Raw genomic sequence first — 144,179 nt, 5'->3', positions numbered from 1 at the left:
CTGTTGTGCAGCTTCTCTAATGTGTTGTGGGACACAAGGTGACCACAATGGGTGTGTGTCCCAGGTACACAAGAAGTTTGGTGTTGGAGCAGAGGACCACAAGGATGTCACATGGGTGGCTCCACCACTTTATATAATGGAACAGCAGCTTCCTGTGAACCAGAAAATATGAGGCTGGAAGTCTCTGGTCCAGATCAATATTGGCCCCTTCCATTTCACACACCTGTGTTTTTCGCCTCTTTCACTTCACACACCATTTCGTGCAACAGTGTTTCAGGCAATCATCCTCTATTTGCTTACGCCCAAAGCTCACCTCATGTGTGAACTAGTAAAGGACACATGATTAAGGTGTATGTGTGTCTCACCTTCTGAGAAGGCAGAGAAACTGTTGGCATCCCCTGCCAAATAAATATATACAACACAAATGCAGAGAGTCTGCATGGTGTGTGTGTGTGTGTGTGTGTGTACTGCTCAAAAATATTAAAAGAACACTTTGAAAACACATGAGATCTCAACGGGGAAAAATATCATGCTGGATATCCATACTAATATAGACTGAATAACGTGTGAGGAATGAAAGGATGCCTCATCAGTTAATGGAAATGAAAATTATCAACCTACAGAGGACTGAATTCAAAGGCACCCCGAAAATCAAAGTGAAACAATTATGCAGCAGGCTAATCTATTCTGCTGAAATTTCATTGCAGCAACTCCAAATGGTATTCAGTAGTTTGAATGGCCCCCACGTGCTTGTATGCATGCCTGACAACATTGGGGCATGCTCCTAATCAGATGACGGATGGTATCCCTCCCAGATCTGGACCAGGGCCTCCCAGATCTGGATGTGTTCTATTGGATTTAGGTCAGGCGAGCATGGGGGCTATTCAGTGGTATCATTTCCTTCATCCTCCAGGAACTGCCACATGACGCCAGGCATTGTCTTGCACCAGGAGGAACCCAGGACCCACAGCGTATGGTCTGACAATGGGTCCAAGGATTTCATCCCTATACCTAATTGTTTAGCCTGTAGAGGTCTGTGCGTCCCTCCATGGATATGCCTCCCCAGACCATCACTCACCCACCACCAAACTGGTCAAGCTGAACAATGTTACAGGCAGCATAACATTCTCTGCGGCTTCTCCAGACCCTTTCACATCTGTCACATGTGCTCAGGGTGAACTTGCTCTCATCTGTGAAGGATGCCAGGATGCCAGTGGCGGACCTGCCATTTCTGGTATTTAATGTGAAATGCCAAACAAGTGCTGGGCAGTGAGTGCAGGGACCGCTAGAGGATGTTGGGCCCTCAGGCCACCCTCATTAAGTCTGTTTCTGAATGTTTGGTCAGAGACATTCGCACTAGTAGCCTGCTAGAGGTCATTTTGTAGGGCTCTGGCAGTGTTCATCCTGTTCCTCCTTGCACAAAGGAGCAGATACTGGTCCTGCTGATGGGTCAAGGACCTTCTACGGCCCTCCTGGATTCTCCTCCATGTTTATGAGATTGTGCTGGGAGACACAGCAAACCTTCTGGCAATGGCACATATTATTGTGCCATCCTGGAGGAGTTGGACTACCTGTCCAACCTCTCTAGGGTCCAGGTAACACCTAATGCTACCAATAGTGACACTGACCCTAGCCAAATACAAAACTAGTGAAAAACAGTCAGAAAAGATGTGTAGGGAAAAAAATGTCAGTGGCCTTCACCTGTAAAACCATTCCTGTTTTGGGGATCAACTCATTGTTGCCCATCTAGTGCACCTGTTGTTAATTTCATTAACACCAAATTCTGCTGTGTTTTATCTGCTGGTTATTATTGTAAAACATGTATTCCCAGGTTTAAACACTTTAACTAAATGAAATTAATATTATTATTCCTCATTACAGCTCTAATACAGATGGTAAAGGTAGATATCATAGAAGAGAAGGTAATTTGTCTGGCCCAGAACATCTACCCGGCACCTCAACTTTTCTGGACCACTGAACCTCCAACAGACCTGGGCAGTCTTCATAATCATACCTGCAACACAGCTGACTCAAAGGGCTTATTCACCATTGAAAGCACCATCAGCATTCTGGGTAACATTTCCCAGCATGCCTACTTCTGTTCAGTGGTCTCTGTGGATAGGAGCCAAGTTTGGACAGCATCAGTCAAACAGCAAGGTATTAGCCATATAAATTTGGAGATTAAAACTAGCCTAAGAACAATCTTAGATAGCTACAAAGCTTAAATGGTTCTCTTTTTTATCAGATCATTTATTTGGTGAGGAGGGCAGCACATTGTTCATCCCTTGCATGTTACCGCAGCCACACCATAACTTCACTCTCACCTGGACCTTGACCAGAACTGTTGAGCCTTTTATGATTCTCACTTATGATAGTCGGAGCCAGAGGATCACTAACTCTTGGGAAAAGAGGGCTGATGTGAACATACAACAGGCACACATGGGAAATGGTTCTCTTTCTCTATTCAATCTTGAAAGCTCTGAACACACTGGGACCTATGCCTGCACATTGTCAAGCTTCCAGATGAAGCACCAGGTCCATACCTGGGTCAATGTTACAGTCCAGGTGACAGGTATAATATAATGCTGTGCTTGTGAACAGTTTAGATTATTTTTCAGTATAACAGAAAATATAGCACAGCTAAAATATAATTCTGTCATTATTAAAAGCATTTTCCTTTTACAGGTGAAGATGAAATGGTTTGTCAACAGTCATGGTGGGGAACTGCTGCTTCTGGAGTCATATTTTTGTTAATTATGTCAGTGACACTGTCACGATGCTTCAGACACAGAGGTTAATAAAATCAGACATTCTTTTTTAATTGTTTTCATTTTGGCTTTTGAGAAAAATTAAGTCCCTAAGAACAAATTATATATAGTATAAAATATGAAGAGAACTTCTAACTTTAACAGTGTATCATTATTTGCTTATAGATCAGCAGCAAAAAACATGTACATGCTGGGGTCAGAATACAGTACGACAGGAGAACCCACAATAATCGTGACTAAAATAAATGAGTATTTTTTTGTATTTATACATTGTTCTTTACACACCCCTGTTACAACTGCAGGGTTTGGGGGAATAAATAAAATGAAACCAATATAAATCATACCATATCCTTTCCATATTTATTGTGAAATTGCAACCTATGTATTACAGTAAATAACAATGAGAATAATTTAGGCATAAAAAAGAACAAAATATATAATAACTTGGATGCATAAGTGCACACACCCTTTTATAATTACGAATATGTCAGTATTCAGAATCAATTTCAAATTCATGTTAAATAGTCAGTAGTATATACCTGCCATCGATTAAGGTGTCTGATTCACCCTAAATAAAGTACAGCTGTCCCTGTAGGATTTTTCTGACATTTTCTTGGCAACTTTCAAGTGGAATAGCCATGGGCTGCAAAGACCATAGGTAGACCATAGGTAGCAGGTAGGAGAAAAATGAAAAATATAAATTAGGAAAGCGTTCCAAAAAATCCATTAATATAACAAGGAACACCATAAAGACAACAATCAACAAGTCGAGAAAATGTCACAACAGTGACATTACTAAGAACAGGTTGTCCCCCTAAAATTGATGAGAAGACCTGAAGAAAATTGGTCAGGGAGGCCTGTCAAGAGCATCTAGCATCTCTTAAAATACAAAACAACACCATCTCCACAGTGAAGCATATAGATGGCAGCATCATGCTTTGGAGCTGGAACTTGGCCTTAAATCAGGGTGGAGGGAATATTAAATCGCTCCAGTCAATTTTGGCACAAAACCTCTAAAGGCTTCTACTAAAACACATTAGATCAATAGGGTCTTTCAGCATGACAAAGAGATCTGGTTATAGGAGACTCTATCTTAAGGCATGTGTAATTAGCTAGGCCTATAGGGACTCAAGCAGCACTGGTTAGATGTATTCCAGGAGCCAGGGTGCCGGATATAACAGGTAATCCTAGGCAAACATCCCAATGTGGCGTGGCTTACAGCAGGTTATGGTCGCTGAACTGCTGGATGTCCAGGTGGTGCTCAGAAAACAATGTGGACTTTGGAGGGAATAATGTTGAGATTTTTCTGAAAATTTTGCTTAGTTTTACTTAAACATAAGCATTATGATAGCAACATAAATATTATTATGAAGAGTAAAACAGATATGAGTTATTATCAAATAATAAGGACTCAGTACTTTACACAGAAAGAACACCCAGGGCTACTACATCTAATACCACATCTATTTCTGCAAGTAAGCTAGATTGCAGTAACCAGTCTGACTGAGGATGTGTGCTAGACATTCTGTTCCTACGAAGAGCACTAGCTACAGCAGTAGGTGCAAAGAGATAACCAAAGCAGCCAGCAGATGCAAGAGTAGGAGAAGAGATTAAAAAAAAATAACCCCAGCAACAGAGGCAAATGTAAGTCAAAAGGTCATGCAGTATGCATGCATGAACGAGCAATATATTGACACAGCAATGTAGAGCATGAGCTAAAGCAAAAGAGTACATAAAATAAAATAAAATGTATCCATTTAAAAGAAGCAAGAATAATCCATGACACTTCTGTTGCAAAGCACGCATGGAGCTGAATGTGACGTTATAGGAAATAAGGTGCTTAAATGTGCTCATAATTTTTTAGCCAAAGTCAAATAAAATAAATAGAGAGGGTTATAGCATCAATTATTCAAATATAAGGTCACTGTTTTTAAACCTTTAGTCAAAGAATGGACACAAATAATTTTAATATTAAAGTACAATATTTAATAATTAATATTAAAATATATATTACTTTTAGGCAGAGGTGTAAAGTACTTGAGTAATTTTACTTGATTACTGTACTTAAGTATTATTTTTGGGGATTTGTACTTTACTTGAGTATAATTAAAAAGGAATACTTTTTTTTAAAGAAAAAAAGTACTTTTTACTCTTTACAATTTTATTTACACTCATAAAGTACTCATTTTTGGAGATCACTTCATTCTATTTTCTCTTGCTACTAACAAACCAATTGAATTGGGATGGTGCCCAGTTAATTTAAATGTTATTTATTATGCCAATGAGATTCGTTTTAACATTCCATGTAATTGGCCAGACATGTTCACTGGTCTTTTGGAAGTAACCTTGTGTTACTTCTGAATGTCTTGAAAGACATTGTGCTGCACTTGCCTGCAAAAGATTAAAGGGCTCTCATACTTTTGAGGTACTGGCCAGTGCTATAAAGGATATCCACTCAGAGTATGAAATATGTGACAAGGTTGTCTGCACAACCACAGACAGTGGTTCCAACTTCCTGAAGGCTTTCAGAGTTTTTGGAGCTGAAAACAATATTGAGACAAACAAGTGTTATTAGGGAAATGATGGTTTGGAATTTCAAGATGCCTCTCTTCTCCTAGACCAAGATGATGGCTACCATTCCAGCTACCAAATCATCAAAAATGTGCCTGCCACATACCTAAACTAGTCTCAAGTTTTGATTCCCAAAAAGCTCCCTGAAATGAACACTACAAGAAACTCTACAGATCTGCCTTTATGATCTGTGCCAAGCTTTATGGAATAAAAGCAGCTGATCTGCTCTAGCAGCTGAAGCTGTTGAAGCAGAAAGCAGGCTTCAGCTTTTAAGGCTAAACCAAACGCAGTGGAATTCAACTTTCATGGCTGTTGACAGAATCCTTCAAATTTGCAAAAAAGCAGGAGAAGGTGACCTTAGGAATATATGCACCTCTCTTGAGGTTTCAATGTAAGTGTTTTTCCACTCTATTGTTGGTTGTTGTATACTCTTTGATCATGCTGATTTCTCCTGTAGGTTTAATCCAGCAGAAATGCTGTTCTTGACAGAGTGGGCCAACACAGTGCGTCCAGTTGCAAAAGTACTGAACATCTTGCAAGCGGAAGTGAATACACAGCTGGGGTGGCCGCTGCCTAGTGTCCATCAGTTAAGCTTGAAACTTCAGCGACTCCACCATTCTCTCAGATGGATATCTGGCCTGTGTTTGTGTGTGTGTGTTTGTGTGTGTTTGCGGAGATAGATGTCAGTCAAAATGTCAAAAGGTTGTAGAACAGCAGTTATGTTCATACTTACATAGGAATAACATTCATGAAATCTATCAGTCAGGATTTAGGCCTCATTATAGCACAGAGACAGCACTGGTTAACAGTAGCGTGTTTACCCACCACACAAAGCACGCAATTGTGTGGGGCCCCATGGGCTTAGGGGCCCCCCTACTGGCCACAAGCTGTTAACTCATTTGATGATTGCTTTTGACATCATTTATTAACGTGCGGTCCAGACATATAGAAAGCATCAACCATGAAGCGTGCTTATCCAAGTGGCACTCAAAAACAAAAGAAAACAAAAGACAAGAAATCAAATACTAAATGTTTGCCAAAGATTACAACATTTTTTTCGCCTAAAAATCAAAATGAAACATCTGAAGAAGAGAAAGACCCAGCTCTGCTGCCCACTGAACAAGCTATGGCCGCACCTGTCACTATATTTGCCGGCAGCAGAGATGAGTGCCCTGTTTTTTCTTCCTCTGCTTGATACAACACTTACTAGTGTTAGTGAGAGTTTCACACAAACTCTTTTTTCTCTGTTCAGATTTCTATATTCGTCTGATAACATGAAGGCGGCAGTTCAAGAGGGCACTCTTGATGAATCATGTAAGAAACTGGAGCAGACACTGGGAGACATTGACAGCCAGGACATGATTCTTGAAGTGAGGGCAGCTGTTCATGTTTTTCCAGATCACATCTTTATACCTGCAGAGATGTTTGATTACATCTACAAGGAGAATCCCTTGGAGCTTTATGGCAATTTAAGCATTGCCATGCATTTATTGTTGACATTGCCTATCACTGTTTCCTCAGGAGAGAGAAGCTTCTCCACTTTGAAGCAAATTACAACTTACCTGCGGTTACTTAAAACTTACCTGTCTCAAGAATGACTGAATGGCTTTACAATGATTTCTATTGAACAAAGAGTCAGAAGATCCCTGAACATAGAGTATATAATTAAGGATTTTGCTGAAGCCAAAACCAGAAATGTTCAATTCAGCTGAAAGGACTGGATTTTTGAATATGCAAGACAACAGACAAAAAGAAGACTCTGTTCATACAGCACTTTAAGCATAAAACAAGAGGTGGACATGGTGGTGCAGCTCAGCAACTGTATTTGAAGAGAACACTGCAGCCAGGAGCAATCGATTGTCGATCACGTGATATATAACATTCCATTAAATCCCCCCTTACAAATAAGAACTAAAGTATCAGAACAAAATACTATATTAAACTTTTAATATATATAACATTTAATGTAACTGCAATCAACTTAAATGAAATAAATTTCAGATACTAATGACTGAACCATCAAGTCCTTAATTAAATTAATAGCACTTTTCTTTCCAAACTGCCACAGCAGCATTCCTGAGTTGGGTTAGCAGATGCAGTGGCTTCTGCTAACACTCCCTTCAAGCACAGAAGGTAACTTGAGTTTGTTCCTGTCCACAGCTTGTGAAGAGGACGAGAGGACAGGAGTTTGTTCCTGTCCAGAGCTTGTGAAGAGGACGATTCTGCCACTCTTAAGTGCACTCTGTTGCGTCTATATAAGGATCCTCCCACATTCACAAAATAAGAGCATGGTACCACTTTCTGAAGACAGGTGCCGACCCTCCAGAATGCAGAGTTGTCCCCTGGAAGGGGCTTCATTCTGATCCTCTCACCTATGTTCAGCTCTGGCAAATCATGAGCTGACCTGTCATAACAGGATTTCGCCAAGTACTTTCGATGGCGAAGCCGCTCCACAACCCCAGTCACTACACAAGGATCCAGAAGTTTGCTTGTTACTGGAAGAGATGTCTTCAGTCTCCACGACATTAACCTTTGGGCAGGGCTACTGTCCATGTATTCAGTGGGAGTGTTTCTCCAGCTTTCCAAGGGTCGGTTCCATCGTGCATAGCTTTGCGCAGAAGGTTCTTAGCAATCTTAACAGCTGACTCAGCCTTTCCATTTGACTTGGGATGTCTTGGTGAGGAAGTGATATGCTCAAATTCCCAGATAAAGCAAAGTGCCTAAACAGTGCACCAAACTGAGGGCCATTATCGGTGATCACCCTGTCTGGCTGACCATGTCGGGCAAACTGAGCCTTGTAGCGCTTGATAACGGTCTCTGCAGATAGATCAGGAAGCAGTTCAATCTCCCAAAAATCTGAGAAGTTGTCCACAATTAGAAGGTAGTCCTTTTGCCGATGACTGAAAAAGTCCATGCCATGGCCTGTTGGGGATGTCATGACATGGTTTCCTTCTGTTGATTGTGTACTAATTCATTACAAGTTGAACAGTTATTCACAAAGTCTTTGATTTCTGCTTGCATACCTGGCCAATATAATGTGTCACGGGCTTGATGATAGCATGTGTCACCTCCTATATGGCTTGAGTGTATGTGCTTGAGCATCTCTGCACGTAGTGGCCTGGGGATAATAACCTTCTGTCCCCGCTACAAGATGCCAATTTGGGCACTTATTTCATCTCAATAAGGCCAGAATTCTCGGATGAGGTGTGAGGTTTTTTCTTTCTCATCAGGCCAGTCTGCAAGGACAGTGGTGTTGAGGGCCTGAAGGGCATCATCCCTTTCAGTATGCACCTTGATGTTCTCCAGCCACTGATTTGTCACATTAAGATATTTTGCTTGGTTGATGAGTCGCACATCTTCCTGCTTTTTCTGCAGATGACATATGGCATGCCGCTGGTAAACTTCCTCCTTGCCTATACAGTCAGCAGCCGCCCTGCTTAACATGTCAATAGGTCCCGGCTTGTAGACAACTTTGAGGCTGTAGTCCTGAAATGTCATGAGCATGCTTTGAAGCTGCTTAGGTGCACTGAGAAGTGGTTTGCTGAATATAGAAATCAAGGGCTTTTGGTCAGTTGGTTGGCTGTAACCAACTCTTGTCCGTACGAATAATGGTGAAATCTTTGGCAAGCGAAGACAATACTGAGACACTCTTTCTTGATTTGAGTATAAATTTTTTTCTGCGGGAGTCAGAGCTCTTGAAGCAAAAGCAACAGGCCGTCCTTCTTGCATTAGACAGCACCCAAGACCTCTTCAGCTAGAGTCACTTTGCACTGTGACAGGCTTAGTAACATCACAGTAGTGCAGTACAGGCATCGACGTGGCCAAGGATTTAAGCTTGCCAACTGAGGCCTCATGTTTGGGCAGCCATCGCCAAGGGGTATATTTGTCAAGCAAGCGCCACAGTGGCTTGCAAACAACTCAATTCAATTCAGTTTATTTTGTATAGCGCCTTTTACAATGAACATTGTCTCAAAGCAGCTTTACAAAAGAAGAAAACAGAGAAAGTGGAGGGGAAAATGAAAAATAATAATAAAAAATTAAAAAAATAACTAATTAACTAGAAATAAGAATAAATTATTAAATTCTATAATTAGACTACTTTATCCCTAATGAGCAAGCCTGTGGCAACTCCCTGGGATGGAAAGGAAGAAACCTTGAGAGGAACCAGGCTCAGAAGGGAACCCATCGTCAAATAAAACACTTGACAAGCCCGATGAAACACTGCACACCTTTAGTGTCTGTAGGGTTAGGCACGTCTATAATTTCCCTCACTTTCTCTGGGTCGGGCTTCAGGCCAGTGGATGAAAGGATATGACCATGAAACTTCACTTCAGCGACCTTGAACTGCAGTTTTTTTTAACTGAGCCGTAGCTTGACCTCCCTGCAACACTCCAACAGGGCCTGAAGCTTTAAATCATGATCCTTCTCAGCTTGCTGGTCCGTGTCACCACATCCAATGACGAGAATATCATCTGCAATGGGCTCAATTCCCTTTAGACCTGCTAACAGTTCATGCTGTTTCTGCTGATACACCTGAGGTGCCACCGATACACCAAATGGAAGCTTTAGCCACTGTTTCCTACCCCATGGGGTCCAGAATGTGGTCAAGAAGCTGCTATCCAGCTTGCACTGTAAGAATGCATGTTTGGCATCAACCAAGGTGAAAATACTTTAGGCAGTTTGTATAACACATACTCCAGCGTTGGCATTATATAATGAGAGTGTTTCAGAACTTTGTTCAGGAAATTTGGCTCCAAACAAATCCGTAGCTTGTCTGGTTTTTTAACAATCACCATATTGCTAATCCAGTCAGTCGGCTCTGTAACATCTGTGATATGACCCTCTGCCAGATATGCATCTAGTTGGGCTTTTATGGCTGCTTTCATATTGACTGGAATATTCTGGGGGGCACTCTGCACCAGTAAAACGCTGGGATCCAGCTTAAAGTGGCAGAGATTCAACAGGCAAGTTGAACACATCACTGTATTTGTCAATTAACTGTGTCTTAGTCAAAGGCTCATACTGTACAGCTGTAGTTTGACATTGCTGGGGTGGAGTGGTGTGTGTGGTTCCACCTTTACTTTGTCTTTTAATTTCTTACAGCTAAAAGGTTTCTGTATCATTCTGAATAAAACAGTGGACACTATTTTTATTTTTTAAAACAAAGTAAGATGTATCTGGTTTATATTTGTCTCACATAATTCTATATGCTCAATATTACTGTTGTGCAAATCAAAGGAAAATCTTAGGCAATGTTGGGGCGTGGGGGCCCCAAGCAAAGTCAGGAACTGGGGTAAACACACCCCTGCTGGTTAAAGTGGTAAATGGCCTGTTACTGGCCTCTGATCATGGTTGTGTCTCCTTGCTGGTGTTGCTCGATCTTAGTGCAGCTTTTGACACCATTGACCACACAATTCTACTTGATAGGCTAGAAAATGTTGTTGGTGTTAAAGGAACAGACCTTTCCTGGCTCAGGTCTTATTTGACTTATCATTATCGGTTTGTAGATCTAAATGGTGACTCCTCTATGCATGACTTCTCTATGTTCGGTGTTCCACAAGGTTCTGTCTTAGGCCCAGTGCTTTTCTTCATATATATGCTACCCCTTGGTGCAATTATTAGTAAACATGGTATTAGCTTCTGCTGTTACGCCGGTGAGACACAGCTATATGTTTCAGCTAAGTCAGATGAGAGACACCAACTTATTAAGAATGTATAAAGGACATTAGACAGTGGATACTTACTAACTTCCTCCTGCTTAACTCTGACAAGGCAGAAGTGCTTGTACTAGGACCACATACTTCCAGAAGTAATCTTTCTGATTACGGAGTAACTCTGGATGGTGTTTCTGTTTCATGATGTTCAGCAGTAAAAGACCTTGGTGTGATTATTGAGCAAAGGCTACAGCAGGGGGCAGAGCTTTCTCTTACAAAGCCCCACAATTATGGAACAACATTCCAATTAGTGTTTGGGATTCAGACACAGTCTCAATGTTTAAGTCCAGGCTGATGACATATTTGTTTATTCAAGCTTTCAATGTTTTTCTTAGGTAAAGGAATAGATCTAGAACGTTCATGGGCATAGAATGTTTGGTGTACTGGGACGTTTGGATGCTGTCACCTTACCACCCTCGCAAGTCGCTCAGGTTTGCTGACTGTGAAGTGGTTGGATGCTTTATGTCCTGGGAATCCTGGCTCTCCTTTTTATTTATGCTATCATAGCTAGTCTTGCCGAGACCTTCCCTGCACTTTACACATAATCTACATTGTCTTTAAACATGAAATGATCACAAATGTATCTTTCTCTCTCTCTCTCTGTCTTTCTCTGTCAAGCTAGTCATCCCACTCTCAAGCTCCCAGTGTTCTGAATTCCCAGCGTGACCACTTCTTCTTTTCGGACCTGCCTGATCCATCCAGACAATCTACCCCGTTTGGAGTCTGACTGCTTGGTGACGCTCACTGCTGCTGTGGATCGATCTGTGTGGACAGCCTGTGACCCAGGGGACTGCTGTGGATAGAACCACTTGGAGACTATCACACCGTCCCTGAACTGCTGTTGCATCTGTCAGCTTGCACTAGCAAGGAATTAGTGTTAAGTCTATAGAACTCAGAAACTACAGTGGAGTTCCTCAAGCGCTCTTGGTTGCTGTTGTAGAAAGGACAATATCAACATTTACATTATTTACTGTCCAGTGTCACCCAAATGAGGATGGGTTCCCTTCTGTGCCTGGTTCCTTTCAAGGTTTATTCCTCATATCATCTCAGGGAGTTTTTCCTTGCCATCATTGCCTCAGGCTTGCTCATTAGGAATATAATAATAACTTTAAACTTTATATTTTTTTCTCTATTTTTCTATACTTCTGTAAAGCTGCTTTGCATTGTTAAAAGTGCTATACAAACAAAGTGAATTTAATTAAATTGAATATCAGATGCACTTCCAGGCCAAAAAATGTTAAACTAGATTTAAGTAAGCAAATATGTAAGTGCCTTCCATTGTAATTATTGCAGTGATTAACATGTTTCAGCTGGCAACAACTTATAACCATAATTGAATCAGTGAGTAGCATCTCATTTCTTAAACAACCATGTCAGAAGACATGTCATGTGGTCGTGGAAAAAATGTTACTCTGTTTCAGAATTGTCAAATTATTGGCCTTCATCAAGCAATGAAAACAACAAGGTGATTGCTGAACCTACTACTGAACTGTCCAACGTGTCATTTAAAACTGGAATTTTAAGGTGGAATTCCATCATCTTCGACAAAGAAATGTTGTTGGGAAAAAAACGTAAATGATTGTGATCGGAGATCACCTCAACTTTTGGTGAAATCGAGCTTTTCCACACACACAATGTAAAGAGAACTCAGACTAAACAGCTGTGTAGCTGAAAACCACTTATCAGTTAGGCTAAAAGGTAAAAAAAATGCTTCAGTTTGATAGGGTGATTGATTGGTGCATCAGTGTAGGAAGAGAGGCGGAAGTGACGCATAATGCCTAGTGCCTACCGTGCAAGCCTGTGGAGGCAGTGTTATGATCTGCGGTTTGCTCCAGTTGGTCATGTCTGGGTTCAGCAATGTTATGTGCCCAAAAAATTAGGTCAGACTACCTGAATATACTGAATGTATATCCATGATGAATGTATCCATCAATGGATTTTTTCTGTCCTTTGTTTATTTTCTAAGATGACAGTGCTAGGATACATTTGGCTCAAATTGTGAAAAAGTGGTTCATGGACATGAGACATCATTTTCACACATGGAATGGCCACCACAGGGTCCAGACCCTAAACTCATTGAGAATCTTTGGAATGTGCTTCATAAGATGTTACAAAGAGGTCTGACTCTCCCATCATCAATACAAGGTCTTGTCGAAAAATTAATACAACTCTGAATGGAAAAAATGTGACATTGCATAAGCTTATTGTAATTTGACTTTGCATAAGCTTATCAAAACAGTTAAAAATATTGGTGGCTAAAGATTCAATTTTTTTTTTTAATTTATCTTCTAAGAGAGAGTTGTTATGTATGTTGTTATGTTGTAATGCCAATATCCACATACGTAGGCAGAAAGATTTCTGAACAGTTTGCAAGGACATCTAAATCAATAGATAATTTGAGAAGGGAGCATAACGATAGGGCATATTTTGAACATGTAGTTGATTGAATGAAATAAGAAGTAAAACAATTCTCTAAAGACTTTGAGGCATTAAACCATGTGCATTTGAATGCATTACTATTAAAGTAGCAAAATGAGTAGTGATAATCTATCCATTAAAGGATCAGCTTTTAGAGTTGTTATGTTGTTGTTGTATAATAGAAGTAAAAGTGAAATAAGAGTTATTCATGGTATGGGAGTTAAATCCATAAATGCTGCAGATAATTAAATGTGTGTGGAGCAGTGCTGTGTAGATCATTTATTATTATTATTATTATTTTACTATAATCTATATTATACTTGCACCTCATTTCTCTTCTCTTCTCTTCTCTTCTCTTCTCTTCTCTTCTCTTCTCTTCTCTTCTCTTCTCTTCTCTTCTCTTCTCTTCTCTTCTCTTCTCTTCTCTTCTTGTTCTCTCATCTCTTGTCTATCCTATTTCTTTGAGGGTAGAATTATCAGAGAGTATCTCCGAGACTTGACTTGAACAAAATGGTCAATTACCATACTAGTATTTATAGTGCTGAGAACTCCTTTTTAAATGGACAGAACAGCCAAATCATTGAGTCTGTTCTGGCCCATTGTTCACCTAAGCCATGTAAGTATTTTTACTTAAATATTGCATTAGTTGAATAATAGAAAGTCATGATGTTCAGACTGTAATGTCTTAGCGCTTTAACAGCTTATATTTTATTTAGATCTATCTTTAGGCTTATTTAATTTAAGGCTTTTGTCCGTCTTGGGTATGGAATAATATTCAGGGTCCTATATGTAAGGGGTTTTCAGAATCTAAATGGGCCTCCTTTTTGACACAACATACATTTGTTAGACTACTTTTATCAACTGTGTTAACATTAAAAATTAAAAGTTAGGCTATTATCTGAATAATAACATTGTTGTGTTTTCTGACCGTGTTTTTATTGTTGTCGCGCCCAAGGGCTGTAAGGTATTTCCGTCACGTGGTGTGAAAGCGGCGCTGTGCAGACAGATAGGCGTGTAACTTTAAAGTATCGCGAGAGCGGTTCTAGAGCATATTTTGAAGTGAGTGTGTGTATGCAGAGAGAGATGTCAGTCAAAATCGCGTACAGTAAACGGCAACAGTGCTCAGCTAAAACGATCAACATTTACTTAATTCCTCTACACGGGATAAAACATTCGGGGATAGATTAAAATCATTCGGGGCTCGAGCGAATCGAATGATTAGCCCTAGCGACGCCCCTAGGTTTACTCAACCACAACTGTCACGTGCTTTTGCCTGCATTTTCTTCATTGTCGTTATGTTTCCCCTCCCACACAGAACTCTACCATATAAGCAAATATTCTGTATACATGTGGAATTTATATGATGAAATAATCTTTAACTTAATGTAAGTTAAGGTAGACTGGCAACAATATGTTTTCGGGTATTTCTTTTAATATATTTTGCTCCATGTTTATTTTGACCAGGAACAAAGCACAGTCACTTAATTCAGCCTGAGCAGCAAAACAGACTCGGCGCCGAGCATGGCACTGCTGCTTCTGCTCCGTTTCTGCTACGCGCTGCCGCGCCGTGTAAATGCTCTAACCTGCTCATAAATATAGACCAGCTTGCAGTGCCATTTCCTACCCCCAGGTGGAAGTCATGCCATGGGCTCATGAATTTTCTGGGCTGCCTTTAAAACTAATGGCGACAATCCCAATGACCAGAATAGGGTGTGGCAGCGCTGAGTGCTTCCAGGTTTGTGTTTCTGGTGGGTGGAAGGTGTTTGTGCGCTAGCCTAACGCTTGTGCAGGTTTGCTACATTTTTGGTGTGGTTTTAATTATATTTTAGCTTAATAATTCATAAACTATGTTTCTTAATGATTGCATCAATGCATTATTGTTATTATTATTACCTCAATCTTATAAAATATTCTAAGGACGTGGTGACAAATTTACATGTACATTTACATGTCTGTAAAAACTTGAAAAAGCATATGCAGGTCCTGTTCTTGTTTTTTTCACACAAAAAAGTATATCTCTGGAAAAGGTTAATAGTGAAATTTATTTCCTTTTAATCATTTGGCTGAACACAAATATTTGCCTTTTGGAAGATTTAGCCACACACACAAAAATAGACTTTTTGTTGCCTAAGTTCCCAAATTTGGTGTCAAATTACCAGGCTTATATTCAAGAATATTTAAAAACATGTTGCATTTGCAAAAAACATTGCCAGTATGTGCCAGTCAAGTGGATCAGAGCTCGATTTATTCAAACAGTTATAACTGAGGATTGTTGTATGGATCCCCATACAACCATATATTTGTTGTTACAATTTCAGATATTTGATACTTTTTTTTATATTGCTGTATGTATCCTGCCAAAAAAAACCCTGTCCACTAGGGGCAATATTTGCTTAAAGTCCTTTGACCCTGATAATTGCCAGTTACAGCTAATATTGTTGTTGTTGTTGTTAACAAAATCACTGTCAAATTTTACTTACTCTGATTAGAGGGTATGCATCACTCCACCCACCCACATTTTTTCAGCTTTGCATATGAGTATTGTAATGTTTGTGCTGCTCATTAAAAACTCATTAATTTTTTTGTTGCCAACAAACAGTTCAGTAAGGTTTGTGATGCCTTAATGCTGTTAGTATTGATATAAGCTGAAATACCTTGAAGTATGTGTGAGGGGGTAATAAAAGTAGTTGCTCAATTACAACTATGTTATACCAAGTACAATAGTTAGAAATTTGTAACCAATTTAAAGATATTATTCAAATTAATATTCAAAGGCCATGGTACTGTGCTTCATGGTCAATTCAGTATTTTTAGGCCATGTGATAGGAACAAATGTCAGGATCTTAAGACATTAATACAGATGCATAAATAAATTCTAATAAATAAATTGATAAAATATATTAAGGAAGTAGGCCATTCTTATTTAAATTTGAAGTGTTTTAAAGTGCTGTATAAAGGGTTGATTTTAGAAGCTGTTTGAAGATGTACTCTTTTTTTCCTTTCTTTATACAAAACATTAAATGTTAATGGGTGAAATATACAGTACAGCAACATACAGTATATAGGACAGACAAACAATATTTTTACCCTTGGATTAATAAAGTGATCTATTTAAATATTATAGAATACTATGAAAGAATTGAGAGCAGGAAAAGAGAAGAGATAGCTGTGTCCGGAGTAGTATGATGACAGCCCTTGGCTCTCCTCCATTGCTGATGAAAGCTGCTTAGACCCACAGTTGCCATGGAAACCAACCAGAGCAGCCAGAGAGAAAGAGAGAGCAGCAGGGCAGAGACAGAGGGAGATAGAACGAGAGCTGTGATAGAAGAAGCTCAAGAACAGAAATGGATATACACATTATGAGACAATCTACATAATCACAGGCAAGCAAAAAGATTTTTTTTTTTCATTTTCAAGTGAAACATATGCAGTTGATTTGAGCTAGGGTGAATGCTGAGAGAGAACAATAGACACGCTGATACGCTGCTGAGGAATACTAACATGGATGCCCAGCCGGACAACTGCGAGCCCCCACCATGCGATCCTCAGCCTCCAGGTAAAATACGTAAGGCATTGAAGCTGTTCAGCAAACGCAAGCCTGGCAGTGGAGTAGCTAGTATCTTCTCTGTGCGCATTAAAGGTGAAGGTGGACTCAAATCACCCCCATCAAGAAGCAAAACCCTGGATGGATTAACAGAGATAGTGGCTCCAGAAGCAGAGGCAGAATCAGTGGACCTAGACCAGGATGCCAGCCACAAAGAGGATGCTGCATTGGCTGAGCCGACAAGCATGAAGAATAATCTGGAGTCAGCCTCAACCAGACAATCCATATCTTCTCTTACTTCTGCCAAATCACTGAGCTTCCTTAGCATGCTTCGGTGGAATCGGAAGGGAGGAGGGGGAGAAAGAGAGACTCAAACTGAGTCTTACAGATCTGGGCAGCAAAGAAAAGGCCTTAAAAGTCTGTTTGGAAGTGTACGTTGGCACAGGAAAGACAAGGAGGAGGAAGATGAAGTCTTAACTTGTCCACCTCTCCTTGCATCTCGTACTAATAGTGTGGAAATAATGAAAGAAAACCTGACCCTGACTCCAAGACCTGAACGACACTCTACAGATGAATCAGAGATTGAAAAACAACCCTCTCCATCACAGGATGACCATGTCACTAAGGTGAGTGGAGCTGCTAAAACATCAACTAATGACAGACTGAGCATGCTACTTGGAGATATCTCATCTATATTGAGCTTGGACTCATTAGCAGGCGGTGGTGATATTGTTGCTGATGTAGAAGCAGAATGGGTCAAAGTCAGTAGTCGTGTGGAGAAAAAGGATAGCACATGTGAAACTATGAAAAAGGAGAAGGCTTTTTTAGCTCCTAAACCTACACTTTCTGATGCACCTTACCTTAACTCTAGTTCCATTATACCCTCTTCTACAGAAAATATCATTTCATCACCTATACCACCCAAACCCATACCTAGCCCTACAACAAAACAAACACTTTCACCTCCCTGTACTCCAAGCCCTACTACTTCAACTAAATCTACCCCATCCAATATATCTCCCTCTACATTCAAGCCTACAACAAAACCTCTCCTAGCCACTGTACTTAGCCATGATTTGTCCTCGATTCCATCACCAAATATCATACCTGTCCATATTACTGTCCCTATATCCCATCCAACTACAACCTTAACTATTTCAACCAAACCTACCCTCACTCCTAGTTCTCCACTTACCCCTGAGCCATCACCTAAACCTTCCCCCACACTTTTCCCTGCCTATTCCCCTGCTACTGTTTCTAAATCTTTTATCTCAATCACAGAAAAAGCTCCAGAGCCTGCTGCTGCTTTTGCCATCATAACTGAGCCCACTCTTGCCCTGAGTCCAACAACCACACCAAATGCTGCTTCCACACCCATAACAAGGCCCATTCATTCCATAGCTCAGGATACTAAGCACAGTAGTGCTCCAGTAACCAAATATCCTCCATTCATCACATCAACCAAGCCTGTTCCAACTGCTCCAGTGATCAGACCCAAAATTGTAACTACATTTGGATTATCAACTAGCCGCAACACTGCACCTATCATCAAACCTGAGCCTAAGCAGTCTGCTCATCAAAATAAATCAGGTCCCTTACAGACTGAAAATGGGTCAGGGTCAGTCGGCAAAAAGAGTTCACTTTCAGAAGATGGAGCTCCTTATGTTGCTAAACATTTGTTTGTAGCTAGCAATCAGCCAACCATCACAACTTTATCTGCTACCTCGGAACCCGCCCCCAATAAGACAGAACCTGTTCATACTTCTGTACCTTCTGGGTATTCCCTGCTGCCAACCTTGTCAAACAGGCCTGCTCCAAACATTGCACCTTGTTGTGTGCCAAGAGGAGAAAAAGGGCCGGAAGATGTGGCAAGCCCAGGAGTGGTAGAAGACACCCAAAATGCTACTTCTTTCAAGCCAGAAAAGAAAACCCTAATTATTAAGCCCACAACTCTCAGTAAGATCCCTGTGAGTGGTGGAGGGAAGTCAAAACAGCACCACAAAAATGCCCAATCTAATAGTGAAGAGAGACATTTGAACCTCCCAACACCAGTGCATGAAGAGGAGACCCTGACTTCTCTCTCCCGGGAAAGCAGCAGCAAGGATGCCCTGAGTGACCTGTCTACTGAATCAGGGGCCATAACTCCTGTCCTATTCTACAGCAATGAAGATATACTAAACTCAGCAGCCCCCTCAATGGGGACAGTCAGCATACACAGAGAGTCCAAAATTCCCATCAAACATGGTTCTACAGCAACGTACCACTCATTGCAAGGGAAGACAGAGGTAGTACGCTCCAAGATCCCTGTTTCTAAAGTTCCTGTCCGCCGGATTAGCAATAAGCCTGGGCCCACTTCCACAGCTGCGGCCACACGAAAATAATGGACTGTTGTATGCAATATTGCAAAACAAACAATATTTAATTTACAACTGTTCAGAATCTTCTCATATTTGGACATGGATCACCATGATTTTTCACAGACTCTTGGATTAGACACACTGGCATAATACAGGGTTTTGTACTGTTATAATGGACTGACCTGCATATCTGTGTTTACAGCTCTGTATGTACTGGCTATTTCATTTCACATTGTACCACTTCAAAAGCCAGAGACACTATATATGTAACATTTATGAATTTAGAAAGCTTTGTGCCACCAAGGAGAGAGAGATCAACTAAAAGCCAGTTGGGATTATCTCTATGGTAACATAACATGTAAACAGCAAGGCAGACACTGAAGCACAACAGCTCTTGCCTAAGAACTGTAGCCATGTAGACATTGCTTAATATTAACTCAAGGTAGCACTTCATAATCCATCTAAAATGGAATGTCAGTTATGTGGTGTTTAACCTGGTCTAAACCATCAGAGGGGTAAAGTGCCATGAATTATTGGTGCTTTTTTCCTGCTACACATAATTTTCTAATGGTAGCCTTTGTTATATGTATTTTGCAGATGTTTTGGTTCTTAACCTTTTAGTGAACATTGTGGATACACACATTGTGTTTTTCTCTCTTGGAACTGTCCATCTTATACAAAAAATGTGCAAAATATTTCTCTCCTACATACTGTAACAGAAGGATAGGAAATCACATAGTATGTAGCAGAATGCATGTCCTACTTTTACACTACAGGAGAAATTGTGCTCCTTTTCCTTTCTCTACACACTTTTTTCTTCTTACATGTGCTGACAACACACTGCCTGTAAGCAAAATTTTAAGTATTAGTCAGTGAAGGATGCTTTATGGATCTGATTCTTGGGACTTACTGGATTGATTATCCATTTGACTTGAGTGCAAACTAGGTAATTTATTTAAAGAAATAAAACCACTGATAGAGTAGTCTAGTTGTTGATAGAGTATGGTTGATGAAGCCTTCAGTCACACTAAGGATGAACTAATGCTGTGTGCATGAGATGAGTAGTAGAACATTGTTGTGTGTGTGTGTATATATATATATATATATATATATATATATATATATATATATATATATATATATATATATATATATATATATATATATATATATATATAATATAGATAGATATATATGTTCTGTTGTTCTGTTTCGTACATAATCAATAAAATGGAAATATACTTAGATGTTATTACACATTACATGTACAAATTGCTTTTAAATTGAGAATTGGATGGTTTAAGGGGAGTGCAAAAACTTCATATTGAAGATGCACGTATAACTCTAGTATTGTCAAAATTGCTGTACACCAAGCAGTGGATAAATATTATACAAAAAGATAGCAACTAAGTCTGATGACTGATCTTGCATCATAGTGAAACTTTGGGGTCTGTTTTCAGTCACGGGGCAAGCCAAAAGGAAGTGTTGTTTTTCCTAATAGCCAAATGAACAAAGATTTGATATAAACTCTGCAGAAACACAATGTTCTTTTCATGGAATGAAGCTCAGTTTTGTGAAGCTGAAGGGAAAAAAGATATGTATTAAAGTAGCAAAAGCATGGAGTGCTCAGTGTTAATGAAAACCTGCTCTGTTTACAAATGAGCAAGCGCCTGAGGTCTGTCGGACTGAAAGGGCTTTTTGATTCTATACCAGGGTAGCTTTACAATCTTCACTCACTTAAAGAGAACATCTAATTTTGTCTTAAATCAATTCTTTGGAAGGTTAAATAGCTTTGCTTTTAGCACAACATTGTTTGAAATGGAATACCATTGATTAAAAAGTAGGATACATTCACAATTCAGAGTAGGGTGATAAATGACATATTGGAATCGTGTTTCCTCTTTAAAGTGTGTCCTGGTAGTATTTTATACATACATGGACTTAGAGTAATGGCTACCATAATTAAAATGAAAGATTTGACTGAAAGAAAAGTACTTAATCTGACCAAAATGTGATAGACATAATTTAATTCTTCATTAGCAAATTTACCATAACAGTTGTTCACACTGAACATCAGAATGGGAAATATGTGAGCTCCCTGACATTGGCATGGTTGTTGGCACCAAATTTACTATTTTGACTCTCCTCAGTTTTTTACACAACAGTTTTTAAACAGTTTATAAAGTTTAGATCAAAAAACAGAATTGGACTGAGCTGACAGTAAGGCTACACAAACTCAACTTTCTGCTGGCCTGCCCTGCAGCAATGTAGTCTTTTGTTTACCTTGCTTGTGGTGCTGAACCGTTGTTTCATTTCACTATGTACTACATCAGCTATATATTGTTGAAATGACAACAAGAGCTTCTTGACTCTTGACTATTACTTGAAACCACTCTTTACAACTGCAGTGAACAGGAAATCATATTAGAACACAACACACAAAATGCTTAGCACAGATCATTGCTTTAAAGATACATTTTAATTTCATTCAAATGTGGCAGTGTCTTGAAGCAAACTCACAGCTGCAACAGACCGAACACAGACACATCAGAACCAAAGACGTGAGAAAGTACACTTTATTTTAAATCTCAAGGTGGGGGTGGATTGCTGGCATCTCAGTAGTGCTAGGCCACTAAAGCTTCTAGGAAGTATAAGGTAGAAGCAAGGCAGGACACAGGGCTGGGCACTGTGGCTGGGCATAGCAACTTTTGGGAGCATCACCTTTACCACTGAACTCTGTGGAGAGACAGAGAAAGCAATATAAGTATCAATCCACAATAACTGTCTTACCTTCAGAGTCAGCTGGGCCTCTGTGCTTCTCATTGAGGTTGAAGGATTTCTACCAGCACTCTGAGTATCTGGATGTGAGGAGAGTTTCTGCCCGCCTGCCGTGCAGTCAAGTGGGATTTTTTTGTCTATCTGGGGGTGCTGAACCAAAACTGTCCATTCAGGTAGTAGAGTGAAGAGCGCTTGCAGTCACATTCTGCTTTACACTACTCTAGGCAGCACTTGGTATTATTCATAGTGCTCTTAGACTGCTCAGCCATTGAATCCTATTTTCATAAACCTCCTGACACACAGTTACTGTGCTGATCATGCAATGTAGGATAGGCAATTTTTTGTTTACTCACAAAACCACTACAGCCTAACAAGTTCTGACTTAGAAAAAAGTTAAAATGAGAAAGAAAGGCGCAAAAATAAAAAGGGAAAGTGCCAGCACTGAGCATTTTAAATGTATTGTTTTAGAAATTAGCATTACTTTTTTTATTTAATCAGTCTTTAAATTTTCAGCCTTAAAACAATCTAACCTTCTATTTTTGGCAAAGGTAGTAGTAGTAGTAGTAGTAGTATCTGTCCATTTGAATGGTTGTCTTAATAGTTGAGAGTGGAGCTGAGAGCCATCCAATCTCATTACCGAATCACTAGCAGACCTAATTATATGCAGCTTTATTTTCTTTATTTTTTAGATATTAAAAAAGAAACCTTTTTTTCTCTGGCTGGGAATTCAAGGCAGGTATGTTATGTCCTTCTAAGGACAGAATGATGTTAAGCTTTGTGCCAATGGATTTTTTGGGTATTTGCTTATTTAGGAGGCAGCCCGTTTCAAAAAGCATGGGCATTAAGCTTCACACCAGGGGAGTGTGCTCATTTAGGAGAAAGCCCATTTAAGGCCAGAGGTGTGTGCTCATTTACCAATACTGTACTCCAAATCTTTTTTTTTTTAAATCAGGGCCTAAATAACAATTGTGTGGTCCTCACCAAAATCTATAAACAAATAACCTCAACTGACATCAAAAAAATATTTTTATATGCAGTTATATGCAGATTTTTATATATAGATTTTAATATGCAGTATTTTTTTCCCCATAAATCACTCAACATTCAGGACCAGGTGGAAGAAATAACTACACAAGAAGTACTTGTTTAGGCTTTTTCTGATTGTGCTGTGATGGACACGTTTTTACAGGGGGCTGTAGAACATTATTTCACAACAAAACTGGCCACAAACAGATTCTCTTCACAAGATTTTTGAGAGGAGAGAAAAGAATTATAAAAAGACTTGTCTAAAAGCCAAGGACCACTTGCTTCAGAAACACCTTGAATTAGGTACAATTGTTTCAAAGAAAACAGTAAGTAAATGCACTCAAGCCTCATGGCCTGTATTCATACTCACCATGCAAGACTCCATTGCTGAAGAAACATTGCTCCATTGCTGCACAACATTTGGACAAGCCTGTGAAATACTGGGAGAAAATAGTCTGGTCAGATGGGACCAAAATTGAACACTTTGGATGTCATAATGCACACCATGTTTGGAGGACAAATGGCACTGCACATCACATCAAAAATACCAACAGTGAAGTTTGGAGGTGGGAACATCATGGTGTGGGGCTGTTTTTTAGCATACGACACTGGCAAACTTAATATAATTGGAGGAAGGATGAATAGAAAAATATACAGAGACATTCTTAATAAAAGTCTGCTGCCATCTACCAGGATTATGAAGATGAAACAAGGGTGGACATTTCAGCAAGACAATGATCCCAAACACACAGCCAAGGAAACTCTCAACTGGTTTCAGAGAAGGCAAATAAAGCTGCTAGAATAGCCTAGCCATTTGAATTGAATCCAATTGAAAATCTATGGAATGAACTAAAGATCAGAGTTCATAGAAGAGGCCCATGGAAGAATGGGCCAAAATCACCTGAGCAATGCATGCAACTAGTTTCTCCATACAGGAGCCGTCTTGAAGCTGTCATTACCAACATTACCAACATTTGTTGTTTTGTACAAAGTATTAAAAAAAATTTCAGTAAGCATGCTGGTTTGATTTCTTTGCATGTGTGGATTTCATGGGTTGTTACCAACATCTGGTGAAAATCTAATCAATCTAGTCAATAGCATGTTTAGAAATATATTTACTGAGAAAAATGCTGATGTGTTTAATACTTATTTTACCTGATGTAGCTCTTTCGTTTTTCTTCATATTTTTCAGTATTAAACAGTCTCATTTTGTACTGAATTTGCTGGGACACCCACTCTTGGCAACTGTCTTAAAGGCTCTGCATTTTTCAAATAATCCTTCTTACTTCTAGAATGTTGAATTTTACATTATTTTTATAACTCTTCATAACTCTTCATAGATGGATGAGCAATAATAATTGATTCTCTGAGATCATGGTAGATGTCCTTTCTTCTTAGCTTGATGTAAACACACACCCGGGTTCTCCAGAACACCAAACTGCCAGAGGTTCTGCTTTTATAAAAGTTGTCACACCTAGTGATGATTAACCATTCTTGTGCAAGTCATTAGTAACATCTGGTTGCTATTTACTGACTGCTGAGGAAATTCAGGATCTCGCCAGTTGAATTCCACGTTTATATTGCCTAGATTTTTGCAGAGCTTTCCATAGCTTAGCAGTAGACCTAGGGCATGGTACAGCATGTGACAGATAGGATGGGGTTTCTAATGAATTAATTGGGTCACAGTTTCATGTGACAACTTGCTATCTGGAGAAACAGACACACTTACTTCATTCATTCATTTATTAAGCAATATAATGCAATGCAAGTATATGGACACCTTTCCAAAAATAAGATCTTTAAATGTTTACCTCAAATTTAATGTACAGTATGAACTAAACTGTTCATGTTTAATTGGAGGAGTTTGTTATTATACATTACATACTAATGAAAAAATACTACTTCCTTTAATAATGCTAAATAGTTTAACTTATGTATAAAACTGATCATGAAAATATTATAATACATGTTAAAGAATTAAAAACACACTGCTATCAGTATAGACAAATATTCAGTATATATGTCTGATGCACTTGCTGTTTGTTCAGCCTCTGTGCTTTTAACCCACAGAAATGTTATCCAAGTACCACATAAAAATAATAAGTACAGTTTAATACTGAGCATAATACTTTACATTTTGTACCTGTTAAAAAGACCTTAAATGCCATCAAATGACAATAAAATAGTTATATGTTATGAAAGTTTTGGCACATTACCTTAAGCCTTATAGCAGGGCTATATTTGTCTGGCACATTACCTTAAGCCTTATAGCAGGGCTATATTTGTCTGGCACATTACCTTAAGCCTTATAACAATTTAATTAGTTACAATGGTAACTAATTTTTTTAAAGAAAGAGAAATATTTCAATATATTTCACCTGTAGTGCTGAAACAAGCTTTTACTATGCTTTTACTATGACTGCTACTGCTAAAATATTAGCTTCAACAATGATACAACAGGCTCATAAAATTTTCTGCTGAACTGCCTTTTGAGCTTTTTCTTGAAACAATGAAAGGGAAAACAGAAAAGGCTACTTAATAAACAAATGACAAAAAATAACAGGATATTAAAATCTACTGAGAGCCATGTATGCATTCACATAATACAGATATTAAAAGAAAGCATGTCTTTGGTTATATATATATATATATATATTTATATCCTGACTTTGATCTACATCCCGATTCTGGTTTACCGTCAGCAATAAAAAAGAACCAAATTTAAATTATGTATTGACTGACCTTGCTGGAAAATGAAAATAAAAACCCTAAATATTAGAAAAAGCTTTGAATAAATGTACATTTTTAAAGTTCCAAAATATATGGGCAAAACTGCCTACCTATATTGGAAAATCAAGCCACTTTAAAAAAAAAAAAAAAAAAAAAAAAAAAAAAATATGTTTGAAGGTTAGTAGTTAAAACAGAATAATGTAGCATTTTCCTTGTTTAGTATGCACCTATAATGGAATAAATGAGAGCAAAGGCAAAATATGGTTGCCATGCAGGAGGAAGGAGAGTGGCTATCTGGAACAAAAACTCAAAAATGGAACAGTATACATTGGGCTATGACAACCATTAACATCCTTCCATAGCTGCTGAACAGAAAACCTGTACTGAAAGAAAGCTCCAGTATTTTTATACCATGTGATTCTCACAACAACCTATTATAATGAATATAATATCTTGCATAAATGTGAGCTAGAAAAAGACTTCCTTTCTTAAAAAGCAGAAATTACTAGGATCCTTTTTCGAAGGCTGAACCAAACCATGGTGGGTCACTGCAGAAAGCTGTACTCAAACTAGAAAGTGTGAGTAACCTTCTGCTCCCGTAACAATCACATCCATCCAGATCCTCATAGCCTCTGGAGAAGGAGCTACCATGAAGTACACGCGATCATGTGTCTTTACACTGAATGTCAGTGAAGGGTTTGGACTCTGTGTGCAAGGAACAGCAAGGGAACAATAGGATTAGTATGTTACATAATGAAATAGAAGTTAAATTTTGTACTTTCTTTGACACTTATGTAATTTTGTAACAGTTTCAGGTATGTGTCAATTTCTGAAGCTCACCTTATGTGCATTCTTCAGGTGATCATAATACACTTCCTCAATAGCTTGGAAATAGATGACACCCTTTGTTTTTACTTCATGTTTATCTAAAGAGAAGAAAAACGGAAACAATATTTGAATATAATTAAAATGCAGATTATCTAAGCAATGATCTTAAAGCTCAATAAAAAGAATGTAAAAATAATTTGGGATATCCAAAAGAAATACCTATACATATAAGCTGGCTTTGAGTGGATCACTGCACCGTCACATAAACTTAAACTTTCTTTAGGTCAATACTGCCCTCTAGTGCATCAGACAAGCCACTACATGCATGATGTCATGTAGCAAAACAAATTGAGTTATACCAAATACAAACAGCAAGATACCTGCATAGTATGCCAGGGTCCGGCGATTTCGGTCAAAAACAAACCAGCGTTTTTTCCAAGTTTTGATTTTCCCCCCCATCTTAACTAGAAAGCCTCTGCATGTCTTGTTAGTGATAGCAAGGTGAAAACAGCTGTCTGGATGATGACCTGCTGCCTCAATGTGACTCCGTAGGTCAAAGTCATCCCTCCTAACTGGCAGGTAACGTGTCAATGGACGAGACTGAGGAGACAAATGTCAAATAAATATTGAAATTAGGTTTAGGTTTTATTCAGTTCCTTTTTTAGCAGCTGGGTTTGCTTGTTTCCATGCACACATTTCAACAACATAAAATGCATTTCCACTACTTTTATTTGAATAATTTATAGAAGGCCACTTAAACTTAAGTGTTTGAAATCCTAAAGGTTTAAAATAGTATGCCACCAACTGTAACTATGGTAACCTAGGTGGTGTATAACTATATGTAATTTTATTTACAGCACAGTTTATGACTTCCCATGTAATCTGAAAGGTATCCCCTATCCTTCCCATGAAATCTGAAATGTGTGTATTTCAAGTGGGTGAAAAAGTGAGATAAATTCTGCAGTGGAATTGTTTAAACTAAACAATTGGATCCAATTATATATACCCATTCAATTGTCCATTGTCTCACCTGTGTTTTTTGCTTCTCCCGGAGCTTTATCTCCCTTTCTATAAGTTTCTGCCTTATGTTTGTCTCCTCCTTAAGTTGCCTTTCCAGCTCCTCTCGCCTCCTTTTCTCCTCCTCTAGAGCCTGTCGGCGTTGCTCTATTTCTGTCTCCTACAATGAGTCATACATAAACAGAAGCATGCATAATTCTTGATGTAAGGGTTCAAAGAAACACCTTTGTAAAATCCCATTTTCTTTCTATGAGGATAATAACAGATAGACAGCAATTAAACTGGGGTGCCAATGATTGAATGAATGAATGAAAGAATGAATGAATGAACAAATAAAAAAACATCAATATATTTAATATTAAAATATCACACACTACAGGTGTTATTGAAGAATATATGAAGAATACCAGTAATACTTAAGTTTACCATATTGAGACAAAAAGGTTACAGAATAATGACAAATGTTACCCTGTGCTTCAGGAGTCTGTTCTTCTCTGCCTGCTCCTCTCTGAGCAGACACTCCATCTCCTCTATCTTAACCACATTAAATATGCTGGCACTGCTGACAACAAACACACAGATGTTTATTTTATTATCCTGGTAAAGATCTTTCATCAACCTACCTATTAATGCAGCTAATTAATGATGCCAAAACCTAACCCTGACCCTTTTAAGGTTTTTAAGATAAAGCAGATATTGTCCCTAAAGTTGAAGATAAATACTCAGGTACTACTATAGAAAATACAGATATTACAGTAACTACTAGAACCTAATAGTAACTCTTGACATGGAGACAGGTTTAGTTGATGGGATTAGTGTTTAATCAGAACATTCAGCACCTATTTACAATCACGTAGAAATGCTGGTTGTTAATGGCAGTACTTGCTGGGTCTCCTAGGCTCCATTCAGACACACCATATATGGGCTTATTTGAGTGGAATGCAGTTTAAATTACACAAAAGCAGACAGAAAAGAAAACTATAGAAATTAGTATAGTACTATATAAAAATGAGACAATGAGTATCCTAAATAATAATTTCCCCTGATAATAATCATTGCTCCTTATACACTGTTCAGACATAACCTCAAAACCACCTGCCTAATATTATGTAAGTCTCCCTTGTGCTGCCAAATCAGCTCTGACCATTAAGGTATGGGCTCCACAAGACTGCTGAAAGTGTGCTGTGGTTTCTGGCATCAAACTTTAGCTATAGATCCTTTAAGTTCTGTAAGACTGGTTTGTCCAATACATCCCAAAGATGCTTAATCGGAATGAGAAAGAAAAATTTTGAGGCCAAGTCAACACCATGAACTAAGTATCATGTTCCTTAACCCATTCCTGAATTCAATTTTTGCAGTGTGGCAGAGCACATTATCCTGCTGAAGAAGCCAGTGCCATAAACTGGCATACTGCTGCGATAAAGTGGTGCCATTGTAACAAGATAATTTTGTTTACTCACTCTTATTTACTTTTACTTTTACTAATTACTATTAATTATCTGTACAGCCAAATTTCTTGTATTCATTGGGTTAGATTTTGTACTGAAACAATCCTACCTGGAGATATTGTCGGGAGAGCAGGCCGAGATGCTTGTCTCCAGGCTGTCTGAACTCTCCATACTGATTGTATCAAAATTGGCACTGTTGTCCATGTGGTGAAAAGTGCTCAAACAGAAGTTTGACTCAGACATGGTCCTACTGTTTATTTCACTCTGCCTCCATCTGCTGTCATTCAAATATAGGTGACCAGCTGAGAGACAAACAGACAAAAAAGGAAAAACTGAGATGGCTTGAGCATTAAAGGAACAGATGGGAACAGTGGAGTGAAAAGTGAAGTGCCTCACCCCTGAGAGGACTGCGAGTGTCGAGGTTTCTTGGGGTGAGAGAGAGAGCACAAGGGGGCATACTACCACAGCTGGAACTCTGAGACAGGGGCAGATGGGACTACAGGACAGAAACAATAGAAAGAGAGTGTGATAGAACATATTCATGAATTACACAATATATGAGTTACCAAATATATCTCATTGTCTCTGGGCCCATCGGATGATTAGTGTAATGTTTTTATTATGACACTTTTTAATAAAATGGCACTTTTTGCCATTACAAAATAATTTAAAGCAGTAACATACAAATATTTTACCTGTACGTGAACTTTAAATCAACTAATTCATTCACCTAGAGTAACAGCATTATATTGCTTAGTGGGTCTGGGGTCTATCAGACACTTTGAGCACGTTTGGAATACACCATCGAGGATATGCAACTCAATTGCATGGGTCCATGCACACACTTTACACTTCCTGTATGTACATTTTACACTTTTACACATATACATATTCTATCTTATTTTATATACATATTATATATACATACCCTACTTTATTTATATTTATTATATTTTATTCTATTTTTACTCTATTATATTTTTTGCTTACTGTAAACTTGTTTTTATATTTCATATTTTAGTATAATTTGTATTCTTATTTTTTATATTTCGTATTTTTGTATTTTATTTTTATATTTTTTATCCTGTCTTTTGTTCTGTCCTTATTCCTTTTCCTTGGGTCATAACAGTCGTGTAAGCATTTCACTGCATATCATACTGTGTACAATTATGTATGTGACAAATAAAATTTGAATTTGAACATTTACACACAACTAGTGGCAATACTGGGAGTAACTACTCCATCTACTTTTTTTTTTTTTTTTACAAAAAACACGGAGAACAAGTATGCAAAATAATAAAACAGATTTATGATGCAAAACATTATACACATGAGATGCCAACCTTAGAGTATTGGTTGTGGTCAAATGTGGAAGTACCAAAGCTTCCAGAACTGTGTCTTTCTCTTTTAGGGGGCATACTGCTGTCATTCAGCATAGGCCATCCTTCCTTATTGCTGTTACTCCTCCTTCTTACCTACATGGAACAAAAATGTTGTGTGTAGGACAAACTGTTTTCAATAAGTTATGTCAGAGGAACAGAAACAAAATGCGTTATATATCTAGCAACAAACAAACAAACTACTGGCTCTGTAGCATATGACCTATAGAACACAGAAGTAAGTGTGTTATACCAAACAACATTACAAATTTGAGTGTTCTATTGCTTTTTCACAACAGTTTACAAATGAAAGGAAACAAGTAAAGAATAGACAAATATCATTGCAAATATTTATGGCTAGTCTGAAAGCTCCATAAGCTGATTATATAAATTTGGCAAATTTTTAAAGCTGACAAAAGAAGAGTATTTCACTGGATCTTGAGCATATTGAGCTTTTGTGGAGCGCTTCACTTTTTCCACATTTTGTTGTTTCAGCCTTATTCCAAAATGGATTAAATTCATTTATTTAAGAAGAGTTTGTTTAAAATCTTTGCAAATTTATTAAAAATAAAAAACAACAAAAATCACATGTACGTAAGTATTCACAGCCTTTGCCATCACACTTGAAATTGAGCTCAGGTGCATCCTGTTTCCACTGATCATCCATGACATGTTTCTACAACTTGATTGGAGTCCATCTGTGGTAAATTCACTTGATTGGACATGATTTGGAAAGGCACACACGTGTCTATATAAGGTCCCACAGTTAACAGTGCATGTCAGAGCACAAACCAGGCCATGAAGTCCAAGGAATTGTCTGTAGACCTCTGAGACAGGATTGTATCGAGGCCCAGATCAGGGGACGGGTACTGAAAAAATTCTGCAGCATTGAACGTCCCAATGAGCACAGTGGCCTCTATCATCTGTAAATGGAAGAGTTTGGAACCACCAGGATTCTTCCAGGAGCGGGCCGCCCAGCCAAACTGAGAGACCTTAAAATAATGCTAGACCTTTTTTCTGCTTACAGAGTGAAATAAGGGAACACCACATACCTGGCCATGGAACAGCTGCAATTTCTAAACTGTTCACCTGATTTCTATGTAAATACCCTCTAAAGTGAATGTCTACACTTTGAGCTCATTACTTATTTTTAACTCGGCAAAATTAACTAACTCAAAGTCCAAATATTTATGAAACTGAATATATACAGTATATAAATGTATGTGTGCAAAACCTTGAGGAAAGACTGAGTAGAGTGAATATTCCCACCTCTTTCATAGACACAGGAATCAGAGAGAAGGTCTGGTGACTTGTTAGTTCTGCATATTTCCTCTCCAGGGAAGCAAAATTCTCTCGCTCCTGATGAAGAAGGTAAACAAAATGTGAGATACTATAATCCTACATGCCCACTCACACACACTTATACACATTTACCCTTTGTAACATGAGATGAAGATTGCTCTTCTCTTTCAGGAAGTTCTCCTTTTCCTGCTGAGCCTGCTGGGTAATCTGAGTGGATTGTTTCTTCAAAGCCAAGAGACTCTCCTATAATAAATACATGTAAATTGAAAAATATTATTTAGCTTTATTTAGATTAAGCTTTAACTCTTTCACACCAGTACCTTTACAATCTTTTTGGTTTCCTGCAAATTAAATGTATTTTGCTGATGGACACAAACAACATAAAGTACAAAAATAAATAAACAAATCCTCAATCCCATACACACACCTTGCGTGTGACTAAGCTGTGCTGGTACTCAGCAATCTCTTTTAGGAGTTGCTTGTTCTGTGACTCTTTCTCCTCAGCCTGACAGCTCTCCTTCTCTAGCTGATGAAACTCAAGATCCTCAAAGTGCTTCATCTCTGTCTCCAACATCTCTGTGTCCTAAGATGTTAGACACATACACACACTAAACTCAGGTCCTGGTTCACTCATATATAACAGAATACACATCAAAAAGGCCTTAGTCACAACACATGGAAAATAATTCTAGGAGAGCCTGCTCTCAAAGTGAAGAAAGCAGACTGCATGAAGGAGAGGGGAAAAGCCCAGGACACAAGGAACTGTTTCTGGAACAAGTCTCTTTTAAAAGTTGAGGCTTCAGAGGAAAAGTGGAAGAGACTAAGAGGGGCCCACAGATGGCTGACTGACCCTGGCGAGCTGAATCTTAAGCTGTTCCTTCAGTGCTTCAGGACATGAGTCCAGCTGGCTCTTCTGCTCCAAGACCAACTCTGCTAGCTTCTCTACTTTAATTCTCTCAGTCTCCAACAGTGCCTTGTCCTGTTAGAGCAAAAACGGCTCATGTGCAGACATACAGAAAAAACACATAAAAGACGAGGAAGGGAGGGATAGAAACAAAGCCTGGGTTAGTGAAATAGAAAAGGAAAATAAAAAGGTAGAGGTGGCTGCACAGTTAAATGTAGTTTGAATGTAGAGTCAATAACATTTCTAAAAGGGGGGTCTATTTGGGTTAGAGATGAAAAGATGAATATCAGAATCTCAGCTTTCATTTCCTGATATTTACATCTAGTTGTGGTAAACCATTTTGAACATGTCACATTTTGTTTAAATCTACACATTTTAAATGATCAAAAATTATAAATCATTGATTGACAGGTGTTTCTTGTTGCCCAGGTGTGTCCTGTTAGTTTGATTGTCTAAATAATTAATAGTGCTGAATGTTTATTAGTCTTGGGCCCTAGGTTTCAACTGTGAAGACTGCATTTGTTGTTAAAAAGGATCAACCAACATGATGAGATAGAGAGCTATCTATGGGAGAAAAACTAGCCATTCTTAAGTTCAGAAAAAACAATCAAATCCATTGCACCTGTAAGCATTTAGAATAGCCAGTATGACAATTTGATTATCCTGTTAAATAGAGAAACCACTGGTGTGCTAACAACCAGATATTCAACTGGTTGGCCAAAGAAAACAACAGTGATTAATGACAAAAACACTGAGTGACACTGAGGGCACACTGGAATTGGCACAAAAGTTCTTATCTCTGAGAACCAAAAGTTGACCTCTATGAAAGTGATAGAATGGTCTAAGTTTGGAGAAAGAAAAGATCTGCTTATGATCCAAAACATGTCAAACTCACTAATCTTTATTGATGGTGTAAGTCATGATGGTATCAACATTACCTGTTTCTATTCTTTTGCTCTGCCAACAAAGGTACAATGTTCCAAATTTAACACATATAGATGTAAATCACAGGCAAGCTGAAATCCTGATCCACTGCGATATATTCATCTATTAAGCTCAAACCTAAAAGACTTCAGCCTATAGCAAAACAAAATTACAGCCATACCCGGCCCTACGTTAACTGGACGCAAGGCAAGTTTAGTTTGGTTTTATTAGCCATTTTTCATTGTTACTATGCAACGGAGGGACCGCCATAAGGTTGTGTAAAGCATCGTAAATTGGATTTAATTTTTCAATGTAATATTTAAGGATTAGTGACGTATAGTCGGAATCAACGTATGTCGAAGCAACATAAAATAGGGCACTACAGTATTGGCTTTGTCATTTCAGTGTGGGACTGCACCTTGTTGGTTATATTAGTATTGGTGGTTTTCTCCATTTTGCTCATCTTTTCATTTAGCTTCTCTAGCAACTCCTTATCTGCTTGCAGGAGAGCAAGCTCTTCATTCTGCTCGCCTTCCAAAAGGGCCCTCTCCACCTCCATCTAAACAGACAGAGAGTGGGAAATAAGAGGATTAAATTCCTAAGTCAGTATTGCACTAGAGAACTGTGAGAATTTTGGTGAGAACTGACTAAAATTTTTCTGCTTTTCTTTAAACCCTCCCGTATACTATGCCTACTGTTTGTATCTATATTTGTGATAGGCAAAAAAAATCCACCATGATGCTCACCAGGAAAGTTGTTATAGTTGTTATTGTTATTGTTGTTCCATGGATTAGGAATGGGATGTCACTTAAGTTCATCTGCGAGTCAAGGCAGGTGAGCGAATACTTTTGGCAATATAGTGTATATATATATATATATATATATATATATATATATATATATATATATATACATATATATATACACACACACACAGATTGGGAATAACATTATGACCACTGACAGGTGAAGTGATTACACTGATTATCTCATCAGGCAGCAAGTGAACATTTTGTATCAAAGTTGATATGTTAGCAGCAGGAAAAATGGGCAAGTGTAAGGGTTTGAGTGAGTTTGACATGGGCCAAATTGTGATAGCTAGATGACTACATCAGAGCATCTCCAAAATGGCAGCTCTTGTGGTATGTTCCCGGTCTGCAGTGGTCAGTATATATTAAAAGTGGTCCAGGGAGGGAACAGTGGTGAACCACGAACAGGGTCATGGGTGGCCAGTGCATCAAGGCAGTTTTGGCAGCAAAAGAGGGACAAACACAATATTAGGCAAGTGGTCATAATGTTATGCCTTCTTCTTCCGGCTTTTCTCTTATGGGGTCGTCACAGCAAATCATCTCTCTCCACCTATCCCTATCTTTTGCATCCTCTACACTTGAACCCATTAGCTATTGAGCTAATTCATATCCTCATTTATTACATCCATATACCTCTTCTTTGCCTTATGCCTGGCAGCTCCACATCTAACATTCTCCTATCAATATACTCACTCTCCCTCCTCTGAACATGTCCAAACCATCTTAATCTGGCCTCCCTTTGTCCCCCAAACGTCCAACATGAGCTGTCCCTCTGATGTACTCATTCCTAATCCTGTCCAATCCTGTCTTCCTCGGTGTCTCTAAACCATACAGCATGGCCAGTCTCACCACTGTCTTGTACACCTTCCCCTTGATTCTCGCTGATATTTTTCTATCACACATAACATCCGACACCTTTCCCCACCCATTCCAACCTGCCTGCACTCGCTTCTTTACCTCTTTCCCACACTCTCCATTACTCTGGACTGTTGACTCCAAGTACTTAAACTCCTGTACCTTCTTCACCTCTTCACCCTGTAAATCTTACTGTTTCACTTCCCTCCCTTTCGTTCACACACATGTACTCAGTCTTACTACGACTGTCAGAGGAGTTCCTCTTCTCTTCAGCACAAAGCTCCACCTGCTCCCTGCTCTCACTACAGAACACAATGTCATCTGCAAACATAATTGTCCAAGGAGACTCCTGTCTGACCTCCTCTGACAACTGGTCCATCACCATAGCAAAGAGGAAGGGGCTCAGTCCCTCATGCAGTCCCATCTCCACTTTGAACTCCTCTGTCTGACCTACAGCACACCTCACCACTGTCCTGCTCCTCTCATACATGTCCTGCACCACTCTGACATACTTCTCTGCTACTCCTGACTTCCTCATACAGTACCACAGCTCTTCTCTTGACACCCTGTCATATGCTTTCTCCAAGTCTACAAATATACAGTGCAACTCTTTGACCATCCCTATACTCCAAAAATTGCATCTGTTGTGCTCTTTCTGGGAATGAAGCCATACTGCTGCTGACAAATTTCCTCTACCTTCCTTAACCTAGCTTCCACTACTCTTTCCCATAGCTTTATTGTTACTTCTTCCCCATTCCTCAGGCATCTTCCCACTCTCTAAATCCCTGTTAAACAAACTAGTTAAAAATTCCACTGCTGCCTCTCCTACAACCCCTGGCAAAAAGTATGGAATCACCACTCTTGGAAGATGTTCATTCAATTGTTTAATTGTGTAGAAAAAAAAGACATGCCACAAAACTTTTTTCGTTTAACATTCCAACCTTCTGGCTTTATGAAACACTTACAAAAGTAAAAAAGAAAGAAAATTGCTGTCAGTTGCAACTGTTTTTACAGATCAAACAGAGGAAAAAAATATGGAATCGCTCAATTCTGAGGAAAATATTATGGAATTACCATGTACTTTGCAGTTCTAAAACAAACACCTGTATCTGATTACATCTGCTAATTAGTCTGCAGTTAAAAAAGAATGCTTGCACACCTTAGTGAGCTGTTGAACCAAGCTGATTGACATAAATCATGGCTCCAACACGAGAGATGTCAGTTGAAACAAAGGAGAGGATTATAAAACTTCTTGAAGAAGGTAAATCTTCACGGAATTTTGCAAAAAATGTTGGTTGTTCCCAGCCAGCTGTGTCTAAAATCTGGACCAAGAACAAATCAAATGGGAAGGTTGTAAAAGGGAAGCGTACTGGTAGACCAAGGAAGACATCAAAGCGTCAAGATAGAAAACTTAAAGCTTGTCCATGAAAAGGCTCCAACCTGCAAAGCTGATCTGGCAACTGCAATAAGAGAACGTTGGAGCCGGACTGATGAAGAATACTGTTTGTCAATAGTTAAATCCATGCCTCAGAGAATTCAAGCTGTTATAAAAGCCAGAGGTGGTGCAACAAAGTAGTAGTGGTGTTTTTGTTTGGTGATTCCATAATATTTTCCTCAGAATTGAGTGATTGCACATTTTTTTCCTCTGTTTGATCTGTAAAAACAGTTGCAATTGACTACAATTTTCTTTCTTTTTTATTTTTGTAAGTGTTTCATAAAGCAAGAAGGTTGGAATGTTACATGAAAATAGTTTTGTGTCATGTCTGTGATTGTTTTATTTTCTACACAATTAAACAATTGAATGAACATCTTCCAAGAGTGGTGATTCCATACTTTTTGCCAGGGGTTGTAGACACTTCCAGACCTCCACCGGGATGTCGTCAGGACCAACTGCCTTTCCACTTTTCATCCTCTTCAAAGCCTTCCTGAATTCATCCTTTCTAATCTTATCTACTTCCTGTTCCACAGAATTCACCCCTTCTGCTCTTTTTTCCCCTCTCATTTTCCTCATTCATCAGCTCTTCAAAGTACTCCTTCCATCTCCTCTGTTCACTCTCCTCACTTGGAGAGCACCTTTCCATTTCTATACTTAATAACTCTAACTTGCTGCACATCCTTCCCATCTCAATCCTCTGCCTAGCTAACCAAGTACAAGTCCTTAGTGTCTAACCTAGTGTGCAACTCGTCATATGCCTTCCACTTGTCCTTAGACACCTCCCTCTTCACTCTGCGCTGTAACTTCTTGTATTCCTGTGTATTCTCTTCAGTCCTGTACATGTCCCACTTCTTCTTGGCTAACCTCTTCCTCTGAATACTATCCTGAACCTCATTCCACCACCAAGTCTCCTTATCTTCTTTCCTCCTTCCAGATGACACACCCAGCACCTTTCTTCCTGTCTCCCTGATCACTTCTGCTGTAGTTTCCCAGTCACTGGCAGCACTACCTGACCACCCAGAGCCTGCCTCAACTTCTGTCTAAATTCCTCAGAACATTCCTCCTTTTTCAGATTCCACCACTTGGTTTTCTTCTCTATCTCAATCTTTGACCTCTTCTTCTTACAGACCATCAAATTCATCCTACACACCGCCATCCTATGCTGTCTGGCTACACTCTCTCCCACTACCACTTTACAGTTACTAATCTCTTTCAGATTGCCTCTTCTACATAGGATGTAGTCTACCTGTCTGCTCATACCTCCACTCTTGTAAGTCTTGTATGCTCCTCCCTCTTCTGAAAATAAGTGTTAACCACAGCCATGTCCATCCTCTTAGCAAAGTCCATAACCATTTCCTTTCTGTAACTCCAAACTTGCCTATCACCTCCTCATCACCTGTGGTCCCCTCACCAACATGTCCATTAAAATGCTCCTATCACCACTCTCTCACCCGTGGGAATACTCTCGATCACCTCATCTAATTCACTCCAGAATCTCTCTTTCTCGTCTAACTCACAACCTACCCGTGGGGCATAACCACTAACAACATTCAATATCACCCCTTCAATCTCTAACTTCAGACTCATCACCCTGTCCGACACTCTGTTCACCTCCAGAACATTCCTCACAAACTCCTCCTTCAGGACCACACCTACCCCATTTCTCTTACTATCCAAACCATAATAAAACAGCTTGAATCTTGCTCCTATACTACGAGCCTTGCTACCCTTCCACCTTGTCTCCTGTACACACAGTATATCCACCTTTCTTCTCGTCAGCATCTTCAGCACCACCACACTGAGCACTGGAGCTCCTCAGAGCTTTGTGCTCAGTCCACTGCTGTTCACTCTGCTTACTCATGACTGTGCAGGAATGCACAGCTCCAACCATATCATCAAGTTTGCCGATGACACGACCGTGGTGGGCCTCATCAACAAGAACAATGAGTCAGCATACAGAGAGGAGGTGCAACAGCTAACAGCCTGGTGTAAAGCCAACAACCTCTCCCTGAATGTCGACAACACTAAAGAGATGGTTGTTGACTTCAGGAAAGCACAGAGTGACCATTTTCCGCTGTTCATCAACAGTTCCTTTCAAGAGCACCAAATTTCTTGGTGTTCATCTGTCAGAGAACTTCACCTGGTCATTCAACAACAGCTCCATCACCAAGAAAGCCCAGCAGTGCCTCTACTTCCTGAGGAGGCTGAGGAAAGCCTCCCCCCATCCTGACTGTGTTCTACAGAGGGATGATCGAGAGCGTCCTGAGCAGCTGCATCACTGCCTGGTTTGGGAACTGCACCGTCTCGGATCGCAAGATTGGAGTCTCTCTCCCCTCTATCACGGACACTACACGCTGCATCCGCAAACCAAACAGCATTGTGGATGACTCCACACACCTCTCACACACACTCTTCACCCTCTTTCCATCTGGAAAGAGGTACCGAAGCATTCGGGCCCTCACAACCAGACTGTGTAACAGTTTCTGCACAAAACTCTCTCTCTCTCTCTCACACACACACACAGAGGACTGAAATGCACAAAACTCTCTGTCTCTATCACACACACACTACCTCAATGTTAATATTTCATCCACTGCTACTGCAGTTTTGCACAATACGCGTTGTCAGGAAGAGATATATATATATATATATATATATATATATATATATATATATATATATATATATACACATACATATATATATATGTATATATATATATATATATATATATCTCGTCCTGACAACGCGTATTGTGCATATATATATTGTGCGCGTATTGTGCATATATATATTGTGCATTATAACACACACACACACATATATATATATATATATATATATATATATATATATATATATATATGTGTGTTATAATCATATATGTTATTAGTTACCTGTTTTTTTTCTACAGTTCAAATGTACATTATTTCATTTTTTTAATTTCATTTTTCGGCACTAAGTGTCCTGTTTTTTGTGTTGTCTTTTTATATTTATTGTTTTTGCACTGTTTTGTCTCTGCTCTGTTTGCACCTAGTTGCACTTTACGTGGCTAGGACAAACTTCTGTCCTAGCTCTGTGTTGTTGTTGGTTTTTTTTTGTGTTTAAACTTTGTTGTTTGTTTATGTAGCACCAGGTCCTGGAGAAACGTTGTTTCATTTCACTATGTACTGCGTCAGCTATATGTGGTTGAAATGACAATTCCATTCCTTGAATCATAGCCAGCTCTCTACCTTTCCCTGTCATAGTACCAACATTCAGAGTTCCTATTCTCAGTCCTACACTCGCCCTGTAGGTCAAAGGCGCCGATAGCGGTCGTTGTTAACCCGGGCCTCGACCGATCCGGTATGAAATTCAGAGTACTGACGATTCGAATGATTAAATTTGTCAATGTTTTACACTGGATGCCCTTCCTGACACAACCCTCTCTATATATCCGGGCTTGGGACCGGCACAGAAGTTACTGGACAGTGTCCCCTATGGCTAGATTCATAATGTTATGCCTGTATACATATTATATGTACATACATATAAGCATATCAGCAGATGATCAATTATGTATATAAATGTAAGAGAACAACAACAAAACACACACATGATGATAATGATGATGGCCTTCATGGTGTTACTGTTTTGGATTTTCTTTTTTTTGCTTTCCCATTATCAGTACCTTTTAACAATAAAGTCCCTAACAAGCTCTAACCATGACTTCAGCAATCAGATACCACAAAACCAAAAAGATGTCAAAAACATCCTTCAAAAACAAGTTAATCTTTATTTAGGGTTAATCAGAATAACCCTGATTAACCCCATTATAAAATAGCATACTTATATAAGTAAGTTATAGCAATTTTAGTTTGTATTTTCCCCCTTAAACATTTCTATTTTTTCACTTAAATTTTGTTGGTTGCTTTATAACATTAAAGATGGAAAAATATCTGACATTATTTTTGTAGGTTTTATTCACAAATACCTACAATTTTAACAGGGGTGTGTAGACCTAATTTCCACTGTATATATTTAAGCTCAAATGTCATTGTATGTGTAATAATAATTGCATATAGAACAAATAAATCCTCTGACACAAACCTCACTGATAGACTCATTCAACTGTGTGTCTAGATCCTTGATCTTCTGCTCCAACTCTTCAATGTTGTTGAGGACTTGAATCCTCTCCTCCTCTATCCGAGTTATAACCTGTTTAATCTGCAAGTCTTCTGATGTCTAAACAGATAAACCAAATAATATATCAAGATACCAATATCAGAACATCAAATTTATATTATAAAATGTGTTTACAAATTACTTAAATATAAGACATAAAAGTTGATTCCAGCAAAATGAATAGTTACTTCTCTGTCATCCTTTTCCTGAAGAAGAAGTGAAACTTCTTCTGTGCAATGAAACCAGACTTCCCAACAGCCTGCATCTGTCATTTGGGTGACATTTTTAATTACTTACTTACTACACTCACACCCTCACTGTCACTGTTTTGTCCACTGTTTTTTTTCCAGTTGCCTCAAATAATATATCCTGTTTGCCAGTTCCTTGACCTGTCCTTGTTTACTGATTCTGAGGACTGTTGGCCTAACTTTCATTAAAACTGATTAACCTGCACTTGCATTTATCTCGCCATCTCACTATTAAACATATGAGCATATTTAAGCTCAAGCTTTAAGTTTCATATGGCATAAGGGGTATTTATAGATGATATAGTCTAGCAGTCTGTGGTCACATGGTGTCCTGTGAATAATGTGAGTTTAATAGAAGATTACAGGAGAGTTTCTGTCTCTCAGACAATGATAGTATGTATTCTTAATTTAGCTGAAATTTATTTTAAATCTCTGACACTGCAATAGTACATGCATGGTAGCACAATAGACCGCTAATATCTTGGCATCTCTCTCTCTCTCTCTCTCACACACACACAGACACAGACACAGACACACACACACACAAATGCCATTGAGAATAAAGCCATTTCCTGATCTTATGAGATCTTAAAACTGTTCAGTGGTTTTGAGGACAAGGGTCTGTGCAGGCCAAATAAGTTCTTCCACACTTTTTCTTAAGGGAAATCTTAATGACAAAGCATACTAAGACATTTTAGAAATTCTAGCTCTCACCTTTGTGGAAACAAAGGCCCACATAATGGGTGTGACTAGGTGTCTACACTGTTTTGGCAATAAAATGTCTACAACAAAACATAAATGTTAAAAATAAAATGCAATGCTAATATAGCTAAAATGCTAAAATGGTGACAGTAATTTTCCTAATATCTATAACTTAAAGTAAATAGGCTAATAAACAATAAAAGACTCTTCAGGCTTGGATGAGAAGTCAGACAAATCTTCAGAAGAGTTGAGTAATGGGGCTTGTCTTGTGATTCCTTCTACTGCTATCCATTCGGGCTCTGTCAACCACAAAGTCTGTGTTTTTTTTCCGAGAAGCCTACCAACTCCATCCCCTCTATCCTCCTTTCCATGTCACTTGTTTCTATTTCCCTCAACTTTTCTTCCAAAGCACTTGCCTGTCTCTCCATTTCTTCCAGCCTTTCCACTGTTGCCTGGGTCTGTTGCAGCAGCTCCTTGTCCCAAAGTATCTCATTTTCAATTCAGAGTGGTATCATCTACACTTCTCCAGTTATTCTCATCCATCTCTTGGTACCTTTTTCCTTCTTTCTGGGTTCTTTTCTTGATAATCTCACTCCCCTCCCGACTCCTCTTCCTCTTCTGACCAGTCTGTTGCTTCCATCCTTCTTTAATCCATGTTACTCGCCTGCTCACTTCACCCATATTCTCCTTCTTCTTGATTGGTACAGTTTTGTTTCCCTGATCTTTCTCTGTTTCTGACCTCTGTCCTGAGTCTCTCATGTTCTGCCACCAAATGTTGGATTGTTCTTTGCAGCATCTCAAGTAGGTCTTCTGGGCCTCACTCCTGCCCTTGAGTCATCTTGTCTGAGTGGGGTACTGTAAGATTGGTTATAAAACCCGGGGAAGGCCTGTGGCACTGGAACACCTCATTTTTTCCCAGTGTACTCTTCATGCTCACTATTTTCCTCTCTTTCCAGGCCTCTCGGCAACCTCCTTGGTTTTTATCTCAAATAATTCTCCATGTCTCTCCTCCTCTTTGCCTCTCTTATTATTCCCTTGAATTGTCCCAACACTTTCTCCAGATCCACTTGCCCTGAGCATGGCAGTGAGGGATACATCCCCCTCAGCTTCGGGGTATGGTCTTCATTATATGAAGGTCGCCTTTCTCGCTCCCCACACTTCTCCCATGATGGGGCTGTCCCTTCTTCCCCAATTTCTAAATTTCTTCTTGCCTTCTTGATTTCTATCCTAGATATCTTCCTGCACTATTCTAAATCAAATGTTCCTTCCATGGGCCACTGCAACTCCCCTTTTGTCTGGTCATGCCATATCTTCATTTCTTTTATTTCCCTGTCTGCAGCCAAATGATTTGCCATTACAATACAGGCAGGTGTTAGAAGACTCTTTCCTTTATCGATTATGCACCCCTGTCTAGTTCTTTTAACACTAGCTCTTGGTCCTAGGTTTCTGTTTCCAGCAAATGTTTATCTGTCTTACTGTTACACATGGTTTCACTGGATTCTTCCTTGTTCATTCTTCCAGTGGATTATTCTTAGTTTCACAGTCACAATTGCTGTCAATCCTGAGCAGTAATCTGACTGTTTTGGCCTTTCAGCGAATAACTCTACCAAGGGGTCATTCTCTTCATTATATGGGTCTTTAATGAAGTCAAACAGCTTTATAAAAGCATGACAGGGTTCTGGGGCTTCTATTTGGGCACACATATTCTATATTGGGCTCAGCAACCTAGGCCTCCAGATTTTCTTATACCAATCCTTATATGGAATTAGGCTCTGCAGCATATACAATCCTTATAATATAAAATACTGTAATTGCCTACAATTTATTTTTAATCAACTCTTCTGACTGCCATCTTCCTATACCATTTCTATCCTTATATGTCCGTTCATCAAAGAAATGTGTCCATATTCCTCTAGTCTAAACAGTGGTATCTAGGGAGACTATGCACTTCTTTTCCTTCTGACAGTGCAGTCCTGGCTCATGGGGTTAACTAGCCTCACCAGCAGCATCCGCAGGAATTTTCTTCTACCAGATCTTTAATACTGTCCATTGTTAAAAGTGCTATACAAATAAATTGAAGTGAATTAATACATGCTCTCTTACAAACCTATTCACAGAGTATCTCAACACATCTGGACATGCTCTTCACTATGAATAGTGGTATCCGCAAGACTTATTTTCACACAATTACACATTCACATATGCTCCTTCAACTTACAGTCAACTATTCAACTAGTTCAACTATTGCTTATTCTCATCCAACTCCTTTCCCTGGATTTCCCTTTTCCCACCACACTGGATTCTTGGATTCAAAACCCCGAGGCCACAAACACAATTACAAAACAGACTTTGAATAAACAGGTGTCTGCTTACCTTTTTATTGTGGCTGGCCTCTGCAGCCTGGAGGGCATGGTCCCAATTCAGGTCGTTAGGTCTTTCGCTGACCTCTCGAGCCCCATGTTGGGTGCCAACAAAATATGTCGGAACTCAGAGTCCCTCTCTGAGTGAACACATCTCAGGGTGGTCCAGAGTCTTCTCCAGTTACCTAATATCTATAACTTACTTGTAAAGCTGAATAGGCTAATAAACAATGACTCTCCAGGCTTGGATGAAAAGAAGCAAATCTTGGTTTCATTGGAGTCAGATAAATCTTCAGAAGATATCTTCACAATAAGACTCCAAACGACATGCATCAGGCACAGTACAGTCAACTGCAGAAGTCCCCAGAAAATCACACCTCCTTCTTTTGCATAACCCTGGCAATTTCCCATTATTTCTAAGTTGAGCCCTCAGGCTCCTCCCATCCTTATTTACAAGCCTTCTCACAATTACCCATATTTTCCAGCTAATCCTGACACTCCTCTTTTGTGGTCTATTTTCCTGTGCTTAGAATTCCCCTTATGTTCAGAGTTATCTGAAATCTCCCTCTTTCCATAAGACCTTTTATTTTTAGCTTAAGCTCTAGCTCTAGCTTAATATATTTGTATAATTATGCTTTTGAGTTTTCTCACTTTCTGGAACATCTCTGTGAGCCTGTCCTTCCTGAACACCCATATCATTCTGCTCACATTGTGCGTCGGGCCTTTACCCATGACATTACCATGCAGAGTGTGTCTGCTCCTCCTTCTGCCAATACCCTGACTACACAAACTAATCAACTTTCTGTTGGAGATCTAATCAAGTTGTTGGAGCAATATAACGTTCTTCCAGAAGCTTAACCAGGTCGCGGTCTTCAATAGCTATCCCCTTTCCCAAGTGAACGACATGGTAGAGATATTGGGCAGAGCATGATTTATATCCACAATAGAGTGGCCTTTCCAACAGCTAAAACTGGCCCTCACCAACACACCAGTGTTACCATTTCAGCACCTCCACTGTTGTGTAATGCCAGAAAGCATTTATTCATCTTATACTGCTTAAATAAAACCTGGTAATCCAACTCTAATAGGTAGTAAAGAATGAACAATCAGCAACAGCCATCTATCCTAAAAGAAAATCCCAAAAGGACTTTTTGCAAAGAAAAGCTACTAGAAAAAAGCTAAGCATAAACTACACCAGGTTACATATGTAACCCGGTTCCCTGAGAAGGGAACGAGACGCTGCATCATGGCTGATGCTATGGGAATGCTTCTTTGTGGAAGTTGTGTCTGAAGCTCTGTGTGAAATCACGTCAATTTATCGGCTCGGGTAGTTCATGTGATGAAGCGGAGCGCACCAGAAAGACCATAAAAGGACACCTCCTCACATTACTACAGCTTCTACTTGTCTGAAGGAAGTGCGATTGGATGCCCTGGGTGTGGCTAATGATGCAGCATCTAGTTCCCTTCTCAGGGAACTGGGTTACATATGTAACCTGGTGTAGTTCCCTTTTGAGGGAACTTAACGCTGTGTCATGGCTGATGCAATGGGAACGCCAATACCAACACTGCTATGTGCCGGGAGAGGTCTGTCATGGAGGTTGTGAAAGAGCACAAATAAGCCAGGAGCAGAGCAGGACACAGGAGGGGGGTCCAGGTCCAGGTTATAGAACCCGATAAAGGTGTGCGGAGAGGACCAACCTGCCACAGCACAAACATCCTGGGGGGAACGCCCTTAGCCAGGGTGCTGTACAAGGCAATATGCCTAATGGAGCGAGCTGTAATCCCTAGAGGTGAAGTCACACAGCGCACCTCACAGACCTAGGAGATAGCTACCACTACCCAGCACAATGTGCTGCCTGGGGCCGAATCCTTATTTGTTGTGGCTGCCAAAGCAGATGAAAAGGGAGAGAACCTATGCCTTGCGCTCAAGCAAGAAGTCCAAAGAACCCAAACTGGGCACAGCAGGTGTAGTCTCTCCTGCTCTGCCAGCTCATGGGGTGGAGGGCAGAAGGCCTGCAGAAAGCCCAGATGTCTGGATTATAGCAGAGACGATTACACCAGAGGCAAAAGTTCAAAATAGTCTCCACAACCTCAGTTGGGAGAACGGAGTCTAGGAACTGGTCCCATGCACCTGAGAGAGGAGGCTCCTCCTGATGGGAATCTCTCAAGGAGTGCAGTGGTTCCCAGAGAGGGAGAAAGCACACACTTCAATGGGTTGAGGCCTAGGGACCTCATGTGGGCAAGCACAGCATCTCAATGCCTGGATGCCACTCGACTGAGCCAAGATGAGCCAGTTATCTGAATAATTGACTACATGGATGCCCTGGGGTGCAATGATGCCAGAGCAGTCTCCATGCACTCTATGAGGGTGAACAATAAGACTAGGCCTAAAAGTAGAACCCGGCATTGGTACACTTCACCCCAAAGTGAACCAGGGGAGTCTCCTGTGCTCTGGCGAGATGCATATGTGAAGATATTGACCCTTCAGGATTATCATCATAAATCAGTCCTCAGACCTGACCTGCAACACAGTGACCTTGAGTATTAACATCCCAGACTTGTATGTTTCAGCATACAATTCAGAGCACACAGATCTAAAATTGGGTGTAGCCCCATCCTTCTTGTTAAACAGGACATGCCAGCTCAGTCTGGAAGGGGAATGCACTCTACAGCCCCTTTCTCAGATGTGAGAGATGTTTCTCATGGAGGAACAAGGTTTGGTCTGTGCCAACAACACTGAGCAGCACACCCTGAAAGAAGTAGAAAGGGAGGCAAACTGGATTCTGTAGCCTTTCCCACAGAACCAATTGTGGTGCACCCGACTGAAGCTTCCATGCTGCCAGGTGATCTGAGAGAGGTGTTAGCCTCTCGCTATTCCCACCTCGCATAGCGCCCTGAAACAGCAAGCTGGCAGGGGCTAACCCAGGAGGTGGCAACACATAAGGAGCAGAAGCATGGGTGGTCATGGCTGAACCCCGAAGCACCAGAGGTGGTGGGGTAGGCAGCAGTGGAAATAGCCCTAAAAGGGGCATCCCTGAGAACCCTAGCCCTCGAGCATTAGGAATCCTTCCCGGCCCAGAGATGGTTGTCTCTCGCCTGTGGGACCTGCTGCTAAGCGCTGGACAGCCACCCAAATTTTACATTTCCTGCCTCAGCATGCCAGGTTGGGGCTGGTGGGTACTGACCTAGCCCTAGCTCCTCACTAGGAAAAACAGGCCCTTAGGAGACACCAGGATGTCTAAAAGAAAGGTTTGTCCCTTTCTTTTATCTCTGTCAGATTGCCTCTCTGTGGCAACTAAATACAGTCATGAAATGCTTTGTGGCACAGAGGGCTAAATCTGTGGCTTGGCAGAGTTCAGACATCACTGATGAGCCCTTTCCCGCAGATGAGCTCCTGCCATTGTCAAGCTCATAGTGGACAACACTAATCTTTCATCATGCCAAACTACGCTAAGCTTAGCAACAGCATGTGTGATCACCTCCAGGTCCTCAGAGACCAATGCAGATAGCATTATATCCTCATCTAGGTCGGGAGAAATCGCAAAGCATGCTTACGGAGCCAAGGCGGAGATATTCACAAAGCCATGAAACAAGGACCGAATCCAGCATGCTGCCTTGACAGACGCAGGACAAATCAAGCTCCCGGAGCCGAAGTGGGGAAATCCGAGTCAGGAGAGAGGGAAAGAGAAAGGGGATCACCCATCTCTTGTTCCACCTCTACTAACTTGACCTGCAAGACCCATGATCTAAGTTGGCGGGTGGCCTCAGCAAACGCGGGACCACAGTCACGAGGCACTTGGCTGGAGCAAATAACCAAGCGAGAGCGGAGTTTATGGAGAGTTTCGCAGTGCACACAGCTGGCTCCCTCAAGAGCCGCACATGAACGCTCCACTGTCAAACAAACAACACAGAAAAAGTGCAAGTCGTCCCCCAAAATGTAGCGGGGCACGGATGCACACACTTTCTGAACATGCCTTCTTTCCTTATCTTAAGGAATAATAATAAATAAATAATAAACAATAAACAGCCATGATTTCACACAGAGCTTCAGACACAACTTTCACATAGAAGCGTTCCCATAGCATCAGCCATGACACAGCCTCGAGTTCCCTTGAAAGAGAACTAAAATAACATTATCTAATCCATATAATGTTTGTGTTAATACAGATCTAAAATAAAACAAGTGTTCACTTGAAAGTAAAAAAACAATATGTGACCTTGTTGTGTATGTATGTTGAGGGGGAACTCACAGAAGTTTGCAGGATGTTAGTGGTCTGTAGCTGTCTCTCTCCTTTACCCTTAACTACCAAGCCATCCTCTGGAGCAGCAACAACATGCAGGTCAGAAACCCCACTTTCATCATCCAAAACCTGTAACTTCTCCAGCTCATGATTGATCCTCTGCAGGTTGGATATGGCACAGACACCAGCACTGCGTTCTGGGCAACTTGTTTCTGAGCTTCCAAATTCAGAGCATAAACTCAGTATTGTTTCCAGACGCTGACGCTCCTGCAGAAATGAGGATCCACAGGAGTTGGACATAAATCATTTTTACTCATACGCAATTAAATAACAAATCAACCACACATACATTTTAAGGAACACTAGCAAATCCAAACAGAAACTACAATAAACAGCATTAATGATCATGTTATTTATTACAGAATCTGATCAGTGTAATCAAAAACTATGCCATATTGTTGTGACTGTCAGCACATTCAATTATAAGTGAGTGCAATTAAAATGTTTTTTCACAATGATACATTTGCTATAGACATTTACAATGTTTAGAGCTCTTGCATATCCAAATCCCACTCCATAAACCAAGAGTGACTTAAATTAATACAGTGAAAAACATGGTGTGAGTTCCTTTAATGTGCTCCAGCACCATCAGCAGAAGCTGCAGATCATAGCTCTTTCATCGATTGTAATAGTCTTGAAGCAAGGCACATCCCATTCAGATGAAACTTTTACTGAAATTGTGTGTTCAGTGTTTCCAGTTTCTTGCAAAGCTCACTAGACCATACTTGGTGGAAGTTTGGGGAAATTTGGCATTACATTCCATACATAAGAGAATCTAGCCATGGAGGTCACAGGCCAGTGACTGTAGTGGCTGTAGTCCCAAGCCCGGATAAATAGAGAGGGTTGCATCAGGAAGGGCATCCGGCGTAAAACATTGCCAAATTTAATTATGTGAATCATCAGTACTCTGAATATCATACCAGATCGGTCGAGGCCCGGGTTAACAATGACCACCATCGGCGACGTTGACCTACAGGGCGTCAGTGGAAATTGGGCTACTGTTGGTCAAAGAAGTAGAAGAGGGAGGAGAGTGCACAGACAGAGAGAGAAGAGGAAAGGTAAGAGTGTAGGACTGAGAATAGGAACTCTAAATGTTGGTACTATGGCAGGGTAAGGTAGAGAGCTGGCTGATATGATGGAGAGAAGGAAGGTGGATATACTGTGTGTACAGGAGATGAGGTGAAAGGGTAGCAAGGCTCGTAGTATAGGAGCAGGATTCAAGCTTGTGGATAGTAAGAGAAATGGGGAGGAGTTTGTGAGGAATGTTCTGGAAGAGAAGAGAGTGTCGGACAGGGTGATGAGTCTGAAGTTAGAGATTGAAGGGATGATGTTGAATGTTGTTAGTGGTTATGCCCCACAGGTAGGTTGTGAGTTAGAGAAGAAAGAGAGCTTCTGGAGTGAATTAGATGAGGTGATAGAGAGTATTCCCATGTTTGAGAGAGTGGTGATAGGAGCATTTTAATGGACATGTTGGTGAGGGGAACACAGGTGATGAGGAGGTGATAGGCAAGTTAAGGAAAGGAACCTTGAAGGACAGATGGTAGTGGACGTTGCTAAGAGGTTGGACATGGCTGTGGCTAACACTTATTTTCAGATGAGGGAGGAGCATAGAGTGACTTACAAGAGTGGAGGTAGGAGCACACAGATAGACTACATCCTATGTGGAAGAGGCAATCTGAAAGAGATTAGTGACTCTAAAGTGGTAGTGGGCGAGAGACAGCATAGGATGGTGGTGTGTAGGATGACTTTGATGGTCTTGTAAGAAGAAGAGATAGAGAAGAAAACCAAATGGTGGAAGCTGAAAAAGGAGGAATTTAGACAGAAGTTGAGGCAGGCTTTGGTTGGTCAGGTAGTGCTGCCAGATGACTGGGAAACTACAGCAGAAGTGACCAGGGAGACAGGAAGAAAGGTGCTGGGTGTGTCATCTGGAAGGGGGAAAAAAGATAAGGAAACCTGGGGGAGGAATGAGGAAGTTCAGGATAGTATTCAGAGAAAGGTTAGCCAAAAAGAAGTGGGACATGGACAGGACTGAAGAGAATACACAGGAATACAAGACGTTACAGTGCAGAGTGAAGAGGGAGGTGTCTAAGGCCAAGTGGAAGGCATATGACGAGGTGCACACTAGGTTAGACACTAAAGAAGGAGGGAAGGACTTGTACAGGTTAGCAAGGCAGAGGGATTGAGATGGGAAGATTGTGCAGCAAGTTAGAGTTATTAAGTATAGAAATGGAAAGGTGCTCACAAGTGAGGAGAGTGTACAGAGGAGATGGAAGGAGTACTTTGAAGAGCTGATGAATGAGGAAAATGAGAGGGGAAAAAAGAGTTGAAGGGGTGAACTCTGTGGAACAGGAAGTAGATAAGATCAGAAAGGATGAAGTCAGGAAGGCTTTGAAGAGGATGAAAAGTGGAAAGGCAGTTGGTCCTGACGACATCCTGCTGGAGGTCTGGAAGTGTCTAGGAGAGGCAGCAGTGGAATTTTTAACTAGTTTGTTTAACAGGGTTTTAGAGAGTGAGAAGATGCCTGAGGAATGGGGAAGAAGTAACAATAAAGCTATGGGAAAGAGTAGTGGAAGCTGGGTTAAGGAAGGTAGAGGAAATTTGTGAGCAGCAGTATGGTTTCATTCCCAGAAAGAGCACAACAGATGCAATTTTTGGAGTATAGGGATGGTCAAAGAGTTGTGCTGTGTGTTTGTAGACTTGGAGAAAGCATATGACAGGGTGTCAAGAGAAGAGCTGTGGTACTGTATGAGGAAGTCAGGAGTAGCAGAGAAGTATGTCAGAGTGGTGCAGGACATGTATGAGAGGAGCAGAACAGTGGTGAGGTGTGCTGTAGGTCAGACAGAGGAGTTCAAAGTGGAGATGGGACTGCATCAGGGATAGGCTCTGAGCCCCTTCATGTTTGTTATGATGATGAACCAGTTGTCAGAGGTGGTCAGACAGGAGTCTCCTTGGACAATGATGTTTGCAGATGACATTGTGATCTGTAGTAAGAGCAGGGAGCTGGTGGAAGAAAACCTGGAGAGGTGGAGGTTTGCGCTGGAGAGAAGAGGAATGAAAGTCCGTCATAGTAAGACTGAGTATATGTGTGTGAATGAAATGAAAGGAATGAAAGGAACTGCAAGATTACAGGGTGAAGAGGTAAAGAAGGTACAGGAGTTTAAGTACTTGGAGCCAACAGTCCAAAGTAATGAAGAGTGTGGGAAAGAGGTAAAGAAAGCGAGTGCAGGCAGGTTGGAATGGGTGGAGAAAGGTGTCGGGAGTTCTGTGTGATAGAAAAATATCAGCTAGAATCAAAGGGAAGGTGTACAGTTGTACATGCTGTATGGTTTAGAGACAGTGTCACTGAGGAAGAGACAAGAGTCAAAGCTGGAGGTAGCAGAGCTGAAGATGTTGAGGTTCTCTTTGGGATTGACAAGGTTAGACAGGATTAGGAATGAGTACATCAGAGGGACAGCTCATGTTGGACGTTTGGGGGACAAAGTTAGGGAGGCCAGATTAAGATGGTTTGGACATGTTCAGAGGAGGGAGGGTGAGTATATTGGTAGAAGAATGTTGGACATGGAGATGACAGGCAGGAGGCAAAGAGGAAGGCCAAAGAGGAGGTATATAGATGTAATAAATGAGGATATGAAGTTAGTGTAGTGTAGTCAAGTATTGAGGATGCAGATGATAGGGATAGGTGGAGAGGGATGATGTGGAGTGGCGACCCCTGAAGGGAAAAGCCGAAAGGAGAAGAAGAATTCCATACATAAGAGAATAAATGTCATACAGAGTAATAAACAAAATACTGGTTCCCAGACAAAATATAGACAGTTAAGATAAGTAAGTGTTTAAAATGTTCCTTGAAAAGTCAAACCTAGAATACATGAATGCATGTTTAACTCTAATGAATGTAATCGAATCAGTAGTGAATTAGTTTTGGTATTTTATTGGTATTTTATAGTTTTGGTATTTTATCATATATTATGTATCAAGATGTGTGTATACTATCCTCACCAGTCTCTCCACTTCTTGTTCTCGTAATCTCTCGTCTTTCTGTCTCTGATGGTAATCTTGAAGCTCAGTCTTGCTGCTTAGCGAACTGACGCTGCCTCTCCTTTGGCCCATCCCTGGACCTACTCCTCCACTGCCAAACAAAAACATCCTCTCAAAGCCATGATCATTGCGCAAGGATGTTACAGTGACATCTGGAGGGCGGTCAAGAGATGGGAGGCTGCATCTTGCCCTGGATGAGCGCCAAGGGGGCAGAGAGAGGGAAGGGGCATCACTTCTATATAGCCTGGGAAGGGAACGACTTTGTACTCCTAACCCATTCAGAGAACCAGTGGAATATTTCCTTTGGCGAGGGGGAGGATAATTAATGGGATCTCCATCTCGTGCTAGAAGTTTTCTGCCCAGCCTAGGACTGGAGGGCATGCTTGCAGCTCCACTAGGGCCACGATGGTATACATTAAAAGCATCTGACGTGTAAGAGCTACCATTCCACATGGAGAGGGTGGAGCTGGCTGTGTTGGGTCGGCGGATGTCACACAATTGAAAAAGTGGAAGGTTGTCCTGAGATTGCTGGCGAGTGCGACTATTGGTGTGGACTGGGCTTGTTGGGCAATCTGAATGACCAAGAGAACGAGGTATAATATGGCTGTAGGAGGACGGCATTCGAACTGAGTGGGATTGCTGCTCTTGAAGGAGTGATTTGGTGGAATGAGGACTAGGAGGAGGGGACAGGCTGAGGTAGGGGTGGCGCTCTGCATTAGCCCGTATGCTGGCTTCCACAGCTGCCTTCCTTCGCTGCAAACTGTCCATCAGCTCTTGGAGCTCTGCTTTTGACCGGGTGCCTCGGACACTAGAGCTGCCCACAAAGCCACCACTGGTGTATATCTTTCCACAATCTGATAGCAAAAACAGAGTAAATCCCAATAGCAACAATTATTAATATACAGTGAGACTACCTTCTAGTCTATTGCATGCATTTCACTAAATATACTATAATAATACAGTTAGGACCATCAGTTGGGACCATCAAATAATAATACAGTTGGGACCATCAAATGGGAATTACACAGTGGTGGGCCATCAGGGCCAGCAAGGCCTTCTCTGCTGACCTAAACAGCAGTGATTTGAATCACTGACTTGCATTTTAATATATTTAATATATTTTACCATGAATGTGTATTAAATTATTCCCAGTAGTCTATTCTCTACATTTCATAGCTTTTCTCTTGGTTGTGCTGCTTCCAGTAGTGTATATTTATGATAAGAGTATTTATCCAATCATATTTCAGCCAGTGGCTGACATCATGTGTTGCCAGGGTGAAAGAAATCTGCCTTAAGGCCTTCAGAATCAATAGTGCAGGGCACCTGTAGCTTAAAATAAGTGCCAATGAAATTGTTACATTAACCAATCAGATTTCGGCATCACTGGGGCCATCTAGCAGACATATGATTATGTCAGCAATTTCCCGTCCTTTGATTAGATAATTGGAGTAGTAAGAAGCAGCAAACCGCATAAACTAAATTAAAAAAAAAAAAAAAAATATATATATATATATATATATATATATATATATATATATATATAATATATATATATATATATATATATATATATATATATATAATATATATATATATATTATATATATATATATTATATATATATATATTATATATATATATATATATATATATATATATATATATATATATATATATATATAATATATATATATATATTATATATATATATATATATGCACTGACCCCTGAACTCAAAGAATACCTTCAATTGCTGACTGTGCTCAAGGCTTTCTCACCCAACATCAGTGCCTGACCTCACTGACCACCCGACTTCAATGTCTAATGCTCTTTTGGCTGAATGGGCAATTCATGCTCCAAAATTTAGTGTAAACCCTTCTCAGAAGAGTGAATATATTATAACAGCAAAACTACATCCACATCAAAATCTTGACTCTACATCAAAATCTTGGGATGTTCAGAAAGCATATATGAGTGTTATGGGCATGTGTCCACAAACCAAAAAGTGTAGTCACTATATAATGTAGAGAAATGAGTGCATATGTGGCCATCAGCAGAACAAACATAAATAGAAACAGAAGATGGCAAGCAAGCTCACAATCTGCAATATTATTTATTATGAAAAGTGATTTATGTTACTGACATGTACACACGTCTAATGAGGGACAGAAAGCCTGGACCAGAATTGCTTGTGGACTCTAACCCAAGAAAAAAAACATGCATACATACACATTACACTGCCTATACATCCATCAGGCTAGGGCCATGTGGAATTTTACTCATCATTTTATTGATGAATAGACAACAGCAGTTATCCTGCTGGAATATTACTACTAATATTATCTATTTCTGTGTTATAAAACAATGGGCTTATGAAAATGGGAGCCGATCTCGTTAGCAAAAGAGAGACAGAAACAGAAAATCCACCTACTTTTTTTGCCACAGGCCAGTGAAGGACCAACACTTTTCTGGGGCAGCATTTTTTTTCAAGTTGTCTCTTCAGGATACAGGATACAGTATGCATCCTGCGAAAATCCAAAATACACATACATCTTCTACTTATCTATATATGTATTCCAGCACATTTTCAGTATAGAAACATTTTTTAGATTTTAGTGAAAAAAAAAAACTAAATTTACTCATCCCCTTCTAGCAGATACTTAGACCATAACCTACAGCATACAAACTCAGTTCAACAATGAAATAATCTCTGGTATCTGGATTATGTAATTTCATAAGTGATTGCTTCAGTGATTTACCCAGTAAAATCCCACTTTGCAACCTATTTTGCTTCTATGCGCCTCTTACAAGAAAAAAGAGAAACATATATAAACAGAAAGTATATACAGGAGTTGGACAATGAAACTGAAACACTGGCCAATTTAGTGTTGGAGGTTTCATGGCTAAATTTGACCAGACTGGTGGCCAATCTTCATTGATTGCTCATTCCACCAGTAAGAGCAGAGTGAAGGTTTAAATAGCAGAGTAATAGCACAGTTTTGCTTAAAATATTGCAATGCACACAACATTATGGGTGACATATCAGAGTTCAAAAGAGGACAAATTGTTGGTGCACGTCTCGCTGGGGCATCTGTGACTAAGACAGCAAGTCTTTGTGATGTATCAAGAGCCACGGTATCCAAGGTAATGTCAGCATACCACCAAGAAGGACGAACCACATCCAACAGGAGTAACTGTGGACGCAAGAGGAAGCTGTCTGAAAGGGATGTCCGGGTGCTAACCCGGATTGTATCCAAAAAACATAAAACCACAGCTGCCCAACTCTCTGCAGAATTAAATGTGCACCTCAACTCTCCTGTTTCCACCAAAACTGTCCGTCGGGAGCTCCACAGGGTCAATGTACATGGCTGGGCTGCTAAAGCCAAACCTTTGGTCACTCGTGCCAATGCCAAACGTCGGTTTCAATGGTGCCAGCAGTGAAAATCTTGGGCTGTGGACAATGTGAAACATGTATTGTTCTCTGATGAGTCCACCTTCACTGTCTTTCCCACATCTGGGAGAGTTATGTTGTGGAGAAGCCCCAAAGAAGCGTACCACCCAGACTGTTGCATGCCCAGAGTGAAGCATGGGGGTGGATCAGTGATGGTTTCGGCTGCAATATCATGGCATTCCCTAGGCCCAATACTTATGCTAGATGGGCGCGTCACTGCCAAGGACTACCGAACCATTCTGGAGGACCATGTGCACCCAATGGTTCAAACATTGTATCCTGAAGGCAGTGCCGTGTATCAGGATGATAATGCACCGATACACACAGCAAGACTGGTGACAGAGTGGTTTGATGAACATAAAAGTGAAGTTGAACATCTCCCATGGCCTGCACAGTCACCAGATCTAAATATTATTGAACCACTTTGGGGTGTTTTGGAGGAGCGAGTCAGGAAACGTTTTCCTCCACCAGCATCGCGTAGTGACCTGGCCACTATTCTGCAAGAAGAATGGCTCAAAATCCCTCTGGCCACTGTGCAGGACTTGTATCTGTCATTCCCAAGATGAATTGATGCTGTATTGGCCGCAAAAGGTGGCCCTACACCATACTAATGAATTATTGTGGTCTAAAACCAGGCGTTTCAGTTTCATTGTCCAACCCCTGTATATATTCAGTGAAATAGCAAATGAAAGGGGAAAGCTAATATTTCAAGCTGTGTCTTGATTCCCTGGTGGAGTAAGAGTCCATTTAAATTCCTAGTACAGCCTGTCCATGAATAACCGTTTTCAGAAATCCACTATTCAAATAATCAACAAATAATTATGAAATATATCATATCAGCATTTAGATACACCACAAACACAGAGCAGCCAAATCTTGAACCACATCTGTACTTATTAGTACTTATTAGTACAGATGTACTTACTGGTTTCTATAGTACCACAAATATATCAGCACTTCAGCCTCAGTCTACCTCTCCTGCAGTATATGGGCAAATGGAAGTAAGGGATCATTTTACACCATCAGCAACACAATCCTTCACCATGAGTTCACCATTTCTGGACACCTAAAAGGGCTCTGGGATTTCCCTCTACAGTAGAATAAGCAACCAACTCCCAAGTCACCATCAAAAAAATCCTGAAAGAGAAGGAAAGGAAAGTAGAAATGTAGGCAACAGACAGGAATATGTATATATTAGTATATGTATATATAGTTTTTTTTTTTTTTAATGATATGGACATACAGTCAAATCTATATTTTGAGTTATTTGCAAGCTACTCATTAATACAAACACAGACTGCATCTTTGGGTGTGAGGGACCTAACAAGATGACAGACTGTTCTTAAAGAAGATATGAGATACATAACGGTGTTATAATTAAATGTTTTCATTCTATTCACTAAAATGTATGTCTATGTCTAGGCAAGTATGCCTATAACCTTTGTACTATCTTGAGTTTGGGTAAATAGAACTCACTCTGGGGCTAATGATTTGCAGCTCTTGTCAAACACAGTCGTCTAAGCAAATAACACATGCTAAACCAAGCTGAAAGATTCCTGCCATTCAAAGTCAACACCAAGTGACTTAATTCAAGTAAATGGATGACTACATAGCAGTGCTGTCTGTTATGCATCACTCAAACTCCTTATTATTGTTTAGTGTATCTATTAGTGTATCCATTGGAGTCTCTCTCCCCTCTATCACGGACATTTACACCGCACACTGCATCTGCAAAGCTAACAGCATTGTGGCTGACCCCACACACTCCTCACACACACTCTTCACCCTCCTGCCATCTGGAAAGAGGTACCGGAGCATTCGGACCCTCACAACCAGACTGTGTAACAGTTTCTATCCTCAAGCCATCAGGCTCCTCAACACCCAGGACTGAACTGTTCTACACTCTCTCTCTCACACACACACACACACACACACACTCTCACTCAGGACTGAACTGTATACAACTCTCTGTCTCTCTCACACACATATACACACACACTCTCTCTCTTGACTGTGTGGACGCACACACGCACACATAATTTATATTGTTCATTACTTATTGCACTACCTCTACCTGTCATCTGCTGCTATAGTTATATTTATGTTTATTTCTATTTGCACTACCTCAACCGCTGCTGTTGTATTTTTGCACAATATTTTTTTACATCATTTCATTTTATCTTATTTTATTTCACTTACATTCCATTACACATGTTCTTTTCTTTCTTTTTCAGCGCTAAGTGTCCTGTGTTCTTTTTGTGTTGTCTTTCTTGTATTTATTGTCTTTGCACTGTCTTGTCTATGCTCTGTTTGCACCTAGCTGCACACTGTGCACTTTATGTGGCTAAGACAAACTTCTGTCCTAGCTTGGTGGTGTTGTTTTTTTGTGTTGAACTCTTTGTTGTTGTATGTTTATGTAGCACCAGGTCCTGGAGAAACGTTGTTTCATTTCACTATGTATTGCGTCAGCTATATGTGGTTGAAATGACAATAAAGCTTCTTGAATCTTGAATTATAGACATATCAGTAGCCAAAATATCAACCATAGTTACTACTAGACTGAACTGCATTAACACTAACCAAAGTTAATACTCAACTAAAAACCAACAACAAAAGTATCATGGCAAATCTTTTATTATATTTAAAAAGAAGGATAAGATATTGTCCATAGGGTCTACCTTATTAAGTGCTGCCACCATCAATACTATTGCACTAGACTATATTGGATAATAGAATGTATATTAGTTTAAATTAATATATTGACCACACATATAACCATAATAAATTGTTGCAGTAGCAAAAGAAGTACAGGAATGTCTACACAATTTATTTATTAATAATGCCAATATCAATGTTTTTAATATATACTTTTCTGTTATTTAACTTTTTTATAGTAACAATGGACTGGTCACCAGAAAATAATTGATTTAATCCAAACTTCTTACCTTTTATCCACCCTCAATATAATTACAAAGCATAATCATTGAAAAAAAATTAGAAATTTATTTTAAGGAGAAAAGCAAAAAAAAAAAAACTTTATTTAATGTAATTTAATTCAATTTTATTTCTATAGCAATTTTAACAATGGACAGAACCATGGAGTTAACTTGGCAGAAACTTCCTAATCTTGCAAAAACGGTAAGGGCATTTGCTGTGCACAGTCTGTGGTCATCTGTGGTCACCCCACAGATTTTTGGTTGGATTCGGGTCTGGGCTTTGGCTAGGTAATTCAAAAACCTTGTGAGACTTTTTGTTTGCCATTCCTGTGTAAGTTGGATGTAGGCTTTGAGCGATTGTCATGAAATTCTTTGTCATGTTCAACTTACTAGCAGACACCTGAACTTTTTGCATAAAATCATGGCTGGTGTTCTCATCATCTTTCAGCTGCTCCCTATTCAGGTCAACACAGCAGTTCATCCAATCCACATATTTTGATTTGGCACAGGTGTTAAGCCAGATTCCCTTCCTGAGGCAACTCTCCCATTTTATCTAGGCTTTGTACCAGCACTGAAAGTTAACCCATCAGTGGCTGGGCTGGTTCCCTGGCAAGGAATAGTGCCGCAACAGTGAGAGCACAGGCTTCTGCTGCAGGACCACCAGCAACCTTAACACATAGATCAACTAGCATCTGCAGCTATTCATGATTCCCTCCACCTTGATAAAAGCATTGGTTCTGGTTGAAGAAAAGCAGCCCTATAGCATGATGCTACCAACACCATGCTGGACCATGGGTATGCTGTACTTGGAAAATTTATTTTACCAAACAGAGTTTTTGGAATTATTATGTTTTGGAATTCAAACAATGCCACATCATCAACCCTTTTAGAAAGGGTTTCTTTCAAGCCACCGTACCCCATAGCCCAGATATGTGAGAAATATAAGGAAACTGTGAGAAACTGTTGTCACATTTGTAGTGTAATCAGAACTTGTCAGATATTCCTGCAGCTCCTTAAAGCTGCTCTTGGCCTCTTGACAGCCTTTTTATGTTGTCCGTTTAAATTTATGAGAGAAATCCTGTTATTGGTGATGTCACTGCGGTGCTTCATTTTTCAATTTGTTGATGATGCCCTTTATAGTGTACATCTAATTTTTGGACATTTTTTTATACTCCTAAATAAGGGCATGCGGAAGGCCCGGGTTCGATTCCCAGCCGAAGCCCAGACCCCAGCCACTGGATGCAGTGCCTGTCCCAAGACTGGACAAAATGGGAGAGTCGCGTCAGGAAGGGCATCTGGCGTAAAACCTGTGCCAAGTGTGGTGACCCATCACGCACAAGGGAGCTTTTATATTTCAACTTTTATACTCCTGATTGACACCTTTCAACAACAGAGATACCATGCATGCTTTTGTAAGCTCTTTGTGGACCTTGGCTTCACAATGTAGAAAAAAACAAGAAGATCTAAGGAAAATCCTACAGATACAACTGATCATTATTTGGGGCTAAGCAGAATAATTTAATCTATGACAGCTGTGTGATCATTACTTTTGAACATAAGTCTGAATGTGATTAGTTCATTTTGAGCAGTTACATGCTCAATTATAAAAGTGTCTACATACTTATGCAACCAGAAACGTTTTTATTTTTTCCCAAAATGTTTCTGAATATTTTCAGTTAATTTTCACAATGTTGCGATTTTAAAAGGTTGAAAAAGTGAAAAAATGTTTACATCACAAAACCTGCGATTTTAACATGGGTGCCACTATGAGCACTATCTGCATACCGATTGGTGATTTGTGAGGCACATCGACATCTTACGTATTCTGTACAATATTATTATTTAGAAAGAAACACTGGCCATGTTTCTGAATCTTCTCAATACACACTCCAGTCATAGATTTAGTTCTTTAGCGTCTCATTTCAGTTTCCGCATTTAAATCGACCTTTAAATCAGTATTTATAACAAAATGGCATGCACACATTCGTTAAATTAGTTGTAGTTTAGGAACGAAATTCGGCAAAAATGATGTAACCGCCCTAACTAATGCTAGCACAATATCTATCTTAATCGATTCCAAATGCCATTGAAAAACTCCACTCCAACACACGTCGGATATCAGGCACAATAACTTTTCGCGAATTTCAAAAAGAAAAACAATCGCTCACCTTTGTTTTCTGGTCCATTTAGTGTATCTAGCAAGGATGACGAACGCTCATTTGTTCATAACAAAGAAGGGGACCTGGGCAGTGTCCCCGACTATCCTCCCGCCCATCGCTTTGTCTGGGTGGTCGCCAAAGTACAAAACTTTAATCAGTCGATACGGTTTGGTCGATAATCACAGCTCACCTAAACGTCCGACTCAGAATATTCAGCAGTAGGTTTGCATATGTATACAGCGTATGTATACACCCACACATGTGGGTGTATACATACCCTACATACTATGTCATTGTTGTGTTGCCTTAAATATTAACTTACTGTCAGTTTTGTTGCTGAGTTACTGTACTATTCTGTACTGTGTGGTGCTAAGACTCTTTGTATATGTATATGTTTACATGCACTGTTAAGTGCATAAAAAAGGATTCAAAACAACTATTTCCCAAATCACCTCCTAACTATAGGCATGACATATTACATGTCACTTTATTACAAATTATTACAAATTTATTACAATTTGTACACCATTTGGCACTCATACAGGTATGGCTGCCAAAAGAAAGAAAATCATGTCTGCGATTTCAAACTTACATTAAACTTCCAAGCTTCAAAAACACCTAGCACTTACACTGAATATAACTTTGTGTATCAGCCTAATAACTCAGAATTGTTTATGCAAATGATTATGCGTTTGCAATTCTCCCATTGGAAGCTATTCTGTAACTGTTCAATAAAAAAGAATAAGAAAGAAACCCCTCCCCCATCCTGCAGGCATCCTGTTCTCCTACATTGTAGGAACTCAAGTTGCATAATGGTGAGGGAGTACTGGAGCCCTGCCCGGCCACTCTGATTACTTCCAGACCTCAGCTATATACTTGGCTACACACACTCACACACACACACACACACACACACACACGCAAACACACACACACACACACACACACACACACACATCACATCTCACATCTGTCGTAAACGCACTGCACAGTCACTCACATTAATATTCACTTTTCTAGGGAAAGACAGAGTTCATACTTATTGTTCTATGAGAAAGATTATGGGAGTTAAAAGGTTAAATACATTTTATATGAGACGGAAGGGAAGCTTGTGTAATCTCAAGCACTTCTTAGTTTTTATGAGTTGGAGAACAGGAGGCTGTGATCTGTGAAAATAAAGTCATAAAGTGTGTTTCTGTGTCTCCTCTGCAGTCTCTGAGGTCTGTAAATATTTATCTTACATCTTTGATTACTGACCCTTAAGATAGAGCATTCCTGGGGAGATGCATGAGAGGGAAAAGGGAGATGAAGAGCATGTGGCTCACACATCATGAAAGCGACTTTGAAAGAGGATTAGCAAAAGGTGGAAATCACACAAACAGACAATGAAAAAGTAAGTAACTCTTGTAGAGTTACTTTAGAGTTAAGGGAACAGCCCTCTCCTGGTTCAAGTCTCATTTGACTGATCATTATCAGTTTGTAGATATAAATGGTGACTTCTCTATGCATGCTTAGGTTATGTTAGGTTCCAACAGGGTTCTGTTTTAAGCCCACTGCATTTCTCCTTATATATGATAACTCTTTGGTGCAATTATTCGTAAACATGGTATTATCTTCCACTGTTATGCTGATAACACACTTATGTATGTTTCAGAAAAGCCAGAGGACAGGCACTAGAATGTGCAAAGGACATTAGACAGTAAATGCTTACTAACTTCCTCCTGCTTAATTCGTACAAGATAGAAGTTCTCATACTAGGACTACATGTAGGCAGAAGAAAGCTTTCTAATTACTGAAGACTCTGGATGGTCTTTCAGTTTCACCATGTGCAGCGGTAAAAGACCCTGGTGTGTTTTATTTAAAGCTCATGTAATATCACTAGGGTAGCCTTCTTTCATCTCAGAAATATTGCTAAGGTGAAAATAGAATAGAATAGAATATCTTTATTGTCATCATTCAGAGTACTATAAAATTAAAAAAGAAGCATAAAATAGCTAAAATAAATAGGTATCTAGAATAGATGGTGTTCACATAAAATAAGATTAGAAAAAACACACAACCATTCACTGTCATCCATCAAATTGCACAATCCCTTGTTGCATTAGCAGCATGTTTTGGTTCTATTTAGTGTGGCTATTGTTATGGAATAGAAGCTGTTTATGAATATATTTGTCCTTGATTTTGATCTGATGGCAGAAATTCAAATAGATGGTTTTCAGGGTGTGAGGTATCCTTTGTGATCTTTGTTTTTTTGAGTCAGTAGGAACTGTGCAGATCTTCCAGAGTGAGTAGAGGGCAGCCAACGATCTTCTGGGCCATGTTAATGACCCTTTGCAGTGCTTTCCTCTGAGCTTCTGTGCAGCTGGTGTACCACACACATATACAGTTAGTAAGCTCCCTATGGAGCACCGATCAAAGGACACCAGCAGTCTCTAGGTAATGTTGTTCTTCCTGAGCACCCTCAGAAAGTGCAGTCTCTACTAGGCCTTTTTCAGCAGCTTAGTGGTGTTCGTGCTCCAGGTCAAGTCCTCCTCAATGTAGACTACCAGGAAGTGGAAGTCGGCCACCCTCTTCACACAGACCCCACTGATGATTAGTGGTGTGATATCAGTTTTCTTCTTTCTCTAGTCTATAACCAGTTCCTCGGTCTTTGAGGTGTTGAAGAGCAGGTTATATGCACCACACTGTCAGCCACTCCACCTCATCCCTGTTTTTATGTTTGTGTCACCTTCTGGCTCTCCCTTTTAGTTATGCTGTCATAGTGAGTCACTGACTGCACTTTGCACATAATGTACATTGTCTTTAACCATTACATGATCACAAACATATTCTTATATATATATACAGTTTATGCCAAACATATTCTTATATATATATATATATACACTATATTGCCAAAAGTATTCGCTCACCTGCCTTGACTCGCATATCAACTTAAGTGACATCCCATTCCTAATCCATAGGGTTCAATATGACGTCAGTCCACCCTTTGCAGCTATAACAGCTTCAACTCTTCTGGGAAAGCTGTCCACAAGGTTTAGGAGTGTGTTTATGGGAATTTTTGACCATTCTTCCAGAAGCGCATTTGTGAGGTCACACACTGATGTTGGACGAGAAGGCCTGGCTCTCAGTCTCCGCTCTAATTCATCCCAAAGGTGTTGTATTGGGTTGAGGTCAGGACTCTGTGCAGGCCAGTCAAGTTCATCCACACCAGACTCTGTCATCCATGTCTTTATGGACCTTGCTTTGTGCACTGGTGCACAGTCATGTTGGAAGAGGAAGGGGCCAGCTCCAAACTGTTCCCACAAAGTTGGGAGCATGGAATTGTCCAAAATGTCTTGGTATGCTGAAGCATTCAGAGTTCCTTTCACTGGAACTAAGGGGCCAAGCCCAGCTCCTGAACAAGAACCCCACACCATAATCCCCCCTACACCAAACTTTACACTTGGCACAATGCAGTCAGACAAGTACCGTTCTCCTGGCAACCGCCAAACCCAGACTCGTCCATCAGATTGCCAGATGGAGAAGCGCGATTCGTCACTCCAGAGAACGTGTCTCCACTGCTCTAGAGTCCAGTGGCGGCGTGCTTTACACCACTGCATCCGACGCTTTGCATTGCACTTGGTGATGTATGGCTTGGATGCAGCTGCTCGGCCATGGAAACCCATTCCATGAAGCTCTCTGCGCACTGTTCTTGAGCTAATCTGAAGGCCCCATGAAGTTTGGAGGTCTGTAGCGATTGACTCTGCAGAAAGTTGGCGACCTCTTCGCACTATGCGCCTCAGCATCCGCTGACCCCGCTCCGTCAGTTTACGTGGCCTACCACTTCGTGGCTGAGTTGCTGTCGTTCCCAAACACTTCCACGTTCTTATAATACAGCTGACAGTTGACTGTGGAATATTTAGGAGCGAGGAAATTTCACGACTGGATTTGTTGCACAGGTGGCATCCTATCACAGTTCCACGCTGGAATTCACTGAGCTCCTGAGAGCAACCCATTCTTGCACAAATGTTTGTAAAAACAGTCTGCATGCCTAGGTGCTTGATTTTATACACCTGTGGCCATGGAAGTGATTGGAACACCTGATTCTGATTATTTGGATGGGTGAGCGAATACTTTTGGCAATATAGTGTATATATCAGGTGTGAATGGGGAGCAGGTGTGTTAAATTTGGTGCTATCGCTCTCACACTCTCTCCTACTGGTCACTGGAAGTTCAACATGGTACCTCATGGCAAAGAATTGATGCTCTACATAAAGATGGCCTAGGCTATAAGAAGATTGCCAAGACCCTGAAACTGAGCTGCAACACGGTGGGCAAGACCATACAGTGGTTTTACAGGACAGGCTCCACTCAGAACAGGCCTCCCCATGGTCGACCAAAGAAGTTGAGTGCACATGCTCAGCATCATATCTGGAGGTTGTCTTTGGGAAATAGACATATGAGTGCTGCCAGCATTGCTGCAGAGGTTGAAGGGGTTGGGGGTCAGCCTGTCAGTGCTCAGACCATACACCACACACTGCATCAAATTGGTCTGCATGGCTGTCATCCCAGAAGGAAGCCTCTACTAAAGATGATGCACGCATACAAGTAAGCCCGCATACAGTTTGCTGAAGACAAGCAGACTGACTTGGATTACTGGAACCATGTCCTGTGGTCCGATGAGACCAAGATAAACTTATTTGGTTCAGATGGTGTCAAGCGTGTGTGGCGGCAAACAGGTGAGGAGTACAAAGACAAGTGTGTCTTGCCTACAGTCAAGCATGGTGGTGGGAGTGTCATGGTCTGGGCCTGCATGAATGCTGATGGCACTGGGGAGCTACAGTTCATTGAGGGAACCATGATGTACTGTGACATACTGAAGCAGAGCATAACACCCTCCCTTCGGAGACTGGGCCGCAGGGCAGTATTCCAACATGATAACGACCCCAAATACCTCCAACACGACCACTGCCTTGCTAAAGAAGCTTAGGGTAAAGGTGATGGACTGGCCAAGCATGTCTCCAGACATAAACCTTATTGAACATCTGTGGGGCTTCCTTAAACGGAAGGTAGGGGAGTGCAAGGTCTCTAACATCCACCAGCTCTGTGATGTCATCATGGAGGAGTGGAAGAGGACTCCAGTGGCAACCTGTGAAGCTCTTTTGAACTCAACCAAGAGGGTTAAGGCAGTGCTGGAAAATAATGGTGGCCACACAAATATTGACACTTTGGGCCCAATTTGGACATTTCCACCTAGGGGTGTACTCACTTTTGTTGCCAACGGTTTAGACATTAATGGCTGTGTGTTGAGTTATTTTGAGGGGACAGCAAATTTACACTGTTATACAGGCTGTACACTCACTACTTTACATTGTAGCAGAGTGTCATTTCTTCAGTGTTGTCACATGAAAAGATAATAAAATATTTACAAAAAATGTGAGGGGTGTACTCATATATATATATATATATATATTACCTACAGGTGTATCACATCACATGCAAATTATTAGACTATTGTTACAGAGCATATTGAAGGAGACTTGCCTTAATTAACCTCAGACATTTAGCTTGGTTTGCTCTTAATTGTTGAATTGAGAGGTATCACCATAGTGAGTTCCAAAGAGCTGTCTGAGGCCTTCAGAAAGAAACTTGTTGACTCTTATGAGTCTGGTAAGGCATATAAAAAGATCTTAAAAGAATTTGTAATGAGCCATTCCACTGTCCAGAAAATCATTTACAAGTGGAGAACATTTAAAACAACTGCCAACATGGCCAGGTCAGGCCATTCAAGCAAATCCCAAGAGCAGACCGCAAGATGCTTAAAGACGTCTCTAAAAACCCTAATATATCATCAGGGGACCTACTGCAAGCTTTTGCTACAGTTTATGCCAAAGTGCATAGATCAACATTCGGAAATAGACTACACAACTTTAATTATTATAGAAGGTGTGCAAGAAGGAAACCTTTGCTGCCTTAAAAAACATGAGGGCAAGACTGAAGTTTCCCAAAGAACACCATAACAGAGCATGTTTGGCATAAACCAAATACAGCATTTCAGCAAATGAACCTCACACCAACTATGAAAGATGGAGGTGGAAGTGTTATGGTTTGGGGTTACTTTACTACAGCAGGACCTGGCCAGCTCACCATCATAGAATCCATTATGAATTCTACATTGTATCAGAAGGTGCTTGAGGAACATGTAAGACCATCTAGGGTTTCAAAATTCTGGAAGGCTGGAAACATGGGAATTAACAGGAATATATGGGAAGAAACTGGAAATTTGCAGGTTAGACTATAACAGGGAACTTAAATGTAGTTAAAAATATCTTGCAGCATAATCTTGGTTAAAACAATCAGTTTTAATGCAAATGAATGAATGAATGAATGAATAAATGAAAGATGAATTTCTACACTGTATATTCCTCAATCACATGCACACAGCACTGCAGGGCTATTGAGGCCACATCTCCTCATGCACTGTGCATTCCTCCATAACATGCACTAATAGTTTCTTGAATCCTGCACACAAAATAATTTTAAAAAATGTCCATCTTAGTGAGTAGTCATGTAAATTACATAAATATTACATAAATTTGTATTTAAAATTTTCTTTTGCTATTGTGGAACAAAAGTTTACCATTGTACAAAACAAACACACTGACTAAGAAAACATTTAGGTGAGACAATTAAAAAAAAAACACTGTCTGTAAACCTGTATGGATTAATGCATGTTCTCATAAAGTGTGTAATCTATAGAAATAGATACATATGTATGGTATACACACACACACACACACACACACACAAACATATATACACTATATTGCCAAAAGTATTCGCTCACCCATCCAAATAATCAGAATCAGGTGTTCCAATCACTTCCATGGCCACAGGTGTATAAAATCAAGCACCTAGGCATGCAGACTGTTTTTACAAACATTTGTGAAAGAATGGGTCGCTCTCAGGAGCTCAGTGAATTCCAGCGTGGAACTGTGAAAGGATGCCACCTGTGCAACAAATCCAGTCGTGAAATTTCCTCGCTCCTAAATATTCCACAGTCAACTGTCAGCTGTATTATAAGAACGTGGAAGTGTTTGGGAACGACAGCAACTCAGCCACGAAGTGGTAGGCCACGTAAACTGACGGAGCGGGGTCAGCGGATGCTGAGGCGCATAGTGCGAAGAGGTCGCCAACTTTCTGCAGAGTCAATCGCTACAGACCTCCAAACTTCATGTGACCTTCAGATTAGCTCAAGAACAGTGCGCAGAGAGCTTCATGGAATGGGTTTCCATGGCCGAGCAGCTGCATCCAAGCCATACATCACCAAGTGCAATGCAAAGCCTTGGATGCAGTGGTGTAAAGCACGCCGCCACTGGACTCTAGAGCAGTGGAGACACGTTCTCTGGAGTGACGAATCGCGCTTCTCCATCTGGCAATCTGATGGACGAGTCTGGGTTTGGCGGTTGCCAGGAGAACGGTACTTGTCTGACTGCATTGTGCCAAGTGTAAAGTTTGGTGTGGGGTTGTTTTTCAGGAGCTGGGCTTGGCCCCTTAGTTCCAGTGAAAGGAACTCTGAATGCTTCAGCATACCAAGACATTTTGGACAATTCCATGCTCCCCACTTTGTGGGAACAGTTTGGAGCTGGCCCCTTCCTCTTCCAACATGACTGTGCACCAGTGCACAAAGCAAGGTCCATAAAGACATGGATGACAGAGTCTGGTGTGGATGAACTTGACTGGCCTGCACAGAGTCCTGACCTCAACCCGATAGAACACCTTTGGGATGAATTAGAGCGGAGACTGAGAGCCAGGCCTACTTGTCCAACATCAGTGTGTGACCTCACAAATGCGCTTCTGGAAGAATGGTCAAAAATTCCCATAAACACACTCCTAAACCTTGTGGACAGCCTTCCCAGAAGAGTTGAAGCTGTTATAGCTGCAAAGGGTGGACCGATGTCATATTGAACCCTATGGATTAGGAATGGGATGTCACTTAAGTTCCTATGCGAGTCAAGGCAGGTGAGCGAATACTTTTGGCAATATAGTGTATATCAGGAAGGGCATCCGGTGTAAAACATTGCCAAATTTAACCATGCAAATCGTCAGTACTCTGAATTTCATACCGGATCAGTCGAGGCCCAGGTTAACAACGACCGCCATCGGCGCCGGTGACCTACAGGGTGGTGGTGGAAATTGGGCTACTGTTGGTCGAAGAAGTAGAGGAGGGAGGAGAGTGTGCAGACAGAGAGAGAAGAGGAAAGGTAAGAGTGTAGGACTGAGAATAGGAACTTTGAATGTTGGTACTATGACAGGGAAAGGTAGAGAGCTGGCTGATATTATGGAGAGAAGGAAGGTGGATATACTGTGTGTACAGGAGACCAGGTGGAAGGGTAGCAAGGCTCATAGTATAGGAGCAGGATTCAAGCTGTTTTATTATGGTGTGGATAGTAAGAGAAATGCGGTAGGTGTGGCCCTGAAAGAGGAGTTTGTGAGGAATGTTCTGGAGGTGAAGAGAGTGTCGGACAGGGTGATGAGTCTGAAGTTAGAGGTTGAAGGGGTGATGTTGAATGTTGTTAGTGGTTATGCCCCACAGGTAGGTTGTGAGTTAGACGAGAAAGAGAGATTCTGGAGTGAATTAGATGAGGTGATAGAGACTATTCCCATGGGTGAGAGAGTGGTGATAGGAGCAGATTTTAATGGACATGTTGGTGAGGGGAACACAGGTGATGAGGAGGTGATGGGCAAGTTTGGAGTTAAGAAAAAGGAACCTTGAAGGACAGATGGTAGTGGACTTTGCTAAGAGGATGGACATGGCTGTGGTTAACACTTATTTTCAGAAGAGGGAGGAGCATAAAGTGACTTACAAGAGTGGAGGTAGGAGCACACAGGTAGATTACATCCTGTGTAGAAGAGGCAATCTGAAAGAGATTAGTGACTGTAAAGTGGTAGTGGGAGAGAGTGTAACCAGACAGCATAGGATGGTGGTGTGTAGGATGACTTTGATGGTCTGTAAGAAGAGGTCAAAGATAGAGATAGAGAAGAAAACCAAGTGGTGGAAGCTGAAAAAGGAGGAATGTTGTGAGGAATTTAGACAGAAGTTGAGAGAGGCTCTGGGTGGTCAGGTAGTGCTGCCAGATGACTGGGAAACTACAGCAGAAGTGATCAGGGAGACAGGAAGAAAGGTGCTGGGTGTGTCATCTGGAAGGAGGAAAGAAGATAAGGAGACTTGGTGGTGGAATGAAGAAGTTCAGGATAGTATTCAGAGGAAGAGGTTAGCCAAGAAGAAGTGGGACATGGACAGGACTGAAGAGAATACACAAGAATACAAGGAGTTACAGCGCAGAGTGAAGAGGGTGGTGTCTAAGGCCAAGCAGAAGGCGTATGACGAGTTGTACACTAAGTTAGACACTAGAGAAGGAGAGAAGGACTTGTACAGGTTAGCTAGGCAGAGGGATCGAGATGGGAAGGCTGTGCAGCAAGTTAGAGTTATTAAGGATAGAGATGGAAAGGTGCTCACAAGTGAGGAGTGTGTACAGAAGAGATGGAAAGAGTACTTTGAAGAGCTGATGAATGAGGAAAATGAGAGGGAAAAAAGAGTTGAAGGGGTGAACTCTGTGGAACAGAAAGTAGATAAGCTTAGAAAGGATGAAGTCAGGAAGGCTTTGAAGAGAATGAAAAGTGGAAAGGCAGCTGGTCCTGACGACATCCCGGTGGAGGTCTGGAAGTGTCTAGGAGAGGCGGCAGTGGAATTTTTAACTAGTTTGTTTAACAGGATTTTAGAGAGTGAGAAGATGCCTGAGGAATTGAGAAGTAGTCTATTAGTGTGGATCTTTAAGAATACGGCTGATGTGCAGAGTTGCAGCATCTATAGGGGGACAAAGTTGATGAGCCATACAATGAAGCTATGGGAAAGAGTAGTGGAAGCTAGGTTAAGGAAGGTAGTGGAAATTTGTGAGCAGCAGTATGGCTTCATGCCCAGAAAGAGCACAACAGATGCCATTTTTGCTCTAAGAATATTGATAGAGAAGTATAGGGATGGTCAGGGAGAGTTGTGCTGTGTGTTTGTAGACCTGGAGAAAGCATATGACAGGGTGCCAAGAGAAGAGCTGTGGTACTGTATGAGGAAGTCAGGAGTAGCAGAGAAGTATGTCAGAGTGGTGCAGGACATGTATGAGAGGAGCAGGACAGTGGTGAGGTGTGCTGTAGGGCAGACAGAGGAGTTCAAAGTGGAGGTGGGACTGCATCTGGGATCAGCTCTGAGCCCCTTCCTGTTTGCTATGGTGATGGACCAGTTGTCAGAGGAGGTCAGATAGGAGTCTCCTTGGACAATGATGTTTACAGATGACATTGTGATCTGTAGTGAGAGCAGGGAGCAGGTGGAGGAAAACCTGGAGAGGTGGAGGTTTGCGCTGGAGAGAAGAGGAATGAAAGTCAGTCGTAGTAAGACTGAGTACATGTGTATGAATGAAAGGGAAGGAAGTGGAACAGTAAGATTACAGGGTGAAGAGGTGAAAAAGGTACAGGAGTTTAAGTACTTGAGGTCAACAGTCCAGAGTAATGGAGAGTGTGGGAAAGAGGTAAAGAAGTGAGTGCAGGCAGGTTGGAATGGGTGGAGAAAGGTGTCAGGAGTTCTGTGTGATAGAAAAATTTCAGCAAGAATCAAGGGGAAGGTGTACAAGACAGTGAACTAATTCAGTGAACTGAACTAATTTTATTAACATGTGATTAACACAGCGCACATTTTCTGTTTGACCCTTAGTCTTGCCCCTGGTTTGGGAAATGGGAGATGCAGCAGCAAACCGAAACTGAGAAAGAAAAACGTCTTCTTTATATATAAAATGATGTCTGATGGTTCTGTCGACAAGACAAAAGTCTGCATTTATTGTCAATGTGAATTAAGTTATCACCGCAGCACGTCAAGTTTAAAATACCACTTGATGGCGAAGCATACAACTGATGCAGAGGGCTCTCCTGCCCCTCGCCAAAGGCAGACAACACTAGATTCTTTTCAGTGGAGACGTAATGTGAACCTGTGTTTTTCTATGTTCTTTTCTGCATGTGTTTGTCATGAACAAGTTATTTGACAAACATGTCTATGTTCTTTATGCTGTGTTCACTACAGCAGCATAGCTCTATCGCTGTGACTGTTGTGACTGGTGTCACCCCTTTTGAGTCTGGTTTCTCTAAAGGTTTTTTTCTTATATTGTCTCATATTGAGAGAGAGAGAGAGAGAGAGAGAGAGAGAATCAAACCCAAGTGCAGAGATAGACATCAGCCAGGTTTATTATAAAATAACAAAGTAAACAGACACCAGAAAACATTAGGTCATAACTAGCAACTAAAATACAGAAGAAGATACAAAACCAACAATATAAAACAGAGAACACAGCTTAACAAAACAGCATTCAGTGACAAGGACTCAGCAAACAATATATGCAAGACAACCAATATTTAAATTGGGGAGGTAATTAGTGAAACAGAAGGGACAGGTGAGCAGGAAGGGGTTAAGGATCACGTTGGACAAACATGTGAGAACACAAAACATAAACAAAGACACATGGCACAGAGTATAAGCAAACCCCTGCTGTAATGCCCCCTGGTGTTCCAACAGGGAATTAACCAAGCCATCCATGACATTGTTTTTGTGTTGTATATTGTTAAATAAAATGCACTGAGTAAATTTATTAATCACTAATACTTACTATCATAACATCTGAAAAGACACAGTGGTGTGGTGTAATGATATAATTTTTTTTTAAATTATTGAACAAATCAGTCAATTAATCTTAACAAATCTTTTTGGTGAAGAGAATCAAATGATTTGAGTCATGGGATGAATTGAAATTACTACCTCTAGTGTAGGTTTTGATCACGGACAGTGGTAGAATTCTCTGACTGGATGAGGAAAGGTCTAGATGAACAAATGTAGCAGGGTGGCATTGCTGCTGCAACTCCTGCAACTTCTGTGACCTATGGTGTCGTCTGTTGCTACTTTCACCTGTAGTCGTATTCCTGCTGCTCTGCCATGATTTTTTTTTGTATTTTAAAACATCTAAAGTATTTGTTGTTTCTTATCAGTCTGGGCCTTTTTGCCTTTGTGCAAGTATTGTTAGCCATTGGATGGCTAGACTGGCAGTTTATACTGGTCTTAAATGAAATGAGACAAAAATTAGTAGAATTAATAGAAGACTGAACAAAATTTGGAGGAGGAGTAACAATATTGGTGGTTAGATGTAAGCATGTTTGACTATTGACTGGCAAGAAATTTGTCCTGAACGTGCCTACAAATTTTAGTGTCAGTGCCAGTCATTTCTGAGTTAAATAGTAAATGCAAGATAACAATAGTGAGTTCTTGCTATGGAAGTACTACCAATTAGTTTTAAAGCTTGAATAGTGCTCCACTGCTCTCTCAACATCTTGGCTATTAATGTGTAAAGTAAGGATGTTGTTGCTATTAAGTCATAAACAGTAGTCATGTTGTAGTCATGTATCATTGATTAAAGGGGATTCGGGTATTCTTCACTCACCCACACCAGCAGTGACCAGCAAAGGCAACCAGTGGGACCCAAATACACCCATCTATTGTTTGGAGAAGTCTGGGCAGAAATGGTCTTCATGGTCTCCAAAATGGAAACCAGGCTAAGAGATTCAGCTATGCACGAAAACATATGAACTGGGGGGCAAAAGAATGGATGTTTGCTGAAGGTCTGGAAAGAGGTACAATAATGAGCATCTGCAGGCAACAGTGAAGCATGGTGCAGGTTCCTTGCAAGTTTGGGGCTGTATTTGTGCAAATGGAGTTGGAGATTTGGTTAGAATTAATGGTGTCCTCAATGCTGAGAAAAAGAGGCAGATATTTATGCATCAGAGAGGCATCTGATTGGCCCCAGTTTTATTCTGCAGCAGGACAATGACCCTAAACATACAGCCAATGTCGTTAAGAACTATCTTCAGCGTAGAGAAGAACAAGGAAGTGGAACCTGGAGGTGATGGTTTGGCCCCCACAGAGTTCTGATCTCAACATCATTGAGTCTGCCTGCAATTACATGAAGAGACACTTGCACAGAGTGAGTGGCACCCTGAACCAAAACTACTACAGCATTTTGCAGCACTATATCATTCACACTGGTATATGCCTATTTGGTCAGGGGTTCATTCTACAGCAAGATAGTTACCCAAAACATACCTCCAGGATGTGCCTGTGTCTAACTACCTTAGGTAAAAAGAACAAGAAGAACGGCTTCAAATCATGGAACGGCCAGCACAGTCTCCAGACTTAAACCCAATTAAACTGTTTTGAGATAAACTGGACAAAAGGGTAAAAGCAAAGCAACCTAAAAACTCAACACATTTGTGGGAACTTCTGCAGGTTGCAGTGCTGGGAAGAACTTTCTGATCAATATTTAATTTATTTTTGGCTGTTATATCTGAAAAAGGTGGTTACTTTAATGAGTCAAAAAGTTTTAGACTCAAATTTTTTTAATTTTCTGTATCTGTGAGTGTTGCATTAAACTGGTTATTCTCTGTTCTTCATGTGAAAGTTGGTGATTAGTTTGTGGTAGCACAGGAGTGGGATGTGTGACTAAGTGTCTGGTACCCATTCATGAAAACCCGTGTGAAGTTAACTGTGTATATTAATTGTAGTTTTGTGACCATGTAGAAGCTGTTTAGCTGAAATAAAAATCTTGCTCTGAATGTTGTTAGAAATTCTAAAATTACTTGTGACAATTCTGAATTATATTAATACTGTATGTTCTAGTTGTTGGTTGCCTTTACTACGTCTATTTCAGTACCGAGTAATCCTCTGAACAAGTTTTATAACTTGTTATAAATTAGTTGTAAAACTAATAAATAACACAACCCTCTGTGCCTTGTCAACTCCATGTTTAAGAGAAATTCTATTAAATATTCTATTTTAAGTTTTTGCTTCAATATTACAACCTAGTCTGTGACTCATATCTTTCATCACTGAATTTGCCCTCCCTGACAACAGATGAGGCAGGACTTCTTGTTAAACCTCTTTCTTACAGAGTTAAGGGATGCATTATCCCAGATGAATAAAGGGAGGTCACCAGGTCTGGAGGGCTTCCCTCCAGAGCTGTTCCTAGAACTATGGGATATTGTTGGACAACTCATTTTAAATTCTATTAATCATGCTCTGGATTATGGTTCTTTTCATCAGGATCAAAATACATCACTTATCTCGGTGTTACTTAAAGAAAGTAAATCTCCTTTAAATTGTGGTAGTTATAGACACATCTCACTAATCACGAGGTTAGTCAAAGGTTAGAGCTATATGTGGGCAAATTAGTTAATCCAGATCAGTCTGGATTCCTGAGAGGCAGATAATGTTAGAAGGCTTTGTCATATTATCTATGCAGCTAAAATGGACACTGGCCCTGCAGCTATCTTTACCTTAGATGCGCAAAAAGCCTTTGAAAGTGTAGACTGGGAATATCTTTGGATGGTTCTGGAGGAATTTGGTTTTGGAAAAACCTTTATATCAATGGTTAAAACACTTTACACCAACCCATATGCAGTTGTTCTAACAGGTAATATGTTGTCTGAGCCATTTTGCAGCGTGGTACACATAAAGGTTGTCCACTTTCCCCTTTACTTTTTGCACTGTCAATAGAACCGCTAGACTGGAACAATTAGACTGGATTCCTTTATATCACCCATTGTCATAAAAACATACAACATAAAATCTCTCTGTATGCAGATGATGTTTTGCTTTATTTTACTAATATACATACATCCCTTTTACAAATATTACAAGTCTTTGCTCAGTTTAGCCAGCTTTCTGGCTACAAGATAAACTGGGACAAATCCCTCCTTATTCCCTTATGTGCATCTGCCAAATGATTTAAACTATCAGATATTCCCCATATTAAGTGGCATGATTCAACATTTACATACTTAGGTTTAACCATAACAATTTTTCAAATATCTCAAGAATAAATTATGACAAACTCAAACTTGAAATCCTAGCTGATATGCAGAGGTGGTCTAATATTAAAATGTCACTACAGGGTAGAATATCAATAATAAAAATGAAAATCCTCGGTCGATTAAACTTTCTATTTTCTATGATTCCTTTATCCTATTATAACTGTGAATTATTTTGAAGAATTACAACCACAGATTTCCAAATTCATTTGGGATGGGAAAAACTGACCTGTCTGACCTACAGCACATCTCACCACTGTCTTGCTCCTCTCATACATGTCCTGCAGCATTCTGACATACTTCTCTGCTACTCCTGACTTCCTCATACAGATCTTCTCTTGGCATACGCTTTCTCCAAGTCTACAAACACACAGTGCAAGTCTCTCTGACCATCCCTATACTTCTCCATCAAAAAGTGCATCTGTTGTGCTCTTTCTGGGCATGAAGCCATACTGCTGCTCACAAATTTCCACTACCTTCCTTAACCTAGCTTCCACTACTCTTTCCCATAGCTTCATTGAATGGCTCATCAACTTTATCCCCCTATAGATGCTGCAACTCTGCACATCAGCCATATTCTTAAAGATCCACACTAATACACTACTTCTCCATTCCTCAGGCATCTTCTCACTCTCTAAAATCCTGTTAAACAAACTAGTTAAAAATTCCACTGCCGCCTCTCCTAGACACTTCCAGACCTCCACCGGGATGTCGTCAGGACCAGCTGCCTTTCCACTTTTCATTCTCTTCAAAGCCTTCCTGACTTCATCCTTTCTAAGCTTATCTACTTTCTGTTCCACAGAGTTCACCCCTTCAACTCTTTTTTCCCTCTCATTTTCCTCATTCATCAGCTCTTCAAAGTACTCTTTCCATCTCTTCTGTACACACTCCTCACTTGTGAGCACCTTTCCATCTCAATCCTTAATAACTCTAACTTGCTGCACATCCTTCCCATCTCGATCCCTCTGCCTAGCTAACCTGTACAAGTCCTTCTCTCCTTCTCTAGTGTCTAACTTAGTGTACAACTCATCATACGCCTTCTGCTTGGCCTTAGACACCACCCTCTTCACTCTGCGCTGTAACTCTTTGTATTCTTGTGTATTCTCTTCAGTCCTGTCCATGTCCCACTTCTTCTTGGCTAACCTCTACTATCCTGAACTTCTTCATTCCACCACCAAGTCTCCTTATCTTCTTTCCTCCTTCCAGATGACACACCCAGCACCTTTCTTCCTGTCTCCCTGATCACTTCTGCTGTAGTTTCCCAGTCATCTGGCAGCACTACCTGACCACCCAGAGCCTCTCTCAACTTCTGTCTAAATTCCTCACAACATTCCTCCTTTTTCAGCTTCCACCACTTGGTTTTCTTCTCTATCTCTATCTTTGACCTCTTCTTACAGACCATCAAAGTCATCCTACACACCACCATCCTATGCTGTCTGGTTACACTCTCTCCCACTACCACTTTACAGTCACTAATCTCTTTCAGATTGCCTCTTCTACACAGGATGTAGTCTACCTGTGTGCTCCTACCTCCACTCTTGTAAGTCACTTTATGCTCCTCCCTCTTCTGAAAATAAGTGTTAACCATAGCCATGTCCATCCTCTAAGTCCACTACCATCTGTCCTTCAAGGTTCCTTTTTCTTAACTCCAAACTTGCCCATCACCTCCTCATCACCTGTGTTCCCCTCACCAACATGTCCATTAAAATCTGCTCCTATCACCACTCTCTCACCCATGGGAATAGTCTCTATCACCTCATCTAATTCACTCCAGAATCTCTCTTTCTCGTCTAACTCACAACCTACCTGTGGGGCATAACCACTAACAACATTCAACATCACCCCTTCAACCTCTAACTTCAGACTCATCACCCTGTCCGACACTCTCTTCACCTCCAGAACATTCCTCACAAACTCTTAATTATGACCACACCTACCCCATTTCTCTTACTATCCACACCATAATAAAACAGCTTGAATCCTGCTCCTATACTATGAGCCTTGCTACCCTTCCACCTGGTCTCCTGTACACACAGTATATCCACCTTCCTTCTCTCCATAATATCAGCCAGCTCTCTACCTTTCCCTGTCATAGTACCAACATTCAAAGTTCCTATTCTCAGTCTTACACTCTTACCTCTCCTCTGTCCTCTACTTATTCGACCAACAGTAGCCCAATTTCCACTTGCGCCCTGTAGGTCAACGGTGCCGATGGTGGTTGTTGTTAACCCAGGCCTCGACCAATCCAGTATGAAATTCAGAGAACTGACGATTTGCATGATTAAGTTTGGCAATGTTTTATGCCGGATGCCCTTCCTGATGGAACCCTCTCAATTTATCCAGGCTTGGGACTGGCACAGAACTCACTGGACTGTGTCCCCCATGGCTAGATTTCCTAAATTACTCACTATGTTTTTATTTAATGATGATTCATCACTATGCACTAACACTAATTTAACCATTAGGAAAGCTATATTTGTAAGTTCCACTGCTGCTAAAAAAACTATTAAACATTCTTGGTTTTTCCCTGAACCTCCATTAATAAAAAAGTAGTTTAACTATTTCAGGGATATTGTTCTTATAGAAAGATCACTAGCTGTAATTCATAAAGCACAAAGTTCCACCATAGATACTTTCACTTTCAAAACCACTTTATTCTTTTTAGATTGAATATTTGAATACAACTATGTTTATCCTGTTATTGAGTATTTATTTGTCTTTCTTCTTTCTCTCCTTCTACTATTCCATCAAGGCTTTGGCAATTGTATATAGTTGTAATATTTTTCCTGTCATCTTATTTTTGGAAAATTGTATTAGTTGTATACCTTTTATATGAACGCATATGTTTGCTTCAAGACATAATGTATAAGGGAAATGTACAATTGGTGCTTAAACCTAATAAAAAGTTGATCACAAAAAAAAAGATAAATTATGTGAAATTGAAGTGGAATATAAACATCATATTTAGATATTACAATGACAAATGCATATATGGATATATACCCTTATCATGCACTTTATTATGAACATTATACCAATACTGGGTTGGGCTTCCCTTTGCTCTGAAAACGGCATCATTTCTTTGTGCGTGGATTACATAATATGTTGAAAACATTTTTTTAAGTTTCTGGACCATGTTAACATGATTGCGTCATATAATTCCTGCAGATTTTTCAAGTGTTCTATCATGCTACCAATCTTTCATTATACCACACCCCAGAGGTATTCTATTGGTTTTTAGACCCGTTGACTGAAAAAGCCACTGAAGAACATCATTCTCATGGTCAGCTTCATGTATTGAGTATGATTTTTTTTCTTTGTGACATAGAGCATTCTCGCATCATGCTGCATGCTGGAAGCAGCCATTGTAAGATGGCCATAAAGGGACCCACTTGGTCAGTAACATAACTATGTTATGTCATTCAAGCAATGATTAATTCATTTTCACAGCCCAAAGTATGCAAGAAAACATTCCATTCACCTCCTCCACCACGCAGGACTGTTGATACAAGGCTATAGGTGTAAAGTCCCACCCTACGATTTGTGTGCTTTTGCAGAAATGGATATGATCATCTGCTTCCTTTCTCACAGATCTGTCAGAATTGGTACATGTGTACAGCAACATCTAATCATGTGGCAGTAGTGCAGTGCTTCAGGTCACATCAAACATCAGACTTAGGGGAAAAATCTGTGATATCTCACATATTGGTACCAGAAGTGCTGGATTAAGTACTCATAAACTGTTCGTCTCCTAGGTATTTCACAAAACAGTCTCTAATGTTTACACAAATTGATGAGGAAAATAAAAAGGCATCCTGTGAAAGGAATGTCTGCAGACTAAAACACTTTGTTGATAAGAGAGGTCAGAGGAGAAATGCCACATTGGTTTGAGCTGACAGAATTTTTTTACTAATAGCACCCTTGCAACCATGGTGAGCATCTCATAATGCACAATACATCACAACCCAAGGTATATGCACTACAACTGCAAAAGACACCCCCTTACTATTCTTTCTGTTACAATGATAAATTTTTGATGTTGGCTTGGAACCCAAAGAGTTTTATCTTCATCACAGGCCAGTATCCCTTGGTTAAATCCAGTTTTGAATAAAAATGAGCCCCACCTAACCGACTGAGCAGCTTGTTAATGCGAGACATACACATTAAATTGAGACACTACTTTATCTTTTCTAAAGTCTACACAAACTCTGACCAACCTGTCTACTTTTGGAACCAAAATTACCCGTATAGACCAGTCACTGTGGGACTCAATTATTTCCATATTGAGGTGAGATGTTTCACAGAGACAATGCTTCCATGTATTGCACAGTCCACTATCACTAACACAAAGCAATGACCTGATGAGATCTTTCCCATTCCTTGCAAAGGGGACATTGAGTAATAGGAGAGGGTGCAATGACACTTTTGGAGCAGCTGGTGGACTTACAAATTGCCTTTATGCCTTATTGTTTTTGGCCTTTTCTGTTCTTAAAGCCACCTTGTCACCTACTACGAAGTACACGCACCTTTGCAGCCATCCACAGCTTCTGATAGGAGAGTGTATTGGATGTTTCAGAGACCGTCATGTCATCAATGTACTTGCTGATGTAGCTGGTCACAGATGCCGTGTATTCCTCACAGTTAATGGAATTGTGGACTCTTTCTATACTTACTCACTCTCTTACTCCGTCTGACCTTCTGCTTGTAGTACTCTGTCATCTATCTTTTGGCTCAATGAAGAGAATTGCATTATGGGTTGATGATAATATCCTTGACTCAAAATCAATGTGTGGTTGTCTGTCGCCAGCATTTGACTGAATAATTTTAGATTGGCTGTAAAGATATTTTATAACATTTGGAGAAGCTGTATATTTAAAGTTAAAAGTTGGATAAAAGAATAACCTATATATAACCTATGTTTTGTTTTGCAGTTCTCTATCTGGTAGTCTATCATATCTTCTTTGTATTGTTCATGTGGTCAAACTGGAAGACCATAATTTCTAAACCCACCAACCCGTCAAAAGAGGTAAGGCATTTTGACACCCCTCTTATTTCTTCTTCATTCATATTTTTCAGACATGAAACAGTTTCCATTGCCGATAAATAGATTCACATCAAAGTGGTTTCTTCTTTATTCTGTCTCAGTTCTCTTAACCAAAATCAGAAAAAGAGGAGTATGAAAGAGAAGAATGACCAGAGACCCAGCAGGAGATCCTAAAAAAACTGGCCAGACGTTTGACCATATACACTGGTACAGGATCTGGAAGTCAGCATTAAAAAGCTTATATATACAATTGTGCATAGTGAATCTACTGTAACAGTGCTTAGTGGCTAATCAGATTTCTGGTCCCCCTTATGCTTCACAGCTATCCGTTACTGTGATCGCTGTCAGGTAATCAAACCAGACAGGTGCCATCACTGCATCACTGCACTACTTGTGACAAGTGAGCATCAATAACATGTTCCAAAATCATACCTTCTCAATTTTTGTCATTTCTGGCATTATGACTATCAAAAATGATCATGTATTTCATAATTGTTACATTTAGGTGTGTATTGAAGATGGATCATCATTGCCCCTGGTAGGTGGCTTTGATTTATCTATGTTATGATGCACATGCTTTGTGTGTGCATGCCTGTTTGTGTGCCTGCTTGAAGACATAGGTTTTTGAGGTAACAGATTACCTCAGGGTAATACCTTAAATCTGCTTTTATGCTTTTCATCTCTCTCTCACTTTGCTCTTTTTGTCCATTTTTGATCAGGGTCAATAACTGTGTGGGCTTCTCAAACCACAAATTCTTTGTGCTTTTCCTGGCTTACTCCATGCTGTTCTGCATTTTCAATGCATCAACGGTTCTACAATATTTCATCAAGTTCAGTAAATGTACTCACACAGACACTAAGATGCTGGTTTTCATAAATTAACATGAGAAAAGCATGATTCATTTATGTATTAGCATTGGTCTTGACTATACCAAGTAGGTGCTAATAAGCAATTTATTATGTAGGTTGAAACACAGGCATTAACTGAAACAGAAACAGCTGTGTAGGAGGCTTAAACCTGGGTGAGGATCAGCCAAAATCTGCAACTAAGGTGAGGGTCGGGAAGACACTTGTATGTCACAGGTCATACACTATGGCAAGACATACTTTTCATTTTGTTAATTGATAAAAAAAAAAAAACTATTAACATTTTCTATTTTTGAAAGCATTCTAACTTTACAGCTTTTTTTCATACCTGCCTAAACTTTTGCATAGTACTGTAAATGAAAAAGCAGTCCTGTTGCTTTATCTATTATACTAAACAGAGATTTGCACCTTTGATTTACAGTGATGTTTTACAAAAGTCATTTCACTCATTTTGTGCTCCTCTAGTGCAGTTACTGAGACAAATTTCAAGGTACATTTTTGCTTGTATAGTTTTCCACTCTAAAACTATCAGAAAGGCAAGGCCTGCTCATTTGTTTTTGCTATAGACTGAAAACTGTTGGGTTTGAGATCAAAAGGTGAATATGAGAAGGGAGCTTAAAATTTCAGCTGTTTACTGGTATTTATATCTATCTATCTATCTATCTATCTATCTATCTATCTATCTATCTATCTATCTATCTATCTATCTATCTATCTATATACAGTATATATATATATATATATATATATATATAGATAGATAGATAGATAGATAGATAGATAGATAGATAGATATATAGATAGATAGATAGATAGATAGATTAGATAGCATTTTTTCTGTTTGTTTTTTCACAAAATACCACTCACAAAGAGTTAAGGATAAGGTGAAATTTCAGGATGCACCTAAAATGCACAATAACCTTTACAGGTGAAATTAATTTGACCTTCTCAACACTTTTGAATGCACATGTCCAACTGTTCAGTGTTTCTAACAAGGTGCTTAACAGCAAAATTCACAACTGGTGTTTGATCCATGAGTCGACCAATAAATTTTGATAAGAATTGATATTTAAACAGTTGAATTGATATTTAAGAATATCAAGAGAATTGATATTTAAACAGTCCTCTTCATCATGCTGTTCACATTTTGACATCATGAGACCATGACAACACCTAACAATTGATCAACAGTACCTCGCCATTGCGAAGTGGCCACTGAGCTTAGAGTGTCACAGAGTGTCATCAGCAGATTGCGACAGAGATACAGAGAGACTGGAAGAATCGCAGAAAGGCATAGAAGTGGATGTCTTTTGGCCACATACCACGTTGATAACTGCTTCATTGTGAACAGTGCCCTGCGGAACCGGATGATGAATGCCACATCACCAGGCACAGGTGAGCATTTACGCTGGACGAGGGACCAGTAGGCTTCAGTGCTTTTCTCTGATGAAAGTCGATTCACAAAAGTTGAACCTCAATGACCTGAGGGCCGCCCTTCAAGAAAAGTGGAATGCCATGCCTCAGCAGACAATAAGTTGACTCGTGAACAGCATGAGTCGTTGTCAAGCTGTAATTGATGGTCAAGGGCACATGACAAATTATTGAGACATTGACATTTTTTGTTGTGGTATACCCACCACTGTTGTTGGCTTTTGTTTCAATAAATTGTTTGAGATGAGGAAATCACCATTGCATGCTTCTACTTAAATGCCCTACTTTCATGATATAATATCACTGTAGTGTGAACTTTTTACATTTTCCATAAATTTCACCCAAAAGCCAAATATCCTTAACTTTTTGTGAGTAGTGTATATTGGACCATGTGATTGAAAGCCATTCTTCCTAAACAGAGGTATCTTGTTAGATTGATTGTTTAAAACAGGGGTGTCCAATCTCATCCACAAAGGGCTGGTGTGGGTGCAGGTTTTCATTCCAATCAAACAAGAACCACACATGGTTTAAACATTAAGTAGCTTGGAACCTCTACTCTTGGTTTTAGTTTCACCCGTGGAGTCTTGTTAAAAGGATAAAGACAGAGAACTGTTTATGGTAAAACACATTTGTAAGCATTCAGAGGCACTGCAGTTTGGAATGTCCTGAAAAAGAATAAAGCCAGTGTGTATAAAGCAACAGATACCAAGCAGGTCAGGAAACAAATTAGGGTCGTGTGATAAATGATTTACATTGTTTAACACCTCTAGATAAAAATATGAGGAAACTGAAATACGAAACACTTGTCTTGTTTATCTTTTGTATCTTTAGGTTTATATTAAACCTAAATGTTTTTGGTATTTTGGTCCCCTCTGGTTACAAATCAGTAGGGATTCTAACTTTGACATTGTTTGACACTGTTCTTGGTCCTAGAACCAAAGGACCGAAATTCTTTTTTAAATTTTATTCCATGCTTCTTGTTGATATCAATTCTAGATTGTATTTGATGCCATTTGGAGTTTTTTTGAAAAGGCTTTTAAAGTGTTCACAGCCAATGAGTTTTGTGCAGTCTTCACAGAATTTGGCTCCAATGATGAGACTTGATGATGAGACTTTACATAAATGATCAGTTTTTAGCAAAAAAAAATTTTTGTTTAATGTTATAAAATACTGATCTGTAACATACAAAAAATTTGATGGTACAACACGCGAAATGCTTTCATACAAAATATTTGTTGGTGAAGTGCCAGTATATGTAACTTCCAGGTGCCCCAGAAATATTTGTTAATTAAGCACTGAGGGGTGTATCAGTCTGGTTGACAACAATTTTTTACAACAATTTGCTGAATATGCTGATGATTGTGATCAACCCCTTTATTACTCACTACACGTGGTGAATCCAAAACAAACAATATACAAAATTAAATTTCTGTATAGAAATGTTCTAAATAAGCAAGAAAAACAACTGGATAGTACCACTAGCTCTTTCACAACAGAATTAGCCTACTTAGAAAAACTAACAACAAACATTATTGAACAAATATTACTAAATCATGATTTTACTCCTCAGACTGCTGCATCAGGACAGTTCCTTATAAGGAATATAATATGACAAATAAAAAACAGTCAAAGGACAAACACAAACATATATCAAGATTTGAAATCCCCAATAAATAAGGACAAAATTAAATTTTGGGGGTGAATCAGTCAAATTATGCCAATTCAAAAACTTTCCATCTACAATTACTAAATTTTTGTCATTGTGCAAAATAAAATGTTTGGCTATAGCTCAGCAGTGCCTTGACATCAAGAATGATGATCGAGATACCCTTTTAACCTTTTGAAGTGCTGGGTTTATTATTTATCATTCTTGTTTTACCTGATTCCTTGCAGTTCTATTTCATTTCAGTTGATAAAGCTTCATATTAACACTCGTTACATATTGCTTTAATTACACAAAAAAAAAGAATAAACAGAACCATACCATTTATAGTTAAGATAATGAAACAGTCCTATATGAATGAATAATTTCAGTATTTACAGTTGAAATAAATTAAAAATGTATGCAACAATGTATGTAAATGTATGCTTGACATAAAATCATAATGTTTTTGTCATGTTATTTCTTTTGTCATGTTATTTCTTGTTTTTGTCATGTTATTTCTTTCATCTTGAAGGCATGCACTGATTTAGAAGTCTGCAATGTAATTCAGGCCACTGACAAATGATCACTGACAGTAAAATAACCAAGAAAACAAATCATATCTCTGCTTCATTCAAATCAGTGCTTCATTCTTTTGCCAAATGTAGGACACAACTTTGGTGTGATTTGACCCCAAAGAGGTGCTATGTAGTTCTTGACCTCTCAATAGAGTTGCTTGCAGTTGTATTTAAGTATTGATTTCATAACCTGTCTGTGGTTGTGTTGTATCTATTTTGTATTACTTTCCAACAGAGTTTTAGATTAATTGTATTCTTAGTCTATTAGCCTGACCTACTGAACCATTGTGAACTGGTATTGATCCATTCACTGATGGAGACTTCAAAAGCAGTTTTATAAATTTCTCTGGATAAGGGCATCTGCCAAATGCAATAAATGTAAATACAGACTGTAACACCTTTTTGATGAGATTTGAGGAAATGACCAGATTGGTAGGAAGTCAGCAACTCAAGTAAGCATTTTTATAACAATTGTGGTGAGCAGAAAACCATCTCAGGATGCACACCACCTCAATAATTGAGGTGGATAGGTTACAACAGCAGAAGCCCAAATCAGGTTCCACTCCTGTCTGTGAAGAACAGAAATCTGTGGATATTATGGCCACAAACTCACCGAAACTGGACAGTTGCAAACTGGAAAAAGATAATTGTTTTTATTTAATCTTCAGCTGTCCAGTTTGGGTGTGCTTGTGCCCATGATAGCCTCAGATTCCTGTTCCTGGCTGACAGGAATGGAGCCCAAGATGTTCTCCTGCTGTTGTAGCCCATCCACTTCATGCTCCATGGGCAAGGAGCTTTTCTTCCCACCACAGTTGTTCAGAGTTGCTTCTTAGCAGCTTGAACCATTCTGGTCATTCCCTGACTACCTCTCACATGAATAAGACATTTCTACCCATAGAACTAACATTTTGTGTAATTTCCAGGAGATCTGAACTACTCACGAGCTAATCTAGTACCAACAGCCATGCCACAGTCATAGAGATCACACATTTTCTTCATTCTTCACCTGTATCTGCATGATTTTTGCACTGTGCTACTGTACACATTCATGGCTGATGAATGTGCAGTCTTTCAGATGTTCATAAGTGGATGGTGTGTTTACATTTATCAGCATTTTTATGAACCTTCTAGGCTTTGAATTAACGTGTAACACAATTCAGTTTGCATGTACTTTAGAACAATACTCATTATGAAATATTTTGAAAAGCATCCCCTCATGTCTTTAAAAACAGAATCAGCTGCCAGACACTCATGTTCTGTCAAGTTCCACATGCTGTTCCTCTTCTTTGTGGCGGCCATGTTCTCCATTAGCATCCTCTCACTGTTGAGCTACCATATCTGACTCATGGCCAAAAACAGGACCACTATAGGTAACCCATACAATTTGATATATACTAAAGATGAACAAAAGTCTCTACAATGCCATGTAATTCAGTCTGTCTCTTTTAACACAGTTACAGTTTTTGTGGTAAAATAAGAGTTGTAGAGTGACTGGTACCTACTTGTCTGTTGTCCTGACAAAGGCTGATAAAACGGTGCTGATAAAAATGGTTTTACTCTGGGCTGCTGCAGTAATTTTGCCCAGGTTTTTGGAGAACAGAAGAAATATTGGTGCTTGCCTATTTACTCAAGGTAAATAAAAAAGCATTTAGGTGAATGTAAATTAGCAAAAATTTTGCCATCAGCAGACTGCATTTAGAAGACAGTGTTTTCTAATAAATAAAATTGCTGTTTGTATTTTTGTTGAGCTTGGGAGATGGTTATACGTTTTCTGCACGATTAGTCAGCACTGATGTTGAACAGGGCATTGTACACCACCAGACCAATGTGAAATGGTAATCTCTGATGCTTATTTTATTCAGTGCTTATTGTATTATTGTAACTGTCTTTATGCATATACAGTGACCTGAAAGTATCAATTATCAAGGAGTATCAAGGTATGGCAAGTAAATTCTCGGTTTGTTATACATTGAAGACATTTTGGGTTGAGATGTAAAGATAAATTTGAGACAACAGCTAAGTATTTAACTTAAGGGGTGAAGATATCACAATCCACCATTCAAAGAAGACTTGGAGAACAGAAAATATAGGCCATACAAACTACTCATCAGCAATAAATATTAAAAGGCCAAAATGGAATTCACAAAGGAACATGGAGATGAGCCAAAAAAATCTGGAACCTAAGTTAACTCATACCCATCTGATTGAAAGGCCAACATGTAGAGAAAGTAAGGATCTGCTCATGATCTAATTAGTACAAGCTCATTGTTCAAGCACAGTGAAGAGAGTTTCATGGTATAACCTTGCATGGCTGCTTCTGGAATGAGCTCACTGGTTTTTATTTATTTAACTCATGATGTACACAACAGAATGAATTCAGAAACCTAGAGAAAGATTCTGTCTGACAATTTATAGAGAATGCATCCATATTTAGAGAAATTTAAGCATGCAGCATGGCAATGACTCAAAATTCACTGCCAACACAACAAATGACTGAAATATGCTGAGGTAAAAGCCTGAAAAGGCATCACAAAAGAAACATACAACTTGATGTTATGATGGTATGTGCAGGTTCTGCAAATATGAAATTTTAATTTACGTTAAGACAATCTGCTTGTAAAATTTTGCAAACACAGTGGTGGACTCCTAGTTAGGATGCCATGTTTTAAATTGTTTAACACATCTAGATGTAATTATCAGGGAATTAAAGCTGACATTCAGACATATAGTTGCATGGTCATCTTGCTGTTTCAGTACTTGTGGATGTGAAATATTGGATATTTTATGTATCACACATATACCTTTGCCTAATTAAGCAAATACAGTGGATATAAAAATTCTACACACCCCTGTTAAAATGGAATGTTTTTGTTATGTAAAAAAAAATTAAACCAAGATAAATAATATCAGAACCTTTTCCACCTTTAATGTGAAATTGCAAGATATATATTAAAGTGAAAATCAATAATCATTTTAGGGGTAAAAAGAAAAAATATACAATTATCTGGTTGCATATGTGTGCACACCCCTAAACTAATACAGTGGTACCTCGGTGTTCGACCTTAATTCGTTCCAAAAGTCTGGTCGAATACCGATTTGGTCGAAAACCGAATTATTTTTCCCCATAGGAAATAATGTAAAACCAATTAATCTGTTTCAACTCGATGGTTGATCTCACAGCTTTCCTCTTGGCAACACTGATGCCTGATTTACCCTTTTTCGGAGACATGGCTACTGAAATTATTATAACACAAGCACTCACAGATGATGCTTTCAGAACAGATGACCCGCATAAACTGCTCATCTCTATTGTCTATGCCACCCTGGCATGGAAAGCGTGTGCGGCATGGGCATCGCTAGGCCATTTTTAGGGGGTCCCTTAGCATTTCTACTCAGCCCCCCTAAAAATTCTGCGAATCCATAAACTGTACACAAATTCTTGATCGCCTCAGTACCCTGTAAGCGGCAGACTTCAGCTCCTCCCTGTCTTTCAGCGCATTCTTCAATCTGCAGCCCGTAGCATCGCAGAGCGAGGATCAGAAGACAAGTTTGTGTGTGTGTATGAGATCAGGAAGACTCGTATTCTGCTTGTTCAGTACTCAAATGTTATACACATCTATGCAATACATTGGAATGCTGCAATAAGTTTACCATCCTACCTTGTTAATCAAACATTTATTTATTTATTTTATTTTATTTATTTTTTTTTTTTTTTTACTATTATACCCTCATTGGGGGCTGAGCCCCCCCTTAAATGAAAATCCTAGAATCGCCCCTGGCGTGCCGTCACAATATTTCTTTTCAGGTCGGGTCGAACACAGAAAAATATTTTCGAAAACTGAAAATTTGTGATGAAAATACAGTTCACATTAATATTCATTCGAATTTTGTTCGAAATGTTGATATTCGTTGCAATCCTGTATGAAACAAGCACCTTGTTTCTAATATTTTTGTACACCGAGGTCAAATTGACTTGAAAATTCAAATCAAATACCGAAAATTCGAACATGAGTGGTTTGAGGACCGAGGTACCACTGTACCACTGATTTTAGCACAACATTCAATCATTTTTGGGTAAAAGTTAATCAATTTGGCACATCTTTACTTAGGAATATTTTGCTATTCTTCCCTCCAAAAGCATGCTAGTTCTGTCAAATTGGTTGGGCATCTCCTGTTCACAGCCCTCCTCAGGTCACCCCACAGATTTTTGATTGGATTTTCATCTGGAATCTGTCTGGGCCATTCCAAAACCTTGAACTTGTTTTGGTGAAGCTATTCCTTTGTTGATTTGTGGGTATGCTTCAGGTCTTTGTCATGGTGAAAGGTGCTTTAAAGTTTTTATTATTCATTTATCATTCATTATTCCCTCTACCCTGATTAAAGGCAGTTCTAGCTGCAGAAGAGCACCTGAGAGCATGATGCTAACAATTCCATACTTCACTGTGGTTGTTTAAATGATATGCTGTGTTTAATGACCAAAATGTTCAACTTCGGTTTTATCAGACCATAACACATTATTCCACATGGTTTGGGTAGATTGTATGTATTTCTTTCTTTTGTTTGTTTTTTTGATTGTTTTGTATTGCCACCTGTAGCCCAGACATATTAAGAATTCGGAAGACTGTTGTCACATGTAGAGAACAACTAGTACTTTCCAGAAATTGCTAAAATTCTTTTAATGATGTTGTAGGCCTCTAAGCAGCCTCCTTGGCCAGGTCTCCTGGTCTTCTCATCAATTTTAGGGGGATGTCATGTTCTTAATAATGTCACTGTTGTGTCATATTTTCTCTGCTTGTTGATTGTCTTTCTATTTTTTTTCTAAACCTCTCCTAATTTATATTTTTTTTTAACAATGAGATCCTGTACCTGCTTTCTAAGTTCTTTGCAGCATCACTAGCCAGATGTTACCAAGAAGATATCAGAAGTAATCACAAGTCCAATAGGAACAGTTGTACTGTTGGGGTCTTGTCGCTGGATCTGTGTGGACCAGGAGACAACCATGGACAGAGCCACTTGGGGACTTTCACACCGTCACAGATCTGCCATTTCATCTGTCAGCTCCTGACAGCAAAGAATTAGTGTCTATAATGACCTTAGAAACTACAATGGCCTAATAGTTCCTCATGGGCCATTGATTGCTGTTGTAGAAAGGACATTTAAATTTGAATTTAAAATTTGAATTTGAAAGGACATTAATCAGTTACAGTTACATTATTTACTGTTTAGTGTCACCCAAATGAGATTGGGTTCCCTTCTGAGCCTGCTTCCTCTCAAGGTTTCTTCCTCATATCATCACAGGGAGTTTTTCCTTCCCACCGTCGCCACAGGCTTGCTCATTAGGGATAAAATAAAATGGTTTAATAATTTAATTTAATAATTTATTCTTATTTCTAGTTATTTAGTTAAATAAACTTTCTCTGTTTCTCTTCTTTTGTAAAGCTCCTTTGAGTCAATGTTCATTGTAAAAGGTGCTATACAAAATAAATTGAATTGAAATTGTACTTTATTTGTGTTTAATCAGTCACTTTAATTGATAGAAGGTATATGCTAATTAGTATTTAAAATGAGTTTGAATGTGATTCGTTGATTCTGAACACTGCCACATTCCTAATTATAAAAGGGAGCGTACACTTATGCAACCAGGTTATTATACATTTATTTTTCATTTTTCCCCTAAAATGATTCTTACTGTTTTGGACTTTAATATACTGGCTGCAATTTCACATGTATCATGTACTGACATGATTTATCTTTCTTTTCTTTTTTTTTTTACACTCAATTTTACATTTTTTTTTTTTACAAGCTTTCATTTTTTTCTTGAAAATAAAACATGATGAAACTCTTACACACTGATCCCTGTGCTGCAGATTATGGTCTAACAGTCATGGTTTCAACAGAAAGGGAGTCCTAACCAGCTAAACCAGGTAAATATATTATTAAATATCACATACATACAGTTTTAGGCACTTGCCAGCAGTACAGTCTTTTTTTTATAGTACAGGAAAGTTACTGTGTCCTTGATGTACCGATAGTCTTGAAAATCTGGAAATTTTTGTACCAACAATTACAAGTGTTAGTGTGTAATCTGAGTTTAAATCACTGTGTCTATTTTTTAGCATGTGCTCAAAGGCTAATTCAGACACAGAAAAAATTATGATGGCATGTGTACTGACTATGTAGCCAAGGAAAGAGTCCTTGACTAGGCTCATATATTGGGTATACCTTGTAGGCATTTTTCTTTTGTTGTTTATAATGGTGATGGTATCTACTAATCCTTGTCTTTTTCTACAGTACCTCAGGTACTGACTGATGATTATTCTGATCACAGAATACTGAGCCAAAAGACCTGCCTTAAACTGCAGCTTATTCATTTGTGCAATTGGTAACCAGTGAACCAACAGGAAATACCCACATGTGCTGAATGTCTCATCACACATTTGATTATCACCCAGTAATGTTTTCACTATCCTAACAGGAGCTTTGACTAAATTCTCTAGTGTTATCATTGTCAAGGGCTGATGCTTTGCATTTTTTGTTGGGACTTTTTTTAGTTAGGGTACAGCTATGGTATTTTACCTCTTGTATTCTTTTGCAGTATTAAAAAATAGATTCTAGATAAGTCAGTTTTGAGGATTGGTTCCCTTCTGAGCCTGGTTCCTCTCAAGGTTTCTTCCTCATATCACCTCAGGGAGTTTTTCCTTGTCACTGTTGCCTTAGGCTTGCTCATTAGAGATAAAATTGTAACTTAACTTTAAACTTCATAATTTTTTTTTCTATGTTTCTATACTTCTATAAAGCTGCTTTGAGACAATGTCCATTGTTAAAAGTACTATACAAATAAATTGAATTGAAATTTACCTACATCAAGTATATATTCCAAATTATATGTGGTGTTATGTGTTTCTTGTTTAGTATTCAGTTCTAACTGGCCTAACGAGTGGTATGAGTGACTTTTGTCCTTATTGTTTGTTTGTTTGTTACAGTACTTTTGCTCATCTAAATATTAGGTAGGATGACACTCTAGGTACTATCTTCTAAGGTGCTTAATGCCTCTAGATGTAAATATCAGAAATATTCATTTTTGTTGCTTTGTGGCATGGTGCATTATCCTGCTGAAAGGGGCCACAGCCATCAGAGAATATCGTTTCCATGAAAGGGTGTACACGGTCTGCAACAATGCTTAGGTAGGTGGTACATGTCAAAGTAACATCCATATGAATGTCAGGACCCAAGATTTCCCAGCAGAACATTGCTCAAAGCATGACACTGCCTCCAGGGATCAGCATGGGGACCCTGACTGGCCTGCGGCTATGCAGCCCCATGCGCAACAAACTGTGATGCTTATACATACACTGTAAAAAATGTCTGTAAAAATTACGGTGAAAAGCTGTCAAATAGCAACAGTAAAGTACCGTATAAGGCTAAAAGGTACATTACTGTAGCAGATACAATGAATTACAGTAAATAAAATAACAGTATATATCTTTAAAATTTACTGTTATTATATGTAGAAAACACAGGATTGAACTGTAAGATCTAAAATGTTGGTAAAAGTAACGGTAATGTACAATAATGTCATAAGCAATTAATTACCATAGAATTTACATTATTATTCTTTCCAAATTACAGATGTGTATTTAAATTTACAATAAAAAAACTTTTCACTATTTAGCAAGTACATTACTTTATTTTTACCAAAACAAATGTTAAAAATGTAGAACAGAATATGTTTGTTAATATCCCATTACCCATCAGTTGAGGCATGAGGGTTTTGACCAGGGGCCAAACAGTGGTTGTGCTATATAAGAGTATTTAACATAATAATGTATTTTTTACAGGGAAACACACACACACACACACACACACACATACACATCACTGGTTACACCTGTTCACCTGTTCATTAACCAAAAAATGCAAATATCTAATCAGTTAATCACAACCTTAACCCAGCAACTCAATGCATTTAGGCATGTAGACATGGTCAAGACGATCTGCTGAAATTCAAGCTGATAGTCAGAACGGGGAAGAAAAGTGATTTAAGTGACTTTGAACATAGTTTGGTTGCTGGTGCCAGAAGAACTGTCAATGTACTGGGATTTTTACGAACAAACATCTCTAGGGTTTAAAATGCCTTTTTAATGTCAGAGGTCAGAGAAGAATGGCCAGACTGGTTTGAGCTGATAGAAAGGCAACAGAAACTCAAATAATCTTGTTACACCTGAGGTATGCTGAAGAGCATCTCAGCACATGTTGAACTTTGAAGTAAATGGGCTACAGCAGGAAAAGACCACAGCGGGTTCCACTCCTGTCAGCTAAGAGCAGTCAACAGTTCAGGCTGGTGGTGGTGGTGTACTGGTGTGGGGGGATATTTTCTTAGCACACTTTGGGCCCCTTAGTACCAACTGAGCATTGTTTAAATGCCACAGAGCATTGCTGTCACAAAGTTAAAATAATCTCACACTGGTTTCACAATGAGTCACCAGATCTTAACCCAATCTAATAAACTTGCAGCAGCTATGATGATACTATACTGTTAATATGGAGCAAAATCTCTAAGAAATGTTTACAGCATCTTTTTTGAATCAATGCAACAAAAAATTAAAGTAGTTCTGAAAGCTTTTTTGTGATTCACTGTTTTCTACATAAAATATATAGAAATCAAATGAAATTGAGATATGTACAGTATCTCACAAAATGGCTTAGACATTAATGGCTGTGTGTTGAGTTATTTTGAGGGGACAGCAAATTTACACTGTTACACAGGCTGTACACTCACTACTTTACATTGTAGCAGAGTGTCATTTCTTCAGTGTTGTCACATGAAAAGATATAATAAAATATTTACAAAAATGTGAGGGGTGTACTCACTTTTGTGAGATACTGTATAACTTTTCACACCAAAACAGTGATGCCATGCACTGAGTATTTTCACCTTTGTATCAGAACCAGCATTAATCTTTTCAGCAATTAAATACAGGATCGGACTACACAGGCCAGCCTTTTCTCCCCCACGACCCTGTCATCAGTTCATTGGTTTTCCTACCTTGTAACCCTTTTGGTAAGTGCTGACTACTGCAGATTGGGAACGTCCCTTAAGAGCAGCATTTTTGGAGTTGCTTTGACTCAACCATCTAGTCTAGCCATCACAATCTGGCCCTTATCACAGTAGCTACAGTTTCAATATACAGTTACAATTGAACATACACTATATTGCCAAAAGTATTCGCTCACCCATCCAAATAATCAGAATCAGGTGTTCCAATCACTTCCATGGCCACAGGTGTATAAAATCAAGCACCTAGGCATGCAGACTGTTTTTACAAACATTTGTGAAAGAATGGGTCGCTCTCAGGAGCTCAGTGAATTCCAGCATGGAACTGTGATAGGATGCCACCTGTGCAACAAATCCAGTCGTGAAATTTCCTGGCTCCTAAATATTCCACAGTCAACTGTCAGCTGTATTATAAGAACGTGGAAGTGTTTGGGAACGACAGCAACTCAGCCACGAAGTGGTAGGCCACGTAAACTGACGGAGCGGGGTCAGCGGATGCTGAGGCGCATAGTGCGAAGAGGTCTCCAACTTTCTGCAGAGTCAATCGCTACAGACCTCCAAACTTGATGTGGCCTTCAGATTAGTTCAAGAACAGTGCGCAGAGAGCTTCATGGAATGGGTTTCCATGGCCGAGCAGCTGCATCCAAGCCATACATCACCAAGTGCAATGCAAAGCGTCGGATGCAGTGGTGTAAAGCACGCCGCCACTGGACTCTAGAGCAGTGGAGACACGTTCTCTGGAGTGATGAATCGCGCTTCTCCATCTGGCAATCTGATGGACGAGTCTGGGTTTGGCGGTTGCCAGGAGAACGGGACTTGTCTGACTGCATTGTGCTAAGTGTAAAGTTTGGTGGAGGGGGGATTATGGTGTGGGGTTGTTTTTCAGGAGCTGGGCTTGGCCCCTTAGTTCCATTGAAAGGAACTCTGAATGCTTCAGCATACCAAGACATTTTGGACAATTCCATGCTCCCAACTTTGTGGGAACAGTTTGGAGCTGGCCCCTTCCTCTTCCAACATGACTGTGCACCAGTGCACAAAGCAAGGTCCATAAAGACATGGATGACAGAGTCTGGTGTGGATGAACTTGACTGGCCTGCACAGAGTCCTGACCTCAACCCGATAGAACACCTTTGGGATGAATTAGAGCGGAGACTGAGAGCCAGGCCTTCTCGTCCAACATCAGTGTGTGACCTCACAAATGCGCTTCTGGAAGAATGGTCAGAAATTCCCATAAACACACTCCTAAACCTTGTGGACAGCCTTCCCAGAAGAGTTGAAGCTGTTATAGCTGCAAAGGGTGGACCGACGTCATATTGAACCCTATGGATTAGGAATGGGATGTCACTTAAGTTCATATGCGAGTGAAGGCAGGTGAGCGAATACTTTTGGCAATATAGTGTATTTTCCTGAACTTGGTGTGTTGGAAGCAGAAAAATGGGCACACATTTGAGTGACTAGACTAGGGCCAAAGTATGGGTATATAACTGTCAGAACACACAGTGCATTACTGTTTTGGTGGGAAAAGAAGGCACAATATTAGGCAGGTGGTCATAATGTTATGGCTGATCAGTGTATATAAATATACATTTATATTTATACTCCATTAAACTCCAAATACACAATTCATAGTGTTGCATCTCTGTGTTGGAGCTTTAGAATACCAGCCTAATGGTTAAGTCATATTTTAAGGCAAATTAATTCTAATAATATTAAATGCGCTTTAAAATTGAGTACAGGTTGTCAACAGAAATGGGCATTTGAATTCAAATATTAACGTTTGCACCTTTGATGAGCCGTCCAATCAGTGCACTGCATTTGGCTCACAAGCCCTGGGACCAACGGTTATATTTTGAATCTCTCACACAATTAACAACAGGATTTCCGTTACCACTCTTAGGTGAGGTAAATTTTAGCCAGGCCAACAATATTATTCTAATAGTATTGTAATTAAAGCTATGAATGTCACAAAAATTTACTTTAAGCTAGGTTAATAATACTAGTATAATTATGTTCGAACATCTTTCGGAGAAGGGATAAATTGATGACATTGAAGTCAGTTGGGAAAACGTGGTTGTAGGCATGCCAGGGCATGCTTTAGTGTAAATCCGTTGGTAACGTGTGGTGGATGAATGCCTGTAAGATCATGTATTCCTGTTGCATTTGTGGAAAATTCATTCCTTCTCTAAAGGCGTATGTTGTAAATTGCAGACTGCATCGTAGTGAACCCCGTTGCATTTTCAAGTGTGTTGGAACTGGTTGTAAGCGAGTGTTTTCTAAGTATGCAGCATTAAAGTCTCACGTGTATCATCACCATGATAACATGTCATCGGTTGCACAGGATTTGGCGTTAACAAAATTAAAATGCACAGTTTCCCTTTGTAAACACCAGTGTGATGGAGTCAAAGAGTTGGTTGCTCACTTAAAGGAGCACATAGTAGAGGGACGTTCTGTGAACTGCCCAGTTAGAGGATGCAAACCTGTGTTCAGTGTAAAATCTTCATTTACTTCCCATATGTCTAGAAAACACAGACATTGCTCAATAAATGCGACTTGTGGCTCAATCAAAGATAAAGCTTCTGAATGCTTTTCCACAGATGAGCACAACAGGGCATGACACTGCTAGTGTGTCACATGTTGGAGACAATATTGAGGACATGTCTAATTTCAGTGATTTGTATCACAGAAATCTGTGTATGTTTTACATAAAGTTACAGGGACAACATCTTATTCCAGCATCTACAATTCAGGACATTGTTGAAGAGATGCAGAATATGCATGAGTTAGGACAGACCTATACTCTAAATCAATTACACTTTCTTCTGAAAGGTTTGTCAGTATCAGATGAAGACATTGTTAAAATCTGTGATACAGTGAAGAAATCTGATTTGTTCTCAGCTTGTCACACAGGGCCTATGAGAACAGCATACTCTAGAGCCCAGTGTTTTAAAGAAATATTCAAATATGTGGAGCCCAAAAGGGTATTTTTAGGGAGAGATGAAAACAGAGCAGAAAGATTTGCATATTATGTTCCTGCGTTAAACACTTTGAAAAATATGCTAGGATCACATTTTTGGCAGGGGCTCATGTCAGTAGATGCTAATGATGTTTCCCTCCCTGATGTTCTCTGTGACACACATGATGGTAAGGTGTTTACATCAAATACCTTGTTTCAGGAAGACCCAACTTGTCTTAAGATGGTGTTATACCAGGATGCATTTGAGGTAGTGAACCCTTTGGGTTCGGCAAAAAAAAAGCACAAAGTTTTGGCTGTATACTTCTCGCTATTAAATTTGCCTCCACATGTTCGATCAAATGTTGATCATATGCAGCTGGTTTTGCTGTGCAGAGAGAAGGATTTTAAAGAATTTGGCCATGACAAGGTTTTCTCAGACCTGCAAATATTGGAGGAGAATGGGATAACAATGGCAGATGAAACAGCTGTTAAGGGAACACTTTACTGCATTGCTGGAGACAACCTAGGCTCACATTGCATTGGTGGATTTACTGAAAATTTCAGTTCCTCAGAATATTTTTGCAGATACTGTCTAATTTCTCGAAGTCAGTTTGAGAGCCATGACCCAACTTCATGTGGACCAGAGCGTACCTCAGAATCTTACAGTTCTGCAGTTAATCAGTTAGAGGCTGAAGGTATTTCAGATGTTAAAGGAGTGAAATTTAGATCAGTATTTAATTCATTGAAACATTTTGATGTTTGTCTGCCTGGTTTGCCCCCATGTCTTGGGCATGACATTTTTGAAGATGTCCTCTCTTATGATGTTGCTTTTTACCTGAGGTATTTTGTTCAGGAAAAGAGATGGTTCACATACTCTATTTTGAACAGGCGCATTAAGCAATTCAAATATGCAACCACAGATGCTACCTCCAAGCCATGTGAGGTCAGTCCTAAAACACTTCGACTTTCTGGCCTCTTATAAGATATATGATTTGTGCTCAGAAAATTTCCAAGGCTCAGGTTACTTATCTGGATGTGCTCATTCAGGAATATTTAGATTCCAGGAAGGCACTGTTTCCAGATAACAAGTTGAGGCCAAAGCATCACTACTTACGCCACTATCCAGGATTGATTATAAAATTTGGCCCACTGATCAAATTATGGACTATGCGCTTTGAAAGCAAACATAGTTACTTTAAAAGATGTGCAAGGCATTTAAAGAATTTTAAAAATCTGTGTCTTACACTTTCAGAAAGACATCAGATGTTCCAGGCCTATCTTTCAGCTGGGTCAGTGAGTCCTCCAGCCTTGCAAATAAAAGACAGCTCACCATTTCACACAGATCTTTACAGTAAACAAGTTAAAGATGTTGTCTCACAGTTTAACTTCAATGAAGTAAATACACAGATCACTGCAGATGTGCAGTATAATGGAATTACATACAAAAAAGGCCAGTTTGTTGTCACTATGAATGATGACTCCATGGAGTTTGGTGAACTTATTCTCATTGTAGTGAAAGATGAGTCTGCACTTCATTTTCTAATGAGAATGTATTTAGCAGAAATGCTTCCACAATTCCACATGTACTCTGTGAAAAATGACAGTGGAAGATTGCAGTGTGTACACATTAATAAACTGATTGACATGTGGCCGTTATCATCTTATATGAAAAATGGATACCAGATAGTCCCATTGAAGCACAGTGTATTGTCAGAGTAGATAATTTTTGAACTAGTAAGCCACAGAGCAATTTTTTTTTATCTTTTATTTTCTTTTCTTTTTTTTTCCCTTTGTGTGTGTATGTATTCTATCTAAAAGATATGGCTGAATCACAAGTACAGAAGATAAGCGGTGCCATTACTGCAGTTTTTCCTGATCTTCCTGTAGCAGTTCTTAATTCTGTAGTAGATACTTTAAAGGTACTGGGTGCAGAGACCACAGATGATCTGCAGTACATTACAGAAGGAGACTTGTTGCCTGTGTTAAAGCCAATCCAAGCCAGAAGACTTCTTGTTGCCTGGACCCTAGAAGAGCAGCATATTCAGCAGAACATCATTCAGGGTTTAATATTTAATACTTTGTTACAGAATCACCCACTTCAACCTCAGCATGTTCATGTCCAGTGTCTGTCAGTTCCTCTCCATCCTCTGTTTCTACCTCACCAGCATCATCCATAAGCACTCCATTGCCCCTGCCAGGCTGTTCTGCTTCTGTGTCAAACTGGGTAGACAATTTCCAGATACCATGGCAGAAGCTTCCAGAGGAGTTACTGCAATGTTTGGAAAGGCAGAGAAGACCTAGTCCTCGACTATGACGAGAGATGATAAGGATTGTGGTTTCTGAAATTATGAAGACATGCAAAAGTCCAACCAAGCGCCACACTACTGAGATTGGCAAAAGGATGGTGGCTAAGTATCCAGTATCTCTACAAGATGTCATTGAGAGTGATGTTGTTGGACCTGGTTACCATTCACTCGTCAAGCAACTCCAAGCATGAGTTGAAAATGTTAAACGTCCCAGCACACAAAAGGTAATAAAACTCAAGGCAACATCAGATGATAATGACACAGAGCCCATTCCAGCTGAAATAAAAGCAAGAGTTCAAGACACATATGGTTGTGTGAACTGGCAGCCAAAATATTTGCCACTTTCCGAGACTGTGGAGAGTCAGCAGGAAAAAAAAGAAATGATGAAGAACATGTTTAAAGAGATGAATTACAAATCAGACGATGTGAAACAAGTACAGTCCACCTATTACACGCAGCGTCAAGACATCAACAACGGATCAAGCATCCAGACACTATGCATAGAGTGGCCATTTTTGTTCAAGGAAGTTGGCATGGCTGCACACTTCCAAGAACTTACTGGTGTGAGTCTAATGGAGCGCTTCCTTGAAAATGTGGAAAAAAAAGGCAGAAAAAAAAGGCAAACTCAAAACTGTTGATGCACCCAAAAACAAGCGAGTCCTGGATGCTCTTATCAAGTTTCAGACTGAGAGAGGCCAGCTGGATGGTTCCTCAGAAGAGATCATACAGATGGTACTTCTATTACTGGCATATTTTGGTGAGAAGGAGGAGAACCTGTTCTTTTTTGTAGAGGAGACATGTCTGCCCCAAGAGGTTCAGGTGGAGAAGTTGCCAGAAACACCCTGCATTATTGTGTGTGGTAAGTAAACAGAAATGCAAAAAGTGTATAAAACTAATCTCAGCTGTTATTACACCATTGGAAATGATTTTATGATACTGAAACACTTTTTTATTGAAGTTTATTTATTTGTGTGTTTTGTTTTTTTGTATTGTTCATTTGTTTAGGGACCTCCTACTTAGCTGATAGGATCTTCATGTTGAGCATCGACCAAGAGGTTGTCAGTGACCACATCACATCATTTATGTCTGCCTTCTGTCTGTTGGGAGTTACTACTGCTTTAACATACACTACCCTGTGGAGCTACGTTCAACATTAGAGTTCATCCAAAGGTACAATTTCTTTTTTTTTTGTTAGAATATGTAACAAGTTATTTTATTGCTCAGGATCTGTTTATTTATTTGTTTGTTTGGTTGGTTTTTTTGCATTAAGGTGTTTGTTCTCAATAAATCCAGAGAGAGGCACCAAAGTCGAGTGGAAGAAAAACAAGAAAGTACTATCAGTCAATCCCAGAGTTCTTACTCTGATTGCAGATCTTTCAGACCATGAGTGGATATAGACATGCCCCTTTATTGATGAGCGTTTTGGTACAGTGCATTGTTATATATATATATATATATATATATATATATATATATATATATATATATATATATATATATATATATATATATATATATATATATATATGTATGTTTCATTTTCTGCAGGTTTTTCTTAACTGTATCTTAAGTTAACTGAAAGTTCTGAAAGTTAATGTAAGCTTTTCTTTGGAAAACTGAGTGGATATAGACATGCCCCTTTAGGGATGAGCATTTTGGTACAGTGCATTGTTATATATATATATATATGTGTATGTTTCATTTTCTGCAGGTTTTTTTAAACTGTATCTTAAGTTAACTGAAAGTTCTGTAAGTACTGAAAGTAATGTAAGCTTTTCTTTGGAAAACTACCTGGTATACTTTGGTACAATTTCTAAATGTTCAGTTTTACTGAGTGAAGGCAATGGTTTTGTGCTGCTCAAAAGTTCAAGTGAACTCAAGTGAGTTTCTGGAATCTCATACAAGAGAATTTTCTGTTACTGTTCTCTTAATGTTTTTGTGACTGTAAAATAAATCCATAGAGTGGAGAGTTACAATGTATGACAGAATGCAAATTTGTAACAGCATATAAGCATTTGGTATGTATGCAGAATATAAATGTATATTTATGGTTGGTTTTATGTATAATAATGATATTTTGGTGGGGTTACATCACTGGGCTTTATTACATCATGTCCAATCACCTTGGATTTATTCCATTAAAATTTGGGTTGCTCATAATGCAAGGAATTGTAAATAGAAAACTGTTAATAGCTCTCAGGTGTGTGCGTGTGTGTCTCTAATGCATACGACTTCCTGTGGTAGTGGAAGCTTAGTGATTAAAATGTTTGATTACTGGTGAGAATCAAGCCCTACTACTGCCAAGCTGCCACTGTTGGGTCCTGGAGCAGAACCCTTAACACTCAACTGCACAGATGCAGTTTAATGTAGAAAAATGTAAGTCACTACGAATAAGGGCTTCTGCCAAAATGATGTAAATATGGAACAAATGATAATGCAAATGTTGTAGTCTTGGAGAAGTTCTGTTTCCTCTGGTGGTACCATCAGAACTAAGCTGGTAAGTGGGTTGTTTATTTAAAATATATTTTACAATCTATAACTTCCATTGTAAGATTAAAATTTTGTCTCCCTTCCAATAGGCTAAGCCTAACATGTCCAGTGGTCCCAAAATGAAGTGACGCTCAACTGAATGCTTCTGGACATTAATAACTTTCCAGGTATTTTTTTTATAAAAAGTATATTTCTGTTAAAAGTAAATTATTATATTTGGAGGAAAAACTCTTGACTACTCTGACTTCTTTTCTCACAGCACAGTCAAGAGCTGCTAAGTTACACTCAGCCCTGTCCTGCTGCTGAATATTCTCTCCCTGACACTTCAACAAGGACCTGTCATTAAGGATATTAATTGTAAGTGATACCATACAAACAGTTTTTCACTTAAACACATTTCAGTTTATTGTAGTGATATATAATGTGCTTTTAGAAATTTGTTTCCCATTAGACATTTAGAAATACCCTTTGTACCACAGCAGGGTGTTTAAAAAAAAGTTGAACTCTATGAATATATTCATAACTTCAATACTATACTGTGCAAAAAATTTAAGCAGGTGTGTAAAAATGCTGTAAAGGAGGCATGCTTTCAATAATAGTAGTGTTAATAGTTTATTTTTATCTGTTAACAAAATGGAAAGTAAATGAACAGAAGATAAAACCAAGACAAATCAATATTTTGGTGTGATCACCCTTTGCCTGGAAAACAGCATTGATTCTTCTAGGCTCATTTGCACACAGTTTTTGAAACTCTTTTGGAATTTTTTTAATCCCAAAGGAGCTTCTTTGCATGAGACAGAAGTGAAAAAAAAAACATCTTGGGGATCTATCCACAGATTTTCTGTTGATGTAGGCTACCCTACCTCCTTCTGTTTCTTCATGTAATCCCAGACAGATTTAGTGATGTTGAGATCAGGGGTCTGTGGGGGTCAAACCATCACTTTCTTAAAGATGTTGGCTGTATGTTTGGGGTTGTTGTCCTGGTGCAAAATAAATTTGGGGCCAATCAGAGGCCTCCCTAATGGTATTGCATGATGGACAATTATCTGCTTGTATTTATCAGCATTGAGGACACCAATAATCCTGACCAAAACTTTAAATCCAAAATAGTAAGGAACCTCCACCATGCTTCACTGTTGCCTGCAGACTCTCATTATTGTACCGCTCTCCAGCAATTGGTTAATTATACATCTGACGCTGATCCTACAAAATCCCTGACTTGTGTACAAATGCTGGTTTGAAGCCATCGCTTCGTAACACAAATATTCATTTGATTTAGATTTTTCTTCTGTTTGCTCCCTTCACATTTTTTAATTTGATAAAAATAAACAATTAAAATATTTGTATTAAAGAATTCTTACTTTACACATTTCTTCACATACAATACAAATGTTGAGGTGCCATTACCGGCAGGTTCAGGTCACTAACTCCATTTACTTAGCAGGATGTATGATTGTTCTTTTGTGCACTGAACCCTGGCTGAGCTGTCATTTAGTAAACCAAGACAAGATTTATTATAGTAAAAAATGTAACTAGGTGCTTGTAATTGTCCTTTATTTCTAAACACTTTTTTTGAATTACCAAAACCAAACTACCAGAAAAATCAGTATTTTGTCTGTTTATCATTACAGTCCAGAAATCCTTACCTTTATGCTAGATCTTCCATAACTGCTTTGGTGTAAATAAAATTGCGTATGATCCTGTTATTGTTTTCTCTGCTGTCTCACTGATGCTGGAGTTAGGTCCTAGGATATAGATCCATTACAGTGCCTCATTGTACTTAACCTGAACGGACCATTAATGTCAAAATACTTTTTCTTTGTCTCAACAGCTACAGGAAGGCAACACCGTGAAAATATCTTGACAGCTTGCTGATCCATTTAAGGCAACTTTTATGCCTTTGGACTATTCAAAACTTTGAACTTTTGTCTGCCTATGAACTTGAGAGAGAGGAGGGCATCTCTGGTAATTCTATTCAAGCATGTTCTTTACTCCAAACTACCACCTTTGTATGTAACTGAGGCAAATAAGTTTCATTACTTGTAACAATCAAGCTGAAGTATCCTAATGAGCTCTGGTTTATTTTGAATTTATTTGTTAAAGAAGCATACCTTAATTTAAGGATTGCTTCTGATTAATAAAATATTAAATCCAACTTTCAATTTGTGTTTTTTTCCCATTGTTTAGTAATATTTAACCAAAAGTGTTTGAGGTTTTAAATAAACTAGTTCTAAGAGATATGTTTTGAGTAATAAACTGTTGATGACAATCACAACTGACAGTATTCACTGATAAATTGCTTGTTTTGTTGAGCTATTTTTGTTGAATTTTTAGATTAAATGTTTTATTAATTGTACAGTAAGGCACTGTCATATTCAATGGCAAAACCTTTATTTATACAAAATATAAAGAAGAAAAAATTATACTAAATAAGAAGTGTTTGATTTTACTCACATTGAAACATTTCATGTGGCCAAAACTCATATGTATACAATATGTTCATATTATTTTTTATTAGTTGTACAGAAAATAGCTTTCATTCTATGGTAAAAACTTGTATTAATTTGGCATGGCTATAGTATTTGCTTGTTAATTATATGGAAAAATAGCTTTCTTTCTATGGTAAAAAAATCACTTATTTATACGGTAAAATATGGCCTCAAACTCCAAACTTAACCGTAAAATTAACAGTCTTAATACACTGTTACCGTGATAGTGAAAAAGGTTCTGCCGTATTTATTAACCACAGCTGCCAGTTTTTTACCGTAAAAACAACAGTTGTTTTTTTTTTTTTTTTTTTTTAACAGTGTAGCAGAATATTAGAGACAAAATAAGTTAAGATTATTTTGATCTTAGATCTTATTGTAAGATCTAATTGTATCCAATTATATGCTTTTCAATTTCCGGATTTTCAACTATGCAAGCTGCTCTTGGGTTAATTTCTAAAAGCACTTTAATCATTAGTAACAAATGTTAATAACAATTAAAGTTAAACCACTGCTGTTTTAATTTATACAAAAATAAAAAACTGCATTAATTATTGTGAGCAATATGTTCCTGTACATAGCATGATAGCAAATTACTTTAAAGTACAGTGATATGTGAGCCTAAAGGTACTCAACAGTCTTGTTTGTCCTGATGTAGCCTAAAAATGTGAGGTTGATGTTCCTTGCAAAAAACATTAATTTTAGAAAAATTGCAACAATTACTATCATTTCCAGTGTTTGGTGGCAATGTTGTGAGTGATTTATTTTTCCTTTTTGTTAGCTATGTGACAATGCTTAAATTGCTAATGTGCCAGGTTAACATTTTATAAAATATATATTGTATATTTTAATAATAAACCTGTGGTCTGTTTTACTGTTACTGTGGTGACTGAGGTTTCCGTTTTTGTATCATCCTACTAGTGTTTCAGATGACTCTTGTGACCTTTCTTTAATCTTAATTTTTATTGTATGTTAATGATTTTCATTACTAGAAGTGAATATATCTTTCAGAAGTGGTGCTCCTACTGGGCAGTCTAAGTTTAAATTCAAGTATTCTACCAAATCAGGGACACAAACAGACACAAAGATCATAAAAGATTTATTAGAAAAATTTATTAGGTGGCAAAATGAGAAAAAATGTGATGTGATTAAATGTGTGGATTGGTTGCCCATTGATGAAACACTGAATACTGAGTCCACAACACTGAAATATCACACAACACATTTGTATGGCTATGGTATGCTGCTAACCAAACAGAGGCAAGTCATCTTATGGATCATTTTTATAAACTCACCCACAACTATGTACATTTCAAAATTATCATAAGCCTGTGGCTATCTAGTTAGAACATATTCATATGTAGCATAATTAGCTGAATGTTTAGTTCAGCCAAACATAAAATAATGTTTATGAAATTTCTGAATCCATACTAGTTAAGGAAAATAATTTTATTTTATTTATTTATTTTTTTTTTTACATTTTGTCAAATCTCATCACTATAAGTTGCTGAAAGCAGAAATATATAAAACTAAGCTGGTGAAATATGAAAGCTGTTGTAGGTGCAATGTTTAGGTTTAGTTTGTGTGTGTGCGTATGTGTGTATATATGAATGTTTGCGTGGTGGTGGAAGTGGGAGGTATGGGTCAGGGTAGAAATTTTAAAATGTCATGAATGTCTTTAAGGCTTAGAAACAAAATTTCTCCTGTCTCTCTCTACCCTGAACCAATCACATCAAACCAATATGCTCATATCCAAGAATATTTCCATCAGTGTGAAATTCCCAGCTCTCACACTTAGAGCTACTTAATGTTCAATACTGATAGCTTACACATATACTGTGGCAATTTTTTTAAAATTTCCTGCACTTCTTTGTAGATGCTCTCTCGCGTTCTCTCTCTCTCTCACACACACACACCCCCCCAAATTCCCTACAGGCACAGGACCCTGGTCAGCTCAGCTTGTCTCACATTCTCAAATACTCTCCTGCTTCACTCTATGCATTGTTATTAGGAGGATAAAGACACTCATTTTCATGAAAATGAATTACTTCCTCATCTTTGCTCTTTTTTTTGTTAGTTAAAAAAAAAGCTTTGCTTATTCCCTCTGTCACAAACATACTCCCTCTTCAGCTTACTCTGTGCCACATTTTTGTTCTGCACTAGAGAATGGGCATTGCTTGTACATCATGAGACTGTATCCTTAATTCAGCCTACTTTAGCCCATCTCAGGAAGGTAGGGATGTCTCGAACTGGGACATTACGTGTTAGAGCTTTCACACGCAAATTACGGTCATCTGTGAGCAAAACCACTTCCCTCTGTAGGCGAACTGGTCCTTCTGATGAAAAATACAATAATTTAGACATGTAAACTAAGGAAAATCTGTTCAAATACACTTCTCTAAAACAAAACACAAGAAGAAAAAAAATCATAATCTTTTCTGAAAATCAACACAAATTTGCAGAGATGTTTGCTGGCTTAGATAAAGTGGGAACAGATTTCTCACCTCTCTGAGCAGGCATAAAGTCCTTAGCCTTGTCTTTACAGTAATGCAGGCAGCATGACAGAATCACATCATCATTGTTTCCCTGGAGATAAAAATGGACAAAAGTAGGTGTCTAGTTTTTTTTAGTTTGATACATGGAAACACCCAGCCAAGATAAGGGAACTGGATCAAAAAATGTGAATAGGCTTGATTTAAAATTCATTCTACACTGTATAATTATAATGCTGATCACTGGAAAAGAGAACATGCAAAATACAGGGCAATATTTGCAAAATATGTACAGAACACATGGCAGTACTTTATGAAATAAAACTTTCTTAGTATGCTTTGACTGCTTTTGCTTCAGAAATGTACATCACAAATCTATAAATTCTATCACTGTCCACTGTTTGTTAGTAACACCACTACATTCATGCAGCTATCTAATCAGCCAATCATGTGTCAGCAGCGCATGAATATAAAAATCATGCAGATACAGGTCAAGAGCTTCAAGTAATGTTACATCAAACATCAGTATGAAGAAAAAGTGTGATCTCTGCAACTCTGATCATGGTATTACTGGTTGATGGGCTGGTTGGAGCATGGCAAATACTGTTGATCGCCTGGGAATTTCACATAATAGTCTCTAGATTTTATACAGAATAGTACAAAAACACTGAGTAAGTAACAGTTCTGTGGGTGGAAACACTTTGCTAATAACCAAGGTCAGAGGAAAATGGCCAGTTTAGTTTGTGCTTCCAGGAAGGACATAGAAACTCAAATAAGCACTCAATAAATCTGGGGAGCAATAAAGTATCTCAGAACGCACAACAAACCAAACCTTGAGGTGAATGGGCTACAATATCAGAAGACCACCTCAGGTTTCACTCATTAAACTGCTCATGTTGTATAAATGAGATAAATGTAAGTTGCACTGGATGAGGGTGTCTGCCTAATGCTAAAAATAATAATGAATACAATCCCCTGACATATACCAAATTTCAGATACATCAGATTTACTCATGATGATAATCATAATTCATGATAAGCTAGGTGCTACACAAAAACCCAAACATCAATTCAACACATTTGAAGTTCTTTATACTAACCTAACTTATGCAGCTACAAATAAGTTCACAGAGTCGATTCCACTAATTGTTATTTAAAGACCCCCAGGGCCATATTCTGAATTCCTCAGTGAATTTGCAGATTTCATTTCAAACCTTGTTGTTTCTTTAGACAAAGCATTAATAGTAAGAGGACTTCAACATTCATTTTGATAAGCCAGAAGAGAACAGCAGTTGTATCCATCTTAGATTCAGCAGGTGTTAATCAAAATGTAATAGGACCCACTCATAATGGAGGTCACACTCTGGATCTTATTCTAACATTCAGCTTTAATATAGAAAGCATAGTCACTCTTCCACAGTCGGAAACTATCTCAGATCACCTTGTTATCTTGTTTCATTTAAAATGCGTCTTAGACGCGAGGTGCGCAATTTGCCACATTACCATATTAAGTGTACATTTACGTCTGCTACTGCAGAGAGATTTACCAGCAGTCTCCCAGAATTATCACGCATGATTGGTTCACCGTCTGACCCCACAGAACTTGATCAGGCAACTGATTACCTGGAGTCAATGTTTTGCAACACCCTAGACACTGTAGCTCAACTTAAAAGAAAAACAATTAAAGAGAAGAAACTAGCACCCTGGTACAATGACCACACAGAACGTAATGAACGTAAATGGCGTCAAACTAAATTGGCAGTATTTCGGTTAGCGTGGAAGGAAAGCCTTCTGAGCTACATGAAATTCTCTTAGTACTGCTAGATCAGCGTATCTCACTGCCCTAATCGAAGATAACAAAAACAGTAGAAAAGCATTCTTGAACATTTACCCATGTCTTTCCTTGGGTTACCAGATATTTCCAGTAGCTACCGAACCCCTTCTAAAAATGAAAAATTCTTCCCTTAGCACTGGCTATGTGCCTAAATCTTTTAAGCTAGCAGTTATCAAACTCCAGATTAAAAAAACCTGACCTCGACCCCTGTCAGCTGTCTATAGACCAATATCAAACCTGCCCTTTATCTCCAAGATCCTAGAAAAGGCAGTAGCACAGCAGTTATGTTTATATCTGCATAGAAATAACATTTATGAAATGTATCAGTAAGGATTTAGACCTCATCATAGCACAGACAGAGCACTGCGTAAATTTGGTTAATGACCCATTACTGGCTTCTGATCAGGGTTGTGTCTGCATACTGGTGTTACTCAATCTTAGTGCAGCTTTTGACACCATTGACCACACTATTCTACTTGATAGGTTAGAACATGTTGTTGGTGTTAAAGGAAGAGAACTCTCCTGGCTTAGGTCTTATTTGACTGACTGTTATCAGTTTGTAGATCTAGATGATGACTTCTCTATGCATACCAAGGTTATGTTCAGTGTTCCACAAGGTTCTGTTTTAGGCCCACTGCTTTTCTCCCTATATTTGCTACCCCTTGGTGCAATTATTCGTAAACATGGTATTAGCTTCCACTGTTATGCCGATGACACACAGCTATATGTTTCAGCTAAGTCAGATGAGAGACACCAGCTTATTTAGATAGAGGATTGGGTAAAGGACATTAGACATTGGATGGTCACTAACTTCCTTCTGCTTAACTCTGACAAGACAGAGGTGCTTGTACTAGGACCACATGCAGCTAGAAGTAAGCTTTCTGATTACAGAGTAATGGTGGATGGTCTTTCTGTTTCATCTTGTCCATCAGTAGTAGATCTTGGTGTGATTATTGACTCTGGTCTTTCGTTTGAAGCTCATGTAGATAATATCACTAGGGTAGTCTTCTTTCATCTCAGAAATATTGCTAAGCTGAGAAATATGATGTCACTTCATGATGCAGAAAAACTAGTTCATGCTTTTGTTACCTCTAGGTTGGATTATTGTAATGTCTTACTGTCTGGATGTTCCAGTAAAAGCATAAATAAGCTCCAGTTAGTCCAGAATGCAGCAGAGTCCTAACTAGAACCAGAAGATATGAACACATCACTCCTATTTTAGCCACACTACACTGGCTCCCAGTCAAATCTCGCAATGATTATAAAATTCTGTTACTGACCTATAAAGCACTAAATGGTCTCACGCCGCAGTACCTGAGCTATCTTTTCGTTTTTTATGATCCGCCACACCTACTCCGATCAAAGGGTGCAGGTTATTTGGTAGTACCTCAAGTAGCAAAGGCTACAGCAGGGGCAGAGCTTTTTCTTTCAAAGCCCCACAGTTAAGGAACAGCCTTCCAATTAGTGTTCAGAATTCAGACACAGTCTCAATGTTTAAGTCTAAGCTGAAGACACATTTATTTAGTCAAGCTTTTAATGTATAGTTTTCTTAGGTAAAGGAGCAGATCTAGAAGGTTCATGGGCATAGAGTGTTTGGTGTACTGGGATGTGTTGGATGCTGTCATCTTACCACCCTCACAAGTCGCTCAAGGTTTGCTCACTGTAAAGTGGTTGGACACTATGTCCCGAGAAGCCTTCATGTCTGTCACCTTCTGGCTCTCCCTTTTAGTTATGCTGTCATAGCTAGGCTTGCTTGAGTCCGTGCCTGCACTTTACACATAATCTACATTGTCTTTAAACATCACATGATCAGAAGCATACTTAATATCTTTCTCTTTCTCTCTCTGTGTTTCTCTGTCGAGCGATACACCCCACTCCTGAGCTCCCAGTGTTTGCCAGTTTGCAGTATGACCACTGCCTCTACCCCTGGTTGGAGTCTCATCGCTTGGTGGTGTTCACTGATGCTGTGGATAGATCTGTGTGGACAGCCTGTGACCCAGGAGACAGACATGGACAGAGCCATTTGGGGACTTTCACACCATCACAGACACAGGAATTAAGTGTCTATAATGACCTCAGAAACTACATTGACCTAATAGTTCCTCATGGGCCATTGATTGCTGATAGAAAGGACATTAACCAGTTACAGCTACATTATTTACTGTTTAGTGTCACCTAAATGAGGATGGGTACCCTTCTGAGCCTGGTTCCGCTCAAGGTTACTTCCTCATATAATCTCAGGGAGTTTTTCCTTGTCACTGTCACCACAGGCTTGATCATTAGGGATAAAACAAAATAAGGATAAAATAGTTTAATAATTTAATAATTTATTTTTATTTCTAGTTATTTAGTTATTTATTTCCCCTCTCCTTTCTCTGTTTAATTTCTTTTGTAAAGCTGCTTTGAGACAATGTCCATTGTAAAAGGGGCTATACAAATAAATTGAATAGAATTTACGGTTCCTAAGACATTTCCTCCTTACAGACTTTCAAGCTTTAATAAAGCAAGTATAAATGAACATACTATTAAAATTTCATGACTGTAGCTTAATGCTAAAACTGCTAAGTCAGAGCTGCAATGCACTGGCTGATGGCAATGACATTTTAATAACCTAGGTCAACTGTACAAATCCACTTCCAGATTAGTACAACAATGCATTACAGCAAATTGTTCATCTATATTATTCATTGTCTGAGAAACATTATATTGAATCTACACCCACTGTATTCTATGGCAGCATATTGTGCATATCTATTTTCTGAACTTCTTTTTCTTCTTTCGGCTTTTCCCTTCCAGGGGTCGCCACAGCGAATCGTCTCTCTCCACCTATCCCTATCTTCAACATCCTCAACACTTGCACCCACTAGCTTCATATCCTCATTAATTACATCCATATACCTCCTCTTTGGCCTTCCTCTTTGCCTCCTGCCTGGCAGCTCCATGTCCAACATTCTCCTACCAATATACTCACTCTCCCTCCTCTGAACATGTCCAAACCATCTTAATCTGGCCTCCCTAACTTTGTCCCCCAAACGTCCAACATGAGCTGTCCCTCTGATGTACTCATTCCTAATCCTGTCCAACCTGGTCACTCCCAAAGAGAACCTCAACATCTTCAGCTCTGCTACCTCCAGCTCTGACTCCTGTCTCTTCCTCAGTGACACTGTCTCTAAACCATACAGCATGGCCGGTCTCACCACTGTCTTGTACACCTTCCCCTTGATATTCACTGATATTTTTCTATCACAGTCTATTTTCTGAACATTTAAAATATTTAACTTCTAACAACAGATTCATGAGTAATTCACACTGATAAATACAGCTGTGGCCAAACGTTTTGAGAATGACACAAATATTAATTTTGTAATATTAAATTTGTAATACAAGTATAATTACAAGCATTTCATAAGTGTCAAATGCTTTTATGGACAATTCCATTAAGTTTAAGTAGAGTTTAAACTTATAATTTGCAGTGCAAATTATAAGCAATAATGTAAAACTGCAAAACTAATATTTGCAGTGTTGACCCTTCTTTTTCACGACCTTTGCAATTCACCATGGCATGCTGTCAATCAACTTCTGGGCCACATCCTGATGGATGGCAGCCCATTCTTGCATAATCAATGTCTGACGTTTGTCAGAATTTGTGGGTTTTTGTTTTTCCACCTGCCTCTTGAAGATTGACTACAAGTTCTCAATGGGATTAAGGTCTGGTGATTTTCCTGGACATGGACCCAAAATTTCGATCTTTTGTTCCCTGAGCCACTTTTGCCTTATAGCAAGGTGCTCCATCATGCTGGAAAAGGCATTGTTCGTTCTTGGATGGTTGGGAGAAGTTGCTCTCGGGATGTTTTCGTACCATTCTTTATTCATGGCTGTGTTCTTAGGTAAAATTGTGAGTGAGCCCACTCCCTTGGCTGAGAAGCAATCCAGCAAATGAATGGTTTCAGGATGCTTTACTGTTGGAATGACACAGGACTGATGGTAGCGCTCACCTTTTATTCACGAGACAAGTTTTTTTCCAGATGCCCCAAACAATCGGAGAGGGGATTCATTAGAGAAAATGACTTCACCACAGTCCTTAACAGTCCAATTTTGTACCTCTAGTCTGTCCCTGATGTTTTTCCTGGAGAGGAGTGGCTTCTTTGATTCCCTTCTTGACATCAGGGCATCCTCCAAAATTCTTCACCTCACTGTGCATGTAGATGCACTCACATCTGCCTGCTGTCTTTCCTGAGCAAGCTATGCAGTGGTGGTTTCCTGATCCCACGACCGAATCAACTTTAGGAGACTTTCATGGGCACCCTGAAGCCTTCTTCACAACAATTGAACCTCTATCCTGGATAAGTTCTTGTTGATCAGATAAATGGTTGATTTAGGTGTAATCTTACTAGCAGCAATATCCTTGCCTGTGAATCCCTTTTTGTGTAAACCAATAATGACTGCACATGTTTCCTTGCAGGTAACCATGGTTAACAGAGTAAAAATAATGATTTCAAGCACCACCCTCCTTTTAAAGCTTACAGTCTGTTATTCCAACTCAATCAGCATGACAGAGTGATCTCCAGCCTTTTTTCTCATCAACACTCTCAAGTGTTAACGCAAGAATCACTGACATGATGTCAGCTGGTCTTTTGGTGGCAGGGCTGAAATGTAGTGGAAATATTTTTGGAGGGGATTAAGTTCAATTTATGGCAAAGTGGGACTTTGCAATTAATCAAAATTCATCTGATCACTCTTCATAACATTCAGTAGTGTATGCAAATTGCAATCATAAAAAGTGAAGCAGCAGACTTCCAATATTGTTTCATTTTCAAAACTTTTGGCCATGGCTGTACATTTTTAAAGCTGCCAGAAGTAAGTGAGGTAGGGCTACGAAAGAACCAGCCAGATCTCTAGTCAAAACTCTTTAATAAGATGACACTGATATTTTCAGATTTAGAGCTATGCAGAAATAATAGCAGCATGCATGTCCTCTTTTTGTGGCAATTTTTGTGATCAATTTTTCAAAATAGTAGTAATGGTAGTAATGGAACAAAATTACTGTGAGATATTGCTGTTATTTGATGATGCTAATGATATTATTAGAGGGCCATGCACAGTTCTTCTAGCTAGGGTGTATATAGCAGCCCATATAACTGTCTGTTAAAAGGTTTTGAAATTTGGCAGACTGACTGGGGAGGGTCTCAGGACCAAATTTAAGTGTTGACAATGCTCTATAACCACCATTGGGTAAAATTTAGGCCTAATTTGGAAGTATGATTATGGTCATACATTTTTAACCATGTGTCTGAAATGTAAAAGCCATTTTGTCAACAAGCTACCACTTATTCAAGCATCACCATTTCTGTTCTTGGTCAAGAGCTCTTTGTACTAATTCATTTGAGTGTCAACCCCTTCCTCACAACAGGCAACATCTTCTGGCCATGCAACATAAAATGATTATCTATGACACATTTGAACTGTTGTGCACTTTCTGTTGTCATCTTTCCAAATTTCTTCTTGTTCTTTAACATTAATGAAAAATGTTTTCTCAATCATTGCATTCTGATCATGACTTTGCAAGCTCTTCAGTCTGACAATTTGGTAGGAAGGTTATGCACATGGTTACTTGTAGCCTTCCCTCTTCTGCTTGCTTGGAGTATGTCCTGCATCTTCCTTTATCATAATGCCTTCTCCTTCACTCCTTTAACTGTCCCCACACAGCTTGAGAAAGGACCAGACAAAAAAAGTGACAAGAAAAAAGACAGTCTTTCTATTTGTGTAGAAATATAAAAATTTTATGTTCCCTTTATATGTCATTGTTTTGAGATATGATATACAATATATTGCCCCTGCATATTCTGACTAAAGGTAAGTTAGGAAGATCATGTGAAAACTACACTATATTGCCAAAAGTATTCGCTCACCTGCCTTGACTCGCATATGAACTTAAGTGACATCCCATTCCTAATCCATGGGGTTCAATATGACGTCGGTCCACCCTTTGCAGCTATAACAGCTTCAACTCTTCTGGGAAGGCTGTCCACAAGGTTTATGAGTGTGTTTATGGGATTTTTTGACCATTTTTCCAGAAGCGCATTTGTGAGGTCACACACTGATGTTGGACGAGAAGGCCTGGCTCTCAGTCTCCGCTCTAATTCATCCCAAAGGTGTTCTATCGGGTTGAGGTCAGGACTCTGTGCAGGCCAGTCAAGTTCATCCACACCAGACTCTGTCATCCATGTCTTTATGGACCTTGCTTTGTGCACTGGTGCACAGTCATGTTGGAAGTGGAAGGGGCCAGCTCCAAACTGTTCCCACAATGTTGGGAGCATGGAAATGTCCAAAATGTCTTGGTATGCTGAAGCATTCAGAATTCCTTTCACTGGAACTAAGGGGCCAAGCCCAGCTCCTGAAAAACAACCCCACACCATAATCCCCCCTCCACCAAACTTTACACTTGGCACAATGCAGTCAGACAAGTCCCGTTCTCCTGGCAACCGCCAAACCCAGACTCGTCCATCAGATTGCCAGATGGAGAAGCGCGATTCGTCACTCCAGAGAACGCGTCTCCACTGCTCTAGAGTCCAGTGGCGGCGTGCTTTACACCACTGCATCCGACGCTTTGCATTGCACTTGGTGATGTATGGCTTGGGTGCAGCTGCTCGGCCATGGAAACCCATTCCATGAAGCTCTCTGCGCACTGTTCTTGAGCTAATCTGAAGGCCACATGAAGTTTGGAGGTCTGTAGCGATTGACTCTGCAGGAAGTTGGTGACCTCTTCGCACTATGCGCCTCAGCATCCGCTGACCCCGCTCCGTCAGTTTACGTGGCCTACCACTTCGTGGCTGAGTTGCTGTCGTTCCCAAACACTTCCACGTTCTTATAATACAGCTGACAGTTGACTGTGGAATATTTAGGAGAGAGGAAATTTCACGACTGGATTTGTTGCACAGGTGGCATCCTATCACAGTTCCACGCTGGAATTCACTGAGCTCCTGAGAGCGACCCATTCTTTCACAAATGTTTGTAAAAACAGTCTGCATGCCTAGGTGCTTGATTTTATACACCTGTGGCCATGGAAGTGATTGGAACACCTGATTCTGATTATTTGGATGGGTGAGCGAATACTTTTGGCAATATAGTGTATCTGTAAACTAAAACTATGTGAAAGAAAGCATTGCGCTTTAAAAGCTGATAAGTTTCATACTGTACAGCCTAATGAACCTGTTGCCTTCAGCTTGCTTTTGTGGCTAAAGTATTATATTTTACACACCAGCTGCAGAAGTCTACAGACAATCATTGCCACTGACCATTGAGTGCTTAGCATCAATAATTCCAGTCAATGCGGTAGACAGTGGACAGACAGTTCACCGATCTCATGCTTAAAAAGTGCCCCTATATCCACAGCTCTGCCCATGTTAATACTTGCACAGTCTGCTCCAAAAGCACTCATTCTGCAACATTTCAGTTTATTTGGGTCAGCATTTTCAAGCAGAAACATGATTTACATGATTTAGAAACAGCATTTAGGGTTCATTTAGCATGACAGCAATCAAACATGGCCAACCATACAGTATGTGATGACATCGTAATCTGCCTTTACAGCCTCTTCTAACACACAGTGTATTAATGAATTGGCAATGCAGCCTAGAAACACTGAACAGGCTATCTTCAACATCCATGCCATTCTTGTTCATCAGTAGAAACTAGGAGACAAACTTTGTGAATGGTATTTCTTCTACTGCAAACATGTAAGTTGCTTTGAATTTTATTTTCAATTTTTTCATCTCTTTTTCTGCAAATTTATCATTGGCACATTTCACAACTTTTGTTATAGACTTTGCAATAACACAGTTCCTGTTCATGTTCAGTTCATGTTCAGTCTCTGTATCAAGAATGTCTAATGATCACACATGCACCTTAAAACAGACCATAAAAGAAATCAGAATGTAGATAATCAACTAATCAACTTAATTTGGTAGCATGAAAAGCTCCTGAGCTACAAAAAAATCTCTTAGCTTGATCAGCATATCTCTACACCCTTAATGAAATAATCCTAAATTTCTATTTAGTACTGTTGCAAAATTAACTAGAAATAAAACCAATGTAGAAAAAAGTACACCATCAATATGCAGCAGCAATGACTTCATGGCTTATTTTTATGGCTAAATTGAAAATATTCAATTCAAACAATTAATTTAAAACCAGACAATTTGATTCCTAATCTTGTAGGTAACAATATTACTATTTCAGATCAGCATTTAGATCAGCTTCCACTGTTTTGCTGATGACACACAATTATGTTTCAGCAAAGTCAGATGAAAGGCACCAGTACATTAAGCTTGAAGAATGTGTAAAGGACATTAGACAGTGGATGCTTATTAACTTCCTTCTACTTAATTTGACAATACAGATGAAGCCACTATTTATGCTGCATAAAAAAATGTCCTGGACATTTCCCCAACATATGATAATGATGTCCACTGTGCTGAACTCATTTCAAATATTGCCACAGACTTACAGGATACAGAGGCAAATAAAGTGAAATAATCCTACATTTCAATCATGGTTGATGGTGCAACAGATTCTTCTGTGACAGAAAATGAAGCTATCTATGTCAGGTATTTACATGATGGGTTGCCAGAAAATCATCTTGTCTCTGTCACAGACATGGTGTGACTGACTGCATTCAATCCTCAATTTCAAAAGTTGGATTACATGACTGGAAGCAAAAGCTTGTTGGATTTTGTGCAGATGGTGCAAATGTGATGGGCCAAACAGCTGGTGTTGTTGCAAAACTGAGAGAGGACAATCTAAAACTGATAGACATTCACTGTATGGTTCACAGGCTGGAGCTGGCACTTCTTGGGGTTTTGAAAGAGGTGAGCTTAGTGAATTGTGTAAATGACACCTTGCACTTGATTTGGAAAACCTACCTATTCAGCCCAAAGAGCCATAGAGAACTTAAGACAGATTGTGAAGAACTTGAATCGAGATTCTACAAACCAAAGCCAGTGAAAGAAACACATTGGGTGCCTCATTTAGACAGGGCACTGAAGGTCTTCCTTAGAGGAAAAGACCATCTTGTGAGCCAAGCTGGGCAGTATGCAGCTGTTACCATTCATTTGGAGAACTTAAAAAGATGAAAATGCACAAGCTGTGATGTCAGCATTTGCTATATTCAACCATGAAAAGTGGACCGATGACAGAAAACATCTTTAACTATTGTACAGCAACAAGGAGCTGAAGGTCCTCACTGAATGGTTCAAAAAAAAGATTGTTAAATCTGGATGTCAAGTTGAAGAAATAGGAAGCTATGATACAGTACCCTTGGAGAAGAGAGGGTTAAGGGCCATGATTAATTGTCCAGCAGTGGCAGCTTGGCAGACTGTCTGGACAAAAACTAGTAGTAAAAAAAAAATAATAATAATTTGGCATATCTGCAACAGTTCAGGTGCCATCTGGAGCCTTAAGTATGAATTTGTTTCAAGCTTTCTAGGTCACACATTTTATGTTGATCAGATGAACAACCAGTTCACCTAGGACAAGTTTGAAAAAGAAGCTTTTCAAGAAAAATAAAAGGCGGCAGAAAGTATAGAAAATATATTGCCAAAAGATGCTAGAAGACAATTTTGAAAAATGTGACAAGTTTCACTCTATTTCTACATTTGTAGAGATAAAACATTTTTTTAAAATTCATTTATTACAGCACTCCCTTCTGGTGGGCATGGGTCATTTCATTTGCCTCAGTAGAGTATATAGTTAAGAGACCCAACTACCAAATTTAGTTCCAAGCTTGCAGTGATAACCCTGCTGTTTAAGTAAATTAGATTCCACCTCATTAGAATTCATTTACATGTGCTGGCCATAGTGTTTACAAATATCAATAACATGTTCTTGATGCTGAGTGTTTGACAGGTCTCAAAAGAAGCTTTTGCACATTGCAAATTGGCAAAAAGTGGCCAGAGTTAAAAGGCCTTAGGTATTTTTCAGAGAACCTAAAGAGTATAAGGACTAAAACATCTGCACAATCAGTTTTAGCATAAAAAATAATAAGAACAATCCTAAAATAAACAACAGGGTTCCAAATACAACTACAAGCAGCAACCTGTGGGGTCCAAACACTTGCAATAGTGTCACCAATGGCTAGATCTTGCCAAGCCACTTAGCATGAGTACAATGAACAGTGCTCAGTTCATGACCATACATGGTCTCCATTCATAACCAGACAACCTTCTCAAGTTTTGTGATAGCTATTAAGGCTATAAAATTTGTTTAAAAGGATGAAAGAAAGATCCTACCGTATAGCACCTTCGGTGCTTGGCCCGCTCCATTCAATGTATAAAGGCACTGTTTTTTCTAGGTCTTCACAGACTAGTGTTGATAACCAGTGTTGATACTACTGTGGTTGTCAACCAGATCAGTATACTTGAATGTATAGCTGCAATGCTTTCTGAAAATTGGAGCCCAGCATTTGCTGTCACCACTACATCTGCATTTTACTTCTCATTAGTGACACTGAATGATGCTCTGTGATGTGTTTCCGGGTGGAGTGTTAGTTTACTGTACATAAACATGTAGAAACATGTCTTTTACAATCACAAAGGGTATTGGGAAAAGTTGGGAAAGGGAAACGTTATGGCTAGGCAATAAGGATTCTTAGTTCCTTTTCAGTTCTAAATTTTTCTTCATTTCCTGTTAAAAATGTAGATTTAGCAAACAATAATTTTGATAAACTGAATGTATTGCAATCTTGGAAAAACAAATGAGTTCATTTGCAAAAACCGATAAACACCATATTTAATAAAAATGAACTTATTTTCGTTAGTTACTCTCCACATATAGCACGATCTTAACCCTAAACACGTTTTGTCAAAAAAGCCGGTATTGTCCACTTTCAAGGCATCACAAGTTTATATTTTACTGCAAAAGCCGACAAGCTCCCTTGTTGTTTGTGAACAAAAACCGGTAAGTCCATTTTAGCGAATCAGCATGCAGTATTCAGGTCAGCTGACCAGGCTGCTAGTCACTTCGGCAAGACGCGCATGATGAGAGAAGTTTCATCAAACTGGACTAAGTGATCAAGTATGGATAATTTTGACGAACTCGATGAACCTGTGATATCTGAAAGACTGATAAACTGAAAGCTAAAACTTTTTCACAGGACACTGATAAATCAGCATGTTACAGTGGTGAGGGAAAAGCTCCCTTTATTTCATGTAAGCACAACAACAAAGTTTGTCAGGTGTCTACATCATCAGCAGAGGAGATTACAAAGATTATTATTATTATTTTTACTGCTCTTTACCTAGACTACTTGTTTTAAGTTAAACAATGTTAAATATTGCACTTAAATGCAATTACAAAGCAATCACTTGGTTTTGTTTAACTCTGAAAGATGAAATGTGGAGTTATCTGCTTTTGCTCAAAAACTTATTTTTAATAAATAAAAAACATACTTTCAATGAACTTTAATTTTGTAAGTTACCTGCATTTTTATGAGCTATTATTACTTAATCAAAACAACCCAACTCCAGGTTGACTGATCTTACTTGTAATGCACAATAAAAAACATGATTTCTGAAAATTAATAAAAACGGAGTTATCTGTTTTTGCAAATAAACTCTCAAATAAAAAAAAAATACTATTTTTTTTTAAACATCTAAGGTAAAAGATATTAAAATACATATGCAACAATTCAAAGCATGCAGAGAATATTCACATACCTTATGTCCGGAGGTGTCCTCGCTGCGGAAGGCAATTGACTCTAACTGGTTTCCCCTGCTGGTTAGTGCTCTTAGGCCAGGCTCTCTGGCTTCAAAGCCCTTTTCCAAGAAAGCCATGGCTGCTTTAGCGCATTCCTGCACCAGCCTGGCATGAGCTGCTTCACCTATAGAGTCCTTATCACGGCATTCTTGCCCTTTAGCCAAGCCATCCAGCTCTGTAATTACTGAGCCACAGGGAAAAGATACACTTTGAATAAATGGGTTGATTAATTACTATAAAATCAATATGGAAATATATAAGAAAGAATTAAGAAAAAAACTAAGTGCTGACCTATTAATGGTACCACCAGTATGTATGTGCCACATGCCAGCAGCTTTTTCAATCCCTCCAGGTGGTCAATAAAGCAGTTGGTATCAGGGACAAGGTAGAAAGGTCTGATCTCTAGCTCCAGCTGGCTTCCAGTTTGTAGCACAGCCTGATGTGAATGGACATACAGATAGTTACCAGAAGTGCAGTGGGGAGAAAATTAAATGTAAAAAATAAAACTGTCACACCTTTATTTTGTCTCTCCTTTTCTGTTGTTCTGCTAGTTTGTGAACTAAAACACAGCGTCGTGCTCTCAGCTCTCGGATGTCATTCTCATTTTCATATTCATCCATCCCTTCATCCATCTCTCCTTCTGATGTGGACAGTGATGCCTCCTCCAAGATCACACTGTTGTCCTGGAAAGCAAATATAAATATAAATACCATACCCTCTGCAAGTATTTAAACAGCAAGGACCATTATTTTGTATTTGCTATTCACAGAAGGCATTTTGGTTTGAGATCCAAAGATGAATGAGATATTGTCAGAAACTCAGCTTTCATGTCCTGATATTTACATCTAGATGTTTTAAATAATTAGAACATGGCACCTTTTGTTTAAACAGCCATATGTTCCAGTATTTTTGATTACTTGAAAAATGTATGGTATTTCTTTTTGCCCAGGTGTGCTATAATAGGTTGACTGTTTAAGCAATTAATAGATCTGAATATCCAGTCTTAGTCTGAGCCCTGATTTTTATCTGTGAAAATTGAATTTGTTTTAGAGCTATGGTATCCAGGGTAATGTCAGAATACCACCACAAAAAACAACACACATCCAACAGGAATATCTGTTGATGTAAAAGGAAGCTGGCTGAAAGGGATGCAATCCTGGTACTAACCAGGATTGTATCAAAAGAAACAAAAACCACAACTGCCCAAATCAATCCAACTCCAGCAGTGGAAATCTTGGGCCGTGGACATTGCGAAAAATATTTTTACAGTATCTCTTATGAGTCCACCTTTACTGTCTTTCACAAATCTAGAAGAGTTACGGTGTGGAGAAGCCCCGAAGTAGTTTAGAGTTGGCATCAGGATCAGGGAGGGTTTGGGCTGCAATATCATGGCATTCTCTAGGCCCACTACTTATGGGTGCATCACTGACAAGAACTACAGAACCATTCTGTATCAAATATGGATTCTGATGGAAATATATATTAATTTATATTTATCTCTCTCCACATTGAGGACACCATTAATTCTGACCAAATCTCCAACTCCATTTGCAGGGACCTGTCTAAGCAATGCTGCAGACCATGTACACCCTTTCATGGAAACGATATTCCCTGATGGCTGTGGCCTCTTTCAGCAGGATAATGCGCCGTGCCGCAAAGCAAAAATGGCTCAGGAATGATTTGATGAGCACAACAACGAGTTTGAGGTGTTGACTTAGCCTCCAAATTCCTCACATCTCGATCCAATTGAGCATTTGTGGGATGTGCTGAACAAACTAGTCCGATCCACGGAGGCCTCACCTTGCAACTTACAGGATTTGCTGCTAACATCTTGGTTCCAGATACCACACACACCTTCAGGGATCTTGTGGAGTCCATGCCTCAATGGGTCAGGGCTGTTTTTACAGCAAAAGGGGGCCCAACACAATAATAGGCTAGTTTGTCATAATGTTATGGCTGCTCAGTGTATATGTTTCTGTCTGACCATATTGACTGAAATGAGTTTTACTTTGTGACATGGTGCATTATCATCTGGACATTGCCATTAAAATATGGGTAAGTTGTGGCCATGAAGGGATGCAGATGGTCAGCAACAATACTTGAGTAAGCTGTGAATTTAACTGCATCAAGATATAACTGGCATTAGCGGGCCCAGTATTTACCATAAATACATTCCCCACATGATCTACATCAGATCGGATTGTTCACACAAGGCAGTTAGGGTCTATAGGTATATGCTGTTAGTGCCAAATTCCAATCCTACCATTTATGTGCCTCGATTCATCATACAAGTTTATGTTTTATCTTTGCCTGTATCCACTACAGCCTCAGCTTTCTGTTCTTAGCTTAACAAGAACTGAACCCAACTCAGTCTACAGCCCACCCAGACACGTTTAACATGCTGTGCATTCTGAGATGCTTTTCTGCTCACCACAAGTGTACAATGTGGTTTTCTGAATTACTGTAGCCTCATACCAATCTGCCATTCTCCACTGACCTCTCTCATCCACAAGATGTTTCTGCCCTCATAACTACAATTCACTGGATGTTTTTTCTTTCTCTTGTGTGCATGAAAATTCCAGGAGATCAGCAGTTATAGAAATGTTTAAGCCAGACTATCTGGCACAAACAATGACAGTCAAAAATACCTGACCACATTATTTTTCCCCCTTCTGATGGCAGATATGAACATTATCCTAAGCTGCTAGCCTATATCTGCAGGTTTATATTCAGTGTACTGCTGCCACATGACTGGCTTAATAGATAACTGCATGAACAAACTGGTGTTTCCAATAAAGTGCTCCGTGAATATACAAGTCAAAAGATATAGGTCTACCCTATTGGCTGATGTGTGCTGATGAGTGTTTTCTGACCTGACACAGCTCACTGGTCAGCGACTGGGTCTTGTGCTCAGTTGTTTGGCTGGGAGTGGCCAGCGAAGCTATGGAAACATACTTCCCTCCTTTAAAGGCAAGCAGAGGTTCTTCTTGACCACAAAGAGCCTCAAGGAAGTATTTCAGTACAGTCACTCTCTTACAGTCAGCTGCTATGGCCTGCAAAACCAAGAAATCATGTGTAAGTGCTGATGTGCATCACATTACTTATGACTAGGGTTACAAAATTCCGGGAATTTTCAAGGCTGGAAACTTTCCATGGGAACTTAAATGTAGTTTAGATTTAATGCAATTTCAGTTGAATTTCTACCCTGTATATTCCTCAGTCACATGCACACAGCACTGCAGGGCTATTGAGGCCACACCTCCACATGCACTGTGCATTCCTGCATAACATGCCCTAACCCTGCACACAAAATAATTTAAAAAAATGTCCATCTTGGTGGGTAGTCATGTAAATTACATAAATATCACGTAAATTTATATTTAAAACTTTCTTGCGCTGTGTATAAGCTACTGCACAACAAAATATTACCATTGTAAAAACAAATACACTGACGGAGCAAACATTTAGGTGAGATAATAATAAAAAAAAAAAAACACTGTCTAAAATATTGAAGCCACAGTTCTGCATTTGAATCTGAAAATTACATCAATTCAAGTATGTTTTGATATTACTTGTGTCAATATATTTGATCTATAGTTTTAAAGGTTAACTAACAAATACAAAATATGTTTATACAATAGCTAGCTATCCAGTAAATCAGATATGCTAAATGTAAGCTAGTTAGCATTTCATTGAATTTGTGAGGCTAGATATCATGTCTTAATGAACCTTTTGCTAGCCAGTTTTCTGTTATCATACAAAAGTACAGTACTGCTAACAAGTTTGGACACATGATTTATAATTTTTGAACGAGGTCTCTTATTAAGCTTGCATTTATTTGACCAAAAATACATACAGTAATATTGTGAAATATTATTACAATTTAAAATAATGATTTTGTTTTTATATACTTTAAAATATAATGTATTTCTGTGATGCAAAGCAGAATTTTCATTAGCCAATACTCCAGTCTTCAGTGTTGCATGATTTCCCCAAATTTCTAAATAATTTAAATAAATTCCTACTAATTCCCATAAATTCCCGTAAATTCCCATAAATTCCCATTAAGTTTCCAACTTGGAATATTTCCATAATTCCTCAGATGAAGTTCCCATGGAAATTTTCCACCCCTTTGCAACCCTACTTATGACACATTTTAGCAGTTGTAACAACAGTTTTAACATGTTCTGTGATAGTGTGCTTTTACCTAGGAGGCAAACAATTATTTTTTATGATTCACAGTTGTGTGTGAGATTTTGACTTAACTGTTAAATTACCTTTTGAAACTACCTTTAAAGCAAAAACTGAAACATTTTATTTAGATTTTCAGCACAGGTGCATCCTGTTTACTTTAATTATCTTGCAAAGCCTCTAAAACATGAATTTAGAAAGCATGATTTAGAAAGGCATACTTCCATGTGTATCACCTTTGTCCCAGAGGGTTCACAAATGTTAATTCCTACTTGCTTTCACACCAGAATCAGTCAAATCAAAAAAAAAAAAAAAAAAATCTTTCTTAAGAATCATGTTCTTGGGAAAACCTTTCAAGAAAACATCACAATGCATCATACAAAAGATTTCCCCATCCCTAGTCTGCACTGTTTTTTGCTCCAGGCATGTATGTCCAGGATCAGTTTTTGTGATTCACAGTAAAGAAAAGTAACCAAATTCACTTAAACATGGTGCTGCAAGCAGTTCAGACTCACAGTATCTGACTGGGGCTCAATATAGCATGGCTCTTGTGGAGCAGCCAGCAAGGGGACAAATCCAGCCAGCATTCTGTCCTCCTCCAGCACAAGCAGTCGCAATTCATCACTCTCTCCATCAGCATCTGCCTTGAAGAGTGGAATCTCACCATGATAGACTGATGCCAAAGAATTACATAGCTCTGCCAGGCACTGCCAAACGTCAGGACTGCCACTGAACACACAAAAAAATATGCAATATTTTTGGAAAATTATATGCAAATATGAAACCTGTAGGTTTTGTAATTACAAGAAGTAAGATGCTAATCACTTAAAGAATGGGTTATACTCAATTGTTTATAAATATTTGTGGCAAGACCCAGAGATGGGGGTTATGTGCAAGTATGGCATACAGAGTCACAGTGACCCTGACATACACGTCTCCATGATACTAACAACCCACCATACATATCTATATTTTATTTGTGGGTCAACAAGCATTAAGCCTAACATAGCCCTTTCATATAAACAGAACCTTTGTGACAAGATGTGTCAATATAATTCATTAATCTGCAAACCTCACATTGTCCTGATGCAGTCCTGTAATGAACACAAAGCATGCAGAAACTGCTGAAATGAAAAAGGGGTCAACTTTGTAACTGGTATGATTAAGAATGCTTCAGTATGTTCAGCATTCCTTCAGGAAAAGGATAAACCCAATCATGTTAATTTCAGGTTCTTAGAATTTCAGATTTTGCAAAGATGATGATTATTATTAGCCCAAACAAAGAGACAGAGTCTGCTTTCACTTAAAAAAAAAGTTTGTCTTCCTCTTTTTTATGGCAGCTGAGTTGGTCTCTATGAAAACATTTTGTGTGCTGAGTTTTTCGATATATTGAATAAATAATTACTGGACCATGCCTAAAGTCTATATGGGTGTTCAACACACTCACTCAAAATTGCATGGTGGAGGGTTCCACTGCTCTGGGTGGCCCAGCATCCAGTCAGACCAGACTTTAACACTGGGCAGGAGCTCGTGCAAGTCAGTCGGAAAAGTGGACACTCTCACCATTGGCACCAGTTCATCCTCCTCCTCCCCCAATGGTACAGGCTCTGACACACACACAGACAAAATGTATTTATGCAGTTTTATTTATATTGTACTTTAAGCAACCTTTAAGGGATTCTTGCTGGCAGGAGCTTTTTGGAAAGAACATTACAGTTTTTTATGCTTATATACTTAATCTGAACTGCTCAGATTTTTTTCCTCATAACTCTTCTTAATTTAAACTGCTTATAATGAATCATTTGACAAGATTTTGAGTGGATACTGTTTAAATATTGATTTGGATATTAACTGGAAGTTTTAGAATGTATAACTGGTCACCTGCAGGTGTTTCTTTAAGAAGTTCAGTGCAACGCTGCACTAGTAGGCCAAACATTGTCAAACCCAGAGAAGTAGACTGTTCTTCCAATAATGAACGAGACTCCTGCCCTTTTTCTGTGAAAAACATACAGAGGCAGACACTGACAGAGGCATACTTATAAAAATCTAAATACATATGTACCACTTGAGCAAGCAGTTAAATATAAGTTGATGTGAGTAGAGTGGTTATGGACTGGGCATACCTCTGGTCTGGGCATAGTGAATGGTGAACATGTTGATTGTGATAATCTGAAGCATGCGAGTACTTCCCAAAGGAGAGGGGCTATGCTGGAGAAGGGCCTGGAACTCCTCCAACATACGAGTGGCCACAGCTGAAAAGCTCTCCATCCTACCAGACCAAGAAGTCATAACTGTTAGATTTTCAGTCTTTAATACATGCCGAAACAAGCAAAAAAGCAAAAGGTGGAGAAAGAAAAGAAAAAAATGAACTTCAAAAGAGTGAATGTTATGTCAATCAGAGTTTAAAAGGAACTTGAGGTTTTGGTTATACAAATAAGGCATTTCTAAAATGGTTCCCAAATGGATGTGGTTCAGTTTTCCAAGTCATGTTAAGCAGCATTCTTATATGTCCAATACACTGATCTGAGACCATTTTTCTTTTTCGTTAAAGTCCACTAAGATTGGACTATAATGTCAATTTGTCTACAGATTAGTAGATGAATACTGTGTTAACACTGCACAATATAGACAAATATAGCAACTTACCCTACTTTAGTGAAGAGCTTTCCATGAGTGTGAAGAAAACTCAAGACAAATCTCTTATTGAGCTAAAAGAAAAGAGAATGTTGGTTAAAATGGGGGTACTAGCACCAACATTGCACAGTTGCCAGGCAATTGCTTAGATTAGAAACAGAAACAAGATTATAGGCCAAGGATGCTTTGCACACACAAGGAATTTGGTACTATTGGTGACCCCTTACAAATCCAGACATAAATAACAAGGACAAGGACATTCAACACTTGGACCCTACTGCACTGGCCACCAAGATGGACATGCCTGAACATCCACATAACACAGCAACATCCGCCACTTCCACAAGATCACAACGTCGAAATTAAAAAAAAAATGGACTCGAGCATTCAAGAGGATTCATACTTCACCATGAACTTTTATTCGGGTGTCTTAAGTAATGGAGCCTGTATACAGAATGCTGTATTCATGATTAATGAAAAGTTTAATTTGTGATCAAAAATGATCAAAGGGGGGATTAAAAGATTATGTTTATCATTAATCAAATACATTTAAATTGTGATTGCCTCTCAGACATTGTGACATTGCTTCTCAGATACAATCAGATGTGTCTGTGGGGGTTTCATCAAGATGGCCCACAGAAATAGGTGTGGGCCAGGTGATGGCCCATACAGGAGATGGGTGTGGGCCAGATGACACACACAAAGGACATTCAGTTTTGTGTACTGAGGACCCTCCACAGGACGTCCTTACAGTTCTGTATTCTTGTATAAAGATCTGTCTCACAGACAGATCTTTGGGTTAAGATACTTTGAAGACCAACCAGCTAACATCGCTGTTGAAGACCTGCTACATTAAATAAATTCTTCTCCCCATAAGAACTCTGGTCAAGCTTACTTATTTTATGTATTAGAGAAATCTAATACACTGGCGAGCCACCTAAACCACTGCTTAGCCAAATACAGCAAAACCTAACAATAATCCAGTGTTGTCTGGGCCAGGCCCTGAAGACCCTCAGTCAACCACACTTATTCAGGGATGTCGAAAAAGGTTCAACAGTTCTATCAATATTTACATTGGAAAGTAGCCAAGTTAAGGCAGGGATAAAAATGCATAAGTGATCAATTTGGTCACTAAAACTGTTTTTACTAAAATTTTTTCATGCTTTCATTATGCTATTTTGAATTTTAGAATTAATGAATTGTGCAAATGCCCTCATTTTAATGGATTTTACAAGGAGTTGTCTTCTTTCATTCCAGCTCACTCCACAAGTAAGCGATTTCCTGATTGTAGTCACAGAATGTCTCTCTAAGTAAAAAAAAAAGTGGCATATGCAGAAAATATTAATATAATTAAGTAATTTACAATATTGTGTTGTATATCTATTATTGCTCTCAAACACCTTTCCACATTTTAAAGTGTATTTTGTTTCCAAAAATATTCCAGGCTGAAATATTGTAGTTACACACTGTCAGACTAAGTGGAGACTGTATGCATTGGAGTCAAAGTTCTAATGCAGCTACGACGTAGAGTTATGACAGGGATGTAAATTGGCTATTAAGTGACCTATGAGACACTTGTTAGTGTGGATATCAGATATTGTCAGGTAAATGAAAGCTTTGGAACCTTATCTGTTCAGGCAAAATATTCAGAAAGGTCTAAAAGCAAAAATGTAGCTGAATGACACTGTGGGTAATTTGAGAAACTGCTCATTTTTAAATGAAAATAGACCAAGAATGTCAAAAATCAGTAAGGATGGATTTTTCTTTACATGGGGAAAAAAGCAAAGATACATACAATGAGTTCAAGTGTGTTTCTTTTTTCACACTGAGGAGCCATGGTGAAGGTATAGAGCACAGGATTCTGCATGTGTGTGAGAGAGCCAAGTACATACACTATATTGCCAAAAGTATTCGCTCACCCATCCAAATAATCAGAATCAGGTGTTCCAATCACTTCCATGGCCACAGGTGTATAAAATCAAGCACCTAGGCATGCAGACTGTTTTTACAAACATTTGTGAAAGAATGGGTCGCTCTCAGGAGCTCAGTGAATTCCACCGTGGAACTGTGATAGGATGCCACCTGTGCAACAAATCCAGTCGTGAAATTTCCTCGCTCCTAAATATTCCACAGTCAACTGTCAGCTGTATTATAAGAACGTGGAAGTGTTTGGGAACGACAGCAACTCAGCCACGAAGTGGTAGGCCACGTAAACTGACGGAGCGGGGTCAGCGGATGCTGAGGCGCATAGTGCGAAGAGGTCGCCAACTTTCTGCAGAGTCAATCGCTACAGACCTCCAAACTTCATGTGGCCTTCAGATTAGCTCAAGAACAGTGCGCAGAGAGCTTCATGGAATGGGTTTCCATGGCCGAGCAGCTGCATCCAAGCCATACATCACCAAGTGCAATGCAAAGCGTCGGATGCAGTGGTGAAAAGCATGCCGCCACTGGACACTAGAGCAGTGGAGACGCTTTCTCTGAAGTGAAGAATCGTGCTTCTCCATCTGGCAATCTGATGGACGAGTCTGGGTTTGGCGGTTGCCAGGAGAACGGTACTTGTCTGACTGCATTGTGCCAAGTATAAAGTTTGGTGGAGGGGGGATTATGGTGTGGGGTTGTTTTTCAGGAGCTGGGCTTGGCCCCTTAGTTCCAGTGAAAGGAACTCTGAATGCTTCAGCATAACAAGACATTTTGGACAATTCCATGCTCCCAATTTTGTGGGAACAGTTTGGAACTGGCCCCTTCCTCTTCCAACATGACTGTGCACCAGTGCACAAAGCAAGGTCCATAAAGACATGGATGACAGAGTCTGGTGTGGAGGAACTTGACTGGCCTGCACAGAGTCCTGACCTCAACCCGATAGAACACCTTTGGGATGAATTAGAGCGGAGACTGAGAGCCAGGCCTTCTCGTCCAACATCAGTGTGTGACCTCACAAATGCGCTTCTGGAAGAATGGTCAAAAATTCCCATAAACACACTCCTAAACCTTGTGGACAGCCTTCCCAGAAGAGTTGAAGCTGTTATAGCTGCAAAGGGTGGACCAACGTCATATTGAACTCTATGGATTAGGAATGGGATGTCATTTAAGTTCATATGCGAGTCAAGGCAGGTGAGCGAATACTTTTGGCAATATAGTGTATGTACTGGAAGTGTCAATGTTAATGTGAGGAAAGCATGTGTTTGTTTGTGTCAGTGCAGGCATGAGTGGAGAACCAACTAGGTAATATTTGCAAAAGCATACATAATTTGAAACAGCAAATTAATAACTTGTCTAAACACTTATCAGAACCTTGTGTAATGTCTTATTTTTTTCTGGGATTCAGCCATGTAATTAGCATAAAGATGTAAAAAATTATCCTTGAAAGGTCAGTTTAAGTTAATGGTTCAAATGCAGACACTGTATCTGCACACACAGGCTACAATTTAAGTGAAGGGGTGTGGATGGGATGCAGCACTCACATCACTTGCATTCAGTGCCCTCAGCCCACCAACTTGCTCTGAGTCATTGGCAGACTCAGAGACATTGCCTTCAATGCGAGATGCCACTCCAGGATGCACAGCAGGGCGTATCCAAATTTCCACACGGGTGGCATCCTGACCTCGTACTGTTCCATGCCCCTGTGGGCCATGTGTGCTACTTTCAATATCCTCCTTCAGTCTGAGCTCAACCTAGTGAGAGGAAAATCATTGAGTCATTCTACACAACATATATTGCACAAATAATTTCACAGATCTGCAATTTCATATTTCACTTTCAAATGCTTATAGACTTGCATTCTCTCTCCTTGCTGTTTTTCAGACGTTTAGCCTAATAGCACTCGTAGCTTTTTGGCTTAATTAGTGTTTTTGGCTGTTTTCATTCTGCATTACTCTAATGTCATCACCAAAAACACAAGAGACACTACTGCTGATCCTGGGTAAAGCAACGTAAATGGTGCTATTACTTAAAGCATTGTTATTGCAACAGTGTAGAAACCAACATTGTGATAATGAAAATGATTAATTATGTAGCCTTAAGCACATAACAGAATATGTGGACTGGTTTGGGTACTAAAGAGGGCTTAATGAACTATTTAATAGCTTTTATTTAGCAATTATTTAATAGCTTTTTTTTGGTAATTTTAATATAATATTTAATAAATTGTCTAAATAAACTGAACCTTGCGCTTGGATTCTTCAAACAGACTCATCAGGCTTTCCTTGGCTGTGAGGATGGGGTTACTGGCAGACAGGCTACGCATGTAGTAATACACAGCATCCAGCTTCCGCTTCTACCAGTGGGAAAGGCAGTGTGTGTGTGTGTGTGTGAGAGAGAGAGAGAGAGAGAGAGAGAGAGAGAGAAAACAGTGAAAAAGTAAAGCATTACTGAGACTGCTTACAACTAAGTCTCCTTCAATAAATGCTAATTAAATGTCTCCTAACATAAAGAGAATCACCCTATCAACAACTATTAAAACTAATTTGTAAAACAACAGACTTTTTAAATTATTAATTATTGGTTTTGGGGCAAGTCCATGTATTACTATAGAAACAATAACATTAAGAGTGCTTTAATATCACCCTTTTATTAATATTAAAAATAAAATAATGCACACTGTCTAACCAATTATATTCAAGCATTCAACTGAACAAACATTGGTATTAAAAATTGTGTATATAACATAATATTTACAAAATTCAAGCGTTAGCACATGTTTAAAAAAGGTTAAAAGAAGTCACTCACTGTGTACACTGCTAACACAGCAAGCTGGTTGTATGGTCGGCCATTTTTTGGTGCAATCTGCTGCGCTTTCAGGTACCAACTGTTTAAAAAGAACCAACTATTTAAAACAACTAAAATGGGATGCATACGATTGTAGAAAGTACATTATGAAAGTACTTTTAAGAAACACAAGATTTATAATGCAAAATGACTGACCTGCGTGCTTTGCCATAATTAGAAGAATCATTTGCTTGCTCTCTATATCTTGCGACATCTCCAAGACAGATCATACACCGCTGGGCACTAATCAAAGCATATTTCACCTAAAATGAACAGCAGAATTTCTACAATTTGTGGTATAACACAACAACCGTGTATAAGTGGTAAATATTACAATATAGAATTGATTATTACACATTATTTGATCCTGAAATTGATTTATATATGAAAATTCTCAATTACAAACTGCAGTAATGCCTGTTGATTAAGAAACTGCAGTACTCCCTGTTGTATTGTATTTTAAAATATCATCATCGATCAATAATATTGCCACTCAAAAACAGAATATTGCTGGATTTATTATATATGCATTTATATATGCATTTTAAATTTAATGAAACAGGAAGGAAGTATAAGCTTTAATCTAAATTTGAGTTGGAAATATTTACAGTCTTTCGTAGAGGTTTTGCACGTATTGCCATTCCATCCATGTAGTCTTCTAGTTTAAACTGGAATACAGTTTGTAACTTCAACAGCAGTGAATCAAAAAACATTGCCCCCTAGAACACAAACAGGATGGACAAATGAGCTACAAATAAGAGCAAAAACATTGGAACCCATATGGAATATGAGAAAATGAAAGCTTTCAGCAATAAAAAAAAAAAGTATTTAATAGCAAGGAACAAACTTAGAGGAAAAATAAGCCATGTACCTCTTCCAGTATAGTAAGAAGCATAACCCTAATCTGGGAAGCTGTATCTGAATCCTGATTCTTCAGAAGTTGTCTGAATCTTTCAATGACCTGATAAAACACATTCTTCCACAGTAACTGGTCCACATTCTGTGTGTCAGAGAACTCGATGTCTGTTAGAATTATACTCTCATACAATGTCAGGAGCTCAGCTCTGAGAGAAAAAGAGCAAAAATTAGGTCAATATATTAGCAACACTCTACCATAGTCTACTCTTCACAACCAGTACTTTAATATTTCCCATGTGTGATCAGTCCTTGTTTACCTCAGCTGAGTCATCCTGTCTAGTCCTTCTCGACTAAGTCGCTCCCTGGACAGCAGGTTGCTGAGCTGGAGTTCATGGCTGTCAGCCATTCGCAGAAGTTTACTGAGTTCCCCTCTTGTCTGTAACTCTGTCTCCTCTGGGCTAAAGGTAATGCCTGTGGATGCGTAAACCTGGCCACTGTGTCCATACACTCCATACAAGGGTGCCATGCCTGGATTTGAGAATATACCATTAGAACCATGTAACTGATATGGGAGATGATAGGAATAGGTGTAGCATGGAGGTGTGTTTGAAGACTTGGTTGATAATGGGTAGCCGTAAGGGTTGTCAGAATTCTGATATTTGTAGTAAGCCATGGTGGCTGCATGCTTGATTTGAAATTCTTCCCCATGGTGGACAGGAGGGCTACCAGCGGTTTCATCATCAGTGTCCAAAAAATGAAGTGGCCCATATCCTCCCTGGTGCTGCAAGTACAGTGGTTGTCGGAGAGATGACTGCTGAGATTGCTGGCTGCCTGACAGAGCTGGTTTCTTATCAGGGTTGTTAGGGTCCCACAACCGCCTAGTACTTCCACCACGACATCCTCTTCCTCTATCTAGGCCTGTGCTGCTTCTTGTCCCACACATAAGCTGAGGTCCATGTTCTGAGGATGTAGTTAGTTCAGTGTGTGTTGGGAGTACCAAAATGCCTCTGCCTCTAGGACTTTTTTTTTTGTTGTCCTCCCTGGTTCCTGAGGGTGTGCCAGACTGTCTGTCCAAGGAAACTCTCAAAACTCCTCCTTGACCACCAATCAAGGCTCCTCTCAATCCTCTGGTATTCCCTTTCGATATTCTATTGTCATTCTTGTCTGCTTTGGCTTTATGGCCTCCTCTTCCATCTCTCTCCATTCCCTCATTTTCCTCAAAGGAATCTGTGGATGAAATATCTTTAGCTGTCCTTCTCCTTTGCCTGGGCATGTCTGCCATTGTCTGGTCCATCACCTCTATTATCCTTTCATGAGACTTAGGCATTGGACCTCTTTCTCCTGCCCCACATTCATTAGACCTGTATGTTTCAGACTCTACTGGACCGTCAATGCTGGTGCCACTGCTGGCTGAACTTGTGCTATAGGTCCGGTTTCGAGTCCGTCTGATGTCTGATTTGGAATATCGCTTTGAAGAACAGTTAACTTTGCAAGGTTGTGTTTCCTGAGCTATTCTGCGCCTCTCACCCTCACTTTCTTTTGGCTGACTGCGATTCTGTTTTTTCAAGGTCTGATCTTGTAGAGCCTCTTTTCCTTTTACATCCCATGGAAATATTATTTCTACCTTTGGCTCACTGTTTTTCTCTAGCTGGTGTGTCAGCAAACTTTTTTCGCCTCCTTCTCCTTCCTCCCTCCTACGTGACCCTCTCTCCTTGTCCCCTCTGGATCTTCGTTTTTCCTGCTCCTTTTTTCTCTCCTTCACCTCACCTGTTTCTCCAACTCCTCCTCCTGCTCTGTTCTTAGAGCCCTCACCACTTAATCTTCTTCCACCATTTTCACTCTTATTTTCTGTATCTATGGCTGTGAAGCTGTTAATGTTGAGTTTCTCCACTTTATCAGTCATACTCTTAACTGTGGGCTGATCACAGCCTGCAGAAAACAAGTCTAATTTCTTTTGTTTCCCCGGCTTCTGTTTTTTCCTACATTCTTTTATTTCCCTCCCATTTCTTTTTTCCTCTTCCAGATTTATATCCTTCCGCTGATCAGCTAAGCCCATCAATCCATTATATGTATTATCCTGTGTCTTTGCCACTTCTTGTGATATCTGTTTTAACTCACTGGTTGTGTCATAGTCTCTATAACCTTGACCCCTTCTCCCACCAGGCTGGTATATCTTACGATCAGGTTTGCGCATTTTCCGTAGTTTTGGAGAACTTGGTGTTCCAGTGCTGGATAATTCACTATTTTTAAAAGTGTTCCTCCTGTCATCCCGCTGGCTGAAAGATGTATTTGTATCATTGCGGTCAAAATGAACAGTGCTCAGTTCAGACTGGCAGTCACTGTTGGTGAATTTCAAGCTTGAATTTTGTAGAGAGGTGGCAGGCATTTTAATAGCAGGATCTGACACAGAGTCATTTGAAGTGTATGTAGGTGACTCTGAATTTGCTAGTACATCTCCTTCACATCTATCCTTGCATCTGCGTATCTGTGCTGCACCGGGATCGTATCTCTGAAGGTCTGGCCTTTTCCCATCTCTCTGACTTTGTTTTTTGCTTGTCTTTTGCACTTCTATGAAAGAAACAAAAGACAATGAAAAAGTTGTTGATAAAACAACTCATTCAGTTGATTATTCAAGCATTAATTTCTAATTATTAATCATTATATTTGATATATTATCACATATAAGGTTACATTCATGAAAAAAAACTAAAAAGAAAAAAACCTGTTGCTCATATTACCTGAAAGCTATCTATATAACTTCCCAGCTTTATTACATTAAACTTTACAATAATTCAAATGCACTTAAGTTTGGTTTACTTTTCCCATAGGGGACTATAATTAGCTAACCTAAGCCTTAATTTGTAATTCAAGCAAATACAAGCTCATGATGTGTACGGTTCCTGAGTGCTAGCTACTGTTTATCCAGTTGAAATAAGTTTGTCTGCCAACGGATTTTTATTTTTATTGTGATAGAAGCATAACCTTTACCCCCAAAACATCCACTGCCGTTACGCTATTAGGCAACACGCTACCAAATAACCTTATAACAAAACCACAAGTTACTCAACTAGCAAACACCTAGCTTGCTGGCGTTACCATTAGCTTTAGCTACTCGTAACTGACCCAAGGTGTTGCGTTTAACTAAGTTTGCAACTAACTCTCTTTTACCGTATTCCGTCAATACACCTAATCGCACTAACCTTTCGAGTTGTATCTAGATGTTCCAATACTCGACGCCTCTGCGCGTAATTCAGCCTCAGAAATTCGTACTCTGTCCAGTTCGTCCGCCATTTTCGTCAGCACCAAACACAAACATTACGGCGTCCTATCAGGGTCAAACCTTCACGCGCATGATTGACGAATTAGAAAAAAAAAACTCAACAGGCAAACGAACGAACAGTACGGTGGCAACCAAATCCAAACCGGAAAATATTTAGATGTGCTGAAAAACGTTTAAAAATAATGAACGTTCAAAAATAATTATATAAAATAAACGCTACATACGGATATTTATATTCTCATTAAATGTACTCATTTTGAGCTCTTTTACTAACAAAATAATTTTCATAAAAATGTAAAAACTTTCACAGAAAGTGTGTCACTTCCAACACAGAAGGGAAAATTAATGGATAATGGCTAAAACAATGGATAAAAATAATCAAAATTATGTTTTGTAGTGACATCTCAATCTATTATTGAAAACCCTTGAATTGACGTTTTTATGAAGAGTGCCAATAATTGTGGAGTTGGCTGTATGTACATATTATATTGCAATGGCTCTGATAATGATTTACATCAGGTATTAAAACATGACAAATACTTTCAGTGAAACTTTTAAGACATTAGAAAGGTGTTGTTACATCTTGCTGAGTGAAAAGGACTATAATTGAAATATAAAATAATGGGGGGAAAATACAACCTATAGTTTTGTCTCTTTAATATAGACTTGGCATCAGGCAACTCAACCACGCGGTTAAAATCATTTATCTTTGTAATTCCAGTAGTGCTGATAACTTCGTCTCAAACCTTCGTTTTTTCCTTTCCTTTTTCAGAAATGATTATAATGAGGTTTTATTATAATAGTACAATTTAGTATAATAGTACTTTTCTCCTCTTTCAAGTTATCATGCTAAACTGTTAATAATTATTTCCACTCTCGGGATTGTGGAGGTATAATATTACAGTCGTGCCCATATAGATGGCGCCGGTGAGGTCGGCTGCCGTCACGATTGCTCCGACCCCTTTTTATTTGTTTTTGTTTTTTAAGTTAACTTACAGTGCATTCAAACCGGCATCACAGAGAGACTGAGGAGGAGCTTCTTCCCGCAGGCTATACGGTCTCTCAACCAGAACTCCACATAGAACTCAACTGATTGGACTTGCGATGTTTCCTTCACACACGTTGGAACACACCACAACCAACCACACCGCACATTTGCACATTTCAGGACTGAATCTCCTTTGGGTGACACTAAACAGTAAATAACCTAACAATAACACTGCTGCTCATCATGTCATTTCACTTCATGACCACCCGTACTGCTGCTGTCTGCACATTGCACACATTTTACATAGTTTTGTTCTTTATTATTTATTACAGTTATTTATACAGTTGTTTACATTTTACATTGTATACATATTCTATATTATATATACATATTCTATATACATACACTACTCACAAAAAGTTAAGAATATTTGGCTTTTGGGTGAAATTTATGGAAAATGTAAAACGTTCACGCTACAGTGATATATCGGGAAAGTAGGGAATTTAAGTAGAAGCATGCAATGGTGATTTCCTCATCTCAAACAATTTATTGAAACAAAAGCCAACAACAGTGGTGGGTATACCACAACAAAAAATGTCAATGTCTCAATAATTTGTCATGTGCCCTTGACCATCAATTACAGCTTGACAACGACGTCTCATGCTGTTCACGAGTCGATTTATTGTCTGCTGAGTCATGGCATTCCACTCTTCTTGAAGAGCAGCCCTCAGGTCATTGAGGTTCTGGAGTGCAGGGTTACGAGCCTCTACACGGCGAATTGATGAATTGATGGCGAAAAGATGAAATTAGGCCTGTGTTGTTCATGCAGGGGCACAATGACTGGATTACTGATGTTATTCAGGTAGTATTGGCTTGTCACTGTACCATTCACAAGATGTAGGGCAGTTCTGTATTGAGTAGACACACCTGCCCAGACTGTAACACCACCACCAAAGGCTCGTCTGGTGACAACAGCGACTGATGCATACTGCTCTCCTTGACGTCTCCAACATCATTGGCGGCCATCATTTCTGCTCAACGTGAATCAACTTTCATCAGAGAACAGCACTGAGGCCCACTTGTCCCTCGTCCAGCGTAAATGCTCCCTGGCCCATGCAAGACGATGATGCCTGTTGCAGGTCATCTAGCATGCAGACCAGGCTGATGTAAACGTTTTCGAATGGTCTGACGTGACACTTGGGTGCCTCTCACCTCCCTTAAATGTGCCTGGAGTTGAGTGGCATTCATCATACGGTTTCGCAGGGCTCTGCAGCCCAACTGTAAGTGCTGTTGCAAATTGGTGGTGGAAAGCTTTTCTTTAAGGGTTTATGTGCATTGTTTCTTGTTTTCAGTACATTTTAATTTGGTTATGATTAAAAAATAAAAAACTATGAAACATTTTTTTTGTAATTTGAAAGATTATGGCTTTCTCAAACAGGCATTTGTTGAGAACAATTAAATATATTGTTAGTTTTAATTTAATTTTATTATATAGGAATTTAACATTTTAATTGCTCTGAATCAACAATAACAAATTTTGTATGGATTACAAGTATTTTAGTATGTTAAACAACAGCTTAGTTAGAAATACTAGGGAAATTAGAGTAACGTTTACTCAAAAATATTTGTTATTTGATATTTGTTCAAATATTTTGAACTTAAAATAATTCATTTGATATTATGATATTATATTATAAAATATATCTGGATTTAAATAAAATTGTTTCATGCAACCCCTTTCAATATTAAAATCAAGTAAATCCAGCAAAGCATTTTTATTTTATTTTATGTATTTATAGTACATAAAACTATTGTTTGTTTGTTTGTTTGTTTTTTGACAAAAAATTACAATGTTATTTTATCATTCTTTAATTTTAATGGAAAAAAACTATATAATCATTGATTATAAAATCATTAACTAAAAAAATTATACAGCGGATTATGCTGTGTCCAAATGCTTTTTTTGTCTTCTTTTTGTTTCTGCATAGTCTTTGTCTTTGCACCAAACTGAATATAATTGACTTTTTCTCAGGTGTTTTGTGGTATAATGTGAGTATTGGTTGCCACTGTGAGGTTTAATTTCTGTTTGTAAATTAATATTTTCAACATTATCAACATTATCCAAACTGCATTTTCAACATTATCCAAACTGCTTATTATTACATTCAAAAGCCACCATAGGCTTTCTCAAGGGAGAGTAGGAAACAGAGTTAGAGAGACAAGTAGGGATGGATTAATGAGAAGCTGGAGAAACCCCTCCCCTCCCCTGTTCAGAATTTCCCTAGTTAATGTTCCCAGCCTTTCCCACCCCCACACAGGTCATTTGTATTCCAAGCCCTTTCTCTCTCCCTCCCTTGCTCCATTATCCTTCTTCTCTGCTGTCTACTGGCATTAGTTTACCTGATCCAGAGTGAAGTACTAGCATATGATTCATTCATTGACCTCTAAATCAGCCCTTAGCTTTTCACACACATGATAGTCAGTCATTTACTGCTATTATCAATGTATACTATTAATGTAACATTTTGTCCACTAATTAAGAAAATAATGTTCATGGATAGTACCAAAGTGAAATGTTCAACCACTTAATGTGTATAGTCATTTAAGTCATTTTAAAATGCCTTATACACTATATTGCCAAAAGTATTCGCTCACCTGCCTTGACTCGCATATGAACTTAAGTGACATCCCATTCCTAATCCATAGGGTTCAATATGAGGTCGGTCCACCCTTTGCAGCTGTAACAGCTTCAACTCTTCCGGGAAGGCTGTCCACAAGGTTTAGGAGTGTGTTTATGGGAATTTTTGGCCATTCTTCCAGAAGCGCATTTGTGAGGTCACACACTGATGTTGGACGAGAAGGCCTGGCTCTCAGACTCCCCTCTAATTCATCCCAAAGGTGTTCTATCGGGTTGAGGTCAGGACTCTGTGCAGGCCAGTCAAGTTCATCCACACCAGACTCTGTCATCCATGTCTTTATGGACCTTGCTTTGTGCACTGGTGCACAGTCATGTTGGAAGAGGAAGGGGCCAGCTCCAAACTGTTCCCACAAAGTTGGGAGCATGGAATTGTCCAAAATGTCTTGGTATGCTGAAGCATTCAGAGTTCCTTTCACTGGAACTAAGGGGCCAAGCCCAGCTCCTGAAAAACAACCCCACACCATAATCCCCCCTCCACCAAACTTTACACTTGGCACAATGCAGTCAGACAAGAACCGTTCTCCTGGCAACCGCCAAACCCAGACTCGTCCATCAGATTGCCAGATGGAGAAGCGCGATTCGTCACTCCAGAGAACACGTCTCCACTGCTCTAGAGTCCAGTGGCGGCGTGCTTTACACCACTGCATCCGACGCTTTGCATTGCACTTGGTGATGTATGGCTTGGATGCAGCTGCTCGGCCATGGAAACCCATTCCATGAAGCTCTCTGCACACTGTTCTTCAAGATTCAAGATTCAAGAAGCTTTATTGTCATTTCAACCACATATAGCTGGCGCAGTACATAGTGAAATGAAACAACGTTTCTCCAGGACCTAGTGCTACATAAACATACAACAACAAGTTCAACACAAAACAACAAACAACACCACAGAGCTAGGACAGAAGTTTGTCTTAGCCACGTAAAGTGCACAGTGTGCAGCTAGGTGCAAACAGAGCATAGACAAGACAGTGCAAAAAGACAATAAATACAATAAAGACAACACAAAAGAACACAGGACACTTAGCGCCGAAAAGAAATAAAGAACATGTGTACTGGAATGTAAGTGAAATAAAATAGATAAAGTGAAATGATGTAAAAAATAAAAAAAAGTATTGTGCAAAAATATTGTCCAAAAATACACAGCAGCGGTTGAGGTAGTGAAAATAGAATAAACATAAATATAACTATAGCAGCGGATGACAGGTAGAGGTAGTGCAGTAAGTAATGAACAATATAAATTATGTGTGTGTATATGCGTCCACACAGTCAAGAGAGAGTGTGACCCCGCTCCGTCAGTTTACGTGGCCTACCACTTCATGGCTGAGTTGCTGTCATTCCCAAACACTTCCACATTCTTATAATACAGCTGACAGTTGACTGTGGAATATTTAGGAGCGAGGAAATTTCACAACTGGATTTGTTACACAGGTGGCATCCTATCACAGTTCCACGCTGGAATTCACTGAGCTCCTGAGAGCGACCCATTCTTTCACAAATGTTTGTAAAAACAGTCTGCCTAGGTGCTTGATTTTATACACCTGTGGCCATGGAAGTGATTGGAACACCTGATTCTGATTATTTGGATGGGTGAGCGAATACTTTTGGCTATATAGTGTATATATACACTACCAGTCAAAAGTTTGGACACACCTTTTAATTCAGTGTTTTTTGTTTAGGGATTTATTTTCTACATTCTAGAACAATACTGGAGATTTCAAAACTATGAAATAACACACATAGACTTAAGTAATCCATATGTAACGACAACAAAAAAACAGTCAGTTGTTATTTTAAGACACGAAGGTCAGGTGTTCTGGAATAGTTCTTGCAAGAACAGTATTGTCAAGTGCATTTGCAAAACCCATCAAGCACCATGATGAAACTGGCCCACATGAAGACCATCCCAGTAAAGCAAGACCAAAACTTACCTCTACTGCAGAGGAGAAGTTCATTTAGAGTTGCCAGCCTCAGAAATCACCAATTAACAGCACCTCAGATTAGATGTTATGAAGGCTTTACAGAGCATACATATCTCAATATCAACTGTTCAAAGGACATTATTGTGTATTTTGGCCACCTTCAGCATTGTTTTACAATGTAGAAAGAAATAAACATCAGGAAAGACCATGGAATTAGAAGGTGTGTCCAAACTTTTGACTGGTAGTGTAAATCATATTAGATTAGGAATTATGGCCATCAAATGTCTTTGGTAGCAGTAGCAGAAAACCCGAAATGCCATTGCATATCTATGTATGCCATTCATTCTCAGAGTTGCTTGATTGGATTGAGCTCTGGGGAATCTGGAGGCCAAGTCAACACCTCAAATTCATTGTTGTGCTCATCAAACCATTCCTGAACCATTTTTGCTTTGTGGTATGGCGCATTATCCTGCTGAAAGAGGTAACAGCCATCAGGGAATACCGGTTCCATGAAAGGGTGTACATGGTCTGCAACCTACTTAGGTAGGTGGTACGTGTAGGTAGGTGGTACATCCACATGGATGGCAGGACCTAAGGTTTCCTAGCAGAACATTGCCCAAAGCACAACACTGCCTCTGCCTGCTTGCCTACTTCCCACAGTGCATCCTGGTACCATGTGTTCCCCAGGTAAGCGTCCGGCATCTGGCCTTCCACATGATGTAAAAGATTTATCAGACCAGGCCACCTTATTCAATGGCTCTGTTGTCTGTTGCTCATGTGCCCATTGCACTGTGTATCTATCAGAACCAGCATTAACTTCTTCAGCAATTTGAGCAACAGTAGCTCGTCTGTTGGATCGTACCACACGGGCCAGCCTTCGCTCCCCACGTGCATCAATGAGTCTTGGCCGCCAATGACCCTGTCACCGGGTCACCACAGTTCCTTCCTTGGACCACTTTGGATAGATACTGACCATTACAGACCGGGAACACCCCACAAAAGCTGCAGTTTTGGAGATTCTCTGATCCAGTCATCACAGTTTGGCCCTTTGTCAGATAGATAGATAGATAGATAGATAGATAGATAGATAGATAGATAGATAGATAGATAGATAGATAGATAGATAGATAGATAGATAGATAGATAGATAGATAGATAGATAGATAGATAGATAGATAGATAGATACTTTATTCATCCCACAGGGAAATTCACAGCTTCTAGCAGTATCCACAAACACAGGTAACAGATAAAATAATAATAATAATAATTATACATATTTATAATATATTTATATTAAGTAAAGTAAAAATCTTAAAATCTTGGTTTGGTTTAAGTTTGACATTGTAAATACATTTATTTATCAAATTTGTATAAAAAAACAATAATAACAAATGCAACAAAACATACTGCATATTCTACATAGTTTAAAAAAATAATTCCACATATCTTAGTAAAAGCTCTCAAAAGTGATCTTGCCTGTGTCGTACTTTCTCTCTGTTAAATGTAGGAAATAAACTCTGAAGACCGTGAGTGAGGGTTTCTTTTTTCAATAGGGGAAAATAAAAAGGAAATTATCTTGCTTACAGCTGACTGACAGCAGGCAGTGAAAATTCAGTTTAACATCATTTATATTTTATGGCATTTGGCAGATGCCCTTGCCCAGGTAGACTTAAATTTATCTCATTTTCATATAATTGAGCAGCTGATTGTTAAGGGCCTTGCTCAAGAACTCAGTAGTGGCAGCTTGGTGATCTTAGGATTTAATCTCATAACCTTCAACTTGCCACTACCACCTAAGGCATTCTAACACAACTTATACA

At 39.2% G+C, this 144,179-nt stretch overlaps 5 protein-coding genes and 1 long non-coding RNA gene across 13 annotated transcripts; 4 read left to right on the top strand and 2 right to left on the bottom strand.

Annotated features, from left to right (window-relative positions):
- Nucleotides 1-16,721: 16,721 nt before the first annotated feature.
- On the top strand, nt 16,722-20,452 carry si:ch211-244c8.4 (APC membrane recruitment protein 2). The gene has a single exon (XM_058412094.1). It carries the CDS (start codon nt 16,922-16,924, stop codon nt 19,394-19,396), a length of 2,475 nt encoding a protein of 824 aa, XP_058268077.1. The 5' UTR covers nt 16,722-16,921; the 3' UTR covers nt 19,397-20,452.
- Nucleotides 20,453-25,267: 4,815 nt separating this feature from the next.
- Nucleotides 25,268-61,399, bottom strand: phldb2a (pleckstrin homology-like domain, family B, member 2a). 7 transcript variants are annotated; one of them, XM_058412086.1, is made up of 19 exons: nt 61,173-61,399; nt 56,994-57,205; nt 55,049-55,142; nt 52,579-53,471; nt 48,532-48,789; nt 40,897-41,031; nt 34,127-34,267; nt 32,731-32,859; nt 32,308-32,463; nt 32,013-32,123; nt 31,848-31,937; nt 30,543-30,674; nt 29,596-29,695; nt 29,309-29,501; nt 28,220-28,313; nt 27,765-27,911; nt 27,115-27,334; nt 26,747-26,832; nt 25,268-26,611 (listed from the first exon to the last, which is right to left on the bottom strand). In XM_058412086.1, exons 3-19 carry the CDS (start codon nt 55,095-55,097, stop codon nt 26,471-26,473), a joined length of 3,075 nt encoding a protein of 1,024 aa, XP_058268069.1. In that variant the 5' UTR covers nt 55,098-55,142; nt 56,994-57,205; nt 61,173-61,399; the 3' UTR covers nt 25,268-26,470. The 7 variants fall into 7 exon arrangements, with proteins under 7 accessions (XP_058268069.1, XP_058268071.1, XP_058268070.1 ...); XM_058412088.1 differs by having other exon boundaries at nt 28,220-28,310; XM_058412087.1 differs by lacking the exon at nt 56,994-57,205.
- An 18,040-nt stretch (nt 61,400-79,439) lies between these two features.
- On the top strand, nt 79,440-88,163 carry zdhhc20a (zinc finger DHHC-type palmitoyltransferase 20a). The gene is given in 12 exon segments (XM_058412372.1): nt 79,440-79,464; nt 81,029-81,123; nt 81,243-81,363; nt 81,464-81,516; nt 81,519-81,541; nt 81,647-81,679; nt 81,861-81,976; nt 86,583-86,611; nt 86,892-86,915; nt 86,918-87,053; nt 87,189-87,291; nt 87,408-88,163. Coding segments are annotated over 12 exon segments (849 nt in total). The 3' UTR covers nt 87,499-88,163.
- Nucleotides 88,164-95,306: 7,143 nt separating this feature from the next.
- On the top strand, nt 95,307-101,403 carry LOC131366977 (uncharacterized). The gene is made up of 3 exons (XM_058412095.1): nt 95,307-100,832; nt 100,979-101,143; nt 101,244-101,403. The coding sequence occupies exon 1, from the start codon at nt 97,258-97,260 to the stop codon at nt 98,647-98,649; it is 1,392 nt and encodes a 463-aa protein (XP_058268078.1). The 5' UTR covers nt 95,307-97,257; the 3' UTR covers nt 98,650-100,832; nt 100,979-101,143; nt 101,244-101,403.
- A 125-nt stretch (nt 101,404-101,528) lies between these two features.
- On the top strand, nt 101,529-105,919 carry LOC131366778 (uncharacterized). The gene is made up of 3 exons (XR_009206853.1): nt 101,529-102,630; nt 102,723-102,820; nt 104,295-105,919. It is a non-coding gene; the product is annotated as an uncharacterized LOC131366778 (long non-coding RNA).
- A 128-nt stretch (nt 105,920-106,047) lies between these two features.
- smg6 (SMG6 nonsense mediated mRNA decay factor) lies at nt 106,048-136,813 on the bottom strand. 2 transcript variants are annotated; one of them, XM_058411529.1, is made up of 19 exons: nt 136,674-136,813; nt 133,791-136,041; nt 133,487-133,679; nt 133,224-133,334; nt 132,772-132,878; nt 132,577-132,655; nt 132,014-132,124; nt 131,313-131,522; nt 127,864-127,925; nt 127,341-127,486; nt 127,099-127,212; nt 126,665-126,824; nt 125,733-125,946; nt 123,900-124,079; nt 121,542-121,709; nt 121,318-121,462; nt 120,987-121,210; nt 107,454-107,535; nt 106,048-107,285 (listed from the first exon to the last, which is right to left on the bottom strand). In XM_058411529.1, exons 1-19 carry the CDS (start codon nt 136,762-136,764, stop codon nt 107,155-107,157), a joined length of 4,779 nt encoding a protein of 1,592 aa, XP_058267512.1. In that variant the 5' UTR covers nt 136,765-136,813; the 3' UTR covers nt 106,048-107,154. The 2 variants fall into 2 exon arrangements, with proteins under 2 accessions (XP_058267512.1, XP_058267513.1); XM_058411530.1 differs by having other exon boundaries at nt 106,048-107,282; nt 136,674-136,779.
- Between the last annotated feature and the right edge of the window lie 7,366 nt (nt 136,814-144,179).

Source organism: Hemibagrus wyckioides, linkage group LG16 (assembly GCF_019097595.1).
Source record: "Hemibagrus wyckioides isolate EC202008001 linkage group LG16, SWU_Hwy_1.0, whole genome shotgun sequence".
Classification (NCBI taxonomy): Eukaryota; Metazoa; Chordata; class Actinopteri; order Siluriformes; family Bagridae; genus Hemibagrus; species Hemibagrus wyckioides.
Note: the sequence above shows the minus strand (reverse complement) of the source record. Positions and strands in the feature narration are given on the sequence as shown.

Bases quoted from the DNA above. Each gene is read 5' to 3' on its own strand.
- si:ch211-244c8.4 (XM_058412094.1), top strand. From the start codon at position 16,922: ATGCTGAGAGAGAACAATAGACACGCTGATACGCTGCTGAGGAATACT.
- phldb2a (XM_058412086.1), bottom strand. From the start codon at position 55,097: ATGCTGCCCCAGAAAAGTGTTGGTCCTTCACTGGCCTGTGGCAAAAAA. The intron at 31,938-32,012 runs GTAAATGTGTAT...CTTCTTCATCAG, and splicing joins TTCATCTCATGTTACAAAGG to GAGCGAGAGAATTTTGCTTC. The intron at 30,675-31,847 runs GTGGGAATATTC...TGTTCCATGTAG, and splicing joins TTCCTGTGTCTATGAAAGAG to GTAAGAAGGAGGAGTAACAG.
- LOC131366977 (XM_058412095.1), top strand. From the start codon at position 97,258: ATGCGACTTGTGGCTCAATCAAAGATAAAGCTTCTGAATGCTTTTCCA.
- smg6 (XM_058411529.1), bottom strand. From the start codon at position 136,764: ATGGCGGACGAACTGGACAGAGTACGAATTTCTGAGGCTGAATTACGC. The intron at 132,125-132,576 runs GTGAGTGACTTC...TCCCACTGGTAG, and splicing joins CTGTGTTAGCAGTGTACACA to AAGCGGAAGCTGGATGCTGT. The intron at 127,926-131,312 runs GTGAGTGCTGCA...CTTTTCTTTTAG, and splicing joins GGGCACTGAATGCAAGTGAT to CTCAATAAGAGATTTGTCTT.